Below are 144,179 nucleotides of genomic sequence, written 5' to 3'. Positions count from 1 at the left end.
CGGTCTTCGAGTAGTGATTAGGGGTAAAGCTGTTAGGGGGAAAAAAAGGTCCTATGACACTGTTTCAGGGGGATATAGTCCATAAAAATGTTTGGAAAAAGAAAGCTCTAATGAACAGAAAAGATGGGAGCAACCAACAGACATGAAAACGAAATAAAAATGAAAGCAGACCGAGTCCCTGGGGTTTGCAGAACTTGGAGAGAGAAAGATCCTGTCCATACACACTCCTTATAAGGACTGTAGGGGTACTAGAGGGGCCCTGGATTTAATCAGAAGGAAGTGGTGGCTCAGATAGTACATGCAAGAGACCTGGGTTTGATCTCTGGGTTGGGAAGATCCCCTGGAGAAGTAAACGGCTATCCACTCCAGTATTCTTGCTTGGAGAATTCCAAGGACAGAGGGCCATGGGGTCACAAAGAGTCAGACACGACTGAGTAACTTAACACTTTCACTTCCCCAGTACCCCAGACAACAGTAAGAAAACTAAAGCTTCGATGATTAAAATTATCTGCCCAAAGTTACACTGTGATTAAATGAATTAAAATTTAGGTGCTGCTTCAAATCCAATGCTCTTTCCACTAAACCATACTGCCTAAAAAAATAAATTCCTTTTTAAATCTTAACGAAGCAAAAGATCAAGTTATTTAGTAAAAAATATACATACCAATAAATACATGACTCGATCCTATTTGTACTTAGTGGAAAAGAAGGAATACTGGCAAGAAATCTATATTTGAAGCTTAATATTAGAGTTTTAATCCTGGCTCTCACTCATTCTGACTTTGGGCAAAAACCACAATTTCCAATTATTTTGCTTGCCTGGAGGAAGCTTGTACCTTGACATAAAAATCAAAAGAAATGGTTCATCTGAAAATACTTTATAAATGAGGTTCATACTTCTGGCTGCAACAATATGGTCAACTAGTTAGCTTCAAACCTTCCTGACACAAACATCTAGAGTTGCCATTTAAATATTTTAAGACAGAAGTTACTTTAAATGCATGGCTGTGGTAACTAAGGAGTAGGGGGAATCAACGAGTGCCAAAAACTAAGAGAGAAGTAAGCATAAAAGAAATTCAAAGTAGGCATAAAAGATAGCCTGTGACTGTCCTAGTGCAGATGAGGGGAGTCAGTTTTGGTAATCCAGGGGTTTACATTGTGACTTCTGTACAAGGACAAGAGACATTTTGGGCCTGCACTGGGTCGGAGCTGGAAATGAGCCCCCAAGGATTCTTGATTTACTAATATATAAAATGTCTCACTTAAAAAAAAAGTAAGTTAAAAATCTGCCCACCACAGAGGGAGACAATAAGGAAGCATGTCTATCTTAATCTGGACTCTGGGTAAAGAGGGAAAAAAAAAAATCCCTTGAGAATCTGGAACCAAAGAGTGGTGTCAAACTCTGGTTCAGGAAATTGCAGGTCAAGAAACTGACATATAAATTGACCTTGAGCCAAGGACACTTCCTACCAGGTGGAGTTAAATACAAAACCTCTCCACTAGAGGGCACCTCCAATCCAGACCACAGACAAATCTCTATTCTAGCTTATCTCATAATCTAATGAAAACAATATGAAGAGAGCAAGAATCAGTAAACTAACAACAGAATTAAACCTCTAAGAAATTCACGTAAGAAAACATGACAGAATGAGTACAGATGCTGAAATAATCAAAACCTTAAGAGAATAAGACACTATGAACAAAAAAGGCAGATTTGAATAAAGAGGGAATAAAATTTAGGAGAATATAAGCTAATTAATCCAAAAGCTTTAGGTGAGTTAAACAGCTGAATAATCACAGCTGAAGAATGAATTAGTGAACTAAAAGAGAAATCTGTGGAAATTATATGGACTAGAAAAAAAAAGACATGAGATACAAATGGTTAAGACACAGAGGAGAGAGAACAAGATGATCCCAATATATGTCTAAAACGGTTTCCAGAATGGAAGATACAGAATGCAAAAGGCAATATTCAGAGAATTTTCCAGAACTGATGAAAACTAGAAATCCCTAATTTCAAGAAACATACACCAAACAGAATCAATAAATATCAACCCACCCCACTTTGTAGTAAAACAAAGAGATCTTAAGAGTGACCACATAATTTATTTTCCAAACTGGGGCACTTTTTTTTCCTGAGACAAATGTTAAACCAGATGGGACCCCAAGACAATAGGAGTAACAAACTGGGACTGTTACAGAATATTATGTCCCAGCCAGAACATCAAGTAATTTTACCAAAGAAATGATACGGAGACCGACAAAAGACCTGGCAACCAAAGACGGACGACAAAGGAATAACCTCGTCAATGGGTGAGACAAAGTGACAGTGCTGCATTTCTGTATCCAGCTACAATATCTTTCAGAAGTGAGGGCTAAATAAAAACAATTTCAGACAAAAGCAGACTGAGTTTCTTTTTTCAAATTGCCGAAACAATTACTAAAAGATGCATAGGTAAGGAAAAAAGTAAACTCACTTGGAAAGACAGTACAGAAATTTTTAAAAATTATAATTCTATAGAATTATGTCAACTTATTAGAAAACTCTGATAAAATGAAAAATTTTAGAAAATTACACCTTACCAAAAATGACTCAAGAAGGAAAAGAAAACTTGAAAAGATCTACTGTGCCACGTCCAGAAACATTCATGGTAAATGCTACCAAACATTTAAGTACTAATATCAATCTTATTTAAGTTGTTCTACAAAACAGACATGAAGGGAGGGAGGTGAGGGGAGGGGAGGAAAGAAAACTAGGAAAGCTCCTTCCCCTCCTAAATACTAAGATTCACACAGAAGAGAAAAAGGGCCAAGAATGATGGAGGCTACTTTGAAGAAGAACAAGCTTGGGAGCACTCGCCTTACCAGAGACCAAAATTTACTATAAAACTACATGGATTAAGACACTATTGTACAAGTAGAGGGACAGAGAAATAGACCAATGGAAAAGACAGAGCACCCAAAGAAATGAGAGCCATGGCAATACAGATCAGTGGAGAAAAGCTGAGTGCACTATGCAATAAACAGGTTGAGAAAATCTACGTGGGAAGAATGAAATTAGATATTTATCCCCAAATGAATTTCAACAGATAAAATATGTAATAAAAAATCTTGAGTTTTTACTTTTTAGGTAAATGACAATATATTCAGAATAGAATCATTTTACCAAAGAACATTAACTATTCTTGAGGGAAACAGTTGATATTTGACTAATACCAGAATAAATGTTCCAGCTAGTAGGAACTAAAGGTAAAATGTAATATATATATAACACATAAGGTATATACACACACATACATACAATACATAACGTTTACTATATAGACAACTACTATAGTCCTTAGAGATAACAACTTACCTTGGGGGAAAAGATATTTTATTCAAAAGACAGTCCTCATTTACTAACACAAATATGCCTATTTTAGCCATATTATTTCTCATACTGCTAACTAATCGCCAAACTGAAAACATAGGAAGGAAAAAAAAATCAGAGGTAATCATGATCTCCTTTGTGATGTGCTTCCTTCTTGCTATTACAGCCTCCATCCTTGCAACTGAAAATGAGAATTGGAACACTACACAAAGTTTCACTCTGTGCTCTTTTAATTTACAGAATGAGCATTTTTTTTAATAATTAATTTTTTATTGAAGGATAATCGCTTTACAGAATTTTGCTGTTTTCTGTCTAGAATGAGCATTTTAATAAATCATTTAAATCTGTGAAAATCTGATTTGAATACCTGCAAAGTGATTCATCATATGCTGCTGCTGCTAAGTCACTTCAGTCGTGTCCGACTCTGTGCGACCCCATAGACGGCAGCCCACCAGGCTCTGCCATCCCTGGGATTCTCCAGGCAAGAACACTGGAGTGGGTTGCCATTGCCTTCTCCATTGTGTGAAAGTGAAAAGTGAAAGTGAAGTCGCTCAGTCGATTTGCTAATCTCTGTAACTTCATCTCCCCTGGGTCAATAAGCTGCAGACAGGATGGTCTCCTCTAGTTCTGCAAGAGGAGGTTTTGCTGACCTCAGGGCCTTTAAACATGCCGTTTCTTTTTGTCTGGTACACTGTTCCCTTCCTTTCTTGCTATCTCCACCCAATAATAAAAATAAGAAATCACTCTCCAAAGATTTCAATATCACTTATCACAAATTGTAAATATAGATCTACTGGCACAATTTCTGAGTAGCTATCTCTGAGCAAGTTATCATGCCTTTTTTTTTTCCTTCTGCTTTTTCTCTAGTATTTAGCATAGTGTCTGCCCCATAGAAAGGAAATACATAATCTGAAAAACCATTTTCTTGTCTAAACTTATTCTTGTCTAATAAACCTTCCTTAAGCATGCTGACTTGTAGAGCTGCATAACAAAATTAAGATTTGAATGGTCAGGATAGTTAAAATCCTTGCATTATCATTCATACACACACACACACACACACACACACCCACACACACACCCACAATAGCTATCCTTGAAAAAGAGGGCATGTAAATTAAAAAAAATTTTATCATCACACTCTAAGATTATTTTTAGCTTAAAAATTATGTGATTCTAATCCCATTTCATGAACTGGTAACAGTATTATTCTCATTACCAAGGGTATGTAATATAATTATTGCATTCATAAATGAAACATTATGAATACTCAGTTGTAGCTTAACAAAAACAGTATTTGGTGGAGACATGTTTAACTGGCTTTAAAATGTTTTCTTAAATAAAATGTAATATTAAATAGGCAGCAAGCTACTATTGTACATCATTAAAATAATTGTCCATTTAAACACAGGGGTCAGGATGGTACTCCAGTCTTAAACCTGTACATGTTATTGGGGTACTCATGATTTATATAACCCTGAATCTTTCAATTACAGGAATTTTCAAAACAGCACATCATCTATTAAACAACAGTAATAATGGTAACATCATAAGAAGACATTTCAACAGTTTTCTAAAACCTTGGAACGTCATGTACTCCTGTAACTGTGGCAGTCAAGTAAGACACCATCATGAAAGTGTAGTTGCTCAATTGTGTCCGACTCTTTGCGACCCTATGGACTGTAGCCCGCCAGGCTCCTCTGTCCACAGGATTTTCCAGGCAAGAGTGGGTTGCTATTTCCTTCTCCAGGGGATCTTTTGGACCCAGGGATCGAACTCAGGCCTCCCGAATTGCAGGCAGATTCTTTACCATCTGAGCCACCAGGGAATCCTTTAAGACACTTGCCATGTGTCAATTAATGCCATGCCAATTAATACTTTCTTGTCCTACAGAAATGCCATCTTTGATCTTTAAAAGTCAATGCATATATCAAATACACCATATACCATGTATATAGGCCAACTTTCCTTGTATTCCCTCATTTGTATGTTTTAAAAAATCTGCCTGCAATGCAGGAGACTCAGGTTTGATTCCTGGGTCAGGAAGATCCCCTGGAGAAGGGAATGACAACCCACTCCAGTATCCTTGCCTGGGGAATTCCATGGACAGAGGAGCCTGGCCGGCTATAGTCCATGGGGTCACAAACAGCTGGACACAACTGAGTGAATTTCACTTCACTATTAACAGATATGGAGAATGAACAGCCTGTCCATATCAAGAATGAACAGCCTATAATTTCTGAGCCTTGCTGAGATTTAACATTCTGAGATATTAAGATAGCATCTCCTCTGGCCTACTGAATAGCATTCTAACTATTGTTAAAAAATGTTTAAAAGCTTGTAAGTAAGAAAGATTTAAGAAAGGGATAGAGAACAGAGCTTTTACTGACCTAAAAGTTCAGAAGAAAGCCTCTCAACTCTCCTTATCTCTTTTCCCATGAGAAAAGCCCAAATACTGTATGTACTCCTTTAGAAGACTCCACCAGAAAGATTAAGGAGATCAAAGTGAAAGTCGCTCAGTTGTGTCCAACTCTTTGCGAGTACAGTCGATGGAATTCTCCAGGCCAGAATACTAGAGTGGGTAGCCTTTCCCTTCTCCAGGGGATCTTCCCAACCCGGGGAATCGAACGCAGGTCTCCCATAGTGCAGGCGGATTCTTTACCAGCTGAGTGACCAGGGAAGCCCTCAAAACAGACTATTAAAGGGAAAAAGATAAAGGTAATCACAAACACTTAATTTTAGAACCCTGAACTTTGATTCAGAGAAGCTAGAATTTAGAGTTCTGTATTTACCTTCTGACAGAAAAAGCAAAAAAGAGTTTTAAGTAAATGTCTCTTAGGTTTTGGTATACATGCCCCATACATGGCAGTTTTCTGATTCTTTGGAATTTTTCCCTTAACAGGTCTGTAAAATATCAATTTGCCTTAAGTTTACACTATTATATGACCTACCAAAAAATCCAGGAACTCATCAAGTCACCCAACAAGGAAGACCAGGCAAGTTGGGAAACAGATTTAGAAGAAATAATGAGTTTTAAAAAAGAAGTCTTTTCTGGATACCCCTCAAACACTAGTTATGATGGGAGATAACTAGTGTTTGAGGGTAAAAAACCTAATCTGGTTTTCCAAAAAATAAAAATAGGATGGGAAGACAAAAGAGACCAAGGGTTATAAGTTTAGTTCAACATCAAGCAGATTTAGTTTTAATTGCTTTAACAATAAAGAAATCTTTAAGAGATACTGATAGCCAGAGCTGTCAACACTGTAAGTTTTACTCAAACTTTTAAATATAACCTCTTTTTTACTGCATGCATGTCAATTTCAGACTTCCTAGGTGGGGCAGGGACAATGGTAAAGAACCCACCTGCCCATGCAGGACAAGCAAGAGATATGGGTTCGATCCCTGGGTTGGGAAGATCCCCTGGAGGCAGAAAAGGCAGCCCACCCCAGCACTCTTGCCTGGGAAATCTCATGGACAGAGGAGCCTGGTAGGCTATAGTCCCTGGGGTTCCAAAGAGTCAGACATGACTGAGCAGCTGAGTACACACGAATGTGCACACATCAATTTCCTGGCCGATTGTCAAAAGCATTTTATTCCTGCCTCTGGTAACATAATCTGAGGCTGTTTCAGGAAACAAACGAATAAAATACCAGAGTTTCACTAAGTTTTACAGTTGCTGTTAAGACTTGGTAAGAAATATAACAGGTGTGTATCGTGAGTAGCTAACATGTTACATATTTACATCTGAAGGCTATGACCTTCACTATGAAAACATGAGTTCCAAACAAGCTGATAACAGGTAAAGAAATGCCTACTGGACAAATCTCCACTCAAATGTTCGCCAGCCCTTCAAAATCTGTATATTTAAGACTGACCTTACTATCTTTTCAACATCTTGTTCATTCATTCACTATCAACTTTGCTGCCCAGAAATGTGGAAGCCTGCCTTCTCACTTTATACATTCAACTGTTAACCAAACCCCACAGTGTAACCTCCTTAACATCAATTTTCTATTCTCCATCCTTGCAGCTAACTTACGTTAGTTCAAGTCCCAATTACTTCTTACATTGTCTGCTGCTTCATCTGCTGCATTGTCTACATCGAATCAATTTTCTATACCATCACCACAGTGATGTGATTATTTTGTCACTTCTACTTAACAACTTTCAACTACACATCCACTGCACAAATTCCTTACTAAGATGTAACTGGCTCTTTACCTTCTGGTCTCTTCTACCATTAGAGTCTCATTTCTCACTTAGTTCCTCTTTATTCCCTATACAGCAGCAATATTTCACTGCTTTCACTTTCTTGGACTTTCTTGGAATGTTCCATGAATATATATATATGTATGCATAAATATATATGTATGTATGTGTATGCATGTGTGTGTGTACATATGTATCTTTTCTTATGGTATTCCCTCTAGCTGGTATACTCTTACCAACTGGGAGAAGACCATGTCTTTTTAGATCTGGCTTAAGCATTCACCACGTTAAGAAGCCTCTCCTGGCTCTCCAACGGAAGACTGACATCTGTCTCACTCTACAGTCCTTGTGTCTGTGCATGCTAAGTCACTCAGTCATGTCCGACTCTTTGCAACCCCATGGACTATATCCCATCAGGCTCCTGTCCATGGGATTCTCCAGGCAAGAACACTGGAGTGGGTTGCCATGCCATCCTCCAGGGGATCTTCCTGACCCAGGAATCAAACCCACATCTCTTATGCCTCCTGCACTGGCAGGCAGGTTCTTTACCACCAGTGCCACTGGGAATGGACTGGTATACATTTCTAGTTATTCAGGTCCTTGAGCACTGATGCCACACCTCCCTCAATACACGTCTCCTTACATACACTAGAATGCCCACTTTCTACTTTCTCACTGTTAGCTGGTGCAGCAAAGCATTTATTTCTAGGGTGGATTATACTGACATGGCTGGCTAGTCACTAAAAATTTATAAACACTTCTATTTATGTTAAGAACAAGATAATTCATCCACTATAATAACTACATTGCTGTTGTTTGTTGCTTAGTTGCTACGCTGTGTCGGACTCTTTTGCGACCCCATGGGCTCTGGCCTGCCAGCCTTCTCTGTCCATTGGATTTCCCAGGCAAGAATAATGGAGAGGGTTGCCATTTCCATCTCCAGGGGCTCCTTCTGATCCATAGGTCAAACCCATGTCTCCTGTATCACAGGTGGATTCTTTCCCACTGAGCCACTGGCAAGCCTATAGTAATTACATATTTTTTCCTAAAGAAGAGGATGACTATTTGAAAATGGATTTACTGGGCTCCACTTCATTATTTAAAATTGGTTACGTCTGTCCCCAAGAGCTGAACCACAAAACAAGTTTTCACTGATACAAAGGAAAATCTTAAAATACAATCTTAAAACAGGTTGTTTCAACCATTTTAATTTCTAATATTTCTGGGTTATTTTTTCAAAGCTAACGCTATAATTATGAAAAACTTTAAGGTCAATAATATTTTAAAAGTAGTAACTAAAGAGAACCAGAATTGCTAACATATCAAGACTCAGCATCTTTAAAAATTTTTTTAATTGGAGGATAATTGCTCTACAATGTTGTGTTAGTTTCTGATATACAACAAAACAAAGTGAGTGAGTTATATGTACACATATATCCCTTCCCTCTTGAGCCTCCTTCCCACCTCCCACCCCATCCCACCCCTCTAGATTGTCACAGAGCACAGGGTTACCTCCCTGTGTCATACACCACATTTCCACTGGCTATACTTTGGCCACCTCATGCGAAGAGTTGACTCATTGGAAAAGACTCCGATGCTGGGAGGGATTGGGGGCAAGAGGAGAAGGGGACGACAGAGGATGAGATGGCTGGATGGCATCACCGACTCGATGGACATGAGTCTGAGTGAACTCCGGGAGTTGGTGATGGACAGGAAGGCCTGGCGTGCTGCGATTCATGGGGTTGCAAAGAGTCGTACACAACTGAGCGACTGATCTGATCTGATCTGTTTTACACAAGGAAATGTATCTATTTCAATGCTACTCTGTCAACTCGTCCCATCCTCTCCTGCCCACTGTGTCCATAAGTCTGTTCTCTGCAAGGGTTAGCATCTTGAATAAGTAATATAATTGCTTAATATCCTCCCTCCATTTTACCCGTAAAATGGTTACGGAGGGGAGGGGTTAAAAGGTTTGTTTCTGCAAAGTGCTTTGGGAAAGAATACATTTAGGGTACTTTTAAAAAGTCTCTAACACACTACTTCCTATCAGTAAAATTCTGAATTTCTTTAATGATTTGACTGCTTCCTCTGACTCCCTTGGCTAAGTAAGAGAACAAACATATCACAGGCTCAGAGCATGAACTGTAATGTTAAATAAATTATTAAACATGTCTACTTGCATTCACATACTTGGGAGAATGAGGATTTAGTTTATTTTTGCAGGCATACAGGAAAGCAATTCTATAACCTATTTTCCACTTCTGTGGCCAATCTCTTTGGTTCTGTGGCAGATTTTTCTTATTCCAGGGTAGCACTGTCCGACATAAGTGTCCATGATAATGGAAAGATGTTGTAACTGCATTGCAGAGTATGGCAGCCACCATGTGACTACTGGGCACTTGAAATGTGATCAGCTGAATGAAGAAGTTAATTTTTACTTTAAAATAGCAAAATGTGGCTAGTAGTTACCATTCTGATCAGTGCAGTAATAAATGCCAGTGTCAACAAAATGTATCAAGTTTGATCTGGTTCCTGTCAAATTGGGCTTGGGTTAGACCCATACTGGACTAGCCCTCTCCCCACTGAAGGGTCAGGCAATAGATTTGAGGGGACACACCCCCAGGAATCTGCAAACTTCTGTAGAAGACCAGAGAGTAACTATTTTAGACTTTGTGGGCCAGGAGGCCAAATGGTCTCTGTTGCAACTATCCATCTCTAACAGTGTAACACAGAAGTGGCCATACATAATTTGGAAAGGAGTTCATGTGGCTGTGTTCCAATACAACTTTTATTTATGAACACAGAAATAAGAATTTCATGTAATTATCATGTGTCATGGAACATTATTATTATTGTTCTCTTTTAGATTTTTTTCAACAATTTAAGAATGCAAAAACTGTTCTTAGTTTTCAGGCCGTACAAAAACAGGTTGTGGAGCCAAACTACCTGCCTGGCTTGCAAGCCTCCGAGATACAAGAAGGTCAGTAAGCCAAGAAGAGACACACAACACTGTTAGTTATCAAGGAAATGCCAACTAAAACCACAATAAGATCCCACAAGAACGGCAAAAGCAAAGGCTGGTGCAGATACGGAGTCCTTGGAACTATTACACACTGCTGGTGAGAAAGTAAAATGCTACAATCACTTCGGCAGTTTCTTTAAAAGGTTAAACATATCATAGGACTCAGTAACCCTACTCCAAGTATGTAAGAGAAAATTTATGTCTATACAGAGACTTCCATATGGCTATTTATATGCCCTTTATTCAGAGGGACTAAAAACTGGAAAACCACCCCAATACCACAGAGGGGTGAAGGGATACACAAAGTGGCACATTCAGACCATGAAATACTACTGAGCAATAAAAAGTAACCAGCTACTGGTAATATGCGACAAACGGAGTGAAACGCAAAATCACTGTGTTGAGTAAAACAAATCAAAACCCAAAGAGTACATAGTACATGCATCACATAAAATTCCGGGAAATACAAACTAATCTACAGTGACAGAAAGCAGATGAGGGCTGTCAAGAACTAAAGGCTGAGGGAGGGGCAGACTGCAGTTAGGAGGAAATGTTCTGCATTTTAATTGTGGTAAAGCAGTAAAAGTTGTGTATATGTCAACTTATACACTTTAAATGGATGCTGTTTCCTGTATACATAAAGATGAGTTAAAGCAAGTCTTGATTCCACTGGCATCCAATTTACACACAGCAATCTCTGAACTGTTCTATTCACTTTTGTAAGTGCTGTTTAACTTGAGGAGATGGGTAAGCGAGGGACCGGTTAAGTTAGCCTGGTGTCTCTCACCATCACTGCAGATGGGACCTGTAGGGCACATTAGAAGTTACTTGGATCAAACAAAGAGCTTTAAACAGACAAGTTTTAGGAATTCTGTGAATTGAAAATCTTTCCTGTTCATACACTCTGATCTCTCTGTCTGGAATATGTATGATAATTCAGACTAAAATGTAGGATTCCAAGAATTAGTAAATAATCCTTTATGTTAAAACAAGTTTCCATTTGTAATACCTCTGAAATACTGTCCTTACTTAAGAACAATAACAAAACAACAAAAACCCCTGTTGCTCAGACTCAGTTTGTTTGAAAATATTTGATATATACCAAATATTTATGTCTATGGAGACTACAAGATACTTGCTCAACTCTGGAATGACATTATCAATTCAAAACATTAAGAGGAAAGAAAACAAGGTCCCATTTTCTAGTTAAGTTTTATTCATTCTTTTAAATTCTAGGCTAGTTTTTGACAAGAACTTACAGGGACTTGTTAGATGGAGCAATGGCAAAATAATGATTAAAACATCACTTACTAACAAAAAATAAAAAATATTTTAAATAATCTATGGCTATACATTGGTCAAATCTGGGATAGTTTTATTTTTTAACTGAGTATAGATATGTGAAATACAAACTTGGCTCCCCAGATTCTTCTCAGAGCAAACAATGTTACAGGTTTCTAGAGTCAAATTAAATGTCATGCTTGACTTCAGACAATGTGCTTTGGAAGAGAGAAGTAAAATACCAAAATGCAGGAGTTAGTGGAGATGAGGTGGTTGAAAAAACTGAGATTTGAAATTATTTGCTAAACTTAAGACACATGTTTTCAAAACACCAGGCTTCCCCGGTGGCTCAGACAGTAAAGCATCTATCTGCAATGCAGGAGACCCAGGTTCAATCCCCAGGTTGGGAAGATCCCCTGGAGAAGCAAATGGCAGCCCACTCCAGTATTCTTGCCTGGAAATCTCATGGATAGAGGAGCCTGGTAGGCTAAGTCCATGGGGTTCGCAAAGACTCAGACACGACTGAGCGACTTCACTTTCACATTTTCAAAACTCTGCAAATATTACTAAATAGGCCTGAAAAAAATCCTTTAGAAAACTCTGCTTTTCCCATTTCTGACCTTAAATACACCCCTTTTAACCATATACTATTGACTCCGATGTTAGGGAAGATGTCTAGCATAACTCTCAATTCTTTCTGAAACTACACACTTCAAGTATCATAATTTATCATACAAACTAGAAATAAGATCAGATTTTGTGAGCAACATAGATTCGTGCACTTAAAAATTAAAAGGCCACCACCGCTATAGGATCACAACTTCCTGATGTAGCACAGGAATATTCAATTAATCTAATTGTTTTCCCAAGTATTTACAGGAAAGCATTTGACTGCTTTTCATCTTAAGTTTTTCTCTAAGAGAGGCTTAAATCCAGGGACTTTAAGTGATAATCATTTTTTACAAGCATCAACATCTGACTAATAACGTTAATTTCTTGGCACCACAGAAAATGTCCTTCACTGCTTACTGCTTAAGAGAGCTCTTTACTTATTATCTGGGGTAAAACAGGGCTCAATTTGTGAGACACGCTACAGATTTAGTCCTCACATTCCCCAACAAAAAATGGTAGGTGGGAGAGAGGAAGGCATATTTAAGATAGATGAAATCGAAGTATAAGTATTACATAAATATCTTAGGAAAATATATGACAGTGTACATATGAATTGAGAAGATGGTTCTTTATTTGGGAGAGAATGGTAAGGATGACAACTAGAAATCCTAGCAGAATGCTGAAAGTATAAGGGACTTAAATGTGTGTGCGTGGTCAGCCGTGTCTGACTCTTTGTAACCCCATGGACTGCCCCCGCCTCAACCTTCCCCCGCCCCCCCTCCCCCACCTCCTCTGTCCATGGGATTTTCCAGGTAAGAATACTGGAGTGGGTTGCCAGTTCCTCCTCCAAGGGATCCTCTAAACCCAGGGATCGAATGAATCTGTGTCTCTTGCCCCTCCTGTGTTGGCAGGCGAATTCTTTACCACTAGTGCCACCTGGGTAGCCTGTAAGGGACTTAAATGCCAGTTGCTCAGCTGTGTCGGACTTTGTCAACCTGTGGATTGTAGCCCAACAGGCTCCTTTGTCCATGGAGTTCTCCAGGTAAGACTACTGGAGTGGGTTGCCAATCCCTTCTCCAGGGGATCTTCCTGACCCAGGGATCGAACCCGGGTCTCCTGCATTGCAGGCAAATTCTTTCCATCTGAGCCACCAGGGAAGTCTGTAAGGGACTTAAGAGAGCACCTAATTCAGGTTCAAGGAGACTAAATGAGTTGCCCAATTAAATGGCATAACACATATCAAGGGCTTAGCGTGGTGCTGGCACGTAACAGATATTCCATAAACGTTTGTATCACCCTTTTGCTTACCCCCAACCAAGGTCCCCCACCAGTAAGGTGTGCAAGAACCACCACCACACTGTAACCTAAATCTTCCAGAGATACCAGGTCCTTTCATCAGCCTATTTCAAGGAACATCACTATGATCTGTATAATACCTACTGTGTAGAGTTGCTGTGAACATTAAATGAAATCATGTAAAATGGTTAGAAGCTAAAAGTCCAATCAATGCTAGCATGAAGTTTCCAATGCTGTCCTCTCTCAAACGTGTCCTTTCCATTCATGACAGTACGAGTGTGTATGTGTGTCTCTGTGTGTGTGTGCACAAACACGTATGATGGGGTAAGGAACCATGGATGCAAATATCAGATACACTTAAGACTCAATTTTTGACATTTCCTCTCCTTTCTGCAGATTTTGATATGGACTCCTGGGTACCAATCTCATTTCAGTGAAAATTTCCTGCCACCATGAGTAACTAACTCACTTTCAGTGTGAGGCACAAACTCAGATGTACTGGAATGGGGTAAAGGTGATGGAAGCAACAGTTCCTTCATTCAAGGATATGTTGACAAAAACAATGTCTCACTACAAATTCACAACTCAACCCAGGTTCAGTATCTCATTACCATGCAAGGCCCCTGAAAACAGGACATCACATCTTGTACTTCCTTGCATGTGTGTAAGACAGGACATTAAATGCGTAATAGTCATTCACTGGCTTTCATCATCCTCAAAAATTCAGTATAAAAATTCAACCTGCATGTAACTCTCCAGGAATATATACTGAGACCCTGAACTAGCTTGAGAAAGACTTATAAATCAGTTTCTCAATAAAATACGATAGGTGTTTCATCTAAAAAGGAATATATCTTTAAACTCTAGTTCTAAAGTACTCAAATAGCTTGAAATTGTAGGCAAATTTTTACATAGATATACTTTACTTCCCTAGAGAGTACACAGCTTCTATTACATTCTTAAACAAAGTCCCCCCCAAAACTGAAGAACCAGTGTTCTATGCTGCTTCTCCCCTGGCTTTGAAGTTCAAGTTCTCATGGATAGGCCTTCCACAGCTGGACTCCTAAAAGCAACCTTAAAAATCAAATGACCGGACAGTAATTACCCTCAGCAGGAAGGATGTGTGGGTAGCTGTAGAGAGGGCCATCAGAGGGACTTCTGAGGCACTGAAAACATCGTGGATTTGGGTACTGGTTTTAAGAGTGTACACTCTGTGAAAATTCATCAGGCTGAAAAATTATGATTTTTGTATCTGTCTGAAGGAATATTTCAATAAGAGATTAAAAAAAAAAAAAACACGTAACAAAGATGGGTCACTTAAACGTAGCAGACATCATTACATAATGTAAAAAAAGAAGTCCTTAAAAATTACATCCTAGGAAGGGTCAGTGGTGAAGAGCTGAAATCTCCAGACAATAGCCAGAGAGGCACTGTGGCCCCCACCCACCCTCCTGCAACTAAGTAACTAATGCCTGCCAATGAGCATGTGGGTGAGCCTGCAAACAGGTTCTCCATCCTTAGTTAAGCCTAGAGGTGAACCACAGCCCGGCTGACAGCTTGACAACCAGACCCTCAGCTAGAACCATCTAGTCAAGACACTCCCGGATTCCTGACTCTGAGAGTATCTGTGAGATAATATATGTTTGGTGTTTAAAAGAAGGAAAAAAAAAAAAAAAAAACTATGATGCAATATCTAAATACTCTCTTACATACATGAAAGTGAGCAAAGTAGCCTTGGAAGTTGTACCTACAGACACAACAGCTTATCGGTTTAAATTGGCAACTTTCACCTCGTGAAGGGCTGTGGTACAATATCATGTTCCAAACCCAATCAAGAAGAAAATATAGCTGGTGGTTATGAACATCAATTCTGGGATCAAATGGAAGTTAATATATCTGTAAGATACAGAACAGGGATCTTCTTAATGCTCCTTTTTCCTACCTCCATCTAAATTACAGATTCCATTATAGAAATATTTTGTTTTATTTTGTGTCTATATCACATGGATGTAGACAACCCTTAATTCTTCTGAAGGCTTTTCTCACAAGAGGTAATAACACTGTCAGAATTATCAAGTATGTATAAAGGTGTCCGTCTAAAATACTGACATTATTTGTATAAGTCCACAGGAGAGGTACCTGGGGTGAGAGAGGGAATGTGTAGCTATTTCGTATGATCCAACACAAATGTAGCATGTTTTGCAATCAATGTATTAGTTCTTCTATCCATTTGTACTTCTGAAGCTTGCCCAAGACAGTATCAGAATTTGATACTTCAGCAGTCTGGCTCCAGTATCTTTTTCAGTCCCCAATCCTCTGCAGTTCCCAGCACAGAGAAGGGCTTTGGGCACATTAAGCCCTTACTGTATCAGTTTAACTGAAAGAAAATTACCAAAGTAACTATTTTCCCTCCTTTAAAATTCTCCAAAGTTGTACAGAATTCTCTTCTCCAAATAAATCACCGATAGTCCTTCATGTTTCCTTGCATGTTTTTAAAAGCTAAAAAGACAACTATCTTTTCCTCTAAACGGGCTAAACTTTTGCACTCTGTTAAATTTTAACCTGCCAGCTTTAATGATTCTTCTTGACCCCTAGAGTTACAGTGGTGGTCAATATTTAAACAAATATGACTATGTGAAAACTATATTTTCTGTTATTACTCAGTCATAATGCAGATACCAGTAAATAATACTGTAAGAGTCTGAGTAAGACCCGGGATAACAATAGAATAAATCCAACAAACCCCCAGAATTATCATTCATTTAATATATTTACATGTGTGTTAGTCGCTCAGTCGTGTCCAACTCTTTGCGACCCCCATGGACTGTAGCCCACCAGGCTCCTCTGTCCATGGGATTCTCCAGGCAAGAATACTGGAGTGGGCTGCCATTTCCTTCTCCAGGGAATCTTCCTGACCCAGGGATTGAACCAGGGTCTCCTGAATTGCAGAGGGACTCTTTACCATCTGAGCTATAGGGAAGTCCCATATTTACAGACTTATATGTTAAATAATATACTTAATATCCAATTATATCATATACATTTTCCTTTTTCTCTTGAGCCTGGATACCAGCTAGCAGTATTAAAACATCTGATGATCCTTCTTAATGTTTCTGTTACACTGTACACTAACTTTCATTTCTTTACCATAACTAGCCAGCAAGTGAAAATACCAAATCCTCATTATCTTCATCTAACTTAATGTTTTTTAAAAACGGAAGGAGGACCATTCATTTTATGAAGATAAATACAAATGAGTTTGATTTTTAACAATCACTGCCTCCTTGGTGGGTGTTAGATAAGGTCCTCTAAGACAAAGAGTAAGAAACTTATCACAACGAGAAGGTTCTTACAAGTCTCTCTTCTGAAGAGACTTGACTACTGACATCAACAGAGCTAAAAGACAAATCAAATATTGTAATTTTCCGTTACTATTGCTTTGTGACTTCCATTAAATACTTATCAGAAGAGATGCTCAGGACTCCAGCCTAAGAATCATATGACACTTACTTAGTGTCAATAGAAAAAACAATACAAAACTGCTCACCCTGGTGGTTCAGGAAAGCACTAGCTACATAATGACTCAACTATTTAGAACTACACATGAAGCTTTCAAATAATAACTGTTTTGAATCAGTGATAGACTTTTTTAAACCTCATATTCCAATAGTGTTTTCAGAAAAATACTGCCCCTCAAAGCACTTCAGATTTGTCCTTAATCTTTTCATTTATTTACTCATTCCACACAGGGGAGAATTTATCTTTTTCTTGAGAAGGTTTTCTGCTACAATAAAGTACATGTTTAAGACTCCAAGTATCCAAAACTAAAAGTAATCTAGTGGTCTGACAAACAAAAGCATAAAGAGAAAAAATTCCTTCACAGACTTATCTGGTTGTTAAAAAGACCACTATTAGAGAGTAACATACTATAACTCTCTGAAATCAAATGAAGCACTGAACTGGCCTCCTCCTCTTTGTTTTGAAAAGTTAGTAAGTTCTTACTTTGGTAGATTTTTATGTTGGGGTGGGTGGGGAAAAAAAAAACCAACTCCTTACTAAGGCAGATCCTCCTTTGAGAGGTAAGTGCTATGAAGACCACTTGAACTCATCCTGACGTTCCTCTGGTGAGGAATGACCACCTTTTTGATTCAAAATGTGGGAGAGATCACAGGAAGAGAGACTTCTTTGCAAGAGATAAGACAGATGCATATTCATAAAAGTACATGAACTTCCTGTCTTCCAAAGCATCATCAGAAAGGCTATCTATTCAAACCATATTCTGGAATGCTCTCTGACACTATTTTTTTATTTCCGCAGTAGATAAAAGCATGGGACCCAAAGTCAGAAGCCTCCAATCCACTTCCTAAATAAATCTAACATCAGTTCTATGCTTCAGTTTCCTCAAAATGACAGAAGTAGTTAATGCCTATCTACTCTTTTAGGATGGAAGAATTAAAAAAAAAAAAACAAAAAACACACACACACATAAAAATCCTACATGCTTCTTAGATATGGTTGCTATAAAACTCAAGGAACTACAGTATTATAATTATCACCTTGTATCAAGTTTTACTGCTACTTCTGAATCATGCTACTGAGTTTCAAATACAAATCTGTGGTCTTCCATCAGTGGTTACAATCTTCTATATAATTCTGTCCTGATAACTTGTGCTTCCCCCTTCAAAGATTTACTCTACTGATCCCTGGCCTGAGAATTTATTTAGTCCCTTCTCTTCCAAAGAAACTGACAGAAGTCACACCACCGCAGTTCCTTGTAGACAAAACGTGAGAAGATTCTCCTTTTTACTTGAGGAATGATAACTATACAATATGCAAAATAAGGAGACACACTTGCTATACTCTCTACTTTCTACTTCCCACAACACAAAACCCGTGCGGTTACCTAGAAAATCCAAAGGTTTCTAACAATATAACTGTAACAATAACTGTGTCATAAAATTATCGGATCTAAGGCACAGAAAGGAAAAACTTTATCGAGTTTGCAAGAAATAACCCTGACTCCTCGAGCTACTTTTAGGAGCGGTTAAGGGTTTGTCCCTTTCTAGGGCCTGTGCCATGTCTTTGAAAAAAAGTGGCCTGGGCCCAAAGCACGCCCGGGGCAGCTCTGCAGCCCCATGGGGACCCTCCAGAGCAAACGTCTGCACCCAACATTGCAGCTCTCGATTCAGACACACCCCCTCCACCCCGCGTTTCAGAGGAGGTGTGGGCACTCAACTCCTTCACTGGGGATAGGGGGACCGGAGGGAGGGCGGGCCCAGGCCTGAGCACCCATTTTGGAGGATCGGGGAGCTCGGCCCTGCAGGCTGTGCGATCAGGAGTGGGGGAGTGGTGGGCGAATCCGTGGGAGCGGGGAAGGAGGCAGGAGGGAGGGGGGGGTCTCTCTTATGTTCGGGGGCGAGAAGAGGAAGGCGGCGGGAAAGATTCGGTAAAGCGAGATCGATCAGTGCGAGGTATTCTTTTTGTTATCTGTTTAGGGCCGGCGAGTGTGACGGGGAAGTGCCCCTCAGGACAGAGTCGGCAAGGGGTCTCCCTACCGCCCCCGTCTTAGGGGGCACTGAGGACTTGCGGGAGGCCTCCCTCCGGAGTGAGGACAGTCACTGATAAGCGATGTACGCTGTGCCCGCCGGGGCGCGGATCCCTGAATCTCCAGCCCCGCGCGAGAGACTTGGGACCGGGTGGGAGGGGATGGAGGAGGCCCCCGGCCCGGGAGGCGGGAAAGGCCCCAGGGCTCCGGGACGGGGCGGCGTCTCCGGAGCCCCGAGTGGCAGCGGCGCGGGCCCGGCGAGCCCCGACCCTGCCCGAACCCCTCGGGCTGCGCGCGCCCCCAGTCCCCACTCTCCGCGGCCGCCCCCTCCCCCGCAGCTCCTCTCACCTGCACATGATCCGCCATTTTGCTCCATTCATGCTCCTCTGCGGCCCCCCCTCCCCCCCAACGCGCACCTCGGCCGGGCCGCCGCCGCCGCCGCCGTCGCCGCTGCGCCTGCGCGCTGGGGGCTTGTCGCGCTGCGCTCGCGGCGTAGCGCCGCCCGGCTGCGCAGGCCCGGGCGGCAGGGGCCGCGGTTGGAGAATGCGCAGCGCCGTTGGGACGGCGTAAAGGCGCGGCAACGTCAGCGGCCCGGAGACGCGGGAGGCGGGTGGAGGAGGGAGCAGACCGGGGGGCGCGAGGGGAGGGGGCCGGCGGAACAAAGCTTTGTTTACATGATTTTTAAAGGGGCCGCGCTCGCTCCGGCGGGCCGGCGAGAGCGGCAGCGGGAGGTGGCGCTGCCTTAGCTCATCGGCTTGGCGAGGGCTCCCGGAGGGACCAAGACCTATCCCCGCCCAGACCCCTGCACCTGACGGATTCCTCCCTTCAAAACTGTCCTCACGTCGTGCCCCTCACCCGGCTGCGGCCGAGCCACTGCTGTAACACCACACCACACCACACCCCCGGGGGTTCTTCCGGTGTGCCCACCGCCCACTTAGGACGCCTGCATTATTCTTTACTTTCCCCTGCCGACGAATTTGTGTCCTTCTGGATTTCTGCTCCAGTGGACAGGGGTCATTGCTCTCTCATCCTAGGTTTTACCAGCAACTCAAATCTCCTTGTTTCCATTTATATCCTTTTCTCCACGCTAAACATTCATGGAAATAACCGCCAAGTAATGGTAATGATGGATACACGCAGAAAGCACGGTTCCGACCTTCCCCAATAAATTGTCATCTTAATCAGCTGTCTAGGCTGCCTCCTAAGAGTGGTCAGAAGCTGCGGGAGGTGGTGGTGGGGAGAGATAAAGGGATTTTAGGACCCCTGGGCTCAGTCTTGAGTGGAAAAGCCATCCCTCTGGGTGAGGTCAGGTAAGGCCTTGCCTGCTGAGACCAATTCCAGTCTTTCCCACTTGGAAAGATAGATCTTGTTTTCCATTAGATCCCACTCTGGCTTCCAGTCATGGTCCCCAGATTAAATTTTATCTGAATTCTGAGAGTATAGGTTGTATGTTAGTAGTGAATGACACACACACTTTCTGTTAAGGATCAGGAGGACTGGTGCTCAGCATTCATTTCAACCTTCGTCCTCCTCCGAGTGTCTTCCTCATTCGCAGAGGTAGGACACCTAAAAACTACATTACCCAGACTTCCTTGCAGCCAGGGTTCTATATGCAAGTTAAGCTCAGTTAAGTTCAGTCGCCCAGTCCTGTCCGACTCTGCAACACCATGGACTGCAGCACCCCAGGCTTCCCTGTCCATCACCAACTCCCAGAGCTTGCTTTCAAACTCAGGTCCATGGAGTAAGTGATGCCATCCAACCATCTTATCCTCTCTTGTCCCCTTATCCTCCTGCCTTCAATCTTTCCCAGCATCAGGGTCTTTTCCAATGAATCAGTTCTTCACATCAGGTGGCCAGAGTATTAGAGTTTCAGCTTCAGCATCAGTCCTTCCAATGAAAATTCAGGACTGATTTCCTTTGGGATTAACTGATTTGACCTCCTTGCAGTCCAAGGGACTCTCAAGAGTCTTCTCCAATACCAGGAAAGCATCAGTTCTTCAGCACTCAGCTTTCTTTATAGTCCAACTCTCACATCCATACATGACTAATGGAAAAACATAGCTTGACTAGACAGACCTTTGTCAGCAAAGTAATGTCTCTGCTTTTTAATATGCTGTCTAGGTTGGTCATAGCTTTTCTTCCAAGGACCAAGCATCTTTTAATTTCATGGCTGCAGTCACCATCTGCAGTGATTTTGGAGCCCAAGAAAATAAAGTGTGTCACTGTTTCCATTGTTTCCTCATCTATTTGCCATGAAGTGATGGGACTGGATGCCATGATCTTAGTTTTCTGAATGTTGAGCTTTAAGCCAACTTTTTCATTCTCCTCTTTTACTTTCATCAAGAGACTCTTTAGTTCTTCCTCACTTTCTGCCATAAGGGTGATGTCATCTGCATATCTGAGGTTATTGATATTTCTCCTGGCAATCTTGATTCCAGCTTGTGCTTCATCCAGTCCAGCATTTTGCATGATGTACTCTGCATATACGTTAAATAAGCAGGCTGACAATATACAGCCTTGTTGTACTCCTTTCCTGATTTGGAACCAGTCTGTTGTTCCAAGTCCAGTTCTAACTGTTGCTTCCTCACCTGGATACAGATTTCTCAGGAGGTGGATAAGGTGGTCTGGTACTTCCATCTCTTTAAGAATTTTCCATAGTTTGTTGTGATCCACAGTGTCAAAGGCTTTGGTGTAGTCAATAAAGCAAAAGTAGATGTTTTTCTGGAACTCTCTTGCTTTTTCAATGATCCAGCATATGTTGGCAATTTGATCTCTGGTTCCTCTCCCTTTTCTAAAACCAACTTGAACATCTGGAAGTTCACGGTTCACATACTGTTGGAGCCTGGCTTGGAGAATTTTGAGTATTACTTTGCTAGCGTGTGAGATGAGGGCAATTGTGCAGTAGTTTGAACATTCTTTGGCATTGCCTTTCTTTGGGATTGGAATGAAAACTGACCTTTTCCAGTCCTGTGGCCACTGCTGAGTTTTCCAAATTTGCTGGCATAGTAAGTGTAGCACTTTCACAGCATCATTTTTTTGGATTTGAAATAGCTCAATTGGAATTCCATCACCTCCACTAGCTTTGTTCATAGTGATGCTTCCTAAGGCCCACTTGACTCCACATTCCAGGATGTCTGACTCTAGGTGAGTGATTACACCATCATGGTTGACTGAGTCATGAAGATCTTTATTGTATAGTTCTTCTGTGTATTCTTGTCACCTCTTATTAATATCTTTTGCTTCTGTTAGGTCCATACCATTTCTGTCCTTTACTGTGCCCATCTTTGCATGAAATATTCTCTTGATATCTTTAATTTTCCTGAAGAGATCTCTAGTCTTTCCCATTCTATTGTTTTCCTCTATTTCTTTGCACTGATCTCTGAAGAAGGCTTTCTTATCTCTCCTTGCTAATTCTTTGGAACTCTGCATTCAGATGGGTATCTTTCCTTTTCTCCTTTACCTTTAGCTTCACTGCCAATTAGATTTACTTGGAGAAAACTTTGGAGACAGAGCTTTTGATTGTTGCTTCTGACAAGTCTAACCTTTAGGATGTGGGATTTTTCTGTTTTTGTTTTCCAACATTTCAGTATCCAGTTCTTAGCTCCTTGAGCGTACAGAGCAGGGGTGGTGGGTCAGATGCTTCCTTGCTGTCTTCTTGGAGTGATGATTGCAATGGGGTAGACTTCCAATTCCCTACTTGCCTGATGGAGTAGAAATAACAGCTCCCTGTGGGGTCAGACCCAAATCTTCGCCCACCAACAACCCTCCCCACACCTGTTTCTCTCCCTCTATCTTCCCCTTTGCAGTAAATGATAATCTAGTGTTTCAACAGTCCCTCATAGCCAGTCCACGTGCAAGTCGAGTACACACCCAAATCTGGCCACTCATCGTCATCATTACTAACGTCCTGATCCAGACCACCATCAGTTTTCTGCTGGGCTCAGATAATGGAATCCTTGCTTTCTTTGCTTCTGATCTTGCCCCTTGACAACCCATGCTCCCTATAGCTGCAGAACACCCTTTTAATATCATAAATCAGATCATTCACATCCCTGCTTTAAAATCCTCAAGTGAACGCCCATTGCACTTAGAATACATTCGGGAAAAAAACCGGTCCCCTCTGGCTTGCAATGCTCTGGTCATTCTGTCCTTCTTGCAGATCTTCACGTTCAGCTGTTCCTGCCTAGGGGCCTTTGCCCTTGAAGGAACTTCTGCCTGCAGTGTTTTCCCCTTAGATCTTCAAGTGGCTGGTTTCCATATCACTGATGTCTTAGTTCAATTGTTATCTCCTCAGAGAGGCTTTTCTCACCAGTTCTATAGAAAGTTGTCCCCTCCCCCCATCACTGTCATACTTACAGCTCTGATCATGGTCTGTTTTAAGGTATTTACATATTTAGTTTTTTCATCATCTGAGTCTCCAGCTAGAAAGAAAACTCAAGAACTTCCCTGGTGGTGTTGCAGAGAAGCCAACTGAGTCCCTGTTGGAAACTTTCTTTGACTTGCTTTTTGTTGCTTTTGTTATTATAATCATACTTAATAGCTTGCCTCAGAGGACCCTGCCCCTCTGCTTGACTGTAAACTAAAGTGCCTTTTTTCAGCTCATTGAGAGCTAATCTGTCCCTGCCCACCTGTGAATAGAAGAGATGAACACATCCCTTCCCAAGGCTTGCAAAGCATCTCCAAGAGGTGGTGCAGTGGTAAAGCATCAGCCTCCAATGCAGGCGACTTGGGAGTTCTATCCCTGGGACAGGAAGATCCCCTGGAGAAGGAAATGGCAACGCACTCCAGTATTCTTGTCTGGAAAATCCCATGGACAGAGGAGCCTGGCAGACTCCAGTCCTTGGGATTCCAAAGAGTCGGACATGACTGAGCATGAGCACACACAACAACCCTTTCCCGAGAGCCTGGCCAATTCCCTTGGAGGTGTCTTTAATTCCCCACTGCCTTTCCCTCTCATCTGTCTTTTGACTTTAGTTCCTCATTGCTTTCTCTCTGATCTATAAAAGAACTTGGCATCCAGACTTGGACAAGATGGTTATTTTGAGGCACCTTTTCCTCAATCAGCCGGCTCCCCGAATAAAGTTGTATTCCTTGTCTCAACACCTTGTCTCTCGGATTCATTGGCCTGTTGTGTGGCAAGCAGAGTGAGCTTGGACTTGGTAACAGCGGTCCAGTGACTGATTCATCCTCCCACTGCAGGGGGCCTGGGTTTGATCCCTGGTCAGGGAACTAGAACCCACATGCCACAACTAAGAGTTTGCATGCTGCAACTAAAGATCTTGTATGTTGTGACGAAGATCCAAGATCCTGCCGCAATAAGACCTGGCGCAGCCAAGTAAAGAAATGTTTTTAAAAAGAGAAGGGAACCACAATGAAAACAGGGAAGGGGACAACAGAGGATGAGATGGTTGGATGGCATCACCGACTTCATGGATATGAGATTGAGCAAGCTCCGGAAAATAATGAAGGACAGGGAAGCCTGGCGTGCTGCAGTCCATGGGGTCGCAGAGTTGGACAAGACTGAGTAGCTGAATAACAACAGCAAATGTCTTGTTTATGCCCTGTACCTCCTACCTCTGCACAGAGGAGATGCTCAAAAACATAACTTTTAACCTGAATTCTTCCTATCTCAGTCTCATCCTAGGGTGCATTTGGGGCTCTCAGGAGAACATTAAGGAGTTTGAACATTAAGGAGTGTTATGCCAATGTTAAGTAATATTATTATGTTAATAATGATACTTAATGGAGAGTGCGGACTAGGAATAAAACTCAAGAGACAGATCCTTCCTCCCCCACTGACAGGAACAACTGGGGTGGGAGAAGGCAGGATTGCTTTTACGAACACTCCCACTCCGGGAGTTGGTGATGGACAGGGAGGCCTGGCATGCTGCAGTCCATGGGGTCACAAAGAGTCGGACACAGCTGAGCAACTGAACTGAACTCCGCCCCCCACAACTTATTTCTGTGCTCAGTCCTCCATAATTCTCTGGCCCCCACCAACTCCCTGCCCACCATTCTATACCTTCTTTGCTGTTGCTTCTTTGCTGTCCAGAGCTGCCTTTGGGGTAGTACTCCCCCTCCAGCCCTCCCCAGCCATTCATCCTCTGGGGGTTGCTTAATCTTTAAACCTGCCCAAGGAATCAGTCTCTTCTGCTCCTTCCTTTCTAGCTCCCAAAGACAAGCCCAGAAGTCCTTTTGTATTAGAGATTTAGTTGCTAAACACTGGTGAGAATAGTAACAAAAAGTTGCCAGCTTCTTGGAGCCCTGATCTCCAGATCTGTTCCTAACTCCAGCTGAGAGAAACCATTGTAAAGGAAAGGATCCTGTGGCTTATACTGAGGCACAAATGAGGTGCGGGGTGTCCCTTTCTTGCCAATAAAAGCAAAAAGGAGTCTAGGGGCACCCCGCCCTCCACTTATGCCTTTTTGTTGCTTTCTTTCCCTATTTTTGGTGCCTGGGTCATCTAAGGGCCTCTGGCTCTTTGCCCTTCTGCTGTGTCCTTTTGGGTCCCTGCGCATAGGGTTTGCCTGTGGCCAGGCAGAAAATACTGGGGTTAGTACTTTCTCTGCAGGGTCCCCACAAGTCCTGCCAGGAAAAGTGGGGGTTGCTCTGAGTTCAAGCCTGTGGCAAACAGACACAGGAAAATAACTTTTCCTGCTCCCATAGGCAAGGGCTGGCATGGAAAGGGGCGGGGTATGCGAAATTCTTGGGCTCAGTGTTTAGTCGCTCAGTCATGTCCGACTCCTTGTGACCCCATGGCCTATAGTCCGCCAGGCTCCTCTGTCCATGGGGATTCTCCAGACAAGAATACTGGAGTGGATTGCCATGCCCTCCTCCAGGGGATCTTCCCAGCCCAGGGATCGAACCCAGGTTTCCTGCATTGCAGACCGATTCCTTAGGGTCTAAACCACCAGGGATTAAATAGTAATTTCCTGGTAATCTGGCAAACTCGGGCTCCCCCCTGTGGTTGTGAGTGGAATGCGTCCAGTTGACCTTCGGGGAAAGTGATCAGAGAGGTGGAGGGGAGGATCCTTTGTTGTCTGGCTACTTAATCAGGTCCGGTCCACCCACCAGTGACTTCAGCATCTCAGGTCTTATGCCAGGCCTACTGCATCTGAATCTGCAACCAGGTTTGCACATTAGCGTTTGAAAGGCACTGCTCTGACAACCCCCAGGGTGGCCTTAGAAGCCCTTCTTTTCTCACTCCTTAAGGAGATGCCGAGTCATCCACAGTCCATGCAGCCCCTGTGTAATGCTGCTTCCCCTAAAGGGTTGGAGAAATGGAATTGTTGTTGTTTACTCACTAAGTCAAGTCTGACTGTTTTGCAACCCCGTGGACTGTAGCTTGCCAGGCTCCTCTGTCCATGGAATTCTCCAGGCAAGAATACTGGAGCGGGTTGCATTTCCTACTCCAGGGATCCAACTCATGCCTCCTTCATTGGTAGGTGGATTCTTTACCACTGAGCCACCAGGGAAGCCCAGAGAGATGGAATAAGCCACCTACTTCCATACTCTTAACCCCTTCTCAAGGCGTTTTCCCCCTTCACCAGCATCCTTGGTTCCCCTTTGGTTGCTGGATCCAGCTGTTCAAATCCAGGCAGCTGGACTGAGTGTCATGAGCTTTACGTGTCTTAGTCCTCTCCTCCCAGAGCCCATAATGCTCATGTTTGGAGCTGTTTTGGTAAAGCACATGGCATGTACAGCAGAAGATCTAAGCAGTGCACTGCTCTGCTCTTCTTCCCAAGATGACCGAACCCCTGCGGTAGAGGAAATGGCTCAGTTACATAAACACCCATTATGGGGTTACCCCAAGAGTGCTAGTCTAATTCTCTGGTTTTTCCAATATTTCCGCACTATGCCTCTGTCAGATTGCTTCTCTAAACCATTTGGCCCAAAGTTAGATATTCTCTGAGGCACTTAGATTTCCCCTAAGCCATGTATCTTCTTGCATGGAGTCTAGACTTTGTTTGCGTGCTAAGCTGCTTCAGTTATGTCTGACTCTTGTGGTCCCATGGACTCTAGCCCACCAGGCTCTTCTGTCCATGGAATTTTCCAGGCAAGAATACTGGAATGGGTTGCCATGCCCTCCTCCAGGGGATCTTCTGGACCCAGAGATCCAACTCACGCCTCTTTTTCCTCCTGAACTGGCAGGCAGGTTCTTTACCACCAGTCGCATCTGTTGTTGTTGTTCAGTTACTCAGTCGTGTCTGACTCTGATCCCATGGACTGCAGCCCACGAGGCATCCTGGAGGTCAGCAATAAAAAGACTGTTCAATTAAAAGATCAGTTACCCTGGCACTTCCTCCTCTGGCCTTGTGACTTTAGGAGACTTGCAAACAGGTGGGTTCACACCTGCCCTTCCTTCTTCCAAGGGTAGAAAGTGTGTCTGGAGACTGTGTGGACCTGGGACCTTTGCTAACTGTGAAGCACATTTGATAACCATGAAACTTTTTTTTTTAATGTTAGAGTTTGCTATTGTAACTTATAACCTCCAGATAGAATTCGAGTGTCTTTACAATGCTCACAAAGGTTGAAAGGAAGGTGGTCTCCAACAGTTGAGATGTGCTTGGGGAGTGTAGTTCGCTTCAGTGTGGAGACATTCATGTTTCTAGAAGCTCAGGAGGTGGTGTGTGTGTGTGTCATTGTGGGAGACAGGGAGTGTCCCCACAGAGGGAAACCATTTCAGCAGAGTGTGTGAAAGTACTGAGGCTAATGTGTCCAGTGTGCATGTGTGGCTCAGCTCCTGCTGAGTTGAGAGACCTGGTTTCCGGTTTGGTGGCCTTGAACCTGTCCTCAGCCCTTCTGTGAGCCTCAGTCTCCTCATTTTTAGATGAGCATGTTGGGCTGGTTGATTTCTCAGGTGTCTCCTAGCTCCATCATGCTAACCATCCAGGCTGAGCATGGCGGAGCCTTCGGCTCCTGGTTTTACAGTCAAATTTTTGTTTCTGGGTCTCTGTTCCAGAGGGCCAGCCACCCTGTGTTGGTGACTCCCCCCCGCTGGCCTCTGTCCCTGAGCTGCGTTCAGTGAAATGCTAGAGTTGGGCTTTTTGGAAATTCTCTCTCACTCACTGAAAATGCAGGAAGCTTGAATGTGAAACCCACTCGTCAGAAAGAAAACACACACACAGAGCAAGAAACCACAGGGCCTATCGGCCTGTCGTCATCAAGCAGCCGAGAATAGTGCAGAAAACTCTAGGCAGAGAGGAAATGAACTTGAGAGAAGGGGGAACCTAGGGCAGAGAGGAGCGAGAGCGGGTGGGTGTGGAAGGGGAGAGCTGGCGCTCAGGGGCCCCGGGATGCTGCGAGGATGGAGGACGTGGTGGTGAAGCAGGGCTTCCTGTACCTCCAGCAGCAGCAGACTTTTGGGAAGGTAAGAAGAGCACCGTTGGTCTGGGGCTGGGCTGAGAGGTGGTGGAAGGTGGGGTGCTAGCGACTCCCCGGAGAGGAGAGGAGGCCCTGGAATGTTCCAAAACCCTTATGGGGTGATGGAGACTGCCATCTACCACACTGGGTGCAGAACACAAGCTTGGGAGGGCTCGTTCCTTAGCAGCCACTTGCTCCCTTGAGCAGCCTCCACATCATGGCCTTTGCTGACAGCCGTGACCCCAGGAGGAGGGGATACCAGAGGACTCTGACTCTTTCTTGTTCTGTGGCGACTTCTCCTCACTGGGACACATTGGGAAGGACTGGACTGCACAGTGGAGGGGATAATTCGGGGTGGCCGTGGAGGTTCCTTCCTCCTTTCCTGCCCAGTGGGGTGCGTTTGGCTGCTTTTGAACTTGAGTCGGGTTCTCTGGGAGCCAGGGCCCCATTGTGTCTAAACTCCTTTTCATTCTTTTGGCCTCTTTGAATAGGGAAGTCCTCCTTCCTTCAGGGGACCCACCCCAGGGTTCCTCTCTCTCTCTCTCTCTGTCCCTCTCATGGCCTCAGGCCACGAGTCAGGAAGGTTCAGGAGCGTCAGCAAGTTCCTGGGGACAGGGCCTTCTGTGGGGCCTCATGCAGAAAGAGGAGCTCCCCAGTCTGGGCTCTCAGGCTGCCCTCCTTGCCTCCTCTGGGCTTCAGGACTCACATGCTTTCTGCCTCTCACCTGGGATTCCCTGCGTTGAGCTTACCCAGTCTCCCTGCAGTTGTCATCATGGGGCTCACCCCTGTGCCTTTTCTTTTTTCTTGCCTCTGGCTTCCTCCCTGCTGTCACTGGAGGCCTCTTTCTGGGTCACTTGGGGTGCATCTTCAACGCATACTAACTCTTAAGGCCTGTGTTAAGCCCTCTGCCTCCTTGGGTCTCCTGTGATCTTCCCCTACATCTCCCCCTGGGGTCCTCCTCTCCCCGCTGGTCACCATCTCTCCATCTGGGGCCAGAAATGGCGCCGGTTCGGGGCTGCACTGTATGGAGGTTCAGGCTGTGCACTGGCCCGGTTGGAGCTCCAGGAGGGCTCCGAGAAGTCGCGCCGGGGAGAGGCCCCCCGGAGAGTGATCCGCCTCAATGACTGCCTGCGGGTGTCCGAAGCCAGCGGGGAGGCCAGCAGTCCCCGAGACACCAGCACCTTCTTCCTGGAGACCACGGAACGCCTGTACCTGCTGGCAGCCCCCACCGCTGAGCGTGGCGACTGGATACAGGCCATCTGCCTCCTGGCCTTCCCCGTGAGTCGTCCAGGGCTGTAGAGAGGATGTGGAGCACTGGGTGCCTGCCGAGGGCAGGTGTAGAGCGAGTCAAGGTCAGGATGCTGAGGGTGGTTCTTTGGTGGGGTGTGGATCCCAATTCAGAATAAAGATGGGGGGGTGGGGGGGTGGGGGTGGCAGACTGAGTGCATTTTGCAAGAAAGCTTAGGGTGGCCAGAGGTGGGGTTGGAGATGGCGATGGTGGTGAACGTTGGGCCTTCTCCCCAGGGTCGGCGGAAGGAGCTGTCAGGGCTGGAGGGGAAGGGTGGCCGGCCCCGCATGGAGGAAAATGAATTGTACAGCAGCACGACCGCAGGTGAGGGGGCCCCTGCTTCTCCCCTGGCTGTTCTCTCCAGGGCGTGGTGGGGAGGAGGTGAGAGCTGGCCGGCAGCCGGCCCAGTCTTCCTGCCTTGTGGTTGCCCCCGGCCCCAGCCAGCCCCTTATCAGCCGCTCCTCATCGCTTCCGGCCAGGCCCAAGGTTGGGGAGGCTGGCCTGCTTTAAATGTCAACCATTCACCCTTGGCCCGCTCCCTCTGATCCAGGCCTGGCTGAGGGACCCAGGTGAAAGTGCTGGTTTGGAATTCTCCCTTGATGGGACCTGAGCAATCGTCTGTAAAAAGAATGGTTTCCCTTCTGTGGATCTAAGGTGTCCTGCAGCAAGGGAGCTTTTTGCTCACAAGGCAGTCCCCCTCCTGTCCTCTTGTCTAGCGCTCTGGGGGCTGCCTGGGGGGAGCAGGAAGACACAGGGCAAGGGGTGCATCCAGGCTCCACCCCTTGGAGGGCCCCCCGACCCCCATGGCCTCGGCAGAGGGTGGGTAGGCAGGGAGAGCTGGGGCGGTGGGGTAGCACCTGCAGGTGTGGCGGGAGGGATGGGGAGGCAGCTGGGTTGGGGCGAGCAATGAGATGGAGGAGACAAAGCTGTGACTCTGGCGACGGGAGCAGGAAGGATGTGGCCACGGAGGAGTCGGGGTGCTCGCGGCTAGGGCACGATGCCTCTTGGGGGAGGGGGTGGGGGTTCCTGGCATCTTGGGGAGTCTGACTTGGCACAGGGCAGCTAAGCCTTCAGAACACAAGCACCAGGGTCATGGGGCCACCGATAATACTTTTCTTCTGGAGACCTGGCCTGCTTATTTAGAGTGGTGGTGAATAATCTGCTTGCTAATGCCGGAGACTCCAGAGACCCAAGTTTGAACCCTGGGTCAGGAAGATCTCCTGGAGAAGAAAATGGCAACCCATTCCAGTATTCTTGCCTGGAGAATCCCATGGACAGAGGAACATGGCGGGTTATAGTCTATGGGGTCACAAAGGTTTGGACACAACTGAGTGACTGAACACGCACACATACAGAATTGAAAGAGGTTGGCTGTTTTTCCCATGAACTGTGTCTCCTCCCCAGGGACTCCCCAAAAGGAGTTTGCTGTGACCGTGAGACCCACAGAAGTCAGTGAGAGGTGCCGGCTCCGGGGATCCTACACCCTCAGGGTTGGGGAGAGTGCCCTGGAGTTGTGGGGCGGCCCTGAGTCGGGCACCCAGCTATATGAATGGCCTTACAGGTTCCTGCGACGCTTTGGGCGGGATAAGGTGAGCAGGGGCTGCCAGGGGTAGGGCAGAGGAAGGATGAACTGTGAGAGAAAAGAGAGTGTCAGGGAGAGGGCCAAGGGGCCCTCAAAGGAAGAGAGAATGGAGGAGGGAGAGAAGGTGAGACGAAGACCGAAGACCGGTAGAAGAAAATCAGCCCAGCCCAGGGGCTGGAGGAGAGAACTGGGGAGGGAGACACGGAGGTGGAGGTGGGGGAAGGAAAGAAGAGGAAGACCTGGCTGGGAGTAGTGGGCGTGTGGAGGTTGAACTCTGCCAGTCTTCATACGCCGATGGATGGAAGGAAGAAGGAAAAAGGAGAGGGGTTTGTTTGTAAGAAAAGACTTGGAGAGGAAGCAGCTTGATGAGAAGGCCAAGCAGCTCCCAGGCTGGAGGGAAGTTGGAGGTGACGTGTTTGTGATTGGAAACTGGGTATAGGAGCAGCTGGCCTCCCATTAATAGGCTTTCTCCCCCACCCAGGTAACCTTTTCCTTCGAGGCTGGCCGGCGCTGTGTCTCAGGAGAGGGCAACTTTGAGTTCGAAACCAGGCAAGGCAATGAGATCTTCCTGGCCCTGGAAGAGGCCATCTCTGCCCAGAAGAACGCTGCCCCTCCTGGGCCCCAGACCCAGCCAGTCCCAGTCCCTGCGGTGCTGCCCCGGCCAGAGAGCCCGTACGCCCGACCCCACGACTCGCTGCCACCACCGTCGCCCACTGTCCCGGTGCCCACGCCCCGGCAGCAGCGCGGACTAGAGGGAGAGTATGCAGTGCCCTTCGATGCAGTGGCCCGGAGCCTGGGGAAGAGCTTGAGGGGCGTCCTGGCTGTTCCTCCCCAGCTCCCAGCTGACCCTCTGTACGACAGCATCGAGGATCACCCGCCCCCACGACCCGACCACATATACGATGAGCCTGAGGGGATGGCCGCCTTGGCCCTGTATGACAGCCCGCAGGAGCCCCGGGGTGAGGCCTGGAGGAGGCAGGCCACAGCTGACAGGGACTCCAGTGGCCTCAAGCATGGCTACATAGTGGGACAGGACTTCGCCGCCTCTGGCTGGCCACAAGGGACCGAGTATGACAATGTTGTACTTAAGAAAGGCCCAAAGTGATGGAGCGTGGAGGAGATGCGATCCCCATGGGACGCCAGTGCTGGAGTCCTGTCCAGATGGGGCCAAAGTTAGAGGCTGGTGAGAAGGAGCTGGAGTGGCAGGCAGGCCTCCTCTTCCAGCTTCTGGTGGTGACTCCTGGCCACCGCATCCCAGGAGCCCTGCTCTGCTCCTTCTTGAACCCTCAGCTTGATCAGTTTAGTCTGGTCCAAGGAATTGTCCCCTTCAGGGCATGCGGCATGAGTCACCATCTGAGGGCAGGAAGAGTGCCTGCAGAAGCCGCCCTTCTCCTACTCCTTCTCCACTTCCTCTTCTTTTGCCACCCCCGCCGGCCTAAGTGGAACCTCTGGCATTTAGAGGACAAAAGGATGTCAGCAAATCGCCCTGGTTCCTCGGTCTGTGTGGGCCACCTTTTCAGGGGACAGCCGTGGCCCAGGCATGCAGGAGAATGGCTGCTGCTTTCTGCCAGTTTTGGACTTCTCTGTGGCATTAAACGTTTCAGAAATATTTCTGTGCAATATGAGAGTGTGGGAGGAGAGGATGGGACAGGCACGGCCCTGCTAGGGGTGGATGCTTCAACTGGTCACCACTGACACCACCTCTCCCAGCAGCAGGATCCTCTCTGGGCATCAGCTGGGTCCCCACATCTGGCCACAGATGTAGAGGTCTGCGCAAGTCAAGGCACTCCGGGAAAGATGCTAAACCCATTGCTAGGGTAGGGTCACCACCCCCAAAATAGTGAGGAAGCTGTGTGTGTGTATAAACCTGGAGTGGAAGACAGGCCAGAGTAGAAATGGAACTCATCCCTTGCCTTTCTAAGACTTATCTCTTTGTCTGTAAATTGAGGGAGTTTCTCCATTTGGGCTCTGAGAGCCCTTCCTGTTCTGAAGTTCCGCATTGGCCCTTGTGTTTCTATTGGGTTGGCCCGAAAGTTCCAACCCAGTATTTCCCTGCAGGCTCTGTGCAGTCTCCTTTCATCAAGACCTGCTTTCATGGAAAGGGCTGTCAGTATGTTCCTGCTACTGGCCAACTCAGCCAGTATTACGGGGCACTGTCTGTAAAGCCTCCCTTTGCCTCGTGATGCTTATAGTCTAGAGGTGGGCTGAGATGAGGACACAGATGTCTGTCACAAAAGGGGATGTAAGTTTCACAAGAGGAGAACGAAAGCCTGGGAGTCAGGGGAGATAGCTGTTCTCTGGGGGACCAAGAAAGGCTTCATATCAAACACGGCACTTAAGGTGGCCCTTCAAGGGTGGGAAGGGATATGAAAAGAGGATACTGGTAGAAGAATGTGAATGGAGGCATTGGGGGAGGTATGTACATGCTTAGGAAAGAGTTCTGTAAGAATGGAGGGGAAGGTAGGAGGGAGGTTCAAGAGGGTGGAGACATATGTATGCCTGTCTGCCTGCTAAGTCGCTCAGTCATGTCCAACTCTTTTCGACCCTATGGACTGTGGTCTGCCAGGTTCCTCTCTCCATGGGATTCTCCAGGCAAGAATACTAGAGTGAGTCGGTATTCCCTTCTCCAGGGGGTCTTCCCAACCCAGGGATCAAACCCACGTCTCCTGCATTGCAGGCAGATTCTTTACCACGGAGCCACCTGGGAAGCCTGGACGTATGTACACTTATGGCTGATTCATGTTGATGTGTGGCAGTAACCAACACAATATTGTGAAGCAATTATCCTCCAATTATAAGTAAATAAATAAAAATGGAGGGGACATGGGGCAATCTACTTGAGAAGGCAGATTCTAACCCTGCTGTGCAGGAATTTGTACCTAATTAAAGGGGAAGGAGGAATGACAAGGCTTTATTTTTTAAAATGTATATTTTAAAAAATTTCAAACACACAGGAAAGTGGGAGGAGTAGTGTAATAAATCCCCATGAATCCATTAATTACCTTCGAGAATTATCAATACATGGCCATCACACTGACAAGGCTTTTAAGCAGAGAATCCTATAGAGCTCTGTGTTAGGTCAATCAGCTGTCGGGTTACTTGGAAGATAGACTGGTGCCCCAGTGAGCTGAATTGGAAGGGGAAATTCAGAGAGACTGGGGGTCCAAATGCTGTGGAAGAGCCAGGGCTTGCGGATCTTGGAGTCACATTGGATGTGTAACACAGAGAAATGGGGTGTTGTGGAGAGATTTGGGTTTGTGGAAGAAGGTGAGCTGAGTTTCTGACAGTTTTAGGCTAAGATGGCTTGACTCTCTGGAGAAGGGCATGACAACCCACTCCAATATTCTTGCCTGGAGAATCCCAGGGACAGAGGAACATGGGGTCACAAAGGGTCGGATACAACCGAAGTGACTGAGCACCCATGCACCCACGCATGGGTTTACTCCATCCAGCTAGAGGGGTCCTAGCAGCAGCTGGAAATGGGCTCCAGAGCGGGGAGGGAAGCAAGATAGAGACCAATGGGCTGCCCAGCTTCGCATGTGGGTTGTGGGCACCTTTGATCTCAGCTCATGCTTTTGCCCCCTTTTAAAGGAATTTGAGGCAATGGGTGAGCAGGCTGGAGACAGAGAGGGAAGTCATCCAGAAACCTTGACTTGCCTGCACCAAAGGACTAACCCGGCTGTCATCACCTCATCCCAGCCTCAGAAGACACTGGAGGCAGGAGTTTCAGTAGTTACCTCTCCAGGCGAGGGGTGGGAGCTGGGGCCTTCTCAGGCAAGGATGGTGGTCGTGGTTTGGTCCCTAAGTTGTGTCTGCCTCTTACGACCCCATGGACTGTAGCCCTCCAGGCTCCTCTGTCCATGGGATTTCCCAGGCAAGAATTCTGGAGTGAGTTGCCATTTCCTTCTCCTCTCTGACCCAGCGACCCAGTGGTTAAACCCGCGTCTCCTGCGTTGGCAGGCGAATAGTTTACTGACTGAGCCACCAGGGATGTCTCTTTTTCAATTTCCATGAGTACTTGGGACAGATACCCCAGCTCAGCCCAGCAGGGGGCAGTGTTAGCCTGTGGAAAAGGCCACTGGGGGCTTAAACCCTAATCCCGTGTGGGGGCTTGGTCCTACAGAAGGGAACTTCAAGATTTACTGCTCAGAAGAATGGGGCGATAATTGCAAGGCTCTGCATTTCAGAGCTGGTCCCTTCAGATCCTCAGAGTCCCTCTTGGAGGACTGTGGACCCAGCCACCAAGAGGTGTGGGGCCCCCAGCTGAAAACTGCTTCTCTCCTGGCCTCTCCCCTCTCTGCTGAGATCCTGGGACTTCGGAGTTTTTCCTTCTGAAGCTAGCTTTGCTCGAAAGGGGAAGTGGTAGACTGGGGCCCTGGGGAAAGATGGGGTGAGAGCTGGTGGGGGCAGGGGAGCAGAGCATTTGGGGAAGTGGGAGGGGCCACGAGAGTCCTGAGAATGCTGACTAAGCCCACGGGGTCTTTCTCAGATGTGACCAGATGGGGTAGGTCCTCCAGAGAGCCGGGTCAGCCCATCCCCAGTGGCACCGTCACCCTGGACTTGGGCCTTGTTCCCTAGTTGCCACCATGGACCAGCCCCGCTCTGCACCTGTGTGGCTCCTGAACAGAGTGGTTGTACAGGAATGGCTTCATGCAGGCGTGAGCCTCAGGGATAAATCTCTGCAAACAGAAACACAGAGGTGAAGCCCTTCTTAAAGTATTTCTCTAGCAGCCTGTTGTCAAAGAGCAAATTCATGGATGAGGAAACGGCCTGGTCTTGAAAGGGACAGGGCAATATAAGACCAAGAGACAGCTCTGTGACAGCTGCCAATACCATGAGATGTTCTGCCGTGACCAAGGCACTTAGAGACTGCTTTTATTTGCTAATTACTATGCAGAGGTGGCATCAGGGCGGGCGAGAATGGCGTCAGGACTGGTGCCCAGCATGGGCTTCCCTGGGGGCTCAATCTGTAAAGAATCCAACCGCGATGCAGGAGACCCAGGTTCCATCCCTGGGGCTGGGAAGATCCCCTGAAGAAGAAAATGGCAGCTCACTCCAGTATTCTTGCCTGGAAATTCCTATGGACAGAGGAACCTGATGGGCTACAGGCCGTATCCGTGGGGTCACAAAGAGTCAGACAGAGAGCCCAGCATACATAGAGATGTATACATAGATAGGTGTAACTGTGTGCGCACACACAAATATTCCATAGCATTCCTGTTTCTTTGTTTTCCTCTTTGCCTCCCTTTTTTCCCCCCCAGAGCATAGGACCAATATGTGGGGTGTGTGTGTGTCTGTGTGTGTGTCTGTGTGTATGCGTGCACTTGTTGACTTCTGGTTCATCCCATAAGCCTGCTCCCAGGCTGTGCTGGGGCGACCAAGGTCCTCTGGTGGATTCCCACCTTGGAGCTTCAGAATAAACCGAGACCCAGATTGTCGAGGCCTCTCTGCTCACTCAGCCTCCTCCCTGCTGGCTGCACTCAAGCTGTTGCTGCCACCACCTTTCAGCCGTGATGCTAACCAGCCTCCTGCCTCATGGGCGCTGATTCAATTAGCCAAGGTGCCCACCTCCTGCCAGGGCCATTTATAAAGTCAGCAGGGGCAGCTGGAGATCTTAGGGAGGGAGGGGTTGGGAAGAGAGGGGAGGGAGATCAGTGAGCTGGGAAGGGAAGATAGAGGTATGAGGGGGATCTGGGAAGGGGAGTCTCATCTGATTAGGCATCAGGTTGGCTTCTCCCCTGGTGGGCTGTATGTTACTGGCCTGCCTCACTCCTCAGCTCCCAGGCCCATCCCATGCCAGCCAGTGCAGAGCAAGACCATCTATCTCCAGGCTCCAGCCAGGCCTGCCTTTTTCCTCTGTGCTCCCTGCCAGCCCTCTTCTTTTCTATTTATTATTATTATTCTACAATGTATTTATTTTTAATTGGAGGATAATTGGTTTACAATGTTGTGTTGGTTTCTGCATACATCAACATGAATCAGCCATGCGTATACATAGGTCCCCTCTCTCTTGAACCTCCCTCCTTCTCCCACCCCATATCACCCCTGTAGGTTGTCACAGACCACCAGGTTGAAAGAATACTCTTCCTGACACCAGACCCTAGATCTCTGGGCCAGAGGCGGCCAGCAGGTTAGGGAGGGAGAAGCAGGGTCTGAGGGATCTGTAGGGGAGCTGGAGCCCATAGCTGTTAAGTAATTCTGAGACCTGCAGCCTGGGACTGGCTCAGCCTTGGGCTTCGGTGTCTGATCAGAGAGGGCTGGGTGGTGCCTGAGGTGTGCCTGAGGGGACTACAGCTTTTGGGTAATAATAATGTTCTTGAGTTTGTACAGCTTTCCCTTATTTACAAAGTGCTGTGGGGGCAGTTAGGTGTAGTTGGTTAGACACACATACTGTAGCCTGTAAAGTGTGTGAAAGTGAAAGTGTTAGTCCCTCAGTTGTGTCTGACTCTTTGCGACCCTGTGGACTGTAGCCCACCAGGCACCTCTGTCCATGGGATTGTCCAGGCAAGAATACTGGAGTGGGTTGCTATGCCCTCCTTCAGGGGATCTTCCTGACCCAGGGATCAAATCCAGGTCTCCCGAGTGGCAGGCAGATAACCTGCATTCAGATTCTGACACTGCTCCTGCTGGCCATGTGTCTTCAGGTGACTTCTCTGTGCACCTGTTTCCACATCTGTAAAATGGAGAGAGTATGTTTCTCAGAAGCTTCTTGTGAAGACTGAATGGATGGATACACAGCTCCTAGACTGGTGCTGGGACTACAGAGCTCTGTCTTCTCTACGACCTTCTTTTACCTCCCAGGGGCTCTGACAGGTGGGTAGGCAGAGATGTCGTTTCATAAGCCAGAGGCTGGAGGCCCAGAGAAGCTAAGTCGTTTAGATTTGGGGTGAACTCAGGCTTCATTGACATGGGAGGACCTGGCTGGGATTCTGATGAGAATGAAGAAAACCAGAAGAGCATTCAAGGAGAGGACAAGGAACAACATCAAAAGCCTTACAGCCCCTGGCTAGGTGGTTCCTAGTCGGCGGGCTCCATCCACCTGGGCAGAGCGGAGCTGGCCTGCGCCATGAAGCCCAGGAATGGAAGCGCTTGGGAGGAAGTTTCTTCCTAGACTAGAAGGCCTGTGGCTTGAGGCAAGGCGGAGGGCAGAAGCCACAGAGGAGATGGCCTCCCCCCATCTGAGTTGCTCCATCCCTGCTGTGGCCTGGCAGCTGGCACACCTGGGTGTGGCGGCAGGCTTCAGCTGGGTAGAAGCACCTGGGGGGCCAGTTAGCACAGCCTGCCAAGGGGCGAACATGTTGTGATCACGCAACCCCCGGGGCCACTGCCCTGCAGGAGCAGGAGGAGGCTGGCAGGGGGTAGGCAGGAAGGAGGTCCGTGGTCTCTCCCACTGGACTGCAAATGTGCTATGGGCAGGATTCGTTTCTTTTCTTTTTTTCTTAAGTTTATTTGGCTGCTTGGGTCTTAGTTGCAGCATGCTGGATCTTTGAGTTTTGGCATGTGGGATCTAGTTCCCTGACAAGGGATCAACCCTGGGCCCCCTGTGTTGGGAACACAAATTCTTAGTCAGTGGACCACCTGGGAAGTTCCAGGATTCATTCTTAACTTAATTCATCCTTGTACTCCCATTACCTAATGCACTTCTAGGCACGAGGTAGGCGCAGATTAACTATTTTAGGATGGAAAGAATAAATGAAGCCCACTTTACTTGGGGGTGGGGGTGGACACAAATGGTTTGTGGAGCCCTGAGAGGACTCCCCCTCCAGAAAGTTTCCTTCACGAACTCCAGGAAGCCTGTCATCAGTGTTTTGGTCCAATTCCTCTTCCCCAAACCTCTCCCAGCAAAGCTCTTTTATTTATTTATTTTTATTGGAAAAGAACATGATGCTGGGAAAAACTGAACACAGGAGGAGAAGGGGATGACAGAGGACGAGATGGTTGGATGGCATCACCGTCTCGATGCACATAATTTGAGCAAACTCTGGGAGACAGTGAAGGACAAGAAAGCCTTGTGTGCTGCAGTCCATGGGGGTGGTAAAGAGTAGAACACAACTGAGTGACTGAACAACAACAGCAACAATGGAAATTTTATGTTTCAACTTTTCATTTTATTTTTTAATTTATTATTTTGGCTGTGAGGCTGGTGGGATGTCAGTTAGTTCCCTGAACAGGGATTGAACCCTGGTCATAGCAGTGAAAGCCTGAAAGCCCGAATTTCTAACCAGTTGGCTACCAGGGAACTCCCCAGGCCTCTTTTAAAATGCATTTGCCCTGGGGCAGGTCTTCGAGGGACCCACTAACCATTCTTGGGAGAGAGAGTGTGGAAGGAGCTGGCCTGGGAATGGAGAAGGAGGTCCCTGTGGTGGCAGGAAGGAGTGCTGAAGGGGAGAGGCCTGGCCTGAGTCTGGAGTCATGGGCTGGTTGGTGCTATGCAAGTTGGCAGCCAGGCCTACAGGTGCAGGAGGCACAGGCCAGCCTTGGGCATGGGACAAACTTTTTTTATTACTTAAATTTATTTGTTTTTAATTGCTTTACAATATTGTGTTGGTTTCTGCCATGCATCGACATAAATCAGCCATAGGTATACATATGTCCCCTCCCTCCTGAACCTCCCTCCCACCTCTCACCCCATCCCATCCCTCTGGGTTGTGTCAGAGCAACCGGTTTGAGCTCCTTGCGTCATACGGTAAATTCTCACTGGCTATCTGTTTTACATATGGTGTATTTTACATATGGTGGTATTTGGACCCCATGGACTATAGCCCACCAGGCTCCTCTGTCTCTGGAATTCTCCAGGTCAGAATACTTGAGTTACATATAGTAATGTGTATGTTTCCATGCTACTCTCTCAATCGTCCCACCCTCTCCTTCCCTCACTGTGTCTGCAAGTCTGCTCTCTATATCACTTCTTGGCAGACCAGACTCTGACTAGAACCCTGAATGGACGGGTTTCTCCCTATTTCTGTCCCCTGTCTTCCTGGGCTACCTCTCCATGCCACAGCCTCACTCCCCCAAAGCCAGGACCCTGGGATGCTGGGGCGAGGGGTGCAGAGGGGAGTGTGGAGCTGAGAAACCCCTGTCTGCTGACACTTCTAGGACCAGAATGTCTGAGCCAGAAAAGGGCCTTAGCTCTCCTCTTGCCTGAGTCCTTATCTTCCACTTAAAGAAACTGAGGCCAAGTTAATTTTTAAATCCCTCTCAGATGTATTTACATTTTATTAAAATTTGTTTATGGTTGTGCTTAAGCCACAGGAACAAATAATTACTGTTGACACTGGCGACACCCACAGGGAGATCATGTTTGGCCTTTTGGGTAGATGGGGAGGGACAAAGCGGAGGGGCCTCCTGAGTCCCTTACTCTTATTATTTCTGAGCAAGGCTTTCTTTCCTTCTCCAATGTCACTGTGGCAAGTCCTTAAGCAAATGCCCTGGGGTGTGAGCCAGAGGCCCAGATTAATCAAGGGCAGTATAGCTTAGACTTGCTTTTGAAATGTGGTGCTTGGAGAAGACTCTTGAGAGTCCCTTGGACAGCAAGGAGATCAAACCAGTCAATCCTAAAGGAGATCAACTCTGAATATTCACTGGAAGGACTGATGCTGAAGCTGAAGCTCCAATACTTTGGCCACCTGATGCGAAGAGCCAACTCATTGAAAAAGACTGATGCTGGGAAAGACTGAGGGCAGGAGGAGAAGGGGGCAACAGAGGATGAGATGGTTGGATGGCATCACCAACTCAATGGACATGAGTTTGAGCAAACTCTAGGAGATAGTGAAGGGCAAGGAAGCCTGGCCTGCTGCAGTCCATGGACTGAACAACAGCAAACTGCTTAGACTGAGGCTGTTTTTGTTAATTTTCTGCTGGTTACCTCCCTGGTCTGTACAGAAAGGGCCGCTCTGTGAGCCTGTTCCCTTTCTGGTTTCCTCCAATAACTATACCCCACTCCCCCGCTAGTCCTTCTCCCATGGTATCCTTGACCCTCATCCTCAGGGGCAGCTCTCCTGCCTAGACAGCTCCAGAATGGGGTGCAGTTGCCACTTCTGGTGCCCAGGCTCCTGTTACACCTATAGACAGAAAAGACTTGATCCATGAGTGAGGATAAGGTTAGGGCAGGGGAGAGGCTAATGGAGGGTGGAGAGGCAGGTAGGATTGGAGTAGGGGGGAAGATGTGGACAAGAGAGGAAATGAACTGAGATGGAGAGTGGGTGGGGAAGCAGAGGTTCCGGTGGGGTGGGAGGAATGGATGGAGGAGTTATTTAGGGTAGCTTCCAGAACAACAGCTGGGGTAAGACCACCCTGCCTGGTCACCGGGGATGGAGAAACATCAAGAAGCTGCAGCTTTTGAAAAGCAGAGTGGTTGGTGAAGCCAGGTTCCTGTGCTGCTGGGTGCCCTGGGAGGTTGGTTGTTTCAAATCTGGGGTTATGCCTGAGAACCAAAGAGAAAAGCCCTGCTTCTCTCCAGGAATGTTGGCTGAGGAGGAATGGGAACCTGGCTGGCTCTGGGATGGGAGATGGTGCTAGAGGAGGGATCAAGGGGATCAGGGGAGCACGGCCAGGCAAGGTGGGCTCCGTTGCAGAGTAGGGGCATAGAGCATTCAGCAGGCTTTTGTGGGCAAAGGCTGGGAGGCTTGTGTTGATCTTGTAGAAGTCAGATAGAAGCAGATATGAAGCAGAAATGACTTTGACAAGAGGGAATGTAGAAAATACAGCTTCAAAGTCTTAATTTAATGTGTAGTGGGACCTACTGCTGGGATTCAAAAATGTCTGGAGAACTGGTGAGAATGGGTGAGAATGGGTCCCATCCTGTGAGGGACAGAGGAGCCTCTTAGGAGAGGACTTACCTTATAGAAGGGGATGGCATTGCAGAATCTCTGTGCATGCTTGTGCAGGTTGAGCAGTGAACAACTCTAGGAGGTGCCATTTATAATGAGGGCTCAGGTGAGCCTGACATGCTTGACCGTGGAATAAAGCACAAGCTGTCGGAGAGATGGGGTGCTCTGAGGACTGTAGAGTGTCTACAGGGCCATCGGGTACAATGGCACAGGCTGTGCACTGTACAAGTGCAGGCAGCACCATTCACAGAGACCACAGTGGAGCCATCTATCTTGAAGACTTGTTTCTCAGCATCCCTGATTTCACCTAAAGCATTGGCTGCATGGTTAGGCATTTCTAAAATGGAGGTTGAAACAGAGAAGGGAGAGGGAGAGTTTCCTTGTTTTGCTACAGGTTGCCAAGCACTGTCAGCAGATCCAAGGGCTCAGTGGCTTAAGGTTTTCTTTTTCTTTTTTTTTTTGCCATTTACAACATTATGGATGGACCTGGAGCGTACTAGGCTGAGTGAAATAAGTCAGACAGAGAAAGACAAATACTTTATGTTATCACTTATATTTGGAATCTAAAAAATGAAACAAATGAGTGAATATAACAAAACAGAAACTGACTCACAGATACAGAGAACAGATGAGTGGTTATTAGCCGGGAGAGGGAAGTGGGGCGGGGCACTACTGGGGTAGGGGATTAAAAGGTTACAAGCTGCTATGTATACAGTAGACTAGTCACAAGGATATATTGTACAGCACCAGGAATAGAGCCAATATGTTAAAACCACTTTAAATGGAGTGTGATCTATATTGAATTACTATGTTGCACACCTAAAACTAATGTAATATTGTAAACCAACTACATTTCAGTATTTAAAAAGTGCAGAAGCGGAAGACATAGGCGCGGTGGTCTCAGTAGGGGTGGTGTCAGTGCCGGAAGACAGAGAGCCAGCACCTGAGACGGCTGTGAGCAACACCTGGGAGGCACTTTCCATGGACTAGGGTCCTTCATCAGCAGATGCCTGCACAGGCTGTGAAATCCTGCTTCCCCTTACCTGGGTTTCCCTGACAGCTCAGTTGGTAAAAAATCTGCCTGCAATGCAGGAGACCCCAGTTCTATTCCTGGGTTGGGAAGATCCCCTGAAGAAGGCAAAGGCTACCCACTCCAGTATTCTGGCCTGGAGAATTCCATGGACATATATAGTCCATGGGGAAGCAAAGAGTTGGACACGGCTGAGTGACTTTCACTTTCACTTTCCCCTTACTTGGAAGCTGGCTGCAGAGCTGTCCCTCAGTCCATCCACCTCTTCCCTCTCCCTGGTCCCAAGTTGGGCTCACCCTCATTCAGATATTAGGAACCTCTGTCTCCAAGTCTAAACCATCCCTGTTCTGTATGGCTGTCTTTCCTGCTTCTCTCAGCTGTAGGCCTGGTCCACTTAGTTCTTTTCACAAAAGGAATCATGAGAAGAAGACTATAGATTTTATTATTTATTTGTTTTTAAAATTTTTGGCTATACCCTGGGACATGTGGGACCTTTGTTCCCTGACCTGGGATTGAACCCACATCCACCGCGTTGGAAGGCAAAGTCTTAATCATTGGACCACCAGGAAAGTCCCCAGAAGGAAGACGACAGTTTTAAGGAAGTCACAGTCAGCTGTGGAGGCTGCTGTGTCACATTAGGCCACATTGTGTCAAGCACGTGGGTGTGGGTGTGTTTGGGGGTGTTGTGACCATGGTGCCTCTCTGGGGCACAGGGCTTCCTTGAACCCAGGGCATTCCATATTCTCTCTGTTGGTCTCCAAGCAGTGGGTGTTGTTTATAGTTTACAAATGAGGAAACTGAAGTTCAGATTTGAGTCTTGCCCAAGGTCAGCAAGCTCCCATGTGTCTATGTTGGACTCAGTCAAGCCCTCCGCAGCCTGCCAGAGCTTTCTGCATGGTGGGGTGGCACCAGGCAGCTGCCTTCCAATGCTACTCACTGCAGTCCCAGACAAGCAAGTCATCTCTTTGTGACTTGAAGATTTTCAAGAGACAATGTGGCAGAGTGGAAAGAGAACTAGGTCCTGGACTTGCCCCTGACAACTGTGCTACCTTAGGCAAATTGCATCCCAGAGAAGCAAATGGCAATCCACGCTAGGACCATTGCCTGGAAAATCCCATGAACAGAGGAGCCTGGTGGGTTACAATCCATGGGGTTCCAAGAATGGGACATGACTGAGTGATTAAACAACAACAAAATAGGGTTAATAATATCCATTGACTCCATGGAGTTGTTGGGCAGCTTAAATAAGATCATGAGAAGTGAGTGGGAATTGTGTGTTTCTATTCAATCATAAGTCATTATTATCTTCAAGGGCAACCCGTGGGAGTGTGTGTACATGCTCAGCTGCTCAGTCACCCTGACAGTCAGGACAAAGCCAAAATAAGCCTCAGTGGGGGACATGAGAGGTCATGGTGGCTGATACAGCTTCCTCAGTAATCAGAGAGTTGAACTGGGCTTCAGAGAGGGTGTGGCTATAGGCTGTGTGATTTGAGGGCCTGACTTTCACCTATGTGCTCATTTGCAAGAGTATCCTTCTATCCTAGCACCTGCAGAGGCCAAGAAGCTAGTCCTTCCCTCATAGCAAGCCCCCCACAAGGAGGCTTGCACTCCCTCCAACCTTGATCCTCCTCTTCCTCTACTTTTTTTCTTCCCCATAGCACAGACCGGCATCTGACATTCCAAACATTTTATTCATCTTTTGTTTATTGTTCCCCTCCCCCCAAAAGAAAGTAAACTCTGCAAGGGTGAATATATTAATCTCTGGTTCACTTTGTATCCCCAGAACCAAGAACACTGAGTTTTCACAGGTGCTTGATCAATATCTGAATGAACGGAAAAATACATCTCCCACTCTCAATGCAAACACACACACAGACACACCAATACCTCTATCCAGACCAAATTTCTGGCTCTCATCTCTTTCCGGCTAGAATAATCCTTGAAAGTTTCACTAAATGCATGACCGCTTTGTAGAGGTCTTTGCATTTTATAAGGGAGGCCTCTGGAAATGATGGTCTTCCCTGGTGATTCAGATGGTAAAGAATCTTGCTTTCAGGGCTGTGCAAGTGCCCTGAGGCTTGCCCTCTGGGCTTGCCTGCCTCCTCCTCCACCCAGTGCCTCAAGAGTCACAGAGCTCCCAGGTTTCACTGAAGGAGACCCTGGGGAGCTAGGCCCTTGGCAGACCACCAGCTGGAAATATTCTCTGAGCTGGCAGGAGGAGGGAGGCTGTGGAGTTGGCAAGCTCTGGACAAACCAAGATTAGTGAGGAATATGGTGCTTGCTCACCCAGCATGGCTCATTACCCAGCCCTAATCTGGGTAATTTCTCTCTCTCTCTCTCTTTTTTTTTTGCACCAAGATTTGGAGGGAGCAGTGTAGCCCTGTGGAGTAATGGGGGTCATTCAGCAATAGAAAGTCAAAGCTTGGGATAGTGTTGTGTGGAGAGGGGAGGATGTATCCCTCCGTCATTCCATCCTAGAGTCTTTTCTAGGCAAAAGACCAGGTAAGAGGTGAGAAAATAAAATGACATATTCCTGCCTCAAGGAATTTGGTGGGGGAGATGGGCATATACTCAAGGCGAAGTGCTGGGAAATGGGAAGGTGGGGGATTGCTACAGATACAGACTGGAGAACCGGGCACCCAACTAGAGGAAGGAGACATCAGGGAAGGCTTCCTGGGGGAGGTGATGCAGCAGCAGTACACTATCCTTGGGAGGAGAAAAGGGTGCTTCAGGCCAAGAGACAGAGTGAGATTAGCTAAGGAAAGGCTGCCTCACAACCGAAAGGACTCCACCTCAAGACAGGACCCTGAAGACAGCATCGTGGGCTTGGAAGGCATGGCAAGGAGGGGACCCAGAGCTGGCATTCTCTGACAGCTGTGTTCCTCATGGGCAGACCCAACAGGATTAAGGGACAGAGAAGGCTCTAGAGAAGGGGAGGGAATGTCATATAGGGACGAGAGGGCTGCCAAGGTCCCACGACTACAGACCGGGAGGTTTCCCTCCGAGGATGCTCCTCCAGCGTGTTTGCGCAGCAGCTGCAGTAAAAGCAACCGTAACCATTGTTGATGGAGCAGTTCTAAGCGCCTCCTATGGATGAACTCGTGCATCTGCACAAAGGCCCTTGAGGTAGAAGCCATGGTTATTGCAGACCAGGAAACCGAGGCCGAGCTGTTACTCAGGGTCACATGGCTAGCTCGAGGAAGCAGGCATCTGATCCCCCCACAGTGTGCCCCAGGGTCCACGCTCTTAGCTCTGGAGGTGCGGCGGCGGGTGTGAACCTGCTGCCTGGCAGCGCACCGTGCAGGCACTGCACATGCTCGCCTCCATATCGGAACCCTCCACCCTGCTGACGAGTCTTCTCTATTCAAGTGCCCAGTCTCCTTCTTGCCTGTGATTGCAGACCCTCCAGCAGAGGTGAGGTGGTAGAGACAATCGTCCCTGGTGGCAGGAGATGGGGATACTATCATCTGTAGCATTTGCTGATTTCCACGGTGTGCGTATTTCCACTCTGGCCGCTTTCAGCTATCACTCTGACATCAATCGGCTTGTAAAACTCCTGAAAATCTCACCATCAGCTCTCAGCACAGGCCATCTCCAGTTCTCCAGTGCAATAGCCCTCCTTCTTCCCGACACTGCCTGAAGCTGTGCCGTCCCCCGCCCCCCAACACCCCCATCTCCTTTCCCCTGCCACCTCTCAGCGCGTCTGATTAGACTAGATTCACATAAACGGGTATGCTTTGAAAGTTCTCATCTTGGGAGGTTTGAAAACGGTTTTATTTCCTCCACTCAAAAAGAAATAATAATAAAAGATTCATGGAGTGCTTCCCACTATAATCATTTCCAGGAAGGGACCTTGGTGATTTAGTTCAAATCTTGGTTTTATAGATACAGAAAGTCCGCCCAGGAGTGGAGGTTCTGGCGGGAAGGCTCAGAGCCGGTGACTCACAGCCGTGGAGAATAGCCAGGTCTCAGGACTCCTGTTCCCCTGCTCCTCCTTGTGACATATCTCAGGTTCCATAGAGGTGATGCAAGGCAGATGAGAGAAAAATGCAGGATGGAGTTTGGCTTTGCCATACACCGGCCTGTGGCTTTGCACCAGTATCTTAGACGCTTTAAGCCTGATCTTTATCATTAAAAAAATGTAGACCTTCTTAATACTTGCCCTCTGCAGCTTATAAGGGTGTTGTGGAGACCAAAGGAGATAAATGGGTAGCAGAATACATCTAAGGGAAGGAAATACAAATGGCTCTTAAATGTATATAATGATGTTCGATCACACTCAAAATAAGAGAAATGTAAATTAAAATTACTCTGGTAAATAATGTTTTCCTATCAGATTGGCAAGGGTCCAGAAATTTGATAATATACTCTAAATAGTGAAGTTGTAAGGAAAAACAACTCTCATATTTCTCGTGCATGCATGCTAAGTCAGTTGCCATTTCCTTACATCTTACATCTCCTGCATTGGCAGGCGGGTTCTTTACCACCAGTGCCCCATGGGAAGCCCTCTCATATTTCTCATGGGAAGGTAAAGTGTGTAATCTCCACGGAGGTCAGTCTGGCAATAGCTATCAACATTATAAATATACATATCTTCTGACCCAGCAATTCCACTTTTGGGAATTTCAGCCTACAAATATACTTGTGTAAGTACAACAGGTCTATGTTTATGGTGTTTGTTGTAGTGTTGTTTGCAATGGGAAAAGATTTGAAACAGCACAGATGTCTCTTTAAGAGACTATGGTTGGGGACTTCCATGGTGGTCCAATGGCTAAGAATCGGCTCTTCCATTGCAGAGGGTACGAGTTCAATACTTGGTGAGGGAACTAAGATCCCACATGCTGCTCAGCATGGCCAAAAATAAATAAAAATAAATTAAAAAAAAAAAGAGACTATGGTTGGTCCATATGGAGGAATATTATACAACTGTAAAAAGGAAAGAGGAAAATGCTTTGTATTAAGTATAAGGCATATTGTGAAGCTCTAGAAGGATCTCTGAGGGTCTAAGAACAGTGGTCACCTGTGTGTGTGTGTATGGAGGGGTAGTGAGGCTGGCCTCTGGTAGGGTAGGAGATGGATAACAGGGAGAGTCGTTGTTTGCCTCTTAAACATATACTTTTAATTTTTTGAACAATGTGAGTGTGTTAACAATGCATGTTTGGAAATTACATGTGGTTTGGTAAACTTTAAAGCACTGTGTACATGCTAGTTATTTGGGCTATTACTTGGGTTTTACTGATATAAAAACGACCTAAGTTGCATAGCTAGGACTGGAGTCTGCAGTGGGGTGGCGGTATAAAAGGAGTTGGAGTGGGGGGTCTTTAGGTAATAAGTGTTCCTTTGTGTTTTAGAGGACAGCAACTGGTGGGCGTGGCATGGTGGGTTGAGAAGTTGGTGATGAGGACTGAGGTTCCCACCCAGATTGATCAGATTGGCGGTTGTTGGTCACAGCTGAGCTGTCTAATGCACACAACCTGCAGCTCACTCGGGTGGTGGTGCCAAGGCTCCATAGTCAGCCAAGGAGTGTGGGCTCCAGAGCTCTGGCTGAGAGAGGCACACTTGGCTGGAGAAGGGCTTCCTTGTTGAGTTCTTCCCATGTGCTGGGCAGGTATGAGTGCACTACCTAGTTAGCCCCCCTGAATTAACCCTTTAAACCTTCTCCCCAGAGACTTCCCTGGTGGTCCAGTGGCCAAGACTTTGTGTTCCCAATTCAGGGCACTCGAGTTCGATCCTTGGTCAGGGAACTAAGATTCCACGTGCCACAGCTAAGACCCAGCACTGCCAAATAAATAAATAGTCGGATGTGACTGAGTGACTAACACTTTCACTTTTTCAAGCTTCCCTGGTGGCTCAGATGGTAAAGAATCCGCCTGCAATACAGGAGACCCCGGTTCAATTCCTAGTTCGAGAAGGAGCGTGGAGGGCTATAGTCCATGGAGTCGCAAAGAGCTGGGCTTGACTAAGTGACTAACAACAAATAAATAAATATTAAAAAAATCCTCTCCCCAATCTTCTTTCACATCTTGAAGCAGAGGTGGGTACTGTGATTATCTTCATTTTACAGATGGTAAGACTGAGGCCCCGCAAGGTCAAGCGCTGTATCCAAGGCACAGTGGTGGTGGGGCTGGGCTCTGACTCCAGTCTGGTGGTGGTGGACTGGTCCCCTCGACTACTATGGGAAATGGTCTCTTGGGAGAAGACCCTGGGCTTCCGTGCCTTCTCCCTAGTACTGCCTAGTACTCCCTAGTACTGCCTAGTACTCCCCTAGTACTGCCCCTAACCTCAGCCCTCTTTGTCGCCCCTCCCTCTGCCCCTGGATTAGAACACCACCACTGGATCTGCTAAGGCACCCCTGATTTTCTGTTATGCTGTGCTCAGCTGCTTAGTCTTGTCCGACTCTTTTGTGACCTTGCGGACTCCAGCCCACCAGGCTCCTCTGTCCATGGAATTTCTCAGGGAAGAATGCTGGAGTGGGTTTCCATTTCCTTTCGAGGGATTGGGATCGAACCTGCTGTGTCTCTTGTGTCTCCTGCGTTGACAGGCGGTTTCTTTACCGCTTAGCCACCAGGTGGGGATAAACATCACCAGCAGGAGGGCTCCTTTGTTTCTACTGGATCTCATTTCAGGAGCACAGCATGGGCATGGTCCCAGGGCTGCTCTGTCCCATGTTCTGTTGCTTCTCTCTCCTCTCAGAGGGGCATTGAGCATCCCCCACCCCTTTATAATATCCCTGACATCCCAGAAACAAATCTGAGCAGACAGAGGCCTCTTGTCAATTAGAGTGAGGCAAGGGCCTTGCTATCTGTGGCGGGATCTGGCAGAGAGGCGGGGCTGCCCCTGCAAAGTGCGACCATCATGTCTCCAATTAAAGTTGTGAAGATTCATCTTCTAACCCAGCCCCTTTCAGAAATTGACATTTATTAGGTTGTCAAAGCTGATTTTTCTCCCTGGCCCTTTCCTGCCCCCAACTGTGTGTGTGTCTTTGTACAAACACGCATGCAACTGAATACCTATTTTTAAAAATTAAAGGTGTAGTATTCAGGGACTTCCCTGGTGGTTCCAGGGGTTAGGACTCTGTGCTCCCAGTGCAGAGGGCGCGGATTCAATCCCTGGTCGGGAACTAAGATCCCACGTGCTGCAACAAAGTACCTCTGTGCCTAGGACTCAAAGATCCTGCAGGCCACAATGAAGCTCCCACGTGCCGCAACTAAGACCCGGCACAGCCAAATAAATAAATCCATGTTTAGAAAAAAAGCTTCAGATGAGCCTTGCGTTCATTTAGGGAAAAAAAAAATGTGGCATTCAAACCTACTGGACATTTGGCTTCTTGATTCCTAATAGAGTGGAAGGCAAAGGGCCTGTGGGGAGGGGCGTGCCCCATAGAGGAAGAGGAGGGGCCTGAGATAATGGTAGGCCCATCATTTGGGGGTGATGCCAGCCTCCTGTAGAGACAAAGGACTTTAGAAGTGCTCCATCCTACTCCTCCATGTGCCCCCCAAACCTGGAATTCCTCTACTGGGGAATTACTCTTGTGAATATAAAGTAAAATAGGGGTCCCTACAAAGGAAATGATGGCACCCCACTCCAGTACTCTTGCCTGGAAAATCCCATGGACAGAGGAGCCTGGAAGGCTGCAGTCCATGGGGTCGCTAAGAGTCGGACACGACTGAGCAACTTCACTTTCACTTTTTACCTTCATGCACTGGAGAAGGAAATGGCAACCCACTCCAGTGTTCTTGCCTGGAGAATCCCAGGGACGGGGAGCCTGGTGGGCTGCTGTCTATGGGGTCGCACAGAGTTGGACACGACTGAAGTGACTTAGTAGCACAAAAGAAATGCATTAAATCACTAATATCCCAGAAGCACAGAATTCAGAGCCTGAAGATAGTTTTATCTTCCCTTGTAGAGGGGGCTTTCCTGATGGCTCAGATGGTAAAGAATCTGCCTTCAGTGTGGGAGACCCAGGGTCTATCCCTGGGTCGGGAAGATCACCTGCCGAAGGGCATGGCAACCCACTCCAGTATTCTTGCTTGGAGAATCCCATGGACAGAGGAGCCTGATGGGCTACAGTCCATGGGGTCGCAAAGAGTCAACACGACTGAATGACTAACACTTTCTTTCAACAGTTTTTTCTTGTAGAGAGGAAGCTGAAGTCTGGGAAGGCTGAGGGATTTACCCCAGATCACTTGTCACCCACATCCTTTGACTCCAAGCTCAGTGTATGTGTGTGTGCTCAGTCATGTCTTTGCAACCCCACAGACTGTAGCCCACCAGGCTTTTCTGTTTTGGGGGTTTTCCCAGCAAGAATACTGGAGTGAGTTGCCATTTTCTCCTCCAGGGGATCTTCCTGACCCAGGGATCGAAGCCAAACCTCGTAAACTGGTAGACACATTCTTTACCACTGAGCCACCAGGGAAGCCCCCAAGCTCAGTGGGATGAAGTTTATCAGATCAGTTTTCTTTGGTGACTAGAGCGGGGCTGGCTGTATGTAGGCCCTGTCCCCAAATGAAGGAAGACCAAGGAGGCAGGTGGGATGGAGTGTGATGGAGAAAAGGTATAGAAAAGCAAGAACAACGTGATGACCATTTTGCTATGTCATATTCTAATTGTATGTGTTGTCATTTTCATTTTATTCATTTTGAACTTATGATTCATGACACCACAGGCAGCTCTATAGTGGTGAGCTGGGCCTGGCTTTCTTTGAGACTGTCTTCATCCCCCATCACTACCTTTGCTATTTTTGCCATAATTTTAGTCCACTTTTATTAATATGTCATACTATTTTTCTTTAAATGAACTCCTTTTCAACTTTATTTATTTAAAAATGAAGCTTTGTTTTACTATTGTGCAAGGAAAACCAGTTATCACTTGCCAGAAATAGATGGTAATCATCAAAATAAATATAATGAGATCAAAACAAGGTTATTAAAATTTAGTTAGCTGCCTTTCCTGCCAAAAGCCCTTAGCCTGAGGCCTGTTTTTACTTTGTAAAGAGGAAAATTAGCAAGTGTTGGAGAGGCATTACAACCCTGCTAGACCCAGATGAGACCTTCTCGAGGTAATCAGGATCTGTGTTACTTTCCTAGGGTTGCCACAAAGTGGATGTCTTAAAGCAACAGAAATTTGTCATCTGACAGTTCCGGAGACTAGAAGTTCAAAATCAAGATGTCAGCAGGGCTGTGTTCTCTTCTGAAATTTTAGGGGAGAATCTTTCCTCTTAGAGCTACTGGTGTCTGGCTGGCCAGCCCTACTGTTCTTTGGTGTGTGACTGCATCGCTCCCATCTCTGCCTTTGTTGTCCTGTGGTCTCCTCCCAGTATCTCTGTCTCCCATGCGCATCTTATAAGGACAACAGCCGTGCTGATCAGGGTCCATCCTACTTCAGGATGATCTCATCTTTTTATTTGTTTATTTGGCTGCCTCGGGTGTTAGTTGTGGCACATGGGATCTTTCATTGTGGTGCACGGACTTTCTCCTTGTGGCTCGTGGACTTAGTTGCTCTCTGGCAAGTGGGATCTAATGTGCGTGCCCGACATTGCAAGGCGGAGACTTAATCACTGGACCACAGAGAAATCCCGGTATGATCTTGTCTTAACTAACTACATCAGCAATAACCCCACTTCCAAATCAGGCCACACTCTGAGGTCCTGAGGGTTAGGACATCAATGTGTCTTTTTGGGAGACACAATTCTTCCCGTTACAGGGTCTTTGAAAGAGAATCAAAAAAGGAGAACCACATGATTGACCATCATGTGGTCAATGCCCTTGAATGCCTGTCCAAGGGTCAGCAGTGGAACTTGACCCACAAGTGGGGAAATAATGCATTAAGAGTGGGTGGGAAGGCTGTGAGGTGATCCCTGCTTCTCCTTCTGGGTGGAGGAACAAGGGATTCTCTTAGCTTTCAGGAACAGGTGGTGTTCTTGAGGTCTAAATGGGCCTTTGATAAGTCAGCTCTGGGGCCAGTAGGTGCCCCAGGGTTGAGGTGGAAGTGTTTTATAAAGGACCCTCAACCATTTCCCTACCCCCAGCCCCCGGGATCCAAAATTATCATCACAGAAATCTCCTTGCAAGCAGTCAAAGTTTACTGAGATCCTATTGAGTGCAAAACCCAGTGGTTCCGGAAGTTGCCTGGGAGTGTCTGGTCTCCTGGACCAGCCACTGGGTAGCACTGGGCAGAAGGACAAATGGGAAGGGCCAAATGGGTGGGTGAGTTGGGCGGGGCTGGGACGGGTGTTAGATGCTGTGGCTTCTAGGATGGAGAGGAAGCTGCCGGCCCAGAGAGTTTCCCAGAGGCACGGGTAGGAGAACTGTATTGGATACCACACCGTAAGCAGAAGTGGAGAAAGCGCTGAAGCTCTACTGTGTGGAGGAGGGGGAGACTGACAGCTGTTCTGCCAGGTGGTGACAGTGCTAAGGAGGAAAATCTAGCACGCTAAGAGGACAGGGAAGAAGGTTCGTGACAGACAGAACAACAGGCGTAGAGGTGGAACAGCAGAGGCCGCAGGGCTGGAGCAGAGTGACCAGGAAGAAAGAAGCAGGAAAGGAAGGTAAGAGGTTGGCAGGGGTGGGGGGTTGCACCAGTGCCGGGGACCAGCCCCGGCTGATCCAGGGAATTCGAAGCGGGGACGGCGTCAGCGAAGATCAGGAAACAATTGCTTAATTAAACGTTAATTAAGGATATAAAGAGTAATAGAATGAGGATAGCTCAGTAGGAAAATTCAGTGGAGAAGAGAGGCTGAAATAAGGATAGCTCAGTGAGGAAATTCAGTGTAGAAAAGAGGCTGAATAATTCAGCCAGAAGGTAAGAGAAAGAACGACATGGTGAGACCAAGTTTCGGTGAACAAGGCCCACACTTTATTTTCCAAAGTAGTTTTTATACCTTAAGTTATGCATAGAGGATAATGGGGGAAGGGGTAGAGTCATGCAGTAAGCCAGGCTTTCTTCCTGCAAACTTATCATATGCAAAAGTTTAGGTGATTTGCATCATCTTCTGGCCCGGAGGCCTTTTTCTCTAAAGGTGATTATTCTAAAATCAGGCGCCAGCCTCCAAAAAGCATTAGATAAAGTTGCATTCCTACAGAGCAAAGGTGTGGTGGGCTATAACAAGAAAAAGAATTAATTCAAGGGTCCCAGGTTACAAACATTAAAGCTACTATTTAAACCAATTATATTAATCAATACACTGCCAGGGACACAGCAGGTAAGGGATATGGAGACTTAGCAGCAAACATTGGCCCAACAAGTGAAAATCCCTTCACCAATACAATTTCTAATCAATCTTTTGACTGCTCAAAGGAATCTGTATTTAGACAGTTTAGAACATCTCATGGCTCTCACAGTTTGGAGGCTCTGAGCAATCACATGTGGCCGGAAAAACCTATTCAGGCAGGCTAGAGGACTTCCAAGGGAGTTTGTAGGTTGAAACACTGTCACACCCAGGAATTATTAACTGGAGCTGTAAGCTAACTCTTTTTTCAGAGAGGTAGTGGGGGACAGCCCCCCGTAAAGTCAGAGGTGTAGGTGAAAGCACAAAGCAGAAAGTAGGCAGACTCTGGTTTTGGGGGTAGATTGCTCGAGAATTTCCAGGGAGACTCCTGAGGCTTGATCCCGCCTTTGCGTATGCCAAGCCTCCTTCCTCATGACCTTTGCCAGAGGCGGAGCTCGCTCCCCGCACACCAGGTCTTGAGGGGGCTGGTGATTCCATGCTGGCGAAGATATTGTATTTTATCCTAAGTGTCAAGGCAGGATTCTGAGCGGAGAAATCAGTCATCTGACAAATTTCAAAGAGATCACCCCACTGCTGTGTTGAGAATTGACTCGGGCAAGCAGAGCAGTAAGCTTGAGCAGTAAGTAACCCCGATAAGGTGACGCTGGTGTCGACCAGGGCGATGGTAGGAAGGTGATAGTGAATGGTGAGAAATAACTGGATTTTGGATACTCTTTAAAAGTAGATCCAGTGAGATATCCTGATTGGATGAGTGATGAGAGAGACGTGTCCAGGTGGGCTCCAAGGTGTTGAGGCCTGAGCTGCTGGGAGGATGGGATTGCGGTTTCTGGAGATGGACAAGGTTGTAGCTTGTGTGGGTCTGGAGGGAAAATCAGGGGTAGGTTAAGGTGAAGATGGGACTCTCAAGTGAAGATGCTGGGTGGGCAGATGCAAAAATGAGCCGGAAACTTAGGGAGGAGTTTGGGCTGGAGATAGAAATTTATGTTAGCAGCATTTAGATGGCATTTTAAAGCCATGAGATAACGAGATCACTTAGAATGTGGGTGTTTATAAAAAAAAGACAAGAAGGAGAAGGATTGATCTCTGGGGCGCTGCAATCAGAAAGGCTATGAGGACAGATAAGCAAAGACAACAGAGAGAGGGCAGCTAGGGAGCTGAGAGAAGCACCAGGAGAGAGACTGGCTGTCCTGGAAGCCTTGGGAAGCCAGCGTTTTGAGAAGCGGGTGGTCCATTGGTTACTGCAATGTTGCTGATGGGTAGGACACGGTCTTAGGAGGAGAAGCAGAACAGCAGATCCAGTGGTGGGAGCCCCCGAAACCCTCTCCTGGTCACTTCCCTTTTCTCAGAGGAATAAGAATCACAGTTGAGGGGGGAGGGGGGAGGGGGTGGTGTTGGAAGTTTGAAGATAGGAGCGAAAGTGGACTCAGGAAAGGACGTAGTGTTTGTGCCAAGGGTCACTTTGATGGGTGGCAACTCCAGGATTTCTTTTTTTAAAGCTTTTTTTAAAAGAAAAATTTATTTTTTAATTGGAGGAAAATTGCTTTATAATGTTGTGTTGGTTTCTGCCATACAATAATGCAAATCAGCCATAATTATATGTGTGTATCTCTCCTCCTTCTTGAGCCTCCCTCCCCTCTCCCTATCCCACCCCTCTAGATCATCACAGAACACCAGGCTTGACTCCCTGTGGCATACAGCAACTGCTCACCAGCTATCTATTTGACACACGGCATTGTGCATATGTTGGTGCTGTAGTCTGCATTTGGCCCACTCTCTCCTCCCCCCACTGTGTCCGCAAGTCCATTCTCTACATCTGTGTCTCCATTCCTTCCCTAACAATAGTTTCCTCAATACCATTCTTCTAGATTCAACACACACACACATATATATATATGGTAATATACGATATTTGTTTTTCTCTTTCTGACTTACTTCGGTCTGTACAACAGGCTCTAGGTTCATCCACCTCACTAGACCTGATTCAAATTTGTTCTTGTATATGGCTGAGCATTATTCCATTGTATATGTGTACCACATCTTCCTTATCCATTCATCTGTAGATGGACGTCTAGGTTGCTTCCATGTCCTTGCTAGTGTAAATAGTGGTGTAATGAACATTGGGGTACATGTGTCTTTTAGAACTGTGGTTTTCTTAGGGCATATGCCCAATACTGGGATTTCTGGATCCTATGGCAGATTTATTCCAAGTTTTTTTTTTTTTTTAAGGTATTTCCATACTGTTCTCCCTAACGGCTGTGTTGGTTTACATTCCCGCCAACAGTGTAGGAGGGTTCCCTTTTCTCCACATCCTCTCCAGCATTTATTGTTTGTAGATTTTATCATGATGGCCATTCTGACTGGTGTGAGGTGATTGTAGTTTTGGTTTGCATTTCTCTAAAAATTAATGATGTTGAGTATCTTTTCCCATGTTTATAGGACATCTGTCTGTCTTATCTGGAGAAATGTCTGTTTTAAAGAAGGTAGGGGAAGAAGAGTTGGTCAGAAGGGGAGCTTGACAGTGAACCTGCAAAGCACCCACATAAAGCTGAGAAACTTCAGTCATCCAGGTCAGAGGGAAGGGGAGCCGAAGGGGGAGAAAAATAAGGCCAACTTCTCAGAACCCCCAGGTAGGTCTTATATTAGTAGGGGAAGGGGCGGGAGGGACTTTCAGGCCAGCCAAACCATACACTCGAGAACCAGCCATCCTCTCTGTCGCTAGCTGTTTGCAGCCAGCAGAAATGCAGCTCGTGGGGTGAGAAGGAAGGGGAGGGACTGGACAGAGGGCACCAGGTGACGTGTGGCCACGCCCCCTCATCTGTCAGGACCAGAAACTCCTGAGACCCCTTCTTCTTGCTCCCTCGCCTCTCAAAGTGCCGGGTCAGACATTTAGGCAGGTTTTTCTTAGAGCATAGTTTGCATCTTTATTTTTAATTTTAATTGTATTTTATTGAAGTATAGTTGATTTACTATGTTGTGGACCTATATCTCTAAAGTAATACCTGGGCTAACCTAAATGTCTATCAGTAGAGGAATGGATATAGAAGATGTGGTGCATATATACAATGGAATATTACTCAGTCATTAAAAAGAATAAAATAATGACATTTGCAACAACATGGATGGACGTAGAGAGTATCATACCAAATGAAGTAAGTCAGAGAAGGAGAAATATCTCCTTCTCTGATATATATATATATCTTGATATATATATCTCAAGATATATATATCTCTTGATATAACTTATATGTGGACTCTAAAAAGAAATGGTACAAATGAACTTATTTACAAAACAGAAGCAGATTCACAGACTTACAGAACGAACTTTTGGTTGCCAGAAAAAGAATGGGGGGAAGGGATAGTTAGGGAGTTTGGGATTTGGGGGGAAGGAATAGTTATGGAGTTCTGGATCGACAGGTACACACTGCTGTATTCAAAATGGATAACAAACAAGGTCCTACTGTACAGCACACAGAACTCTGCTCACTGTTGTGCGGCAGCCTGGGTGGGAGGGGAGTTTAGGGGAGAATGCATACATGTATATGAATCGCTGAGACCCTTTGCTGTCCACCTGAATCTATCACAACGTTGTTCATCAGCTACATCCCAATAGAAAATAAAAGTACCTTGACTAATTAAACACACACACACACACACTAGTTCAGACATGAGAGTAGTCCTGTGGGCTGTGACCTTCTTGCAAAGATGTTGCCACGACACAACATGTTCCTGCTGAGCCTGTGACTCACTGTTCTCTGTGGGGGTCACTCTTTGTGTTTCAAGGGTAGACTGGATTTCTGGAAACAGCCTAAAGTCATTTTTGAACTTCCCTGGTGGCTCAGATGGTAAAGCGTCTGCCTGCAATGCGGGAGACCTGGGTTCAATCCCTTGGTCAGAAAAATCCCCTGGAGAAGGAAATGGCGAGCTACTCCAGTACTCTTGCCTGGAAAATCCCATGGACGGAGGATCCTGGTAGGCTACCGTCCATGGGGTTGCTAAGAGTCAGATACGACTGAGCGACTTCACTTTCTTTAAAGTCATTTAGACCAAGTGTGGTGACTAAACTTGGGGATTAGAGTTTTTGTGGCCACCGATGAGGTTTGAAACAGAATAAAACTAGCTTTGTCTTGTTTAAAAGGGGACAATACTTCTTTTCCAGGATTTAATAAGTTACAGTGTGTAAAGTGCCTGCTGTGGTTTTTGATCTATAACAGGCATTGCATAATTGGTAATTATTAATAGTCCCAAAACAAAGATCCTGAAATGAATTGTTGAAATAAGCAATTCATCCCCAGTGTTATGGCTTTGAAGGGACAGACTTTATCAAGAATGATAAAATTTGCTGTTGGAAAAGCAGATTCATAACTCTGTAATCTTATCTGTGAATTTCTTTATCAACCTTGCAAGTTGAAGGATAGAGGGCTGCATATCAGAGAGAAGAGCAACTGGAGGAGATCATGGGGAGAGGAATAATGCTGACCCCTGGGTCATCTCTTGTTCAGTCACTTAGTCATGTCGGACTCTTTGCGACCCCATGGACTGCAGCAAGCCAGGCTTCCCTGTCCATCACCATCTCCTGGAGTTTGCTCTTAGGCCTGCCCTTCTCCCACACAGTAGGTCATCAGGTACCAAAGGGGTCAAGTGTGTTCTCCCCTCCCCCACTGGAGCAATGCTTCTCTCAATGGCTTGCTGATGCCAGTAGAGAAGGAAAAACTCCAGGATGAGAAATTCTTGTCTTTGGCTTAAACTTTCAATCCTTTAGGACAAGAGCAAATAATCGGAAGAAGTTAGCATGGGAGTGACTTAGAGCTTTGTGTGAGGGAAGATACGAACTCTTTTCCTGAGACCAGGTGTTGATGGTGGGAGAGGTAGCAGAAGGGCCACAGGCATTTTTGCAAAATGGGTGGGGAGGGAGGAGGCATCAGCCAGTGGTCAGAAGTGTGACTGCCTAATACCTTGTTCTGGGCAGAGCCAGACTTGCTCTGTGCTTCCTGTTCCAAGGGCTGCACGAGCAAGCCTCCCAGCCCAGGGCTATGCATGGTGAGGGCTCCCAGTGCTGCCTTGCTGCCACTGGGAGCAACAGGAAGTCTGAGCCCTTGTGTGGACTCTGCTCTAGCCAGGCTGGCCACTGTGGTTGTTCCCTCTCTGGACTTCAGTTTCCCATGAAAGTAAATGGTGGCTTAGGACTGTATCATTGTTTCCTGGCTTTTTTGCTGTTTCTTTGTTTTTGTTCGGCCATGCAGCGTGGCTTGTGGGATCTTTGTTCCCTGAGCAGGGACTGAACCTGCGCCTCCTGCACTGGAAGAGCTGAGTCCTAACCCCGGGACCTCCGGGGAATTCCCTCCTAGCCTTTTTGTTTTATAACTCTGATCTGTGGTAAAAAAAAAAAATGCGCTTTAAATTGAGACCCATTATATGTATTCATATCATGTGTGTATATGAGGATAAAGATTTATTTATCTGTTATCTATTTATCTATCTGTCATCTCTCTTTATCTCTGTCTGTCCATCTATTTCTATATAGTTCCTATCTCTCTGTTTCTTGAGAACCTTGACTTATATAAACGTATACACACGCACACACATATATGCATTTGTGTATATATATGTGTGCACCTTTCTCTACTATCTGTCTATGTTTCTACTTACCTATCATTTATCTATCTAACTGGACAAAAATCGCAAGACTTGCAGTTTGAAAAACATGAGAGTAGGTGGTCGGTAATGCACTTTCCAATTTTGCTATTTTAGGCTTATTTCGAAGCCAGTCGTTGGTTGATTGGTTGAATATGTAGCAATGGGTTACACAGGGATGTCCTTGTAGCACAGAGCATACCTCATGGTAAGTATCTTTCGACTGTAAGTTGTGACTGTTGTTCTCATTACCTGGATTGGCATCAGCACCTTGAAACCCAGTTCACTTCTCACCCTTTGGCTTTTCTCTGTAGGTACTCCTTGGTTTCTGCTGTATCCTATAATTTAAAAAAAAAAGTCCATTTATTTATTTGGCTGCGTCGAGTCTTAGTTGTGACATAGGGGATCTTGGCTGTGGCTTTCAGACTTCTCTCTAGCTGTGGCATGCAGGCTCCAACGCGTGCGGGCTCAGTGGTTATGGTTTGCAGGCTTAGTTGCCCTGTGGCACGTGGGGTCTTAGTTCCCACCCCCTTGCTTTAGAAGGTGTATTCTTGACCATTGGACCACCAGGGAGTTCCCTGTATTCTGTAATTTTTGATTCTGAGATAATGTATTTCTCCAAGCTTTATTGAGGTGTAATTCACAAGTAAAATTTTAATATATTTAAAGTGTACAATGTGATGATCTGATGTATGGGATATTCCCTGGTGGCTCAGATGGTAAAGCATCTGCCTATAATGTGGTAGACCTGGGTTCAATCCCTGGGATGGGAAGATCTCCTGGAGAAGGAAAGGGCAAACCACTCCAGAACTCTTGCCTGGAAAACCCCATAGACAGAGGAGACTGGTAGGCTACAGTCCATGAGGTCGCAAAGAGTCGGACACGACTGAGCAACTTCACTTTCACATGTGATGATCTGATATATGTATACACTGTGAAATGAGTCCCATAGTCAAGTGAATTAACACATCCACCATCTCACAGTTACCTTTTCTTTTTTTTTTTTTTTTTGTGAGAATGCTTAAGATCAACTCTTTTACCAAGTTTCAAGCACATAATACAGTATTATTAATTTTTTTTTCAGTATTATTAATTATAATCACCAAGCTGTACATTAGCTCCTCAGAACTCATTCATCTTGTTACTTAAAACTTTCATCCTTTCCCCAACTCCTGACTTCCCTGCCCCTGGCAACCACCATTTCTACTTGCCTCTATGAGTTCCATCTTTTTTTTTTTTTAAGATTTTTTGATGTGGACGATTTTTAAAGTCTTTATTGAATTTGTTAAAACATTGCCTCCACTTTATGTTTTGGTTTTTTGGCCCCAAAGCATATGTGATCTTAGTTCCCAGGGAAAGTGAAAGTCACTCAGTCATGTCCGAGTCTTTGACACCCCATGGACTTAGCCCATGGAATTCTCCAGGCCAGAATACTGGAATGGGTAGCCTTTGCCTTCTCCAGGGGATCTTCCCGTTCCAGGTATTGAACCCACGTCTCCCACATTGCAGGCGGATTTTTTAGCAGCTGAGCCACAAGAGAAGTGCAAGAATACTGGAGTGGGTAGCTTATCCCTTCTCCAGTGGATATTCCCGACCCAGGAATAAAACCAGGGTCTCTTGCATCACAGGCGGTGCAACTTTACCAACTGACTGAGCTATGAGGTTCCCAGAGCAGGGATCAAACTTGTACCTCCTGCATTGGAATGTGAAGTTTTACCCACTTCTTTTTTATCTCACATGTAAGTGATACCATACAATATTTGTCTTTCTCTGTCTATTTTGCTTGGGATAAAACCCTCCACGTTCATCTATATTATTGAAAAATGGCAGATCACCTTATTTTTTAAGGCTGAGTAATATTTAAGGCTATGGTTTTTCCTGTGGTCATGTATGGATGTGAGAGTTGGACCGTGAAGAAGGCTGAGTGCTGAAGAATTGATGCTTTTGAACTGTGGTGTTGGAGAAGACTCTTGAGAGTCTCTTGGACTGCAAGGAGATCCAACCAGTCCATTCTAAAGGAGATCAGCCCTGGGATTTCTTTGGAAGGAATGATGCTAAAGCTGAAACTCCAGTACTTTGGCCACCTGATGCGAAGAGTTGACTCATTGGAAAAGACTCTGATGCTGGGAGGGATTGGGGGCAGGAGGAGAAGGGGACGACAGAGGATGAGATGGCTGGATGGCATCACTGACTCGATGGACATGAGTCTGAGTGAACTCCGGGAGTTGGTGATGGACAGGGAGGCCTGGCGTGCTGCGATTCATGGGGTCGCAAAGAGTCGGACACGACTGAGTGACTGAACTGAACTGAACTGAATATTCCATTGTGCATATATACATGTATATGTATATATACACACACTGTGTCTTTATCCATTCATCTGTCAGTAGAGACTAAGGTTGTATTTATATCTTGGCTACTGTAAATAATACTGCAATGAACTTAAGAGTGCAGATCATTTCTTTGGTGCTTATTTCAGGAATTCTTTGATGTCTAAGCTTGAATGGTGTTTCTCTAGAGATAGTCTGTGTGATTGCTTTTTTCCAGCAAAACCACTTTAAAATAATTTTTTTGTTGTGATGCTTCCTAGCTGCTGTAAGTTTCACCCTAAATCCACATCAGGGCCATTTTTGGATCAGGAGTTACAAGGGGAAACAGTGGCAGACTTTATTTTCTTGGGCTCCAAAATCACTGTGGACAGTGACTGCTGTTATGAAATTAAAAGATACTTGCTCCTTGGAAGAAAATCTATGACAAACTCAGACAGCATGTTAAAAAGCAGACACATCACTTTGCCAACAAAAGTCCATATAGTCAAAGCTAACGTTTTTCCAGTAGTCATATATGGATGTGAGAACTGGACCATAAATAAGGCTGAGCACTGAAGAACTGATGCTTTCGAATTGTGGTCTGGAGAAGACTCTTGAGAGTCCCTTGGACTGCAAGGAGATCAAACCAGTCAATCCTAAAGGAAATCAACTCAGTATATTCATTGGAAGGATTGATGCTGAAGCTGAAGCTCCAATTCTTTGGCCACTTGATGCAAAGAGCCAACTCATTAGAAAAGACCCTGATGCTGGGAAAGATTGAAGGCAGGAAGAGAAGGGGATGACAGAGGATGAGATGATTGGATGGCATCATCGACTCAATGGGCATGAGTTTGAGCAAATTCTGGGAGATGGTGAAGGACAGGGAAGCCTGGTGTGCTGCAGTCCATGGAGTTACAAAGAGTCAGACAAGACTGAGCAACTGAACAACAAGAAGGAGAGACTACCCAGAGCAGAGACAGGCAGGTATCCTGACCATTGTCAGGTGTGGGGTAGTTTTATTTAGAATGAAAATGTGTGCTTCCTTCATAGCTCAGTTGGTAAAGGATCTGGCTGCAATGCAGGAGACCTCGGTTCAATTCCTGGGTCAGGAAGATCTGCTGGAGAAGGGATAGGCTACCCACTCCAGTATTCTTGGGCTTCCCTTGTGGCTCAGCTGGTAAAGAATCCGCCCACAATGCAGGAGACCTGGGTTCAATCCCTGGGTTGGGAAGATCCCCTGGAGAAGGGAAAGGCTACCCACTCCAGTATTCTGGCCTGGAGAATTCCATGGGCTGCATAGTCCATGGGGTCATAAAGAGTTAGACACAACTGAGCAACTTTCACTTCACTTCAAAGGTATACTGGCTTTGTGATGGCATCTCTCATCTGCCTCCCACCCTTCTTGAGCCCACATTTTGTCTCTTGGGCTACTCCCTTTCATGTTGATCCATTAAAACCCAAGCTCCAGGTCAACAGGGATTATCTGAACCCCCGACCCCCACCCCAGCCCGGATTTTAATCAGCACTTACCTCTTGAGATAGGGCTTTCTGATGATTTTTGACCTTTGGGGATTTTTCTTTTCCCTTAGTTCAGCTATGGATTTATGAAATTAATTTATTTTTCATTATCATATTTTTGGTGCTTTTTATTGGGAGACTTTTTGGACATCTAGACTATTACCTGAAATAAAAGATCCTAATAGTACTTCTCAACAGAGAAATCCTACGCCTTTCTTACAAATGGATAGGAGGATACAGTTCTGGGGTTGTGAAGCCTTAAATATACAAGATGGGGCTTCCCAGGCGGCTCAGTGGTAAAGAGTCCATCTGCCAATGCAGGAGACCCAAGAGATGCAGGTTCGATCCCTGGCTTGGGGAGATCCCCTGGAGAAGGAGATGGCAATGCACTCCAGCACTCCAGTTTTTGCATGGAAAATCCCATGGACAGAGGAGCCTAGCAGGCTACAGTCCATAGAGTTGCAAAGAGTCGGACATGACTGAGAGACTAAACAACAACACAAATACACCAGATGGCTAGGATAGGGTGGAGCAGTGGATTAAACTGAGCAACTTGGAGGAGCACCTTGATTAAGAGCATAGCTTCTTGAATTCCTGGTTACTTATTAACTGTGACAATCAACTTGGACACTTACGCACTGTCAGCTTAACCTCTGAAGTCCCGTCTGTGTACTGCAAATAATATTTTGGAAGATAAGTGCTCTCAAGCATCTATCATGGTGTCTGGCATGTACCAAGTATTCAATAAACGCGGGCCACTATTGTTTCATTTCCTTTCTTGCTCGGCTGCCTCCTGGCCATGGTATTTCCCATCATCTGAAAAGGCTGTAGTGTCTGCACTGGGAGCCTGGGGACCCAGGTCAGTGTCTAGCTGTGTAAATTGGGGCATGTCACTCTGTCTTACTGTTCTCTCACATGTAAACATTTTTCTCATCTGTGAGATGTGGGGGTGGACTAAGTGATTTCTAAGGATCTTCTCACCCTCACAGTCTGTGATTCGAGTAAGAATAGTGTGAAAAGCAAAATGTACCCCTCAAAACACAACATTTTTCCAGGCAGCCCTCAGCGTATTAACAGACTGTACTTCCCAGAGCTGATGTGTAAAAGTTGGATCTTTGGAACTGGCACATATTTTCCCATAGGAGTAGTTTTTAAGTGATGGTTGGCTTCCTGGGCTAGTGCATAAAACCCAGCTTAATCCACAGTGAAGCAGAAACACTGCATTTGCATTGGAAATGGTAAAAAACAATACTGCCACAATACTAGTAATTAAACAAAACAGAAAAACAATTTCATTGAATAAGAGCTCATTTTTAATTTATCTAGAATCCTGGTGCTTGAGGGAAGCCAGTTAATTTAGAAGAGGAGGAGACCTATGGCTATGCATTGGGAAGAATCTGTAAACGCTTCTTCTGGGCTCTCTTGAGGGACGGAGGCTGATGCCACAAGTTCCTTATTTATTATTTTTGGCTGTTCTGGGTCTTCACTGATGAACGGGCTTTTCTCTAGTTTCAACAAGTTGGGGCTAGACTTCACTGCAGTGCATGGGCTTCTCATTGGAGTGGCTTCTCTTGTTGCAGAGCATAGGCTCAATAGTTGCACGGGCTTAGTTGCTCTGTGGCATGTGGAATCTTCCTGGACCAGGGATTGAACCCACGTCTCCTGCATTGGCAGGCAGATTCTTTACCATTGAGCCACCAGGGAAGCCCACTCAAGTTCTTTAAGTATCTGATTTCATTGAAGAATTCAAGGATTTCTCCTGCACCACTTTATCTTCTTGAGATAACATTGGCCTAAATCCTCTCAGGTCTAACAATCATTGTAACCTTTAGGATTTGGCAAGTGGAGAGGGAGGGAAAAACGAGGAAAACAGGAGACAAGAATTATCCCAGCGTCACAAGTTGCTGATGCTCAGGCATGTTTTGTTGAGCCTGTGTCATACTATCCAATGTAGCAATTTTTTTTCTATTTTTAAAATTTCATTTTTCCATCTTTCAGTTCAGTTCAGTCGCTCTGTCATGTCTGACTCTTTGCAACCCCATGAAATGCAGCACGCCAGGCCGCCCTGTCCATCACCAACTCCCGGAGTTGAGACATAATTGACAAAGAAAAATTGTATACATTTAAGGTGTATGGCTTGATGTTTTTGTATAGTGTACATTATACAAATATAATCACCACCACAATCAAGATAATTAACATTCTCATTATCTTGCATAGTTCACCCTTTTTTGTATATGTGATGAGAACACTGAAGATATATCCTCTTAACAAATTTCAGGTACACAGTACAGTATCCACATAGCATTTCAGACTTTAAAAGAATTACCTGCCAGGATGTTGAAATGTCATTAAAAGATACCCAGATTTCTGGCAATGGGAAGCCCTAGCAGCCTGGCCTTGTAGCATTAAGCTCCCACAGGGTAACAGTAGTCTGGTGCTTACCCACCAGGTCTTCACTTAATGAGGGTATTTTCTGGTTAGACCCTGTAGGTATTTGAGTTTGAAAACCCCCAAGTGATGTACTTTAATAAGAGGAAGGGGATTAAAAAGAATGCGTGTGTATTTGCATGAAAGAGATGATCTGCTGCTGCTGCTGCTGCTAAGTCTCTTCAGTCGTGTCCGACTCTATGCGACCCTATAGACGGCAGCCCACCAGGCTCCCCAGTCCCTGGGATTCTCCAGGCAAGAACACTGGAGTGGGTTGCCATTTCCTTCTCCAATGCGTGAAAGTGAAAAGTGAAAGTGAAGTCACTCAGTCGTGTCCGACTCTTAGCGACCCCATGGACTGCAGCACACCAGGCTCCTCCGTTCGTGGGATCTTCCAGGCAAGAGTACTGGAGTGGGATGCCATTGCCTTCTCCAGAGATGATTTGAGAGGGGGGTCAACTGACAGAAGTAATAAAAGAAAAAATAAGAAAAGGAAGACGAGTCACGCACCATCAGGGAGTCAGGAAAAGTCAGCCAGTTCCTCCTGTGACCACCAGGTGGCCTCGCAACCCCAGCACTGCTTGGTTGCTATTTGAAGGGACTTCTGATTGGCTGAAAGAAGCAGTATGCAAATACATAAATATATTCTAACATTGCAGATTTTAATAAGAGTTTGGGCAGTTCCCACGTGCAGGACACGGTTGATAAGTGCACTCACACCACTCTGTCTCCTCCGTTGTCTGTGCTGTGACTTCTCCCTTCAGATTCAGACAGGAAATACTTCTATGTACATGAAGTTTCTAAGTTAAGAATCAAGATTTCCATGCTTGGCTGGTTATTACTATTCTCTGAGCCAAATCCTGAAATTCCCCAGAGAAAAGGATGTGCCTGTATTTCTGATCTAAGGGCAGTTTGGCTGTGGTACCCATACTCTTTCCATCACGAGGGTGGACTTGGCTGACCTTGATGAATGGGTGGGGTCCACCTCCTCCCTCACTGTCCCATGTGAAACTGTCTGTAAGCTCTGTGTTGGTCACAGGTGGGGTCTGTCCCCCTTCCCACGTCACCATTAGATTCTGCCTTTCCCTGTCCCTGTGTCACCTGGGAGCTTCTGTATTACTACCACAGACCTCTCTCTGGAGCATCATTCTCAAGTTTTGGAAGGGACCAGTTCCACCTGGACCAGAGAAGGCAATGGCAGCCCACTCCAGTACTCTTGCCTGGAAAATCCCATGGATGGAGGAGCCTGGCGGGCTGCAGTCCATGGGGTCGTGAAGAGTCGGACACGACTGAGCGACTTCACTTTCACTTTTCACTTTCACGCACTGGAGAAGGAAATGGCAACTCATTTCAGTATTCTTGCCTGGAGAATCCCAGGGATGGGAGCCTGGTGGGCTGCCATGTATGGGGTTGAACAGAGCTGGACACGACTGAAGTGACTTAGCAGCAGCAGTTCTACCTGGGGAGCTGATTAACATGCTGGGTCCATCTCAGACATTTTGAAACAGACTCTAAGAGTGTGGGGTTTAGGAATCTGCCTTTAAAACAAGCAGCCATGGGGGGTCCTTAGCCTGTGCTATGAGAAATATCACTCTGAAACTGTTTGGGTTTGGGTTCATGAAAGCCATTAGCACATGATCTGGAGCCCAGTTGTAACTTGGGCAAATCCTTTTTCTTAGTTTTCCCATCTGTAAAATGAGGGCTTTGAGTAGGCTTGTCTCTAGGCTCCCTTCCAGCTGTGCAAGCTAGACTTGATAGCTCAGCCTTGGTTCAGGTGATTCTCAGGTGTGGATATTCATCTCTCCTCCTTCTCAGACCCACTTCTCCGAAGGCTGTGTTACTTGCTGCTGCTCCTGGACTATGCATACTCTCAGCCCCACCTACAGAACTGGGGAAGGGCTAAGGGGAAAGGCTCTGCATATGAGGAAAGAGTCTGCATGTTAGCTTTCCTGTTTTCTGACAGTTTTTCTGCCCCAGGAGCACACGCCCCAGGCCTGCAGAAGGAAGCTGTGTCCAAGACGAGCAACCACCAGGCCCTGCAGGTGTGCTCCTGGGGTGAAAGTCATGGGGAGGTCTTTCTATGTTTCTGTGCTCTACCCCAGAGCTTGCTTCTGGCTCATTGTATGGAGGTGTTCTGGACCAACTATGTCTCCCCCAAATTTATATTGAAGCTCTAACCATCAATGTGATTTTAGGTAGAGGTAAGAGAGTTCCAGAAAAACATCTATTTCTGCTTTATTGACTATGCCAAAGCCTTTGACTGTGTGGATCACAATAAACTGTGGAAAATTCTGAAAGAGATGGGAATACCAGACCACCTGACCTGGCTCTTGAGAAACCTATATTCAGGTCAGGAAGCAACAGTTAGAACTGGACATGGAACAACAGATTGGTTCCAAATAGGAAAAGGAGTTCGTCAAGGCTGTATATTGTCACCCTGCTTATGAGAAACTCTGGGTTGGAAGAAGCACAAGCTGGAATCCAGATTGCCGGGAAAAATATCAATAACCTCAGATATGCAGATGACACCACCCTATTGGAGAAAGTGAAGAGGAACTAAAAAGCCTCTTGATGAAAGTGAAAGAAGAGAGTGAAAAAGTGGGCTTAAAGCTCAACATTCAGAAAATTAAGATCATGGCATCTGGTCCCATCACTTCATGGCAGATAGATGGGGAAACAGTGGAAACAGTGTCAGACTTTATTTTTTTGGGGCTCCAAAATCACTGCAGATGGTGACTGCAGCCATGAAATTAAAAGATGCTTACTCCTTGGAAAGAAAGTTATGGCCAACCTAGACAGCATATTAAAAAGCAGAGACATTACTTTGCCAACAAAGGTCCATCTAGTCAAGGCTATGGTTTTTCCAGTAGTCATGTATGGATGTGAGAGTTGGACTGAAGAAAGCTGAGCGCCAAAGAATTGATGCTTTTGAACTGTGGTGTTGGAGAAGACTCTTGAGAGTCTCTTGGACTGCAAGGAGATACAACCAGTCCATTCTAAAGGAGATCAATCCTGGGTGTTCATTGGAAGGACTGATACTAAAGCTGAAATTCCAGTACTTCGGCCACCTCATGCAAAGAGTTGACTCATTGGAAAAGACTCTGATGCTGGGAGGGGTTGAGGGCAGGAGGAGAAGGGGATGACAGAGGATGAGATGGCTGGATGGCATCACTGACTGGATGGACATGAGTTTGAGTAAACTCCAGGAGTTGGTGATGGACAGGGAGGCCTGGTGTGCTGAGATTCATGGGGTCGCAAAGAGTAGGACACAACTGAGCGACTGAACTGACTGAACTGACTGAAGGCTTTTAAGGAGGTACATGAGTGCATGTGCGTGCTCAGTCATGTCCAACTCTTTGTAATCCCATGGACTGTAGCCCGCCAGGCTCTTCTGTCCATCGGATTCTCCAGGCAAGAATACTGGAGAAGGTTGCCATTTCTTCCTCCAGGGGATCTTCTTGACTCAGAGATCGAACCCGCATCCCCTGAATTGGCAGGTGAATTCTTAACCACTTTACCACCTGGGAATTATTAAATGAGATATTAAGAGTGGGGCCTTGATTCAACAGAACTGGTATCCTTATAGGAAGAGGAAGAAAAATTAAAAAATAAAAAAAGAAGAGGAAGAGACACCAGATTTCCCTGCCTATCCCTCCCTCTATTTCTCTTTCTCTCTCCATGCATGCTCAGTCATGTCCGACTCTTTGCCACACTTTGGATTTTAACCCACCAGGCTCCTCTGTCCCTGGGGTTTTTCAGGCAAGAATACTGGAGTGGATTGCCATCTCCTCTTCCAAGGGATCTTCCCGATCCAGCAATTAAATTTGTATCTCCTTTATTGCGAGAGAAGGCAATGGCACTCCACTCCAGTACTCTTGCCTGGAAAATCCCATGGACGGAAGAGCCTGGTGGGCTGCAGTCCATGAGGTCGCTAAGCGTCGGACACGACTGAGTGACTTCACTTTCATTTACATACATTGGAGAAGGAAATGGCAACCCATTCCAGTACTCTTGCCTGGAGAATCCCAGGGACAGGGGAGCCTGGTGGATTGCCGTCTATGGGGTCGCACAGAGTCGGACACAACTGAAGCGACTTAGCAGCAGCAGCAGCAGCTCCTGTATTGCAGGTGGATTCTTTACCTGCTGAACCACGTGAGAACATAGGAGAGGCCAAACAAGGACACAGTCTGCAAGCCAGGAAGAAGACTCACAAAAACCAGCTCTGCTGACACCTTAATCTCTAACGTCTAGCCTCCAGAACTATGGGACAATGAGTGTCCATTGCTTAAGCCGCCTAAGGTATTTTGTTATAAGTGCATATCTTGTTTAATTGTGCTTATTACAGATATTGAATTTTTTGACTAGGAGAAGGTTTGTGGCAACTCTGCATCGGTGCCGCTTTTTCCTCAGCATTTGCTCACTTCATGTCTGTATTACATTTTGATAATTCTCAAAATATTTCAAATATTTTCATTATTATTATATTTTTATGGTGATCTGTGATCAGTGATCTTTGTTGTTACTGTTGTAATCATTTTGGGGCATCAAACCACATGCATATAAGATTGTGAACTTAATGAATGTTGTGTGTGTTCTGGCTGCTCCACTGACTGGCCCTTCCCCATCTCTCTCCTTTCCCTCAAGCCTCCCTTTTCCCTGAGACACAGAAATATTGAAAAATTAGGCCAATTAATAACCCTACAATGGCCTCTAAGTGTACAAGTGAAGTGTCAATTGATGTTGCAAAACTTTATTTTTGTCTCATTTAAAGAATTGCCATGAGCACCGCAGCCTTCAGCGACCACCACTGTGGTCAGTCAGCTGTCATCAATATCAAGGCAAGACCTTTCACCAGCAAAAAGATTATGACACACTAAAAGCTCATGTGATGGGTTTGTGTTTTGTAGCAATAAAAAAAATTTTTTTTGGCTGAGTGTCATGTGGGATCTTAATTCCCTGACCAGGGATCAAACCCAGCCCCCATGCAGTGGAAGCTCGGAGTCTTAACCACTGGACCGCCAGTGAAATCCTTAAAATATTTTAAAAATCAAGATGTGTGTATATATAGAGAGAGAGAAAGAGAGAAGGAAGAGAGAGAGAGAGAAGGGAGAGAGAGAGAGAAGGGAGAGAGAGAGAAAATGCTATCACACACTTAGTAGACTATACTGTAGTGTAAACACAACTTTTCAATCCATTGGGAAATAAACAAATTCATGTAACTTGCTTCATTGTGATACTCACTTTATTGTCATTGTCGGAAACTAAACCTGCAATATCTCTGAGGTCTGCTGTAGTAGTCTGAGCTGACTAAAGCTTGAGGCAACACTCATTCATTCATTCATCCATCCATTCACCCATTGAAGCAGGTAGCAAATTCATGCATGATGGATTATTTATAAGGAATGTTCAAATTTGTTTGAGCTTTGAATGATTACAACAAGGTCAGGTTTTCCCCATCTTGGTCTAGACTTCCCCAGAAGCCTCATATGCAGCCCAGCACTTCAGGACCCAGAGGATGTAGTTCCTGGACCTCTGTTTCGGCCCTTTAACCACTTCTCCCAAATTTCTACACTTTGACATCAAAAGGTCAGAGCCCAAGAGGTCAGGTCCATGCTGGGGGGTTGCTTGGTGTTCACATGCACGTGGAGCTGTGTCCATGTATGGGTTTGTGTTTGTGGACGCCAAGCACTCATTTAAGTGTGAGTGATCACACACAGACCTACAAAGTGAGGCGATGGGTGCGCCCCTGTGTTCCATGAATGCATACAGTTGTTCACATGGAAAAGATCAGGTTTAGAGTCTGAAACCCTGGGTCAAAGCTAAGTTTTTGCGTATTTGCTGTATCTTCAGCAAGGTGGCTTAATTTCTTTGGGCCTCAGTGTCTTCCTCTGTGGGACAGGGAGAAAGGATGTGTTTGTCAGAAGTGAGTTGTGGGGCCTACAGTGGAGTGAGCGTGGAAACCTTGGTAAGCCTACAGCTGCCCACAGGTCTGAGGGTTCTAGGAGTGCTTCTCCCCTGAGGCTATGTGGCCTGGTCCTGCTCCCTGACTGTCCCCTGCTGCGGTCCCTTGCCTCTGGTATCCCTGAAAGGGGCATGTCCACAGGCTGGATGTCCTCTGCCAGGCCTGGGCTCCCACAGCTGCTGGTTTGCTCCATTTTCTTCTCTTCCTCCTGGTGCCTGGCCCCGGCCTGTATTGGATCCCCAATAATCATATATGAGTATATATAAATGAATGAATGCCACACTGCAGACTATGCCAGTTGCTGAATGGAGTGAGGTGCCTCGTGGGGCCTGTTGAAGCATCCTGCCTAGTTTCTTGTAGGCCAGGGTGGAGATGGGACGATTAAGACAGAAGCTGGGTGTGAGTGCTCAGTTGCTCAGTCGTGTCCGACTCTTTGTGACTATAGGGACTGTAGCCCGCCAGGCTCCTCTGTCCATGGGATTCTCCAGGCAAGAGTACTGGAGTGGGTAGGCATTTCCTCCTCCAGGGGATCTTCCCGACCTAAGGGTGGAATCTGCTGAGCCCGCATCTCTTGCGTCTTCTGCACTGGCTGGCGTAGTCTTTGCCACTACGCCACCTGGGAAACGCCAAGACAGAAACTAACATCTCTCAATTGGATATCTGCTGAGGACAATGTTAATCTACCCCTCAATGTTTGGTGAGCAGAGAAAGGGAAAGAAAGCTCCCTGAGGATGTATGCGAGCCTAGAATCCCCCAAACAAATAGGGAGAAAAGCAGATTGGAGAACTGTCACCTCTGTGCTCTGGAATCCTTAATAGCTTTTCAGTTTATTTTTTAAAATAAATACTAATCTTTATTTATTTGGCTGTGCCAGGTCTTAGTTACAGCACATGGGGTCTTCAATCTTCCCTGTGGCATGTGAGACCTTTAGTTGTGGTGTGTGAGATCTAGTTCCCTGTTGCTGCTGCTGCTGCTGCTAAGTCGCTTCAGTTGCGTCCGACTTTGTGCGACCCCAGAGACGGCAGCCCACCAGGCTCCCCCGTCCCTGGGATTCTCCAGGCAAGAACGCTGGAGTGGGTTGCCATTTCCCTCTCCAATGCATGAAAGTGAAAAGTGAAAGTGAAGTCGCTCAGTCGTGTCCGACTCTTAGTGACCCCATGGACTGCAGCCCACCAGGCTGCTCTGTCCATCAGATTCTCCAGGCAAGAGTACTGGAGTGTGGTTTCATCGCCTTCTCCACTAGTTCCCTGATTAGGGGTCAAAGCCAGGCCCCCTGCACTGGGAGTGTGGAGTACTCGCCACTGGACCACCAGGGAAGTCCCCAGCTTCTGTTTATTGGACAACTACTGTGTGCCAGGCATCATGCTGGGCTCTGGCATGGTGAAGGCCATGACCCAAACGGACCATTAATTATCTCACAAGACACCATGACCTCATTTAGTCTTGAAAACAGGTGTGTGAGGACCAGATGCAATACTGCACAGGAAAAGGCTTTATAAACTGTGGAGTGTTAGAAAATGTCATGATGGTTGTGGGGCTGATTCATTTTCTCCCCCATCTCTGCAGCTTGCCCGGCAGCCTCCTTTCCAGTGCGGTGTCGGCACCCACCTTGCCTGTCTTCTTCCCGGCTAATTGGGGAGGCTCTCCAGGACTGATTTATGCGGACACTCACACGTTCTCCCACTGAACATTATTCTAATCAGACACCTCATTATTGGAAGCCTGCCTCCTCGGGCTGCCTGGACAGGGTTATTACAGGATATTATACAGACCATTTGCATGGCCACCTTCAGGTCATTTCCATCACTTTAAGCTACTTACAGGCCCATTTTCTTCCCCATAATATTTGCCTAATTCGATTACTCCGCGGCCTCGGCTGGCTCAGAATGGAATCAGAAGTTACGTGTGGGAGTAAAGTCAACTGGATCTTGACGTTCCCTCTGAACTTTGGGGCCTACCTGGTCCCAGGTGACTGTTGTCAGGCTTCTGGTTCCAAGGGGACAACTTGGTGAGGAGGGGGCTGGGGTGGGGAAAGGGCAGCCTATTGGACAGGCCAGTATTTTATAGTTTGTTGTTGTCATTGTTTAGTTGCTCAGTTATGTCCAACTCTTTGTGACCCCATGGACTGTAGCCCACCAGGCTCCTCTGTCCATGAGATTCTCCAGGCAAGAATACTGGAGGGTGTTGCCGTGCCCTCCTTCAGGGGATCCTTTCCACCCAGGAATCAAATCCAGTCTCTTACATTTACCTACATTGGCAGGTGGGTTCTTTACCACTAGTACCACCTGGGAAGCCCTATAAAGCAGCTATGTCCCAATTCAAAAAAAAAGAAAAAGTGCTTAAGATTAGTATGGCCAGACCAGACCAAGCTCTGCAGTGACCACAGAGGCGGGCAGGGCACTCTTTGGGGGCTGCAGGTGGTGGGTGGCTAGCAGTCAGCAAAATCACGCACAGAAATAACTGCAGCCCAGACGGAGGAAGCAGTGAAGTCCGACTCCCACGGGCTTTCAGGGCAGAAAAGGCTCATGCGTTCAGCTGTGGGGGTGCAGCACATGGAGCTCTTGGCTTTGGACGTGGGCCCGGAAGAATGGTAGACATTTTCAAAGTTCATAACTTACTATTTTCAATTATTGCCGAAGCAATTTGTGTTCACCTAGAAAATTGAGGAAACACGGATACACAGAAAACACAGTCCCTTTATAATCCCATTGCCCAGAAATAATCATCGGGGAACATTTCCCAGATGATTGGCTAAAAATATGGTCACACCAACCTTCCTCCTGCAGTATGGATAAAAAGCCCAGTGCTTCCATCCTGCCCCGCACCCTCATCCATTCCCTGGGGCATTTAACTCAGACTAAAGGGTCGACCTGATCGAAAGCCAGGCCTCCACAGGACATGAAAGCCACCACCCAGGCTGAGGACTGTCCCTTGCCTGGACTCTAGGATTGCTGCTTTTATTTCACACACACACACACACGTGCACACACACACACATGCACAGGCTTCGCTGTTGTATTAGTCTGCTAGATTTGCCATAAATACCACAAACTGGGTAGCTTAGACAACAGAAATCTATTTTTCACAATTCTGGAGGCTGGAAATCCCAGATCCAGGTGCTGGCAAGGTTGGCTTCTCCTGAGGCCCCTCTCCTCGGCTTGTAGGTGGCTGCCTTCTCACCGTGTCCTCACATGGCCTTTTCTCTGTGGTGCACGTTCCTGGTGGCTCTTCCTCTTCTTATAAGGACAGCAGTCCCATTGGATCAGGGCCTGACCCTTACATCCTCAGTTGCTAAGTTGTGTCCGACTCTTTGTGACCCCATGGATGTTAGCCCACCAGGCTCCTTTGTCCATGGGATTCTCCAGGCAAGAATACTGAAGTGGGTTGCTATGCCCTCCTCCAGGGGATCTTCCTGACCAGGGATCGAACCCATATCTCCTGTGTCTCCTGCATTGGTAGGCAGGTTCTTTACCACTGTACCACCTGGGTATCCTCATTTACCCTAATTACCTCTTTAAAAGCCCTCTTTTCACAGAAATCCCACTGGAGGTTTAGGGTTTCAATATATGTACTGTGGGGAAAGACAATTCAGTCTATGGTAGCTGTCTTCCTCAAAATTCAACAGTATGTCAGGGTAGTCATCTAAAGGGGCTTACACCCCCAAGTCTCATACTGTTTTGGAATTGATAGGGTTTGGGGAGGTGACCCAGAGTGGGGTTGGGGTGGCAGGGCTCCATGCATCCCAGGGACCTGTGCTGGACTTACAGAAGGACTTGGCAGGCTGCTGGACCTCTGATAGGGTAGCTTCTAGATTCCAGGAGACAGAGCTAAGTGATGTGATCTTGGGAGCTCTAAGTCTGGCATGGAGGGCGTGGAGCTGGTGCCTTTGAAGAAATATGTTGGCTGGGACAATGGGTGTCTTAGTGATGCCCATGACAGGCTGAAGTCCAGTACCTCTGGCCCCTCTTGTTTGAATGTATAACCCCCATCCCCCAGGCCTTTAGTTAGTATGATTTTCACGAGGGAGAGGGGCCTCCAAATCATGACTAAGATTGATTTTTTTTTTTTTGGCCGATTTTGGAGAGTGGGGGCTTGTCGTCATGTTTAGCTGGATTTAGACAAATGAGTAATGTGACATTTCTGGCACCAGAGTGTTGCAGAACAAAGTCATACCTGTTATATTGGGTTGTATCAAACATTTTTAATCTCTGTCAATCTGGTGGATGAAACTGTCTTCTCCTCTGCCACCATCAAGGGGAGAGGAAACTTGTCCAAGTAGGGCTTTCCTGGTTAGCTCAGGTGATAAAGAATCTGCTTGCAGTGCAGGAGACATGGGTTTGGTTCATAATCAGGGAAGATTCCACATGGAGGGTGGCAACTGAGCCCACGTGTCACAACTTCTGAGCTTGTCCTCTGGAGCCTGGGGACTGCAACAAGAGAGCCCACACACCGCAACTAGAGAGTAGCACCCACTTGCCACAACTAGAGAAAAGCCTGCAAAGCAATGAAGACCTAACACAGCCAAAAAAAAAATTTTATTCAGCTGCGCTGGGTTTAGTTGTGGCATGTAGGATCTAGTTTCCTGACTAGGGATTGAACTTGGGCTCCATGTGTTGGGAGCATGGCATCTTAGACACTGGACCACCGGCAAAATCCCAGGGATTTTTTTATATTTTGTGACTACAAATTCATTCTTTATTATTATTATTGTCACCTGCTTATTTTTTTTCTTTTTTAAAAATTTATTTATTTTTAATGGAAGGATACTTACTGCACAATATTGCTTTGGCTTCTACCAAACATCAACATGAATCAGCCACGGGTTACAAATTCATTCTTGAATGCACATGTGGCCACCATCTATTCCCAGTCCGTGGGATATCTTTTCAGTTGCTCCTGGAGTCTCTTGTTCTGATCACAACTTTTTATCTTTTCAATTTAAATTAACCCTTTCCTTTGCTGGGGGAAGCCAAGGATTTCTAGGGGACGGCGATAGGAGAAAGAAAGGGTCTGGGTTCTGTGGGATGGGGAGGCTTCTGGTGGGAATGAGGACATGCATGTGTCTGGGCTGGAAAAGCTCCCTCAGGGTGGGGTTGTAGCTGCATGATCTCAGAGTCCCTGTTAGTGGGTATGTTAGAGGCCTAGTGGAGGGGAGAATTACAGAAAAGCTACACAGGCTTTTCTCTAGTTGCAGCGAGCGGGCACTCCTCTGTAGTTGCGGTACATGGGCTTCTCTTTGCGGTGGCTTCTCTTGTTGCTGATCTAGGCTCCAAAGGACAGGCTCAGAAGTTGTGGCACATGGGCTTAGTTGCCCCACCCTATGTGGAATCTTCCCTGACCATGAACTGGACTTGTGTCTCCTGCATTGCTAGCAGATTCTTAACCACCTGGGCTATCAGTAGTAGGTTACTGCCCAAAGATCCTTCCCCCGAGGGTGACCGTATAATTTTTCATTTAATTTGGGAGACTTTTGAGGGTGTAAGGGAGCACCATTAATAATCACAGTGGGACAGTGGAAGTAAACTTGGACTGACCAGGCAAACCAGGTCGTAAAGTCACCCTGGCGGTGGAGTTTGCATTCATAGTCCTTCATTCAGTATGCCTCGCTGGTTTCTTCCAGTCTCTGCCCAGCCCTGTGCCTGTCCTTTCCCCATTGCCCTGGAGGGCTCTGGGGGTCATTTTCCAGCCTCCTCTGAGCCTTAATATCACCCCACTTCACAGTCCACTGGAAAAATCCTTTAAGAGACACCAGTCGTCTGCTGTCCAAACTCCCCTCTGTGTAAGGTTCCCTGCTGCTACCAAAGCTCCTAATCAACTCTCTTGTGAGTTCCTATAGCACAGGCTCTGCATGGCTCATTTGGATATTTAACTTGTAAATTTCTTGGATATTGCGTGCTAAGACGCTTCAGTTTTATCTGACTCCTTGTGACCTATGGACTGTAGCCTGCCAGGCTCCTCTGTCCATGGAATTCTCCTGGCAAGACTACTGGAGTGGGTTGCCATTTCCTTCTTCAGGGGATCTTCCTCACCCAGGGATCAAACTCTCATCTTTTCCATGTCTGGCACTGGCAAGCGGGTTCTTTACCACTCATGACACCTTGGGCATTGCCCTTCCCCCATCAGCTTGTAAGTATCATAAAAACAGGAGCGTGTATTACATTTCTCGGTCTCAGTTCTTCAAATCTGCTCCTGTACTAAATGTCCCCCTAGTCTGTTCTGCTGCTCAAACTGGGGGAGGGGTCTTTCCTCCTTTAGGGGAATGGGTTCTTTTTCATCATTTCTCTCTGAAGCACTTGTGCCTTGACTGTACTCCTCACCATGCCTCATCTACACGTCCATTTCTGCGGTCGTCCCTCCTCTTCCTGGGGTGTTTTCAGGGGCAGTTTTCTGGAACGTGGCCGAGTAGACAGTTCAGCACATCCGCATGTGAAAATACATCTTCAGGCTGAAAGATAAGCATATAGTCATAAATGCTGAGCAGATCTTCTCATTGCAGGGACGCATACATTGTAGCATAATTAAGAAGGAAGGCCCGTCCTTGGGAAAGATTTGCAGAAAAGGTTTATAATTGCAAGGACAGAGATTTAGTTTTAAGGCTTCTTGACTTTTGTGATAATCTCTAGGGCTTCTTTATCAATTTGTGCCCAGATGATGTTGCTCGCCAGTCAAAAGCAATTGGCTTATCAGTTCCTGCTGGCATCTCATGGCTGAGCACAACCCTGGGTGGGGTTAGGTGGAGCATTGCTGGTCAGAAATGGTGAATTCTGTTTATTATAATATCCCATGTGGACTTAGAGCTCCATAATTAATTGACATTCCTGGAAGCGTCCCCAAGATGGTGAGTCCAATACCATGGACATCTTCTTAATTATAGGAGTTACACTGGTTTTGTGACTGTTGTTTTTTAAGGAAGGAAAACATCCTAGAGATGTGTTTGCCTCAGGAAGGCTGGAAGCTGTTCTTTAGTTTTGAAAATGAGCAGATCGTGGATAGTGAGGTCGCTGCCTGGTGGCGGGAGGCAAGCAGTGGCCTTTGCAGACTGTGTGGTGTCTAAGCACTGAGGGCCAATGTCGTACTCCTCTCCTCTTCACCTAGGACGCCTGATGTGTGCAGAAGGTGTGGGATCCTGTGAACACCTTTTGTGGGTTCACCTTTTATTGATTTCAAAATCAGGCCAGTATCAGAATATGGTTCTCCACCTGGAGTTCTTGTTGCCTGGGGAGTTCTAGGGGCAGTGCATGCCTTGCATTTTAGGGTTCTTAACTCCATCCCAATGTTCCTCAGTGAGTGATGAGGGAATTTGTGGGTCCCTGGCAGCATTTCTGTGGATGCCCTCTCCACACGGGTTTGGACGAGGTCCTCAAGAGGGTGGAGCTGACTCACTGCTGGGCTGGTGTGTGCAGGTCCTGCTGAGTCATAAGGCACCTCGGTCTTCACAGTCTCACCAAACCATTAGGTGTTAGCAGTGACAATAATAACCACGGAGTTCATGAAATGTTTCCAGATCACCCGATTTTTAAAATTATTTATTTATTTATTTTTGGCTGTGCTGGGTCTTTGCTGTGGCTCATGGCTTTCTCTGGTTGCGGCAAGGAGTGGCTACTCTCTAACAGTGATGTGTGGGCTTCTTACTGCAGTGTATTCTCTTGTTGCGGAGCACAGGCTCTAGGTGCATGGGCTTCAGTAGTTGTGGCATATGGCATGTGGGATCTTTCCCGACCAAGGATTGAACCTGTGTCCCTTGCATCGGTAGGCAGATTCTTAACCATTGGAGCACCAGGGAAGTCCCAAATCACCCAATTTAATGACATCCCAAGCTTTGTCTTTTCAAAGACCCTTTAACAGTCTATATTCTCAAGATCTTTAATTATTCATCCATCAGACAGGGAGTGGGTGCTGGGGACATGGCAGAGAACAAACTGGCCATGGCCTCTGCTCTCATGGAGTTTACAGTTGAGTGTGGACACAGATATTCACCAATAAAGTGTGATGTTGGCTAGAAGGAGGTGAGGAAAGAAAGCAATGGATGCCTAGTACAAAGTAACTTGGCGCTGATTTTCTTCAAAAAGACGCATGGAAATGTAAATTGGTACAGCCACAGTATGGAGATTCCTTAAAAAAACTAGGAATAAAACTACCATATGCAACAGTCCCACTCCTCGGCATATACCCTGAGAAAACCATAATAAAAAAAGACACATGTATATTCACCCAATATTCATTGCAGCACCTACAATAGCTAGGACATGGAAGCAACCTAGATGTCCATCAGCAGGTGAATGAATAAAGAAGCTGTGGTACACACACACACACACACACACACACACACAAACAATGGAATATTACTCAGTCATAAAAAGAAATGCATTTGAGTCAGGTCTAATGAGGTGGATGAATCTAGAGCCTATTATACAGAGTGAAGTAAGTCAGAAAGAGGAAAACAACTATCATACATTAACACATATATATGGGCTCTAGAAAGATGGTACAGATTAACCTATTTGCAGGGCAGCAGTGGACTTGCAGACACAGAGAACAGACTTGTGGACACAGCCGGGGAAGGAGAGGGTGGGACGAATGGAGAAAGTAACATGGAAATGTATACATTACCATATGGAAAATAGATAGACAGTGGGAATTTGCTGTATGGCACAGGGAGTTAACTCTGTGACAACCTAGAGGGGTGGGGTGGGGTGGAAGGTGGGAGGGAGGTTCAAGATGGAGGGAACATATGTATACCTATGGCTGATTCATGCTGATGTATGGCAGAAGCCAACACAATATTGTAATGCAATTAAAAATAAATAACTAGAAAAAACCCCATCTCTCTGAGGCTATTGCAACCCCATGGACTGCAGCATGCCAGGGTTCCCTGTCCATCACCAACTCCCAGAGCTTACTCAAACTCATGTCCATTGAGTTGGTGATGCTATCCAACCATCTCATCCTCTGCCATCCCCTTCTCCTGCTTTCAATCTTTCCCAGCATCAGGGTCTTTTCCAGTGAGTCAGTTCTTCCCATCAGGTGGCCAAAATATTGGAGTTTCAGCTTCAGCATTGGTCCTTCCAATGAATATTCAGGGCTGATTTCCTTTAGGATTGACTGGTTTGACCTTCCTGCCATCCAAGGGACTCTCAAGAGTCTTCTCCAACTTCTTCAGCACTCAATTTTCTTTATAGTCCAACTCTCACATCCATACACGGACAACTGGAAAAACCATAGCTTTGACTAGACAGACCTTTGTTGGCAAAGTAATGTCTCTGCTTTTTAATATGCTGTCTAGGTTGGTCATAGCTGTTCTTCCAAGGAGCAAGTGTCTTTTAATCTCATGGCTGCAGTCACCATCTGCAGTGATTTTTGGAGCCCAAGAAAATAAAGTCTGTCACTGATTCCATTGTTTCCCCATCTATTTGCCATGAAGTGATGGCACTGGATGCTGTGATCTTCGTTTTTTGAGTGTTGAGTTTTAAGCTAGCCTTTTCATTCTCCTCTTTCACTTTCATCAAGAGGCTCTTTAGTTCCTCTTCACTTTCTGCCATAAAGGTGGTGTTGGGCTGTTCTAATGCAAAGCTAGACTCATGTTTCCTTTCCAGGCTGTGCTCCATGGCTTCTTCCAGAGGGGCTAACATTGCAAGTCTCTGACTTTGCTTCTGGTAACAGGGGCACCAGCCTGGTAGTCTGGATTAAGCACTCTGGCCCTCAATGGTTGTGCCCAGTGGTGGTGGGCAGAACTGGGGCGGGCAGGCTCACTGGTCCTTGTGGAGCCCTGAGCCTAGCTGCTGCCATATCGCTGCTAAGTTCGACTGGATGTACTGCACAAACTTCTCACATGCACAACTCGTGGCTCCCAACAAGTGAAACTGAAGGCCTGCGCGTGCCAAGTGATGTGAATGAATGAACAGTGGATCCTCTTACAATGGTCCTTCCTCTGCTCTCTGAGTCCCTGCAGCTGTAAGCCGAGTGCTGGGGGCGCTGATTTGGAAGCTGATGCAGACACCTGGGGTGGGCACTCTCTCGAGTCCTGCAGCCCGAGCCCCGTGCCCTGTGTCAGTGTGATGGCTTTCATGGTGGGGGCCACTCCTGGAATGTCATGGGGCTGTCATAGAAGAAAGCGCATTTGTGGAGGACTTTTCGTGTGTTGGGCACCGAGCCAAAGCCTTGTGTATGTCATTTCATTTAATCCTAAAGTCCTTTGATGTCGGCACCTCCTGTTCCTTCCATTTTAGACAGGAGAACCTTGAGTCTCAGAGAGAATAAGTTCCTTGCCTTTGGCAAAACAGCCTGTACACAGCTGAGCTGGGATGGGTCACAGGGTAGGCAGAGTCCAAAGTCCAGCTCTTTCTGCCACCCCTTCTCCCCCTCCACCCTGCGTCATGTGCATCCTGCAATCTTCCTGGCTGGAGGCTTTCCTTGGACCCCATAAATGTCAAGCTTGATGTAGTGACAACAGAGGACTTTACTGTGATTTCTGCATTTGAGGCGGATGGGCAATTTATCAACCAGGAGATCCCTAAGACGGCAGTGTGGAGACGGATGGTGTGGCTCGCAGGTGTATAAGAGAAGCTTCCCTAAGCCAGGCTCCTTTCCTTCCAACAGGGTCTAACAGCTGAATCAACGGCAATGGGAGGCTTTAGTGGCTCCTCCACTGCCAGCATGTGTGTCTTGGGTGAGTCCCTGGTGTCCCCAGGTGCCCATGAGCTCTGGCCTTGCTCCGAGCTCTGCTGATCATGACTGGTCAAGCAGTCTGCCCCTGGGATGGAGCCTGTCTGAGTCCCAGTATTGTTGATTGGAGCACTGTTGCTCTGGCTAACTTGCCACCTCTTCTAGAAGGCAAGACTGTTTTCTGCACCTCCAAGCACTGCCTAGGGTTCTGCTTAAATCCAGATGGACCTCTGCAATCAGCGAGGACTCCTGCTGGGTGAGTGTATTCACTAGATCCATGGACATCAATAGGAGCTCGATTGGACTCAAATTGCATTCTGTGATTTGGGCCCGGGGTGGTGGTGGGGCCCACTCTACCTCTGAGTCCCTCCCCTCAAGCCTTCAATTGCCCTCCTGCCCTTTCTGGCCCAGTGATAAGATTCTAACACATCTGGCATCTGAGGCTCATGGATTCTACCAGTTGATCCCATCACAAGCTCCAAACTTCTGTGCAGTGAGTGCTGGTACCAAGGATGAGCATGCTTTTAATCAGACCTTGCTGTGCCCTCTTTAGTTGCATACTTGTGTCCTACTCGTTGCGACCCCACAGACTGCAGCCCGCCTGGCTTCTCTGTCCGTGGGGATTCTCCAGGCTAGAATACTGAAGTGGGTTGCTGTGGCCTCCTCTAGGGGATCTTCCCGACCCAGGGATTGAACCTGCATCTCTTACGTCTCCTGCATTGGCAGGTGGGTTCTTTACTACTCGGGCTACCCATGAAGCCCCAAGAATCATTTGGGGGTTAATCCATCCAAAGTGTAAGTTGCTCAATCGTGTCTGACTCTTTGTGACCTCTTGGTCTATAGGCCACCAAGCTCCTCTGTCCATGGGATTCTCTAAGCAAGAATACTGGAATGGATAGTCATTTCCTTCTCCAGGGGATCCTCCTGACCCAGGGATCGAACCTGGGTCTCCTGCATTGCAGGCAGATTCTTTACCTTCTGAAATTCATTATAGGAACTTCCCTGGTTGTCCAGTGGTTAAGAATTCACCGTGCAATGCAAGGGATTCAGATTTGGTCCCTGGTCGAGGAACTAAGATCCCACATGCCATGGGGAAACTAAGCCTGTGCACTGAAAGTAGAGAAGTCTGTGTGCGTCCCAACAAAGACCCAACACAGCCAAAAGAAAAAAAAAAATTTTATTGTATTTGTTGCTCTTAGCGAAGGTAGGGCTGGGGAGGTGATGGGAGAGAAAACCTGGCCTTTCTCACGGTCAGAAGTATAGCCTGTATCTTTTCCGGACACTGTCTTCTCTAAACCTTTTAGGCAGTGGTTCTTAACCGGGTGAGATGTTGCCTCCTAGGGGAGATTTAGCAATGTCTGGAGATATTTTTGGTATCATAGCTAGAGACTTCTTATTGGCTTCTAGTGGGTGGAGAGGCCAGGGATGCTGCTAAAACCCTGCAATGCGTGAGGCAGCTGCTGCAACAGAGACTTATCCTACACCAAATGTCCAAAATGCCGATGGTGCCAAGGTGGAAAAATGCTTCTGAAAGTGATGGTGGAGCCTCTCTGCTTGAGGCCAGGGGCCAGTGTGGATCCTAGTCACTTGTATGCAGAGGCATCCCCTTTTGTTCCGGTTTGTGGTACTTTGATTCTTTTTTTTTTTTTTTTAATTTATCTTACTTATTATTTTTTTGGCTGCATGGTATTCAGGATCTTGGTTCCCCAACCAGGGATTGACTGTGCCCCCTGCTCACCACAACTAGAGAAAAACCCCCCACATGCAGCAATGAAGACCCATTGCAGGGACTTCCCTGCTGGTCTAGTGTCTATAAGACTACACTGCCAATGCTGGGGGTTTGATGCCTGGTCAGAGAACTAGATCCCATGTGTCAAAACTAAAGATCCTAAGACCTGATGCAGCCAAATAAATACATAGTTAAAAAAAAAAAAAAAAGACCCATTGTAGCCAAAAATAAATAAAATCAATCAATCAATCAAAGGAATGATTTCATTGAGCGCAGACTCTTGAATCTCTTCATACATAGAAAGGGCTTCCCTGATGGCTCAGATGGTAAAAAATCTGCCAGCAATGCAGAAGACCCAGGTTCAATCCCTGGGTTGGGAAGATCCCTTGGAGCAGGGAATGGCAACCCACTCCAGTTTTCTTGCCTGGAGAATCCCAAGGACAGAGGAGCCTGGTGGGCTACAGTCCATAGGGTAGAAAAGAGTTGGACATGACAGAATGATTTTCACTTTTTTCATACATAGAAAAGAGCTAAATTCATTAACTTGAGATGTCTGATTTTTCTTTAATTAACAGTAATCTTTTAATGTTCTGACTACCTGTTTTTTTTTTTTTTTTTCCAAAAAGTCCTGTATATCCTGGCTCCTCCCTTCCCTCTTCAGAGAAGTCCCTCAGAGCTATCTGAGAGGCTGCTTCCCAGGCTTACCTCCTCAGCAAGTCTACCAAATAAAACAAAATTCTCAGCTTTTAGGCTGTGCTTTTTTTTTTTCCAGCCCACAGGACCCACGGTCTAAACCCATGACCAAGGCCCTTTCTGCCATTTCCTCATCACTGTCCTGCTAGCTGCTTTTTTAGACTCATTCTGCATCCTCCAGGTTTCCTTCCATGATAGGATTTGAGAGCCAGACAGAAAGGACCCTGTACTTAAGTCACCGGAAGAGACCTGTTGATGGCTCTCCAGGCCAGAAAAGACCCCGTTCTTAGAACAGAAAGGCCACCCACCCCTCTGAACTGGAAGTGAACATGCTTTCCCTCGCTCCATGTGCAGCAGAGAATTTCTTGCTAAAGAAGCAAAAGCTAAAATCAAACTCCAATTGAGTTCGCCGCACCACCCCCCCCCCCCCCCCCCGCCCCCCGCCCCCCGCCCCCGCCCCCGCCCAGGGTTTAGCAGGATTCTCCGTTCCGGATTAGAAGCAGGCTTCCCTGCTGTGCCTCAGAGGACATTCTGTTCAAAGTCCTCATTTCTGCTCACGGTGAAGCTAAGGCCCAGTGAAGGGAGTGACTTGCCCACAGCCTCCCAGGTGACTGGTGCTGGAGCCCAGACCAGAAGCCAAGCTGCTCAGGGTTGACCCCACTCCAAGTCACTGGGTACAGGAACTCAAGAGGTGGAAAGTGTTATGGATGAATTCTAGCGCGTCCCAGCACACCTGCTGCCTTTCAGTGGTGGGAGGGACACTTACCTTCTGACCCCAGCTCCCCGGCTGACTCCCTGGCTGACTCCCTGGCCGACTCCCTGGCCAGGAATGATATGGACGGCACCCATCCACCTGGCATTTACATCCAGCATCTTATTTGATCCTTGCTTCCTCTGTGAAGGAGGCAGAGCTGAAATCACTAGTTCCCACTTTATAGGGATTGAAGCCAAGGTGCAACTTAAATGACTTTCAAAGGTCACACATCTATTGCAGAAGGGGAATTAGGACCCAGATCTTCTTGTTCAAAATTCCTGGAGGCCATGCCCTGCAAGTGAGTGGGCTGGCTACTGCTTCTCTTTCCTCTTCTGCTCTGCTCCCCTCCAGGAATGCAAGGCAGATGCTGCCCTAGGGCCCTTCTCATCCTTGTGCCTGTCTTCTTTCCCTTCCATATCCATGAACATGTTAGTCCTTCCCCTAACCTCTTCCTGGTCCCTTTATCCTTCAGAAAGAGTTAGTTGCTCAGTCGTGTCAGACTCTTTGTGACCCCATGGACTGTAGCCCTCCAGGCTCTTTTGTCCATGGGATTCTCCAGGCAAGAATACTGGAGTGGGTTGCCATTTCCTCCTCCAGGGGATCTTCTCAACCCAGGGATCGAACCTGGGTCTCCTGCATGGCAGGCGGATTCTTTACTATCTGAGCCACCAGGAAAGCCCTTTTCTTAAACACACTACACAGACAGAGTGTGGGCCATCTCAGAAGGCGATAGTGACCTGATGCAGGCTTGGTCCCTTGGTGGGGACTGGGTGGTTTGCACACGTGCATCTGTACCCTGGGGCTTAGGCTGCAAGCAGATTCCTGGGGGCTGGGAGGGGAAGGATTTTGGAATGGGGCTCGGAACTTCCTCTGAGTTTGGGTCGCCTCTCAGGTTCCCACTCAGATACTCTCGGTGGCTGAGTCTCAGTTTTTTCCTCTGCAGAATGGAGTGGGCTCCTCCTTGGCCCCCTTCCATTTGGGAGCTAATTCTGCCAAACAAGGGGTTAAAAATGTAATTGTGCTTAATGCAGATAGAGGCCTGGCCTGCTTATTTGCATGTAAGCATCTCGTGACAATGTACAACCTTGATGTACTCCTTTCCCTATTTGAAACCAGTCTGTTGTTCCATGTCCAATTCTAACTGTTGCTTCTTGACCTGCATACGATTTCTCAGGAGGCAGGTAAGGTGGTCCGGTATTCTCATCTATTTAAGAATTTTCCATAGTTTGTTGTGATCTACACAGTGAAAGGCTTTGGTGTAGTCAGTAAAGCAGAAGTAGTTGTTTTCCTGAAACTCTCTTGCTTTTTCAGTGATCCAATGGATGTTGGCAATTTGATCCCAGTCCTTGCCCTGGAAATTTGCATCTATTATCCAGGTCCGTCCTTGGTGATTCCCCACTAGACAGGTGTAAGGAGTTCAGCTCTCTCCTCTTTGGCTCTAAGAGCCTCACTTCTGCTCTCCTGGCCCCAGAGGGGATCTTAGCCCCAACCTGCCTCTGCTATCCTGGCTGCAGGCTGTCTCCCAGGCTCCCAACTTTCCTTCTGTAGAGTAGCCTCCAAGGCTCAGCCAGGGAGATGCAGAGCCTGAACTGGGCTGGTGTGCATGTGTTTAGTGGGACAGGGCTCGCATGGGAGGAGGGATGGCTTCACTGCCCACGTGAACATAAAAGACCCAGGGTGTATTTGTATGCACACCCACAGACACTCACGTACACACTCATGCACACGTGCACACAAAAGCACACACATTCACCTTGAGCCCTCTGTTCCCTTGCCCCTATCCTCAGTCATCTTTATGCAACGTCTCGTTTGCTGTGAAACAGAACTTGACATGTGTTTTATGTGAGGTCACCCAAGTAAAAGGTTGCAGGGAGGATGGTAGGAGGGTCAGGACAGGTCTTGTGATGTATGGCCCAGCCCTGCTCCTGAGGGGCAGACTGGACCCTGGGCTCCCCCAGCATAGTCCTGTCCTTTCTAGCACAGCAGTCTCCCCAGGAAGCCAGCCCTGTAGCCTCTCCTTCAGTCCTACCCATGAAAGCCTGGGAAGTTGTGGTAGGGGCTGCCACATCCAAAGACAAAGGGAAGTCCCTGGGGTGTGAGAGATGGCTGGAGGGAGGAGAAGAGCTTTCGTGGAAAGTGGTCAGGATCAGTCCAGGGCCACATGGTGGGCTGGACTCCCTCTGCTCAATGTCATTGCCAGATTATCTGAATTAGGCTCTGCTTCCCTGAGGACTCAGTTGGTGAAGAATCGGCCTGCAATGCAGGAAACACAGGAAATGTGGCTTTGATCTCTAGGTCGAGAGGATCCCCTGGAGGAGTAAATGACAACTCACTCCAGTGTTCTTACCTGGAGAATCCCATGGACAGAGGATCCTGGCAGGCTACAGTCCAAAGGGTTACAAAGAGTCAGACCTGACTGAGTGATTAAGCACGCACTATGGAGAGTGAGGGGAGGGAGTGGGGAGTTGCCGATGGGGAAGCAGGCCATGGATGTGGTCACTGAACAGCACTGTGCACTGGGGCAATAGATCTGGGAGGGAAGAATATTGGAAATAAAAGGAAAAATAAACAAATGGGACCTAATTAAAATTAAAAGCTTCTGCACAACAAAGGAAACTATAAGCAAGGTGAAAAGACAGCCTTCAGAATGGGAGGAAATAATAGCAAATGAAGCAACTGACAAAGAACTAATCTCAAAAATATACAAGCAACTCCTGCAGTTCAATTCCAGAAAAATAAATGACCCAATCAAAAAATGGGCCAAAGAACTAAACAGACATTTCTCCGAAGAAGACATACAGATGGCTAACAAACACATGAAAAGATGCTCAACATCACTCGTTATCAGAGAAATGCAAATCAAAACCACAATGAGGTACCATCTCACGCCAGTCAGAATGGCTGCGATCCAAAAGTCTACAAGCAATAAATGCTGGAGAGGATGTGGAGAAAAGGGAATTCTTTTACACTGTTGGTGGGAATGCAAACTAGTACAGCCACTATGGAGAACAGTGTGGAGATTCCTTGAAAAACTGGAAATAGAACTGCCTTATGACCCAGCAATCCCACTGCTGGGCATACACACCGAGGAAACCAGAATTGAAAGAGACACGTGTACCCCAATGTTCATCGCAGCACTGTTTATGATAGCCAGGATATGGAAGCAACCTAGATGTCCATCAGCAGATGAATGGATAAGAAAGCTGTGGTACATATATACAATGGAGTATTACTCAGCCATTAAAAAGAATACATTTGAATCAGTTCTAATGAGGTGGATGAAACTGGAGCTTATTATAGAGTGAAGTAAGCCAGAAAGAAAGACACCAATACAGTATACTAACGTATACATATGGAATTTAGAAAGATGGTAACGATAACCCTGTATTCGAGACAGCAAAAGAGACACAGATGTATGGAACAGTCTTTTGGACTCTGTGGGAGAGGGAGAGGGTGGGACGATTTGGGGGAATGGCACTGAAACATGTATAATATCATATAAGAACTGAATCGCCAGTCTAGGTTTGATGCAGGATACAAGATGCTTGGGGCTGGTGCACTGGGATGACCCGGAGGGATGGTACGGGGAGGGAGGTGGGAGGGGGGTTCAAGATGGGGAACATGTGTATGCCCGTGGCGGATTCATGTTGATGTGTGGCAGAACCAATACAATATTGTAAAGTAATTAGCCTCCAGTTAAAATAAATAAATTTAAATTAAAAATAAAATAAAATAAACCTTTAACATTAAAAAAAAAAGAGAGAACTGGGAGGGATCTTCCCAACCAGGGGTCAAACCCAGGTCTCTCACATTGCAGGCAGATTCTTTACCAGCTGAGTCACCAGGGAAGCCCAAGAACACTGGAGTGGGTAGCCTATCCCTTCTCCAGCAGATCTTCCCAACCCAGGAATCATACCAGGGTGTCCTGCATTGCAGGTGGATTTTTTTTTACCAGCTGAGCTATAACGGAAGCCCATGTAGTGTTATGGGCCACATCTAATCAGCTGAAGGTCACATGAGAAAACAAACTGAGGTCTCCTGAGGAAGAGAGAATTCTGCCAGGAGATGGCCTTCAGATTCAAGCTGTAGCATCAACTAACGCTTTCATGAGTCTCCCGTCTGCTGACCAGCCATTTGGATTTTGAACTTGCCAGCCTCCACAACTGTATGAGCCAATTCCTTTTCCTCTGGAGGATTCTGATTAATATAGAGCCTTCTGGGAGTGCCTAGGAAGGTACTGGGGGTATGGAATGGTTCCTGAAGGAGGCAGGCTGGGCTATGAGAGGCCTGCAGCTAAGGAGGAGGAAGGGAGGGGGTCTGAGATCAGGCACCAGGAGGGCGGGAGGGCTGCAGCTGAGTTAATGGGACTGGGTCAGTCTAGAGTGTGAGCAGTTGCAAACTACCTCTGTGGTCTCAGACAAGGCCCTTGACTTCTTTGAACATCAGAGTCCTCCACTGTGAAATTCGAACACAGTCCCCGTGTCTGATCAGGTCACACAAGATGACTGTTCTGTTGCTCCCCTGCTTGACCAGGACCTGTGTCACCTACATCCTACTCACCTGGATGACCCTCCCTTTTAATCAGTAGAAAGTGAAAGTGAAAGTGAAGTCGCTCAGTCGTGTCTGACTCCTTGCCACTCCATGGACTGTAGCCTACCAGGCTCCTCTGTCCATGAGATTTTCCAGGCAATAGTACTGGAGTGGGTTGCCATTTCCTTCTCCAGGGGATCTTCCCAACCCAGGGATCGAACCCAGGTCTCCTGCATTGTAGACAGACGCTTTACCATCTGAGCCACCAGGAAAGTCTTGCCCTGGGCCCCTGCTAGTGATTGTTTTAATCTTTAAATCAGAACTATCTCCACTCTGATAGTTAATCAAAGGAGTGGTGATGGGTGTTCCCCTCTGCTGGTTTCCCTGGCAACCACTGAGCCAATTCCCCTGTAACTAGTAATCTCCCTCTTTCTCTGCTGCCACGTCCTGCCCATCATTTGCCACACACGTGGCATGTTGCTCCAGGACCTTGCTCTGGACGTGTAAGCTCCCCTGCCCATTAAACCATTGATGTCTCTGTTGCTGACCGCAGGCTCTTTCTTAGGCTTTGAGGTTGGGGAAGTGCCTGACTTCAGATGGTAAAGAATTAGGTGGCAATGTGGGAGACCTGGGTTCGATCCCTGGGTTGGGAAAATCCCTGGAGAAGGGCATGGCAGCCCACTCCAGTATTCTTGCCTGGAGAATCCCCATGGACAGAGGAGCCTGGCGGGCTAGTCCATGGGGTTGCAAAGAGTTGGACACCACTGAGCGACTCAGTACAGCACAGCACAGGGGTGCAGCCCCACATCCAACAACCACCTTCAAAGAGCTTCAGGGAAGATGCAGATAAGATGCTGGAGGTGGGCGACATGGTAGATGGTGAGGAGCTGAGGGAGACGGGGGTCATGTGGCCCCTTTGAGGCTCTTGCCAGCAGTGTGGTGGTGGCTGTGCTTACTGGGGGCTTGATGTCACTTCCTTTAGACCTGGAACATGCAGAGCAGCAGCAGTGGTGCAAAGGATTGGCCTGGCTGAGAGGGGAAGAGAAGGAATTTCTTCTCTGACTTGCCACAGGGACCCTTCCGGCCTCTGTGTTCCCATCTGTCAAATGGGGATGGAAGTTGTCTCAAGAATCAAATGAGCTCCTATGAAAATGAATAATGTGACAGAATCCAGTGTGTTAGTACTATAACATCAGCGGAAGGGGAACAGTGAGTGGGCTGGGCCTGATCTGGCCGGAGCTGGTGTGACCCCACCTGCAGTTCCCTCTGCTGTCGCCCAGCAGATTTTGGCCTTGAGAGTGAGTGCCTCCTTGGCTGTTACTCCTCTGGGCCTCACTCACTTGCTCCCAGTCTGGGCCCTGGAGATGAGAGCTGCCATTAGTACGCGCAGGAGGTGGGGCCACTCTGGGTGGCCTGCTGGATTTTTAGGTTCTTTCAAAGGCTTGGTTGGGGCTCCCCAGGTGGCTCAGTGGGAAAGAATCTGCCTGCCCATGTAGGAGACATGGGTTCAATCTCTGCATTGGGAAGATCCCCTGGAGAAGGAAGTGGCAACCCACTCGAGTATCCTGGCCTGGGAAGTCCCATGGACAGAGGAGCCTGGTGGGTACAGTCCACGGGGTCTTGAAGAGTCGGACCTCGTTGGTGTTTTTGCAGGTGGCGCTCTGTCCAAGGTGACCACGCCACACTGGCTGGGGTGGCGAGCTCCTCTAGTGTCCTGGTTCTCAGAGTTGGGGCCAGACCTGCGGCAGCAGCATCCCCTGGGAACTCACTAGAGACGCAAATCCTCAGCCCCACCCCAGACCCCCTGACTCAGAAACTGGCAATGAGGCCAGAAAGCTGCACTTTAACAAGCCCTCTGGGGGATGGCAAGTGCCACTGGGCTGTGGGCGATTGGCAGGGGCGAGAGGGTCCTTGGTTGAAACACAGACACAATTCACCTGCACAGAAAGCAATGTGCTCTTTCTCTGCTTCCTCTTCAGCCACCTTCCCCTCTTTCTCCTTCTTCCCTTTTAAAATTATTTTAATTTTTAAAAATTTTATTTTTAAATTTCTCTTTATTTTTGGCTGCACTGGGTCTTCGTTGCTGCTCTTGGGCTTTTCTCTAGTTTTGGAGAGCGGGGACTGCTCTCTAGTTGCAATGTGAGAGGGTCTCATTGCAAGGGCTCCTTGTTGCTGAGCACAGGTTCTAGGCGTGCAGGCTCCAGTAGTTCCCGCACACGGGCCCAGTAGTTGTGGCTCCCGGGCTCAGCAATTGTGGCCCACGGGCTTGACTGCTCTGCGGCATGTGGAATCTTCCCAGACCAGGGATCAAACCTGTGTCCCCTGCATTTGCAGGCAGATTCTTATCCACTGCACCAACAGGGAAGTCCTCCCCCTTCTTTCTTCATCTCTTTTTCTTTTTTTTCAAAAGCATGAAATCAACCTCAACCACGGGAGGTCCCAAAGATTCTCTGACTCCCTGGCTCATGTTGGATCCTGTCTCCAACCCTGCTTCCACCCTGAAAAGAGGCCAGATGATTCACAAGTATCTAAAGTAGAAGTGAAATTGAAGTCGCTCAGTTGTGCCTGCCTCTTTGTGACCCCATGGACTGTAGCCTATCAGGTTCCTCAGTCATGGGATTTTCCAGGCAAGAGCGCTGGAGTGGATTGCCATTTCCTTCTCCAGGGGATCTTTCCGACCCAGGAATCGAACCCGGGTCTCTCGATTGCAGGCAGACGCTTTACTAGGAACAAGAGAAACATAAATTTAAACAATTTGAGGGGTAACCTTGAGCCCCACAATGGTACAGGTCAGAAAGCTGGGCCAAGCATGGCATTGGTGAAAGTAAAAGTGAAGTCGCTTAGTTGTATCCGACTCTTTGCGACCCCATGGACTGTAGCCTATCAGGCTCCTCCGTCCACGGGATTTTCCAGGCAAGAGTTCTGGAGTGGATTGCCGTTTCCTTCTTCAGGGATCTTCCCGACCCAGGTATCGAACCCGGGTCTCCCGCATTGCGGGCAAACGCTTTACCGTCTGAGCCACCATGGCGTCGCTAAGAATAGGCAGAAGCAAGGTCTCTCCTGAAATGCAGGTAGGAGTGTAGACTGGTACCCTTCTTTGGGAAGGCAATCTGGTAATTTAGTGCGATTTATTTTTTGTAATTACTATTTTAAAAACATTTATTTATTTGGCTGCGCTTAGTCGTAGTTGTGACATGTGGGATCTTGTTCCCTGAGCAGGGATCAAACCCAGGCCCCCTGTATTGGGAGCACAGGCTCGTAGCCACTGGATCACCAGGGAAGCCCCTTTAATTATTTTTACTGAATACACCTGACATAGTGTTTACTGTGCTTTAGCCACTCTTCTAGGCAACGTTTAGGGCTTTCCTGGTGGCTAGTCAGTAAAGAATCTGCCTGCAGTGCAGGAAACCCAGACTTGATTCCTGAGTCAGGAAGATCCCCTGGAGAAGGGAATGGCAACCCACTCCAGTATTCTTGCCTGGGAAATCTCATGGACAGAGGAACCTGGTGGGTTACAGTTCATAGGATTGTAAGGAGTCAGACACGACTGAGCGACTAACACTTTCACCTCACTTTCTAGGCAGTTTACAAATTCTGACTCCAGTCATTACTAAGTTACTTAACTGACTACGCATATGCTTTCTGAGGGGTGTTCCTGGTAGCTCAGACAGTAAAGAATCTGCCTGCCAATGCAGGAGACTTGGGTTCAATCCCTGGATCAGGAAGATCCCATGGAGAAGGGAACGACCACCCACTCCGAGTATTCTTGCCTGGAGAATTCCATGGACAGAGGAGCCTGGAGGGCTATAGTCCATGGAGTGGCAAAGAGTCTGACACAACTGAGCGACTAACACACATACACGGCTTATTATCCAAGGATCCTATCCATAGGAACGGGTTGTGGAGAAGGTCTCCATTGATGGATAAAGGGACATAAAAAAGTCATAAAGATATGGAAGGACAGATGTTCTGTTTGCAGCAGAGGGGAGCTGGCGGCCTGCCTTGGCGTCCATCAGTGTGGGATGGACAAGTGGCCTGTGATGGGCGTGCCTGCCACAGTGTTGCAATCGTCTAGCAAGTCACTGACAGCAAAGATAGGTCTTAAAAAAGTGTTGACCAAAAAACGTATAATGCAGACTAAAAATTCATAACGCAACACCATTTATGAAAATTCAAAGCACGTACTGCTAACAATGTTCCATAATTTACAGGGATGTATACATAGTTAAGGATATGCAGCAGATGTATCAGAGCAGGTGCCGATGTGGAGGAGACGGACTCAGAGTGGGGACGGGGATGAGGGGACAGAAGGAAGACAAGAGGGGACCTTGCTTTATCTGGACGCTGTCTTAATAATGTGCTAGGGATGGATGAATGTGATGAACCTGACTGTCTGCGCTTCTGCCCTATAACAAAAAAAGAAAATGAAGCCACCTGTCGACTTAAAGCTGAAAAAAAAACCAGGTTGGAGGGCCAGGGGCTGAGCCTGCAGCAAGAATGTGGTATGTGGCCAGAATTTGACTCAAACTAGTCACTCAAATATCTAAAATGAGAATAATAATAATAGAGATAATAATATTAATAGTAATAGTAATGATATTATCAATAATAGTAGCAGTAATATTAGTATAATAATAGTAACCATAAGAAAATGGTTAGGATAGTGGTGTCGCAAGTTCTAAAGTGATTGACCCACAGCAGGCACCCGACAGAGACCTGTTTCTTGCTTTTCTCATAAGAGGCATTCTCGAAAGTTGGAGGTCAGAGGTCAGAGGTTGCTTATGCCTTGACAGTCCTACAGAACCACACTTTTGAGTACAACGATCTCAGGGTCAGGGCAGGCTGTGCAGGTGGAAACTTAGAAACACAGCGTTGTTTCTTCTGCACAAAAGGAGAGAGACTAGTATAAGGAGCCCTCCTGACCCCAGGTTCAGCATCTCAACATCTGGCCAGTCTGGGGGAGCTTTGATGGAAGGGACCATAGTTAAGAAGAAGAATGCCTGATATTTGTATAGAATATTATTAAGTCCTATACACAAAAGCCTTTTGCATAAAGTATTTCGTTCAATTTTCATAGTAACCCATGAAGTAGACATTGTTATTCCCATTTTAGAGATGGAAAGAGTGAGGTCTGGAGCAGCGAGGTCACTTGTCTTGGATGTCTCTGCACTGGCCCTGGGAGTTCTGGCTACCAACCCATCTCTCTTATGCTATGAATGCTTTGAACAGCTGTTGTTAATGCTTCTCTACCACTCATTAGTGGGGTGGTCTTGGGTGATCCCTCCCCTGCTCCTGGGCTTTGCCTTTAGTTGACCCCGAGAGGCCTTTCCTTGGCCTGGGGAACGTCTGAACATCCCCCTGGGCCCTCTCAGAGCTCCGTGCCATCATTCCCCGGTGTGTCCTACTTAATGGGAAGTGGAGCAGTTTAGAAACAGCCCAGAAAGCAGAGTGAGGCAGCCCACATAGTCCCACAGCCCCCACTCCAGGTGCCCAGCGCTGGCTCTGGCCCACCGGCTGGGGATAGGAGCCCCCGGGAGGTGACAGTGATGGTGAATGGGCCAGGAGAGGCTTCCCTCATTTCCACCTAGAGTTCATTTTGGCTGCTGGGGCTCAAGGACTGGAGACCTGGTAGCTTAAGAGATGCTGGGGAAGAAAACCGGGGGATTTCTGGAACTTCCTCTGGGGACACTCAGCTCCCAGCCAGCACTGAAACCAGCTTCCAGAAACAGATTTCTTCTTTTTTAAGCTACTTTTTCTCCCCACGGTGACCCACTTTTGTAGCTAAGGCCCCAAAGGCACTCCAGTCACCTCTCTGAGTCATTTTCCTGAAGCATGGGCTCCCTAGCCAGTCCTTACTCCCTGCACGGTGGTTGGGAGGCAGGAACACCCAGCATCTTCTGGGGTGGGGGTGGGGGGCCCAGGGGCTTAGGGTGCCTGGAGCCACCACTTACTTCCTCAATCTGAAGCCCTGGCTGGGTTCCTGAGATGCTAATGGGAACGTCTGCTCCTGAGTTCTCCATGACTGGCAGGTGCGTTTGGGAGATGACCATGGGCGAGAGGGGCACGACAGACAAGGAAGTGATGGGTCCTGCCAGAGAAGCACCATCCAAGGCCCATTCAACATCTCCATATTGACTCCTCCCTCACCATCCAGCCTTGGAGGACACAGAGGGGCTCCTGCAGCTGCGGTGCAGCTGGGGGCTTGGGGGCAGGGTGGGAGTTGATGGTAATTCCTATGGCAGCAGATGGAGAGTTCCTGCTTCTAGATAACAGTGGTGGTGCTAGTAGTGAAAAAGAACGGGCCTGCCAATGCAGCAGACCTAAGAGACTGGGGTTCCATCCCTGGGCTGGGATGATCCCCTGGAGGAGGGCATGGCAGCCCACTCCAGTATTCTTGACTGGAGAACCCCATGGACAGAGGGCTATGGTCCACAGGGTTGCGAAAAGTCAGACACGACTGAAGCGACTTAGCACACACACGCAGGAAGAAAAGGACCACGTCACTGCCCTCAGGGAGTTGCAGCTTCATTGTATACACACACGTGCACAAGCACACACAGGCATGCCCGCACTCTTCCACAGACAGGGAAGTCATTAAAGAACAATTAATCACTTGAGTCCTTCTGTTGTAACTGAGGATTCCTGAGGAGTAACCAGTCCAACTGGAACAAATGAAGAAGGCTTTTCAGCGGGAGTAGCATTGGCATCTTTGTGTGTGGGAATGTGTAGGAACAGCATTCAGGCAGGGGAACACCATGAACAAAGGGGTGGGGACTCAAACAAGCCTTGTTTGCTCAGAGGGCCCTGTGGGAGACCTGTCTGCCCCGGACCGTAGTCCTCTTGGTGTGGCCTCGGAGAGCCCAGAGCGGGAGGTAAAGGCAGGCAGAACTGGGAGCCTGGGAGACCCTGGATTTCAAATGCTACCACACTTTGGTGAATCTGGGCTCCAGAAGAGGGTTCTGAATTATCTAGTCAAGCCCAGAGGTGGGAGCAGGTACAGGAGGGCACTGTGGATGCCTCTGCGGGACCAGCAGGGCCTGTTTGCCTTGGTTGCTGTGAACCCGAGGTGCCTCTTCCCAGGCTCTCTCCTGTTTCCTATGCTCATCTCCTTTTCCATGGAATAGGGATAATGAGGGTCATCATGGGTATTAAGTGAGGAGGCATCTAACCTCTTAGGATGAGGTCTGGCCCTCACAGGTGTCCTGTGACCAGAGCTCTTTTGTTTATGGGGTGCCTCCGTTCCTCACCTGGCTGATGCCTTAGCATCCCTTAAGCTTTGTTGTTCAGTTGTGTACAACACTTTGCAACCCCATGGACTGCAGCATGCCAGGCTTCCCTGTCCTTCACCATTTCCCAGAGTTTGCTCAATTTCTTGTCTGTTGAGTCGGTGATGCCATTCAACTATCTCATCCTCTGTTGTCCACTTCTCCTGCCTTCAATCTTTCCTAGCATCAGGGTCTTTTCCAATGAGTTGGCTCTTCACATCAGGTGGCCAAAGTATTGGAGTTTCAGCTTCAGCGTCAGTCCTTCCAGTGAACATTCAGGATTGATTTCCTTTAGGATTGACTGGTTTGATCTCCTTGCAGTCCAAGGGACTCTCAAGCATCTTCTCCAACACCACAGTTCAAAAGCATCAGTTCTTCGGCACTCAGCCTTTTCTACTGTCCAGCTCTTAGATGCATAATTGATACTGGAAACACCAAAGCTTTGACTATAAAGCTTAGCTAGGCCTGGGGCCTCTGCACTCTGACACACCTGAGCACACCTGTGACATGGCCCTGAGGGTGATGCATCCATACTGACTGAGGTCTCCCAGGCATGTGGCTTATTTGGTCTCTGTGTCCCCAGTGCCTACCCCTAGCTCCTGCCTTCCAGGAGAGGCTCAGGAACATTTATGAATGAATGAAAATGTGTCAGTGCTTTGTAAATAGGCAAGAATTTACAGAAATTAGTTAATGTGCTTCTCCAGAGAGTGAGGCTTGGGCAAACACACAATGAAGTAAACAGAGCCTGATTTCAAGGTCAAGGCCAGATTGGAGCCCGGGACTGTGGGACACTTTGTGGGTGGGGAAGGGGTGGGGCCACACCCACTGATGCCCTCTCCCTACAGCCCCTCTGCCAGCCCAGGGCCCAGGTTCCCCTAGCACTGCAGAAGGCAGCCTATAGCAGCAAGATCATCACCTTTTCATTGGAAATTTATATCCCTCCCCCAATTTAATTTTTTTGTCCTGATTATAAAATCAATCATTGTAAGACACACAAGCTTCAAATGGGAAGGAATTATTGAGCATATTTAACATGAAAAGTAAAAAATATCCCTTCTAATCTTCCCTGAGTCCTGTGAAATAGCATTTGTGTGTCCTTATAGATGTTTTTCTGGTTTATCCACTAACCTTGATGATTTATTTATTTATCTATCTACTTATTTACTTATGTTACAAAGGTAGGATCCTGCTAAGAGTAGTTCTGCAATTTCCTTTTATTACCTATGAATGTATCATGGCCATTGTGGGTTTCTTTAAAAAAAAATCTATACCGTATTCTTTTTAATGGTTATATAATATTCTGTGCTATGCATGAGGTACCACTTATTTAACTAATCCTTGACTGATGGACCTGTGGATTATTCTAAATGGAAATTGCATTCTGAAGGAGGCCTGAGTGGTGAGGGCTGATGCAGGCACAGTGCTCTCAGGATTTTAGGTGTGATGGTTTCCTTCTTTCTCCCATCCCTCTCTCCTGATGATGCCTTTACGTGATGGCAAAAACCACCTATCCCTCCCGCATCCACATCCCCCCTCCTCTGACCCCCTGCACCTCCCCCAGGGCTGGTGATGTCACAGGTCCCTCGTATGCCCCTACCCACCTATCTTCATCTTACATCTTTGACAACCCCGTGGGATTGTTTGTCCTCCTTCCCAGGATCTGGCAGCCCACTTGCCTGGCTCAGATCTCCTTGTTTACTCAGCTTGGGGGGTGGAGGGTCTTTGGGAGTGGAGGGTCTTGGCACATGCCCAGGGCCTTGGGGAGGGCCTGAGCCAGGTCACACAGTGAAGGCCAGGACAGAGGAGGTGAGGGAGGGGGCCAGTTGCAGGAGTGGTGGTGGTTAGATGGGCAGGCTATCCCCTTCCACAAGGAGGGCAGCCAGGGAGGACTGAGACTGCTGATCCTCGTGGCATTTGGGATTTGAACGATGCAAATAAGGCCTCTTGTGACTATGAATATTCATGAAGCGCTCTTCCTTCTGAGCAGTGGGGATTCCTCCAGGCTGGCTAATGAACCTGGCCAGGCAGAGGACGGCATGTGGTCCCTCTTCATCCTGTCTTTCCTCTCTCCCACCCTCCTCTTCCCCTCCTGACTTACAAGGTGGGGCAGAGGCAGAACCAGGGCAGCCAGGCCTACATTCTGTGTTTGGTCCCCAATTTGTAGGTTTCAGTCTGACTTTGGATTCCTCCTTGTCCTTCTCTTCTCCCATGAAAACCATGACTAACACCACCTCTAGGAAGGAGCCTGGGGCAGGTGCAGGGGGGAATCACAGGGAGCTAGGTAGAATCCTAGGTGCTGTTGAAACTGATGGCGAAATTGAGGGTAAGAATGCAAAGGGCTTGTCCTAGTCATAAGGCAAGTAGGTGACAGAGTCAGAGTGAAGCCCAGGTATCTCAACTCTTGATGGAGTTTGCCAGGGGGCTCGGCGATAAAGAATCCGCCTGTCAGTTTAGGAGACATGGGTTCGATCTGTGGGTGACCCCCTGGAGAAGGAAATGGCAACTCACTCCAGTATTCTTCCCTGGACAGATCTACAGACAGAAGAGCCTGGTGGGCTACAGTCCATGGAGTTACAAAGAGTGGGACACGACTGAGTGACTGAACACATATTTTCTGACTCTTGGCATCATACCTTCCAGCTCACCCCTGAAGCCTGATTAGCCCATTCGCTGAGCCCCTTGTCATCCTTTCTTGGAACCCCTGGCCACCTCTGTATCCAGGACGCCCTGCAAGCCTTCTTAGCTAAAGCACTCACTCCACACATGGTATAGAGGTCTTAGCTGGGTTGTTTATCTTTTTGGGGGGAGGCGCTCCTGTTTCCTGAACCTTAAGTTGGGAGTTCATGTATTATATATCCAGCCAGAGGTGTGGGGGTCCCTACTATCTGAATTCAAATCAAGGCATGTGGTCTGATGACTATGACCATCTGCTAGGGACCACAGGCAAGAATATGTGAAGTCCAGGTTGGAGTAGCCTGTAAAAAGATATACGAGAATGGATTGAATCACAGAATGAGGCAGAAGAAAGGCATCACAGAGGTCATTTCTTGGCCAATGGATTTAAGCTTTATTTTTTTTTCGACCACCAGACCTTTTTTCAAGTGAAATCCTACCCGAAGCCTTCCAAATAAAAAAGACAAGAGCAGGGCTGCTCCTGGTGCAGGATGAGATGAGGGGCCCGCCGTCCCCTTGCTGACTCCTCCCCTCATCTCCTTAGCAACAATCCCTGAGCTCCCTCATTACGTAGATAAAGAAACTGAGGCCCAGAGAGGGACAGGATCCACTGGGAGTCACATAGTTAGTGGCAGAAGCAGAGTTAGGAGTTGAGTCTCAGCGACTTCCCTGGTGGTCCAGTGGTAAAGAATCCACCTTCCAGTGCAGGGGACGTGGGTTCACCCTGGTTGGGAAACTAAGATCTCACAGCCTCAGGTCAACTAAACCTGAGTGCTACAATGAGGAGCCCAAGTCAATGAAGACCCAGCACAGCCAAAAAACAACAAAAAAGAGAAATCTCGTTGCACATTCTCCTGAGGGACACTGCTTACGAGACCCTGAGTTCTTGAGGGGACCCTTGGATCAGTCCTGGGTCAGCCAGGAAAGTGGATCTCCTTTCCCGTCCACCCTCCCCTGACAGCCAGGGTCTTTCAGATACGTGGGCTGCAACCTTGACTCTGTTGACATTTTCCTCAGTGGAGTGGGAGAGGCAGAGGGGTTAGAAGGCAGAGGGGCAGAGTGGGTAAAACGGAGGGAGGAAGAGAGAGAGCTGTCCCAGGTGGAATTTGACCTGGGTACCAGTGCTCAGCCTCTGGGTCTCATTTGGTTCCAGATGAAGAGTGGTGGGAGGCGCTGGGGGAAAGGGCAACTGCTTCAGCTCACTGAGGGAGGGAGAGGGATCAAAGATTTGCATGGAGCTTAAAACCCAGCCCCGGTGTCTCTGAAGAATTTATTGCCACGTTGAGTATGGGGGTGAGGGGAGTGGGGGGTGACAGGGCTGGAGGGAATGACAGGGAGGATGGGTGTGGGCCTGTCTTGTGGCCCCTAGCAGTCTCTTATTTATCATTTACAGCCCCTGATGGTTTATACTGAGCCCTGCTGCCTCCCTCCCTGTGCCTCCTGTTGCCCTCCCCCGATGTACCCCTCTTCCTGAGATTTTTGGGGAATTCCTTGAAGCTCCTTCAAGAGGCCTGTGTGTGTCAGTGTCTCAGTCTCATCCAACTCTTTGGAACCTCGTGGGCTATAGCCCACCAGGTTCCTCTGTCCATGGGATTCTCCAGGCAAGAATACTGGAGCGGGTTGCCATTCCTTTCTTCAGGGGATCTTCACAACCTAGAGATCAAACCTGTGTCTCCTGCATTGCAGGCAAGTTCTTTACCCTCTGAGCCACCAGGGAAGCCCATAAGCACTCAGAAATGAAAATAAGACGATAGGAGGATGTGGATCTGGAATATAGGAGGAAAAGAATAGATGTTATCTTTCTGGGAGAATTTTCTTTCAGCTTGGCTGTGCCTCTGAGGTTTGCCGAGAGCCAGAGGGTAGGCAGAGTTGGGTGGACTGGGATTGAGGGGCCTTGAAGTCAGGGTTGTGTCTCTGTTTCCTGGGTGAGCCTTAACAGATGGCTCAGTGCCACTCAATGCCTTGCTTCCCCACCTGGAGTAAGAATGGCATGCTCACCTTCCTTTCTGGCTCGCCAGGGCATAGGAGGGTAACTGGATATTTGTAATAACTTATGGAGGCCCAAACAGAGCACCGCAGATGTGTCTAGACACACTGACTGTGCCCCCTAGAGCAAAGGGCAGAGTATAACCATGACCTGAGAGGGGGCTCCTTGGCCCCCCGGGGCAGTTACCCAGAGACTGGAGTGAGGGCCATCTGAAGAAGCAACAGCCTGGGGTTGTAGCAGCCTCTGAGAATAGAAGCAGTGGGACAGATCAAGATTTAGGGTCTCAAGGTAGCCTAAGGGGGCTACTCTGCCACCTCCTCCTTTGGGCTGAGCAAGGATGCCAGCAGAGAGAGATGCACCCCTTTCAGTGCCCTGGGGCTTGGTGGTTAGCGTCCTAGTCACCAGGGACTTCCCTAACATCACATCTTTCCATGGTCCCTTCACAGCCTGTGAGCAGAGGTTCCTGTGATCAGGACATGGCACTGAATGTCATCTAATTCACCCAAATTGCCTGTCCTCTTGTATAAAGTCTCTTTGTTTCTATAGAAACTGACTGTCTGGAATCACCTGAGTTGTGTGATATTGCTTGTCATTTCCTCTCCTTGAGTTTCAATTTATTCATCTGCAAAACAGGAGGGGAGGGCTGATGGGAAGTTGGATATCATTATCTGTAAGAATATTCCAGTTTAGTGCTGGTGTTTTCAGGTCTAAGAATCCTTGCCAACTCCTGAAGTGGTCCTCTCCTGCCCTGATGGTGTAGCAGCTCTCCACCCTCTAGGTTCCGAGGCAATCCCAACTACCACTTCTTTCTTAAGACTCTTGAGATAATGCTTCTGGCTGATTATGATCCCTGGGGCAGTGCCCAAACCCCACTCTGCAGATCAGCATGGACTTTCCAAGCTTTCCAAAAGCAGAAGGCTGCTTTTCTGCTTTCTCAGGTGGAGATGGTATACTTTTCTGACATCCATCCATCCATCCATCCATCCACTCATCCATCCATCCATCCATCCATCCATCCTTCCATCCACCTATCCCTCATCCATTCATCCATCCTTCCATTCATACACCCACCTATTCACTCATCCATCTATCCACTGATTCATCTATCCATACTAAAAATGGTTATTTGGAGTGCCAATTCAAACCAAACACTCTACTAGGTGTTAGACAAACAGAGATGAGAAGACATAGCTCCAACATGAAGGAACTTACTGCCCAAGAGGCTGCAAATGGGCAATATACAACTATAATACAAAGCAAGCTTCCCAGGTGGTGTTAGTGATAAAGAAACTGCCTGCCAATGCAGGAAACATAGGAGATATGGGTTTGATTCCTGGGTCAAGAAGATCCCCTGGAAGAGGGCATGGCAACCCACTCCAGTATTCTTGCCTGGAAAATCCCATGAACAGAGGAGCCTGGCAGGCTATAGTCCATGGGGTTGCAGAGTCAGACATGACTGAAGTGACTTAGCATGCATGCATGCATAACAAAGCACAACAGGGTTTTAGAGTTAGCCCTAGATTTTATTTCTGCCTCTACCATTCACTTAATAGTTGTGTGAGCTTGGGTGAGGTACTTAAGTTCTCTGAATCTATTTCTTTATTTGTAGAGATAAATCTCAATAAATGTCACTTTCCTTTCTCCATAAGAGAGGTACCAGAATGTGTCATGGAAATACAGGTAAGGGAGAGGTTCCTGAGTCCCTGAAGCCTCAAGGAAGTCCTCCTAGTTGTTCAGTAGCTCAGTCGTGTCTGACTCTTTGCAACCCCATGGACTGCAGCATGCCAGGCTTTCCTATTCTTTACCATCTCCCGGAGTCTGCTCAAACTCAAATCTGTTGAATTGGTGTTCAACATCTCATTCTCTGTCGTCCCCTTCTCCTCCTGCTCTCAATCTTTCCCAGCATCAAGGTCTTTTCCAATGAGTTGGATTTTCACATCAAGTGGCCGAAGTATTGGAGCTTCAGCTTCAGCATCAGTCCTTCCAATGAATATTCAGGGTTGGTTTCCTTTAGGATTGAGTAGTTTCATCTCCTTTCAGTCCAAGGGACTCTTAAGAGTCTTCCCCAGCACCACAGTTTAACAACATCAATTCTTCAGTCCTCAGCCTTCTTTATGGTCCAGTTCTCACATCCATACATGACTACTGGAAAATCCATAGCTTTGACTAGATGGACCATTGTTGGTAAAGTGATGTCTCTGCTTTTTAATACGCTGTCTAGGTTTGTCCCCGAGTAGTTGACACCTGAGGGTAGCTGTGAAGTGAAGGGGATTCCAGTGTGAGCCTACATGGAAGAGTACAGGGTGTTACCAGACAGCAAGTGGTAAGCATGATCAAGGATACAGGGGAGTGCTAGGGGGAAGCAAAATGGAGAGTAGGTTGGACCAGATGGGGAGGTAGCCTCGGCTGGGGAGGCCACGGAGGCTTTTCCAGCAGGAAAGGGGACATTGCTTTGGTTCCTGGGGCAGAGTTAGACTCCCAGCTCCTCAGTAACTAAACTTCCTCTTGGAGCCATATGTACATCAGGATCTGACAATGAGCATGCTATGGCATGACCCCATCCAATGTTGGCATGAGCTGGGTGAACTTGGGTGAGTCCCTTCAACTAACTGGGTCCTTCTGGGTAGAAGTAGGGGCTGGGTGAAGTCTTTCCTCCAGCTCTGAATTCCATCATCAGTGTCTTTTCGTCACTCTCTTTCTTGCCTACCTCTTCCCTTTTCCCTCCTTCCCTCCACGCCCCTCCCCCTGCCTCCTCTGCCAGCCCACTTCCTGCAGGCCAGAGTCAGGTGGGAGGAGGGCTCAGCACCTCCTTCCCGGGAGCCCAGCATTCCAGCTTTGCTGTTAGGAACCTATTGCCCATGAAGGGCTCACAGAGCTGTCTGTGAGCTGAAGTGGGCACCCCCTCTGTCTTCCCCACAGGGGGCTAGGGAGGTGCTGGGTGCAGCAGGGGACCCTCACCAGGCTCTCAGGGTGGTCTGGCTGGGTCAAAGAGCACACAGCATCTAGGCAAGTGGGGTTGCCTGAGACTGAGGCCTCTGAACCCTGACAGAGGGCAGTTAGGGAGGACAGCTGAGCTCCTTCCGGGAGGGGGAGCAGTCAGTGCTCCCTGACAGAAGTGATCAGTGCTCCCTGACAGAAGCAAGGCTGCCTCTGATTCTGGGGAGAGGTTCGGCACGTCTGCCTGGCAGAGATTTCCAAATTGGTGCCGGTGGCTGGGAATTTTTCATGGGGGTGGAGATGGGGATGGAGCACAAAGGCGACAGGTAACAACAGTCTCCAGACACCTTTTCTTCCTACCTAGACAGAGGTCAGGGCTTCCCAGGTGGCACTAGTGGTAAAGAACTCACCTGCCAGTGCAGGTTAGACACAAGAGATGCAGGTTCAATCCTTGGGTCGGGAAGATCTCTGGAGGAGGGCATGGCAACCCACTCCAATATTCTTGCCTGGAGAATCCCACGGGCAGAGGGGCCTGGTGGACTGCTGTCTGTAGGCTCACAAAGAGTCGGAGACAACTGAAGCGACAGCATGCACGCACGGACAGAGGTCCCAGAGCCAGAATGTGCTTCAAGAGTCCCTACAGGAGGAATCAGTCCATGCTGGATTACAGACATTACAGGGGCTCTTTCTGGCCCCCCCCCAGGTGTCTCTCCTACTACTCCCTGAGTCCCCTGCTAAAATTAACCATTCTTGGCAGAGACCATCCCTTAAAATGATATCAGTCCACACTCTGGGGAGACCTACTCCCCAGTGTTGAGAGTTGGCAAGGGATCCGCAGATGGCACCAGGGAGCACCAGGGGTTTCAGGATCAGGGGACAGAGATCAGAAAAGGTGAAAGAGACACAATCCCCTGTATCACACTCCACATCATGGCCACCAGAAAGTCTTCTGAATCTGGCCAGCCTGGGGAGCCCTAGCCTAGAACGGATTTACCCGGGGCTGAACCCCAGAGGGCCCCCATTGCTGTGGTGGTGAGGGGCAGGGGAAATGATGTCAGGCTCGACCTAGCTTCAACTCTGGTTCCTTGGCTTCTAGCTGGGTCTCCTTGGGCAACTACCCTGTCCTCTCCAACCATGGGTTCTTTGGAAGATAGTGTGTTGTGAGGATAGAAATGAGGTAGTGCGGAGAATTAAAAGATTTATTTATTTGGGTATGCTTGGTCTTAGTCGTGGCACGTGGGATCTTCAGTCTTTGTTGTGGCATGCTGGATCCAATTCCCTGCCCAGGGATTGAACCCAGTGTCCTTGTATTATGAGTGCGGTGTCTAAGCCACTGGACCACCAGGGAAGTCTCATGCAGAGCATTTAGAATCGCACTCGGGCCACAGAGAGCACACAGAGGGACAAGAAAGGCCGTCGTTACTGCAGGAGAGGGCCTAGCCCATGTTCCACAAAGCTCCTGTCTTCCTGTCTGCTTATTCTTCCTGCTACCCATCAGTTGGTCTTTCTCACGAAGTTTCTTTTTATCTAACCCCTTTCTTCCTCTCCATTGCTCAGCGTCTCTCTCTGTCTCTGGCCGCCGTCCTGTTATTTCCCTGCCTATCTTGCTCTCATCTCCCCATCTCTGCCTGTCTCCACCCATCTGCCGTCCCTCCATCCCCCTCCTCCCTCCTCGCTCTGGCTAGTGCCCCGCCATCTCTCTGGCAGCCTGGCAAACACCCTGTGCCTCCCTGCCCCTGCCCATCCCTCTGCCCACCGCCCCCTCTTCTGGGGCATCCCTGACTGACCCTGCTCCCCCTGCCTGTCTCCCCAACCCCTCCTTCCCCCTCACAGCCCTGGCCAGAGCCTTTTCCTGGCACCCACTCTGGGTAGGCTGCCACTGAGTGGAGCAATGCAGGCAGATGAAGCGGGTGGCGGTCTCCAGAGGCGAGGGTCGGACTGCTAATTCCCCTGCTCCGAGTGGAGGACGTGGAGGCCTCATTCAATTATGTCACATCCACTCAGCTGCTCTCCCCAGATGATGCAGAGCAGCAGCCCGCTTGCCCCTCCCGGCCAGGACCTAATGGAGAGCGGTCTCCTTCGGCCTGGCTGACCACACCGGTCCTGCTGGAACAGGCTGGGCCCCGCCTGTCTGGCCTCGGGGTTCTCGGCCTGCCATGATTCACTCTTTACCCTAATTACACCAACAATGGGCCTCTGGAGTTTGTCCCTCTCACCTTAATCACTGCGGAATTTGATCTCAGGGCCTTTCATTCCATTACTACCCCCCATCTGGCCGCTGCCTGCAGGAGCCAGGCCGGCCCTGCGTCTCCCGTGGGACTAGAGGCCTGGGGGTAAGTAGACCAGGGAGGTGACCAGAGGGTCTGGGATCTTCCTCTCCAGCCTGAAATACCGACGTGTGGGCATTTCCTTGGAGTTTATCCCAGGCATCGGATCTTTCTGACTAAAGTCTATCCAGGTGTCGTGAGAGACCCCAGAAAAGGCCTGCTTCCTGTCCCTTTCCTTGAGAAGCCTAACCTGGGGAGATGAGGCCCACAGAACAAAACCATTAAGAGCAGGGCTGACTGTAAATGGAGTTGGACTCAGAGAAGGGAATATCAAATAACTAGAGAACAGACATTTACTGGGAATTTACTGGCTGGCAGAATCTCTCGTATGTGTTGTGCCATTTACTCCTTACCAGTCTGTGAGGGAGGGATCGTCTCCACTTTCAGTGGGGAAACTGAAGTCTGGAGACACTGAGGGGCCAGTCTAAGCTCAAGCAGATGCTGACAGAGTCAGTGCTCAGGGTCTTGGGGTCAAGTCCTTCCTTCCCCACCATCCCTCGGGGCTGGGGCGGCAGGGAAAGGCTCTGAGGCAGGACCCGATGGCTGGGGTGGTGGGGAACAGTTTGGGTAGGGGACAGCTTGAGTGGGGTTTATTGAGGACACTCAGAGCAGGAAAGGAGAGGATGCTGTGGGCACATGTGGGGAGCGTAGGAAATGGAGCTGGGTAAGTTGGATGGGGAACCTTTTTTTCTCTTAAGAAGATGGATCATTCTTTCTTTCTTTTTGGCCGCACTGGGTTTTTCGTTGCTTTGCGTGGGCTTTCTCTAGTTGCGGCGAGTGGGGGCTACTCTTAACTGTGGTGAGCAGAGCCTCTCATCGCGGTGGTTTCTCATGTTGTGGAGTACTGTTTCTAGGTGTATGGGCTTTGGTAGTTGCAGCTCATGGGCTCTAGAGCGTGAGCTAAGTAGTTGTGGTACACAGGCTTAGCTGCTCTGCAGCATGTGGAATCTTCCTGAACCAGGGATGAAACCCATGTCTCACGTGTTGGCAGGCAGATTCCCATCCACTGCGCCACCAGGGAAGTCTGATGGGAAGCCTTGGATAACTCATAGGAGACTCTGGACCTCAAAGCTGGATAGAGGGGATCACTTTCAAGAGAAGCACCAGTGAACCAGTATGCATTTCCCTTTTTTTTTGTACTTGTTCACTCGATAAGTTGTGTCCGACTCTTTGCAACCCATGGACTGTAGACTGCCAGGCTCCTCTGTCCATGGGATTTCCCAGGCAAGAATACTGGAGTGGGTTGCCATTTCACAAGTATAGTAGGATGAATTTTGTCTTGTGAAAAGACAGGTCCAAGTCCTAACCCTCGATATCTAGGAATGTGCCCTTATTTAGAAATAGAGTCTTTGCAGCTGCAATTAAGAATCTTGAGATAAAGTCAACCTGAATTTAGGATGGGCTCTAAATCCAATGACGTGTCCTTATAAGGGACAGGACAGGGAGATTTGAGACAGGGACAAAGAGAGTGCCATGTGAAGACAGAGGCATAGATGAGAGAGATGCTACCACAGCCAAGGAATGCCAGGAGCCACCAGAAACTGGATGAGGTGGGGAAAGATTCTCTCCTTAAGCCTTCAGAGGGAGCACAGCCCTGCTGACACCTTGAATTTTGGACTTCTGAGAAAATGTCTTTTGTTTTCTGCTACCTGTGTGTGCATGCTCATTCATGTCAGATATTTTGCAACCCCGTGGACTATAGTCTGCCAGGTTCCTCTGTCCATGGAATTTTCCAGGCAAGAGTACTGGAGTGGGTTGCTATTTCCTACTCTGGGATTTTTACTACCTAGTTTGGGGTAATTTATTACAGTAGCTGCAGGATGCTCATACAGATAAGAATTCATCTATTTAGTGCAAGGAGCAGGACAGACAGTGGAGGCTGGTGGGAGATACTTCCCCAAAGGCAGTTTGGACCCATCACCCTCTGGGAGACTTCGCACTGAACTCACAGCAGCAGGGCTGGCCAGAGAATTCAGTCTCTCTCTTCTTGCTTTTAGCCAGGAGGACAGGCTGAATCCATGCATGAGGGCCCCAGGGAGGCTGATGGGCTTTCCACGTGGCGCTAGTGGTAAAGGACCCGCCTGCCGATGCAGGAGACATAAGGGACACAGGTTTTGATCCCTAGGTGGGAAAGATCCCCTGGAGGAGGTCATGGCAACCCACTCCAGTATTCTTGCCTGGAGAACCCCATAGACAGAGGAGCCCGGTGGGCTACAGTCCAGGGGGTCGCAGACAGTTGGACACAACTGGGTGACTAACACACAGCATGCATGTCTACAAGATGGAAAGCTGGTCTCTCCCACTTGAACCCCCCAGTGGCTCTTAGACTCCATACCATGGTACTGAAAGAGCAGAATTAACAAGATAGGCATGAGTCTAAGGGATTGAGAAATCTTTAGGAGGGAGATGTTGGTGAGTGAGGCCTAGGGTATGGCCGGGAGTCAAGGGAATAGTGTCTTCAAACAAAGAGTCGCGGTACAGAGATTAGGACTTGAGTCACTCTGGAAGGAGTGTCCTTCCGGAGGTTGGGCTCACGGAAACAGATATGAGGGAGTGAGGAGATGAGGCTGTGGATCCACTTATTTGACCACAGGCCTCAGTGCCGAGAACATGTTCCTCTTTCCTCCCTGCTGATGGGAGCTCTGTTTGCTTGTGGCTTTTTCTTCTAGAAAGAGTGAGGTGTTTTCCATCACACCCTCCATCTGAGCCATCTTCGTTCACCACAGTCTCCTCCCTGCCTCCCTCTTTTCCCGCTTGCTGGTCAGTCTAAGTGAGACCCACCCAGACAATGGTCAGTACCTGGGACTTCCATCCTCCATCGGCTTCAGTTTCTCTCTCTATAAAATGGGTAAGTGACATGGCTTTGGGCAGGACTGATACAGAACGGGGTCTCTTGATCACCCTTTGTCATTTCCTTCTCTGTAGCTCATTCCGTAGCCCCTTCCTTCCCCCTCAGCTTGAATGTGCATTCAAGACAAGTGTGTACCAGCTAAGTGTGTGTCTGTGCACACAGCTGGCTGAGCACACCCTCTGTCTGCCAGTGGCCCCATTTGCAAGGTCACTGTCCACCACCCGCCCCCTCCGCCTCTGCATCATTCCCTTATCAAGCTTTCAAGGCAAATAAGCCAGAGTGAAGGTTTCTGGGTTCCATCCAGCTGGTACTCTCTCTTGCCTGCCCCCCTCCCAACTCTCCCCACACCTGGCAGGCCTCCACAGGGCACACATTATGCCCAATCTCTCTCAGCATCCCCTCCCAGAATATTACTGCTGGAAGAGTCTGGAAGGACCTGACCCAGCCCTTTGTGTTTCTGATGAGGACGCTGAGGCTAAGGGAAGGATACGTCACAGACTGATGCTCAGCAGAACTGGAGCCTGGGCCTGGACCACTTTGGTACATATCCGGGTAGCAGCTTACATTATGGTACACTACTGACAGGTTTTGTAAAATACCCATCCCACTCTTTTTCAGTGGAGTTGGAGTTGGTGCCTGAGAGGAGTGTCAGTGATCCCTACCCAAGCCGGTCCATTTTGGTGGGAGTGGGGACCTTCTTATTGAAGAAGCCATGTATTACCTGAGTAATTTGGTACTAATTTACTTCTTTATCCCACTGATTTAAAACATTTTTAAAAATTTATTTGACTGTGCCGGGTCTTAGTTGTAACATGTGGAATCTAGTTCCCTGACCAGGGATTGAACCTGGCCCCCCTGCAGTGGGAGCACAGTGTCTTAGTCACTGGGCTACCCAAGAAATTGCCCCACTGATATTTTTGTCTCCTTTATAGACTTGTGCTCAGGTGACCTAACCTGTCATGCAACCTGGTGACATGAGAGGCCCAGACCCATGACTCATTTCTCCGTGCCACTTCCCTTCAATGCCAGCATCTCGCTCAGGGCATTGGGACACTGTGCTGCCGGGACCCTGTCTCCGAGATACCATGATGCCCTCCTGCTCTGTTCAAGCTCCCTTCGCAGTCCCTGTCACTGACTTTCCTCCTCTTTCAGCTGCCCCTCTTCTGTCCTCTGATACCCAAACTTTTAGAGCACTCTGACCTAGAATCTTCTGCCACTTTTTCTTTCCGCTTGTGTCTCTAAGGCTTGTTCCTCAGACTCACCCATTTCCAGAGTGATGACAACTCCATCACATCTAAGTCCCAGCTGTGTCTGCCGTTCCTCCCAGAGACTCTGGTGCCAGTCCTCCAGCCCCACACCCACCCTTGTGTGGAACGTGTGAAAAGTGGAAGGGGCTGCTGTTTTATTCACTGTGTCTGACTACCTGGAAGTGTCTCATGAGAAACTCATTTCTTTGGCTTGAATGCAAAGGCCCCTGGGAGTGGTCACACATAAAGCTATGGCCGGGGGTCGTGTCTTGAAAAATAGGAAGGGTTTTATCAGTGAAAATGAGAAGGCATGTACATTTCGTGTACTGGAGAAGGCAGTGGCACCCCACTCCAGTACTCTTGCCTGGAGAATCCCATGGACGGAGGAGCCTGGTAGGCTGCAGTCCACGGGGTCGCTAAGAGTCGGACACGACTGAAGGACTTCACTTTCACTTTTCACTTTCATTGGAGAAGGAAATGGAAAGCCACTCCAGTGTTCTTGCCTGGAGAATCCCAGGGATGGGGGAGCCTGGTGGGCTGCTGTCTATGGGGTCACACAGAGTCGGACATGACTGACGCGACTTAGCAGCAGCAGTACATTTCAGTGGGAGCTCAGATCTGCAGTAAGAAAGGGAGGCATGGTGTTGGAGGGATCTTTAGAAAGTACAGATTGTCTAGGGGAGGTTGGCAAACTTTTTTTGCAAAAGGCCAAATTGTAAATAGTCCACAGATAAGAAAAGTGTGTCTGGAAGGGTCTTTGGGGACCACATGGTCTCTGTTGTGGATGTACTCACACGTGATAAATTGCTTCAGTTCTGTCCATGTGACTCTATGGACTGTAGCCTGCCAGGCTCCTCTGTCCATGGGATTCTCCAGGCAAGAATATTGGAGTGGGTTGCTGTGCCCTACTCCAGGGGATTTTCCTGATCCAGGGATTGAACCCATGTCTCATGTCTCCTACATTGGCAGCCGAGTTCTTTACCACTAGCGCCACCTGGGAACCTTATGGTCTCTGTCACAACTATTCAGTTCTGTTGTAGTGCAAAAGCAGTCATAGGCAGAATTATATGTTGAGTTATATCCCCCCAGATCTATATATTGAAGTCCTAACGCCCAGTATCTCAGAATATGAATACATTTGGAGATGGGGGTCTTTAAACTGGTGATTAAGTTAAAATGAGGTCCCTAGGTGGACCTTGATCCAGTATGACTGGTGTCCTTATAAGAAGAGATTAGGACATAGACATGTTCAGAGGGGAGGCGACGTGAGGACACAGGGAGAAGACAACCATCTGCAAGCCAAGAAGAGAGGCCTCCAGAGAAACCATCCTTACCGACACCTTGGTCTTGGCCCTCCAGCCTCCAGAACTCTGAGAAAATAAACGTTTTCTGTTAAGCCCCCTGATCGCTGGTACTTGGTTATGGCAGCCCTAGCAAAGGAGGCAGTGTGTACCTGTTTGAGTGTGACCATGTGCCAATAAACTTTATTTATGAACACTGAAATTTGAATTATGTATTATTTTCACATGTCATAAAGTAGAATTCTTTTTTTTAAAAATTGAAATATCGTTGATTTACAATGTTGTGTTAGTTTCAGGTACACAGTAAAGTGACTCAGATCAGTTCAGTTCAGTTCAGTCACTCAGTCGTGTCCAACTCTTTGTGACCCCATGAATCACAGCACGCCAGGCCTCCCTGTCCCTCACCAACTCCCGGAGTTCACTTAGACTCATGTCCATCGAGTCAGTGATGCCATCCAGCCATCTCATCCTCTGTCATCCCCTTCTCCTCCTGCCCCCAGTCCCTCCCAGCATCAGAGTCTTTTCCAATGAGTCAACTCTTCGCATCAGGTGGCCAAAGTACCGGAGTTTCAGCTTTAGCATCATTCCTCCCAAAGAAATCCCAGGGCTGATCTCCTTCAGAATGGACTGGTTGGATCTCCTTGCAGTCCAAGGGACTCTCAAGAGTCTTCTCCAACACCACAGTTCAAAAGCATCAATTCTTCGGTGCTCAGCCTTCTTTACAGTCCAACTCTCACATCCATACATGACCACAGGAAAAACCATAGCCTCGACTAGACGAACCTTTGTTGGCAAAGTAATGTCTTTGCTTTTGAATATGCTATCTAGGTTGGTCATAACTTTCCTTCCAAGGAGTAAGCATCTTTTAATTTCATGGCTGCAGTCACCATCTGTAGTGATTTTGGAGCCCAGAAAAATAAAGTCTGACACTGCTTCCACTGTTTCCACATCTATTTCCCATGAAGTGGTGGGACTGGATGCTATGATCTTCGTTTTCTGAATGTTGAGCTTTAAGCCAACTTTTTCACTCTCCACTTTCACTTTCATCAAGAGACTTTTTAGTTTCTCTTCACTTTCTGCCATAAGGGTGATGTCATCTGCATATCTGAGGTTATTGAGATTTCTCCCGGCAATCTTGATTCCAGCTTGTGTTTCTTCCAGTCCAGCATTTCTCATGATATACTCTGCATATAAGTTAAATAAACAGGGTGACAATATACAGCCTTGACGAACTCCTTTTCCTATTTGGAACCAGTCTGTTGTTCCATGTCCAGTTCTAACTGTTGCTTCCTGACCTGCATACAAATTTCTCAAGAGGCAGATCAGGTGGTCTGGTATTCCCATCTCTTTCAGAATTTTCCACAGTTTATTGTGATCCACACAGTCAAAGGCTTTGGCATAGTCAATAAAGCAGAAATAGATGTTTTTCTGGAACTCTCTCACATTTTCTATGATCCAGCGGATGTTGGCAATTTGATCTCTGGTTCCTCTGCCTTCTCTAAAACCAGCTTGAACATCAGGAAGTTCACGGTTCACATATTGCTGAAGCCTGGCTTGGAGAATTTTGAGCATTACTTTACTAGCGTGTGAGATGAGTGCAATTGTGCGGTAGTTTGAGAATTCTTTGGCATTGCCTTTCTTTGGGATTTGAATGAAAACTGACCTTTTCCAGTCCTGTGGCCACTGCTGAGTTTTCCAAATTTGCTGGCATATTGAGTGCAGCACTTTCACAGCATCATCTTTCAGGATTTGAAATAGCTCAACTGGAATTCCATCACCTCCACTAGCTTTGTTCGTAATGATGCTTTCTAAGGCCCACTTGACTTCACATTCTAGGATGTCTGGCTCTAGGTCAGTGATCACACCATCGTGATTATCTGGGTCGTGAAGATCTTTTTTGTACAGTTCTTCTGTGTATTCTTGCCATCTGTTCTTAATATCTTCTGCTTCTGTTAGGTCCATACCATTTCTGTCCTTTATCAGGCTCATCTTTGCATGAAATGTTCCTTTGGTATCTCTGATTTTCTTGAAGAGATTCCTAGTCTTTCCCATTCTGTTGTTTTCCTCTATTTCTTTGCATTGATCACTGAAGAAGGCTTTCTTATCTCTTCTTGCTATTCTTTGGAACTCGGCATTCAGATGTTTATATCTTTCCTTTTCTCCTTTGCTTTTCGCTTCTCTTCTTTTCACAGCTATTTGTAAGGCCTCCCCAGAGAGCCATTTTGCTTTTTTGCATTTCTTTTCTATGGGAATGGTCTTGATCCCTGTCTCCTGTACAATGTCACGAACCTCATTCCATAGTTCATCAGGCACTCTATCTATCAGATCTAGGCCCTTAAATCTATTTCTCACTTCCACTGTATAATCATAAGGGATTTGATTTAGGTCATACCTGAATGGTCTAGTGGTTTTCCCTACTTTCTTCAATTTAAGTCTGAATTTGGCAATAAGGAGTTCATAGAAGGAGGGATAAATTAGGAGTTTGGAATTAACAGATATACACTAGTATATATAAAATAAACAAAAAGGACCTACTGTCTAGCACAGGAAGCTGTATTTAATATCCTATAATAACCTATAATGGACAAGAATCTGAAAAAGAAGATATTTTTGTGTATATATAATATATATTATATATATAATATATATATATATAAATACAGCTATTTATTATACGTTAAATACAGCTTCCTGTGCTAGACAGTAGGTCCTTTTTGTTTATTTTATTTTATATATACTAGTGTATATCTGTTAATTCCAAACTCCTAATTTATCCCTCCTTCTCCCTTTCCCTCTGGTTATTGTAAGTAACTTGTTTCTTTATTTTCCTGTTTTGTAAATAAGTTAACTTGTATCTTCTTTTTGATTCAACATATAAGTGATATCCACATGATATTTGTTTTTCTCTGACTTCACTTAGTATGATAAACTCTAGGTCCATCCTTGTAGCTGCAGATGGCATTATTTCATTCTATTTTAATGGCTGAGTAATATTCCATTGTAGGGGTTCTCAGATGACTCAGTGGGTAAATAATCTACCTGGAGATGCAGGAGATGTGGGTTCGATCACTGGGTCAGGAAGATCCCCTGGAGGAGGGCATGGTGACCCACTCCATTATTCTTGCCTGGAGAATCCCATGGACATAGGAGCCTGGTGGGCCACAGTCCATGGGGTCACAAAGTCTGACATGACTGCAGTGACTGAGCACACACACAGTATTCCATGGTATCTACATACCGCATCTTCTTTATCCATTCATCTGATGACGGACACTAGGTTGCTTCCATGTATTGGCTATTGTAAATAGTGCTGCTATGAACATTGGAATGGATGTTCATAGCCTTTTCGAATGCATAGTCTTTGCATGTTCATGTCTTTTTGAATTATAGTTTTCTCTGGATATGTGCCCAGGAATGGGATTTCTGGATCATATGGTAATTCTATTTTTAGTTCTTTAAGGAAGCTCCATACTGTTCTCCACAGTGGCTGAACCAATTTACGTTCCCACCAACATGAAGTAAAAATTTTTGATTTTTTCCCCCATCATTAAAAAGATATGAAAATGCATTCTTAGCTTGAAGGCTGTACAAAAACAGATGATGAACTTTGATTGGCTTATGGGCTGTATCTTGATGACCCCTGACTAGGGCATTGGATGCGGCAGTGGGAGTGGGGGCAGAGCTGAGGCTGTCCACTTTGGGCAAGCCTTTCACAGTGAAAGAGGGAGCCATGGAATTTTGTAGAGCTGGGAGTGATATGGCTAAAACTGGATTTTCAGGGCAAAGATCACCCTCCTTGATGTAGAAGAAGGGAGGGGCTGAGTAATTCTGCTTTCTTGCTGAAGCCAGAAAGCTGCTGGTGCGACTAAAATTCTTATTATGTACTTTAGATTTCTCTCTCCTCTCTTTCCCACTGGAATATTTTGCAATCATATAGAGAGAATCTTGTCTCCAGAAATTGCTACCCATCTTACTTGAGCTGTCTCCCCCTTTAGAGTCTCTGGTCACAGAATTGTAGCCACCTTTTCTCTGAATGACTGGAAATTAGACTTCCAAAAGTCTTTGACACACGTCTCTCTCTCTCTGCACCACTGTTCTCTTTCTCGGCTGCTCTGAACAGTGAGAAGACACATTTACTTTCCTCTAAGCTCCTATGTCTCTATCCATGGTTTCTATCATTTCCACTACTCAGTAATTTCTTCTAGGTTGATCAGAATTAAGCCTGAGAGAGCTGCTGCCTCTGTTAGCTCCTAAACCTTCTGAGGATGAAATCGTGAATGAGGTGATTTAAGAGGTTATGAAATGCTCTGCTTTTAGCAGAGTGAGATTTCTGTGCATTTGAATCATTGCTAATGAGTCCTGATCTTCTGCTGGGTTTGTGAGCTAATTTGTGTGTGTGTGTGTGTGTGTGTGTGTATGTTCAGTCATATCTGACGCTTTGCGACTCCATGGATTGTAGACTGCCAGGCTTATCTGTCCATGGAGTGGGTTGCCATTTCCTACTCCAGGGGATCTTCCTGACCCAGGGATTGAATCTGTATCTTTTGTGTCTCCTGAATTGGCAGTCAGATTCTTTACCACTGTGCCACCTGGGAAGCTTGGATATGATTTAGGGAAGCATCATTTGGTCTGATCTCTCAAACGTGTGGAAGAAGAGTCCAGAGACATGGACCCCGTACCATGCGGCGCTGATCTGGTCCCCAAAGGCAGGTTGGAAGAAAGCAGGGATGAGGGTGATGCTCACAGAGGGAAGAAAATCCCAGGAGGCAGCCTGCCCAAGGATACATAGCCGGTCCCTAGTATAGTTGAAAAGCAGCACACAGTCTCAGCCTGCTGTACTCTTCCAATGCCGAATCCCTGCAGGGACCCCATGCCAGCACTTCCTCTTATCAATAGACTTCTCCCACCGAGCTTCTCCCAGCTTCTCTGCTTGCCTTTACTGACCCCCTTCTTTAGGCAGAAAGGCCTTCTCGCTATTTGTTTCCAGACCTTTGCATGTGCTCTTCTCTCTGCTTGGAATGCTTCCCTTCTTCCCCCTGCTTTCCTAGATGGTATCCGTATTTGAGATTCAGAACAAGCCCCAGCTCCTTCATTAAGCCTTTCCTGCTGGCCTGAGTTGCCTTTGCCTCTGACTCCAAAGCCCCTGTGGTCTGGACTTAGAGAAAGAACTTATGGTTAGGGAGAAAGGATGGGGGGGAAGGGATAGTTAGGGAGTTTGGGATGGGCATGTACACACTGCTATATTTAAAATGGATAACCAACAAGGACTTACTGTTGTTGTTGTTGTTCAGTCAGTCACTAAGTTGTGTCTGACTCTTTGCAACCCCATGGACTGCAGCATGCCAGTCTTCCCTGTCCTTCACTATCTCTCCGAGTTTGCTCAAACTCAGATCTGTTCAACTGATGATGCCATCCAACCGTCTCATTCTCTGCTGTCCCATTCTCCTCCTGCCCTCAATCCTCCCAGCATCAGGGTTTTTTCCAATGAGTCAGCTCTTCGTATCAGGTGGCCAAAGTATTGGAGCTTCAGCTTCAGCATCAGTGCTTCCAATGAATATTCAGTTGATTTCCTTTAGGATTGACTGGTTTGATCTCCTTGCAGTCCAAGGGACTCTTAAGAATCTTCTCCAGTACCACAGTTCAAAAGCATCAATTCTTTGGCACTCAGCCTTTTTTATGGTCCAACTCTTACATCTGTACATGACTACTAGAAACACCATGGCTTTGACTAGATCTAGCCAAAGATGGACCTTTGTCGTCAAAGGACCTATTGCATAATACAGGAAGCTCTGCTCAATACTCTGTAACAACCTAATTTGAATTTGGGAAATGAATTTGAAAAAGAACCAGTTCAGTTCAGTCGCTCAGTCATGTCCGACTCTTTGCGACCCCATGAATTGCAGCATACCAGGCCTCCCTGTCCATCACCAACTCCCGGAGTTCACTCAGACTCACGTGCATCGAGTCAGTGATGCCATCCTGCCATCTCATCCTCTGTCGTCCCCTTCTCCTCCTGCCCCCAATCCCTCCCAGCATCAGAGTCTTTTCCAATGAGTCAACTCTTCGCATCAGGTGGCCAAAGTACTGGAGTTTCAGCTTCAGCATCATTCCTTCCAAAGAAATCCCAGGGCTGATCTCCTTCAGAATGGACTGGTTGGATCTCCTTGCAGTCCAAGGGACTCTCAAGAGTCTTCTCCAACACCACAGTTCAAAAGAATAGATACATGTACGTGCATATAACTGAATCACCATTGTACACCTGGAACCAACACAACATTGATACTTCAACATAAAATAAAAAGTTAACAAACAAACAAACACCCCACAAAGCCCCTGTTGTCTGGAGCCCCCTTGGCACAAATTACACATTGTCTCATTCCGTCCAGTGCAGACACTGGGCTGCTTCTACCAAAAGATCAAGAGTTGAGTCTTATGGGTCTATGTGCCCCCATCACATTAAGAACAACCCTAAGAGGCAGAGGTGCTCAGTGAGTTCTGCAGCCAGGAAAGGATGGACAGAGAGAGGGGGGAAGGGGAAAAGGAAAAATGCTCAATGCTGAAAACCTTCATGTCCCTGGACAGGCAAAAATGCTGTTTCTAGGACAAGAAATGAGTGGGGAATTTGGGGTGGGGCATGGGTGGGCAGCCAGAAGGGGTGTTGACTCTGGGTGACCTGACACCAGGGCAGGACCAGCTTTATCCTGACAGGTGCAGAGTCTGAGGGAGTTATGTATGGGAGGAAGGGAGGGCAGAGGGATGGTCCCCTTCCTCCCATCACTGTATTTCTTCCCTGTGGTGAGTTGGAGCTGGGCTGGGGGTGGTGGCTGGGGTGGGGAGGTGTTGATGCCTTTGGTGACAGGAGATAAATGAATCCATCCTAAAGAGCAGCTCCTTTTCTAGAAATGTAGTAGTTCAGCTCTTGACTTCAATGCCTTGGGGTTTTTAATTAAATGTCAAATATAATTTAGGACTGGAGGGCTGAGAGGTGTGTGAGCATGAAGTCTAATGCCTCATCTTTGTGGATCTCCCTGGCATGTGCCTAAATTAGGGTTCATTGATCACTATTTGAATGCCACATGAGAAAACATTTGGTTCCCCTGCTCCCCTCATCTTTGGTTTTGAAATAATAGTTGGAAGAATAAAAACAAAGCCTCCCACCCAAACTTGCATACACATTATATAGAAAGAACCAGATTGGGATCCGAGACCTATAGAAATACATATATTTTATCTGTAGGTTTTTTTTTTTCCCCCAAATCCAGTTTGGAATGGCATAGCTATTGACCTGTATTCTCTGTTCAGCATTTGGTGGCTAAGGGTCTTAGTAAAGCTGTTCCACCAACTTCCCCAGCCTGTTCTGTGGAAATAAAGTGGAGTGAGCCTGGATACCTGTCCTGGTTGCCATATGTAGTCCGTCAAGGTACCCAGCATTATTGGAGAAAGTGACTAAGTTCTATACTTTCCTGTGTAGGTAAGGATGTTGAGGCCTGGAGAGAAAAGTGACACAGCCAGTGTCACAAACTGGGTTAGTGGCAGAGCCAGAAATATACCTGAAACCTACCCGAGTAGCTTTAGCAGTTGATTCAAGCAGTGTATGTCACAGGACAATGATTAAGGTAACTTTATTTCAATTCAATTCAGTATTAAGTGGCAGCTGTAACAGAGGCTGCAGAGAATGCAGAAGAGTGCTACCCACAGGAGATCATCTATATCTTTAAGGGGGTGAGCTTTCTTCCTTTGTATGATTTAAAATTTTGTAATTTAGTTTTATTTTGGAGTATAGTTGATTTACAATATTGTGTTCATTTCAGATGTATAGCAAAGTGATTCAGTTATACATGTATTCATTCTTTTTCAGATTCTTTTCCCATATAGGTTACTACAGAATATTGAGTAGAGTTCCCTGTGCTACACAGTAGGCCCTGTAGATTACCTGTTTTGTTTTTTAGATATGAATTTATTTGGCTGCATTGGGCCTTACTTACTGCACTCAGATCTTCATTGTCATGTGGGATCTTTCACTGTGGCGTGCAGGCTTAGTTGTTCCACAGCATGTGGGATCTTAGTTCCCTGATCAGGGATTGAACCCATGTCCCCTGCATTGCAAGGCAGATTCTTAATCATGAGACCACCAGGGAAGTCCTTAGAATATCTGTTTTATATATAATAGTTGAGTATGTGAATTCCCAAGCTATTAATATTCCTTCCCTCTTTGTATGATTGATTGCAGTTATTTTCTGAAACACAAATGATTATCACATGTCTTTGTGTGGGGCTCTATAAACCTCTCCTTTGTAATCCTTTAAATGGCAATGTAGACATTTGATATTCTGTGCTTAACCTTCTTCTGCAGCCTCTTCCCCTCCAATCTGTAATGCACATGCCGTCCTCCAGCCAAATCAAAACTCTCACCAGCCCTGGGCATGACTTAGACATGTACAAAGGATCCTTTCCCTGAAGTCATCCACTTAGGCTGGTTAGGATTGCATTGGGCTGCAAGTGGAGGGTACTGGAGTAGATGGGGCTTAAGTCTAGAGGACCTTACACTTCTCACATGATGAGAAAACAGGCTGTTGCCAGACATTGTTTGGCTGTTCAGTGATGCTGTCAGAGTTCCAAGTCCCTCCTCCCTTTCCACGCTGCCATGCTTAACTTGTCCTCCTGCTCAATACCTGATGGTCGAAAGATGACTATAGTAACTTAAGGCATCACATTTGCATTCAGGGGCAGAGGAGAGGAAGGACCAGCAGTAAATCCATCTGTTCTTGGGCTCAAGAGAGCAAAGGCTACTCCAGAACCCTTGCCAGCAGATCTCCTTTTTCTTCCCACTGGCCAGAATCGAGTTATGTGATAGCTAGGTTCAAGAGAGCCTGGAAAACCAAGAATTTGGCAAGAAGATGAGAATTTCATCACTTACAGGAATGGGTTGAGAAATAGCTGAACTCCCTAATCCTCCAGTGGGGATCATTTTGAGGTGTGATTTTCACTATTTTCCAGAGCTTCTCCATGGGATTGCACTTAGACACCCGACGAAGTAGGCGGCATAACAAAATGCATCTTTTGGGGCCCTTTCTTCTACCTGGCTGGTGTTTCCTGCACCCCAAGTTGGTCACATGTACTTTGATCCCTGGCTCATGGTCTACTTCTGGGGTGATCCAAACTGGGGTACTGTCTTTGTCATCTGTATTTCCAGAAGTTAGTACAGTGTTTACTTGAGAACAAACACCCAGAGCCCCATGGAATGGATAACTGGGCAGATGGAGAGGGTAGGTTTTTACACAGAGTGAAGTGTAGTTAGTAGCAAGGCGAAGGGCTCACCCAGAGTCCTGGTAGAGACATTTACTGCTCACCAGGCATCTATGTGCTTCTCTGCACTTCCCATCTTCCTGGGGGTTCAGTGGGAGCTATGGGACAAGGTTTGGCCAAAGGCTGGGCGGGGAAGGGATGTGTCGTGGTGTGCAGCCCTCCAGTTCTCTCTTTCCTGCCGCGGTCACCTGGAACCCATGCCTCAGTGTGGCAGCAGTGTGCTTTAATGCAAGGTGGTGGACAGTTTGCCGGCTCACGCTTTCTCTCCCAGGTGGGAGGGGCTTCCGGAGGCTCCTCCTCCTCCCTTCTCAACCATCCCAGTCCTGGCATCTCTGGTGGAGAAGTTGGACAGATTATAGGTTCCTGGTTCTACTGAGGATGGAAAGCATTCATACCCAATATTTGTCAAAAAGTTTCAACTGCAACTCACAGTGAGCAATTTTTTTTTTTTTCTCAGCCGTTGTCTCTGCAGGGGTCCTGGAGTCTGTGAACGCAGGTAGGGGACAGACATCCAGGCCATTCAGAGTGCAGAGTCCTTATCTGCACCTTCCCCTGAGAAATGGATCTTACACTGCATCTGTATGCAACACGTATATATGTATACGTGCATGGGCATGCCAGCATCAATACCTATCACTGGCAGTATATTCTGATATTTTGTATTCTACTCAATTTTATTAAAGACTACTCATTGTGACCTATGGAATTGATTTCCATGACCCTTAAGTATATACAATTGCAGTTTGAAAAAAAAAAGCAGCCTAACGATAATGGCTTCATGCTAAGTCATTTCACTCGTGTCCGACTTTTTGTGGCCCCGTAGACGTACCCTGCCAGGCTCCTCTCTTCATGGGATTTTCCAGGCAAGAATTTGGAGTGGGTTGCCATTTCCTTCTCCAGAGGATCTTTCTGACCCAGGGACTGAACCTGCATCTCTTATGTCCTCTGCATTGGCAGGTGGGTTCTTTACCACTGGCACCACCTGGGAAGCCCTAATGGCTTTAGGGAGCTAGAAAATAGTGGTAAACAGTGTGCACTGGGATAGTCTAAGAGGGCTTCCTATAGGAAAAGCCTTTTGACCAGGATCCAGGAGGATGGGCAGAAGCTGGGTCAGTTAGGAGAAGCCTTTCTAGGAGAGAAGGCTGAGCCAAACCTTGGAGGATGGCCCTACATGTTTGGTGAATGGTGGTCAGCCAACCTGTTGGGGAGTAAGCCTACAAGGGAGTGGTAATGGGAAACACTGATATTCAAGATAGCTAATACTTGGAAGAACTCTGATACCTGGAGGAATATGGGCTTTGACCAGTCAGAGCTTGTACCAGCTGTGACCCTTGTCAAAGCAATAATACCAAGGTGAGGCTGGCTGTCTTTTTGAAAGCAGGCTAGGCAAGGAAAGGGATTAGTTGTGAACAGGGGTAGGGGTGGCGGTAGAGCTGGTAATGGCAGAGTTGGGTACTGGAACTCCCTGTGGTTTGGAAAAGCATCTCTGTATTATTTAGTTAGTTCAGTCTCTCAGTCATGTCCTACTCTGTGACCCCATGAATCGCAGCATGCCAGGCCTCCCTGTCCATCACCAACTCCCGGAGTTCACTCAAACTCATGTCCATCGAGTTGGTGATGCCATCCAGCCATCTCATCCTCTGTCGTCCCCTTCTCCTCCTGCCTCCAATCCCTCCCAGCATCAGAGTCTTTTCCAATGAGTCAACTCTTCGCATGAGGTGGCCAAAGTACTGGAGTTTCAGCTTTAGCATCATTCCTTCCAAAGAACACCCAGGGCTGATCTCTTTTAGAATGGACTGGTTGGATCTCCTTGCAGTCCAAGGGACTCTCAAGAGTCTTCTCCAAGACCACAGTTCAAAAGCATCAATTCTTCAGTGCTCAGCTTTCTTCACAGTCCAACTCTCACATCCATACATGACCACAGGAAAAACCATAGCCTTGACTAGATGGACCTTTGTTGGCAAAGTAATGTCTCTGCTTTTGAATATGCTATCTAGGTTGGTCATAACTTTCCTTTCAAGGATTAAGCGTCTTTTAATTTCATGGCTGCAGTCACCATCTGCAGTGATTTTGGAGCCCCCCAAAATAAAGTCTGACAGTGTTTCCACTGTTTCCCCATCTATTTGCCATGAAATTATGGGACCAGATGCCACGATCTTCATTTTCTGAATGTTGAGCTTTAAGCGAACTTTTTCACTCTCCTCTTTGACTTTCATCAAGAGGCTTTTTAGTTCCTCTTCACTTTCTGCCATAAAGGTGGTGTCATCTGCATATCTGAGGTTATTGATCCCAGCAATCTTGATTCCAGCTTGTGCTTCTTCCAGCCCAGCATTTCTCATGATATACTCTGCATTATGTGCCTTTTAAAAGAGCAATTTTAGCATCTTTGCATACAATTCCAGACTCCTCAAGATGCTGAACATCTCATTCTCAGGTGAGGGTCCCGTTGGGTTAGAAAGAAGCCTGGGACAGCTGCAGGACTCAGCAAAGGGCAGAGGCAGGTCACAAATAGTGACTGCTGGGGAGGACAGGCAGGCATTCTGCTGAGTTATCGTATTCAATGTTTCTGGATTGCAGACTAAGCAGGGCACCAGGGACCAAGCTTTAGGTCCAGCAACAAACTTCCTTTACCATGAGTTTCAGCATCTAATAAAGGAAATGGAACAATGCCTGCCCCACTGACCTCAGAATTATACTGTGATGAGGAGCAGTTAGAAATCACCTTGAAATGAAAAAGTTGTATTTTATGAGCATAAGCACTGCCTTGGGTCGGTAGAGGAAATGCTTTTCTCTGAACTTGCCCGAGAAGGGAAATTTTTGTTTAAATAACACAAATGTAATAGAACTGTCCAAAGTACATGATCTTGGCAATGAAATTTGTGGGACCTAACTCGTGGTTTTCTTAGTTTTATAACAGTGTAAAAATAATGCATTTTTCATCAAGCTAGAAATAAAAACAATAATAAAAATCTAACATTTATTGTGGGCTGATTATGTGCCAGCCACTCTGGCAGGTACTTTGCGTCTTATTTAACCCTCACAACCAACCTGTGCGGTGCATACTATTATCAGCCTCATTTTGCAAAGAAAAACGGTAAGGAAGTTGTTATAACTCAACTGACAATGACATGGCAAGTGTTTCATCTCATGGGGAGAGCTAAGAAAGCAGTGCCCCACCACCCACAAAAGCCTCAGGGGGCTATGCCCAAGTCCATGATGGGGTTGGTCTTTTTCCATTCCCTCCCCTCCACTGCCTCTCCTCTAACTTTTCTTTGCAAAACCTCTTACCTTCCCAAGAGCTTGGGTAAGCAAGTAGTGTGTGGAGCCAGTGCCCTAGGAGCAAATTTATCCCATCACTTCCTCTGAGATCTGATCAATTCTCCTGTCAAATCCATGAGGTAGGGGATGGAATATGGGGAGGGAGTGGGCAGACATCTGGGAGCTAGAATGGGAATGTGCATCCCTTGTTTCTTTTATGAATAAGCAATACCCAAGAGGGGCTTAAGGTTTTACTAGGTCCACTTTGTTGTGTTCAGTCCCTAAGTCATGTCCGACTCTTTGTGACCCTGTGGACTGCAGCACACCAGGCTTCCCTGTCCTTCACTATCTCCCAGAGTTTGCTCAAACTCATGTCCATCCAGTCAGTGATGACATCCAACCATCTCATCCTCTTTCACCCCCGTCTCCTCCTGCCCTCAATCTTTCCCAGCATCAGAGTCTTTTCCAATGAATTAGCTTTTTGCATTAGGTGGCCAAAGTACTGGAGCTTCAGCTTCAACATCAGTCCTTCCAAAGAATAGTCAGGGTTGATTTCCTTTGGGATTGACTAGTTTGATCTCCTTGCTGTCCAAGGGACTCTCAAGAGTCTTCTCCAGCACCACAGTTCAAAAGCATCAATTCTTTGACACTCAACCTTCTTTATGGTCCAACTCTCACATTTGTACATGACTACTGGAAAAACTGTAGCTTTGACTATATGGACCTTTGTCGGTAAAGTCATGTCTCTGGTTTTAATAGGCTGTCTAGGTTTGTCATAGCTTTTCTTCCAAGGAGCAAGCATCTTTTAATTTCATGGCTGCAGCCACCATTCGCAGTGATTTTGAAGCCCAAGAAAATAAAATCTGCTACTGTTTCCGTTTTTTCCCTACCTATTTGCCATGAAGTGATGGGACCAGATACCATGATCTTGGTTTTTTGAATGATGAATTTTAGGCCTTGAGAGTTCCCTAATTGCAAGGTTCTTCCTGTTTCCATCTTATGTTCCAGGTCTTACTCCTTGGTCAACCTCCAGGTATACTTTCTCCTCTGAATCCTTTCTTGTCTCTTGTATTCAGGTGCATCTGTCCTTCCTGACCCCACCTTTGATGACATTTGGCCACGGGCGGTCCTTACTGTGAAGGACATGGAATGTTATCAGTGGAACCCCATAGGTGGGTCATAGATTTCAGGACTTCTCCTATTGGAGTGTGAGACACACTCTTATACATTCACAAACCCACACAAACTGGCTTCTGGCTGCCCTTGATGGCTGTTTATGAGAAAGAATGGGATAATGAGCTTGAATCTCTCATCTACCACTTTTGATGTATGTAACCTTGGACTGATCACTCCATTTTCTCAAAATTAGAAATAATTTATGTAAAACACCCAGCACAGTGCCTGCCTTCAGTCAATGGCTCTGAGTTAGTGGAATAAACCAGAAATCAGGAGAATTGAGCCCTCATTCTCACTCTGTGACTATTCAACTGAACTTAAGCAAGTTACTTCTCTCTCTGGAACCTCAGTTTCCTCCTGTGTGAAATTAGAAGGTCTGGATGGTGCTGAGGTCATTTCCAGCTCTGACACTGTCTCTGCCCCAGCCCCAGACTCCATGAGGCCTAGATGACCAGTCTAAGAAGACTCAGCAACTCCCAAGAGCTGAGTTTTGAAGGCACCTGCTATTCTAGGGGAGGGCTTCCCTAGTGGATGAGACAGTGAAGAATCTGCCTGCAATACAGGAGACTCAGGTGACTAGGATTTGATCCCTGGGTTGGAAAGGTCCCTTCGAGAAAGGCATGGCTACCCACTCCAGTATTCTTGCTTGGAGAATCCAATGGACAGAGGAACCTGGAGGGTTACAGTCCGTGGGGTCTCAAAGAGTCAGACATGACTGAGCGACTAACACTTTCATTCTAGGGGACCTGGTTGGCCTTACTGATGATTGGGGAAAGCTGGGCCCTTGGCTGTCTGAGGCCTGGCTTGGAGAGGTGAGAGGAGCAGGAAGAAAAGAAGGGGGTCATCTAGGAGGAGGACAGAGTGACCTTGAAGATTCCCATCATCAGCCCAGAAATGACAGGTTAAGGAGGGGCCCAGACGTGCTGCCCTTCTCCACTTTAATTACTATCATTTTGAGAAGACTGGAGTCTAAGCCTCAGAATTCCTCTTTGGAAAACTGTGTCTTTGCAGCGTCTGCAGACAAGGACGTTAGTGAACTGGCAGTCAACGCTCCATCAACTTCCCACACAGGGAGGGCGGCTGCTGACAGATGGAGGTGTGTGTGCGGCATGGGTCAGAGCCCGTCTGAGCACCTTCCCACGTGCCTGGCTCCCTTTGCCCCGCCATCGTGCGGCTCCTCAGCCATAGTTACAATTACACATATGAAGATGTCTATTACCTCCTGGGAAGGGATGGGGGTGATGGACAGAGGACACAGCCATTCTGAATGAGATGAAAAGATTGGGAGGAATCAGGAATGCTGACTTAGAGTGTCTTTGTGCTGGATGGCATGTCCTTGTTAGAGGGGCTGTGGGGGCCTCTGAGTATAGTTCAGTGGAGGGTGTCTCCTGGGTACGTGTGTGAACATGTGGGTGTGAATGTGGTCATGATGGCGAGTGAGAGGGGAAGAACAGCTGACAGGACTTGGAGAAGCCTTGGTTTCCACTTAAGGATCTTACTCATTCATCAGGCCCAGTTAGCCTGAAACCTTCCCTGATTCTGGAAATGATTATTCAGTCATTTCAATGTTGATTCTTGGCAAAATTCTGAAACAGATGCCTGAAATTGATGATTTGTGAGTTCTTAGAAAAGAAAGGTGATTGCTAGAAGCTAGCATGAGTTCACTTAGAACAAAGCAGATAATCCCACCTGCTTTCTTCTTTTGACGGCTGTTAAATTGATCATCAGGGTGGCACAGGGCGCTTCTGCTCAGCCCAGAGTGGTGGATGAGGGGTTACCCTTCTCCTGATACTGTCCATGTGACATGGAACTTGGGTAGAGGGCAACCTTGTTGATGGTACCTCTCTCTTAAGTCTCAGGTTTTATCCTGAGCATACACAGGAGCAGAGGGGTCCTCACAGAGATGGGGAATGGGACCTCTTGTCTACATGGATGTATTTGATGGCTGCAGGCAGGAAAGAACAGCAAGGCTCCATGGGTAGAAACTTAGCAGTAGGAAAGGGGGACTCAGGCTTGGGGTCAGGCCTGTAGGACCATCAGTCAGGGGTATGGGGGAGACAGTTCTAGAGCCCTAATGTCCTGGGGCCCTGGTGAGTCTGGGGGAAAGCTGCAGGCTTCCATGTGGTACATATATACAATGGGATATTACTCAGCCATTAAAAGGAATGAAATAATGCCATTTGCAGCAACATGAATGGACCTCGAGATTATCATACTGAGTGAAGCAAGTCAGAAAAAGAAGGAGATATATTGTATGACATCCTTTATATGTGGAATCTAAAAAGAAATGATACAAATTACCTTACTTACAAAAGAGAAAGAAACTCACAGACTTAGAGAATGAACTTATGGTTGCAGGGTGGGGTGGGGGAGGGAAGGGACAGTTAGGGAGTTTGGGATGATCATGTACACACTGCTATATTCAAAATGACCAACCAACAAGGACATACTGTATAGCACAGGGAACTCTGCTCAGTGTTATGTGGCAGCCTGGGAGGGAGGGGGGCCTTGGCGGAGAGTGGATACGTGAATATGTATGGCTGAGTCCCTTTGCTGTTCATCTGAAACTATCACAACATTGTTAACTGGGTACACTCCAATACAAAATAAAAAGCTTCAAGTTTGGAGGGGGGAAAACTGCAGGCTTCCAATTACAGATGCAAAACTTGGGTCCTGGGCAGATTTGATGTCCTCTGTCTGACCTCAGATAGAGTGGGACACGACTGAGGGTCATGACTGACCTCAGAAAGCCATCTTTGCCTCCACAAATAAGGCCGAGGAGCAAAACTGGCCTCTGAGTTTCAGGTTTGTTTGCAGGTAAAACAGTTAGGTAACCTTTTGGAGGGCTGTGTTTTAGATAAATGTATACAATCCTGAGTATTCTTGGGCATATTTGGGAATCAGGCTCCTGATGAAATGAGTAGAGACTCAAAGGCGCTATAACTTGGGTACAAAAGGAAGTGTGAGCATGTTTTATACTGAGAGACTGATGAGGCTTAGCTACCTCGGCTGGCCAACCCTAGAATGGACAGTGTAAAATCATTCATGGCAACCTTGTGAATAAATGGAAAAAAAAGAAGTCCAGCTGATATGCACTTGCGGGGGACCTACAGTTGCTGAAAAATTGTTCCCTAAAGGAGATTGATTAAATCTCAAATCTCAGTTTAGAAGGGGGGCTCCTAGTATTGTGCCACAGAACTCGCTTCAAGTCAACCTTTCATCTGTGACGTGGGTGAAGACACAGAGGGCAGCATTATTAAATTTTTAGATGACAGTTAGAAGGGATAATTGAGGTCCAGAGAGATAGCTGAGGCTTTGAAAACATCCTGATAAGCTGAAATGATGCCTGAAACAAACAAGATGAAATTTAACAGGGAAAAATATTAAGCCCTATATTTAGGTAATAAAAATGAATTATGTCAGTACAGTATGGGGAAGCATGACTTGGGAGAATTTCAAATTAAAATCCTGGGGCCCAGACACTTGGAGCAGCAGACTGCCTGATGAGGGCAGCAGAGAGCAGCTGCTTTCCAGTGCCAGACGGATGAGGGACCCTGTCCAGGGCAGCAAGAGGATGGAGGCAAACTGGGAGAGGAGTGAGAAGGCCCGACACGGGCAGGTGAAGGCAGGTTTGGGGCACACAGGCTCCAGGTATGTGAGGTACCTGGATCCAGGTGAGGCTGGACTCCTGGGGCCACTTGTGTCCTGGGCCTGCTGGCCCTGGTCAGTCTTCTCATCTGGGGTCTGCCCTGTCTCTGAGGTGGTTTCCAATGGCCACTAGCTCAGTGGGGCAAAGACCGGAAGTGACATACTTAACAGAGATAGAAAACCGCTAGTGACGACCTGGGGCTGGGGAGGTGAGGATGGGGGCAGGGGTGTGAGAGGGGGAGGAAGAGGAGGAGGGGCCCTGGTGGCAACGGATGGCTCTGTATCTTGGTTGCAGCGGTGGTTGCTTGTGAGAAAGTGGCCGGGGACTGCAGGCACTCGCGGTGCTCTGTCGGTTTCCTGGTGATACTGTAGGAGAGTTATGTCCATTGTAACTGTGAGGGGAAACTGCATGAAGGGTCTATGAGACCCGTCATACTGTTTTTTTTAAATTATAACTTCCTGTAAATCTATAATTAATTTTTTTTTAAATTAAAAAACAACAACAACAACAAAGGAAGCTAAGGCAGACTCTGCAGTGAGTGTCCTGGGCTGGGGGTGGAGGGGAAGACCCCCGTTTCACTCCCAGAGTGGAGCTCTTCAGGACAGCCTTTGGGGGTGTGCATAGGGGAGGGCTTTGTACGCAGGGGGACCCCAGGGTCTCTGGCATTTGAAGAACCTGTGGAGAGGGGCTGTGGACTTTGGGACTATAAACGGCTGCTCCTCGAGCCCACCAAGCACCCGAGGTGGATGGAGGACAGGGGACACTCCACATTCTTGGGCCCTGCCCATGAGTTTGGTTAGTTTGGTTAGCCGAGACATTCTTTGGGATTTAGTCCTGGGAGGGGCACTCAACTGCCTGGCTGATCCAGCCTGGGGAAACCAGCCGCACAGTCTCTAGGAGCTGTGGAAAAGTGGCTTGGGAATTTAGAAGGGCTTAGAGCTGCAGTGGTGCCAGTGGTAAAGAACCCGCCTGCCAGTGCCGGAGACATGAGACATGCGGGTTCCATCCTTCGGTTGGGAAGATCCCCTGGAGAGAGGCATGGCAACCCGCTCCAGTATTCTTGCCTGGAGAATCCCATGGACAGAGGAGCCTGGTGAAGTACAGTCCATGGGATCAAAAAAGTCAGATATGACTGAATGACTAACATTTTCAGTTTCAGAGCTGCAGAGAAGATCCAGCCCCCAGCCTCTGGTGGGACCTCTGGCAGCACTGAATGAGGTGTGGACCACTTGTGAGCCTGCCTCAAGGGAGGCCAGCTCTGGCTTCTGTTCCAGGGCTGCAGGCAAGAGGCAGAGAGAACAGAGAGATGCCACCCAGAGGACACTCCACAGGGGCCCTGGTGGCTTCCAAAGAAGTGACTGCAAGTACATGTTTGGTCCTGGCCCAGCATGGGGGTTTGGCTCTGTCTTGCTCCGTGCACACGGCTCCCCCTCTCTCCTGGGGGCCCAGAGAGGCTAGCCCAGCCACCATCCTGTTCTAAGTAGGGTTTGAAAATGAATTTTCTGGAAAGAGTGGAAGTGTCAAATATTTCTGCAAAGCCATCAAGAGGCAGCCCCCTACCTCTGATGTCCTGTGAGAGTGAAGTTGCTTTCCAGGTTTCTACCCCAGTGAGATTGCCTGGTTGCTGGAAGACCCTCCCAGTTTCACCAAGACAGGTACCCAGGGCATAAGAAGTACTAGGCGTGTTTAAGTGCATCTCTCACCTCCTTCCTGGGGCCCCTTTCCAGGAGCCAGGGCCTTCGTCCTGCATTGCCTTCTCTTTGTGCAACAGAGTCCCAGAGAATTCAGCCTCCGTAGCTGACATTCCCACCAACACCATCAGATCCATTGAGCGTGTGCAACCCACTCTCGCAGTAACACACTCCTGGATCCTTGGCATTGCCGAAGTCCTGCTGTGAGTGGGTCTCTGAGTGACAGCTCCTTTGATGCCTCCTTCTCCCTCCATCCTACTGGGAGTTGCCATGCTCCCACCTCTCATTCCTTTTACATCCTTAGCATGCCAAAAAGCTGGCACCACGTAGTCACAGATTTTGATCTATGCTGGCAGCAAAGGCCCAGGATAGACTCTGCTTGAGGAAGGGAAGGGCTTGAAGAGCTAGATGACATCAGTATGAGACAAAAGAGCAACTCTAAAGCTCCAGACCAATGAGGGGAGGAGGAGAGAGGCTGGGAGGCTGAGCACACTCAGGCTAGAGACAGACATGCCTGGTGAGGAGGGGTGGACAAGGACTGTATGTTTCAGGTCATTTACCCAGGAGTCCAGGCTTATACATGGCAGCAGGGGACCTGTTTGGGTTTGGACCACCTGTGTTCATCAGAGAAAAAAGCTGGCAGGGAGCCAGGAGTGGGACTATTGTGTCAACTGCTGTGTGCCTCTTGTATGGGTTTTTTATGGAGATTGTGAGGCTCACACCTTCTCCTGGTTGGCTGAGCTGATGAGAGACCATGGCTGGTTTAATCTGCCTATTTCACACCATGTGTTGAAGGATGATCAAAGAGGGTAGAAAATGTGGTCCAGTTATGCCCAGGAATGTAGGGGGAGCAGCCTCTGGGGGCCTAAATCTCCAGACTCCATCGCGTGGTGCAGGGTCTGCTGACCTTGGCAGAATTCTATTGCTGGGTGAGGGGGACTGGGAGTGCAGTTTGCACTGGCTGTTACCCCATGCCCCCTTCCTGAGCCCCGTCTTGTACCATCCCATTTGGGATTTCTTCCATCCCAAATATCCATTGGGCTGCCCAAGTGGCTCAGCTGGCAAAGAATCCTCCTGCAATGTGGGAGACCTGGCTTTAATCCCTGAGTTGGGAAAATCCACTGGAGAAGGGAATGGCTACCTACTCCGGTATTCTGGCCTGGAGAATTCCATGTACTGTATAGTCCATGAGGTTGCAAAGAGTCGGACATGACTCAATGACTTTCACTTTCACTTTCTTTCTTTCAAGGACGGTCACTGCGAGGCTGCTATTCACAGACCAAAGAGGACTGCAGACTCAAAATCCATTAGCATCTGGATGGCAACATAACCATGCACAGTGGAGACTGATGCAGTAAGATGTGATGGGGCCAGTGTGGGGCTGGAGAGTCTGCACCTCAGTTGAAATAATTCAGGTACAAAGTATTCAAAAACTCTGTGCCAAAGATGATACATCTGCATATAGTATCCGGCATCTGCTAGTGCAGGGTTTTCTCTTTTCCTCCTGCCCTAAGAGGGCTTCCTAGGTGACTCAGCAGTAGAGAATCCACCTGCAGGGCCGGAGACTCGGGTTTGATCCCTGGGTTGGGAACATCCCATGGAGAAGGAAATGGTAACCCACTCTAGTATTCTAGCCTGGGAAATCTTATGGACAGAGGAACCTGGCAGGCTACAGTCTGTGAAGTTGCAGAAAAGTCAGACACAACTTAGCTAAACAACAAATCGGTCCTAAGAAGGAGCCCCTCCTGGTTAGCTTCCTCAGACTTCCTCCCACACCAATCTAGAGATGCTGAGCAAAGGACAGGCAGTGTGAGTCAGGCCCACTGCTTCTTGTTCCACTTGGGCAAACACTTGACCTCTCTGTTTTGCTTTACTTCTCTGCCAAATGGGTATAATATCCTTCTCATCCACATTTAAGCTTTGTTTTGAGGATGAAATGAGATAATGCATTTGGGAAAATGTATACCCTGCTTCACTCCACAATATATCAGAGGGAGATTCTAAAAATACTTGTGACATAAAAGGATAAAAATAAATAATATGTGAGATGATTTTGTGATTTTATCATAAACACATTTTCATTATTGTCCCTGGGAGCAATGTGGAAGTGAAAATAGATATATTATCTCTCAGAATCATGTTCAGTTTAACCTTGGGCTTTGGGGTCTTGACTGAAAAGCAGGCTGGCATGGGAACTTTAGGCATTGAAGCTGGCTGCCTACTGGGCCCTTGAGGGTGGGAGAGGGTGGGTGGCGGTAGTCAATACTGATTTTTCAGCCTCTTTCCACGCTGGGTCAGGATTCTAACTGCAGCTCATTCTTATTAATGCCAAACATCCCTGAGTGTCCCCTTTGTGCCTGGTCCTCGCTGGGTCTTCAGACACAGATGGAAATGACTGAGGTCTGTCCTACAGGGGTTCCTAGGAAGGGACCTGGGAGTGAAAGTCACGACTCGGGAAAGCTGATTAATTCCTTCTTACTTCAATTCTTTGTCTGTAAGATGGACATTGTAACCCTCCACTTCCTCCCTCACAGCCATGCTGGAGGGATAAAACGAGAACGTGCTCTGATAAGAAAAATTGCTATGCAAATGTGAAAAATCATCATCTCTATTCAGTACTGCTCGAAAGTGATTTCAAAAATAACAGGGCTGTAAGGATTTGGGAACCAACATGACCAAGAGGGTTTGCCTTAAATATTCCACCCTGGAGTTTTTCTGGGATATGAGCACGACTGCGAACCAGGTCACCAAGATGAACCCTTCCCCCAGAAAAAATGGAAAGCTCCAACTTTGGAGCCTTTGGTTCGATCCCTGGGTTGGGAAGATTCCCTGGAGAAGGGCATGGCAACCCACTCCAGTGTTCTTACCTGGAGAAACCCCATGGATAGAGGAGCCTGGTGGGTTACAGTTCATAGGGTCTCAAAGAATCAGACACGACTGAAGCGACTTAGCATGCATGACTCTTTAATACAGTGGTCCCCAACCTTTGGGGCACCAGGGACTGGTTTCGTGGAAGACAGTTTTTCCATGAATGGTGGGGACGTGGGGCATGGTTCAGGCAGTAATGCAAGCCATGGGGAGTGGCTGTACATACAGATAAGGCTTTGTTGCTCACCTGCCCCTCATGGCTCACCTCCTGCTGTGTGGCCGGTGGGGGCTGGTGTTGGGAACCCATGCTTTAATACATGTGGAGCACTGAGATATGCATTGCAGGGTGGGAAATTGTTATATGGAGAATTGTGCCCATCCCCAATTTCTGTGTTGAAATCCTGACCTTCCACTCTCTCTGAATGTGATTGTGTCTGGAGTTAAGGTCTCCAAAGAGGTAATAAAGTTAAAATGAGGTTGTTAAAATGGGCCTTAGTCAAATCCTATAAGGGTGTCCTATAGGAAGAAATTTGCATGCATGAAGACACCATGGATACTCACACACGGAGGAAGGGCCACGTGAGGACGAAGTGAGAAGGTGGCCGTGTACAAGCCAAGGAGAACCCTAGCCTCAGTTCAGTTCAGTTCAGTCGCTTAGTCGTGTCCGACTCTTTGCGACCTCATGAATCGCAGCACGCCAGGCCTCCCTGTCCATCACCAACTCCCGGAGTTCACTCAGACTCACGCCCATCGGGTCAGTGATGCCATCCAGCCATCTCATCCTCTGTCATCCCCTTCTCCTCCTGTCCCCAATCCCTCCCAGCATCAGAGTCTTTTCCAATGAGTCAACTCTTCGCATGAGGTGGTCAAAGTACTGGAGTTTCAGCTTTAGCATCATTCCTTCCAAAGAAATCCCAGGGCTGTTCTCCTTCAGAATGGACTGGTCGGATCTTAATCGTGGACTTCCAGCCTCCAGAATTGTGAGAGAATGTATTTCTGTTGTTGAAGCCACCCAGTCTGTGGCATTTTGTTATGGCAGCCTTAGCAAGCTATTATAGATGTATCCAGGAAAGTATGAATTATTCATTCCTTTAATAAATACTTATGAATTTGGGCACTGTTGGTATGGGAGATGAAAGGATGAACAAGAAAGATGTGGCTTATATTCTCAGGAGGCTTGGAGTCCAATAGCGATCTTGTGTCTGCCTTCAAGATGGGGAAACCAGACCGACACTCAGAGAAAACATAAGATGACATTTAAATTGAACAGTACCGACTTCAAGTGGTAGAAGTTCAGAGAAAATGGAAATATAAGAAAATCGTTAAGGGGACTTCTCTGGTGCTCCAGTGATTAAGACTCTGTGCTACCCATGCAGGGGGCCCAGGTTCAATACCTGGTCAGGGAACTAGATTCCACATGCTGCAACTAAGAGTTCAAATGCTGCAACTAAGACCCAGTGCAGCCAAATAAATAAATATAAAAAAAGAAAGAAAATCAATAGGGGACGTTTTGTGGAGAGAAGACTTGAAGATTGGAAGATGATCTGGGCAGCCCTAAACTTTTGTAGGGAGCTTATAGGTCCAACAAGAGGCACCCGTCCGTAGTGGCTTACCTGGAAGGTACAACTCCCTGGGAACTTCTCAGTATTCCAGGCGACTGGCCAACACAGTCTTCTTCCCTGGGAGCCATGGCCACCACCCTCTCAGGCTGAAAATTCCTGCTCTCCAGAGACCGGAGCTTGGCCAGCTCTTCTGTGGTTATTTGCTTCCATTTCTCCAGGCAGATGGGGACTGCTGGCTGTTCATCAAGTTAGCAATTAGCAAGTAATTCATTAGGCACCTAATGAACAAATTATTAACCTGGCAAGCCATGTCCAACCGCTGACTGGGGGGAGAAATGGCTATTAATAAGGTCTTGGAGTGGCAGCTGTGGTTTAGTGGTTAAAGCGTGGGCTGGGTGACAGGAGATGTGGGTTCTGGACTCGTGGGCCAAATTGCTTTACTGCTCCAGGCCTTAGTTTGGCTGCTCATGTGGTGGGAGTAAGAAAATCCTATTGCTGGGCAAACTCAATGTTAGAGAGTCTGTATAAATGCAGGCCATTGGGTTATACAAAGTCTAAGACCCCTGCATTCTAACTTGCAATGATTCCAACACCACCACCCCTGTACCTTCTGGCCCCCAAACCAAAGTAAGGCATATCACGTCCATCCCTGAAACTCTTGTAATTGCCAAGTCACATTCACAATTCACTATGTGCATGGAACCCAGCTATATGCAAAGGGCTGTGCAGGGAGGGCAGATGTGTGTGAAAAGTCCCTGCTTACATAGCATTTACGATTTGGTTGTGGGTATCCGACATTCCCAGGTGGAGCTAGTTGTAAAGAACCTACCTGCCAATGCAGGGGACACAGGCGACACGGGTTTGATCCCTGGGTCAGGAGGATCCCCTGAAGGAGGAAATGGCAACCCAATCCAGTCTTCTTGCCTGGGAAATCCCATGGAGAGAGGAGCCTAGTGGACTATAGTCCATGGGGTTGCAAAGAGTTGGGCATGACTGAGCACGCAAGGACGTGCTCAAACATTTACACACAGTCAACTAACTCAAGTACAAAGACATTTGTGGTAGGGCTGAGAGCTGTAGGATTTCAGAGTAGACAGGTAACTAGGTGTTAGAGTAAAGGGGGGCCTTGCAGGATGGCAGGGTCTTGAAGCATGACTTCACTGTGCTTTTCTGACTGTAAGAGTAGCATGGGCTCATTGCTCCAAATCTTGGAAAGAAAAAGATAACCTGTAATCTCATCAGCCAGAGATAACCGCTATTGACAATTTTGTATCCGGGAAGGATCTGACAGGCGGAGATGGTGGAAGGATTGTGTTGAGGTGGTGGAGGACTGAAGGTTCTGGGATGGGGAAGAATAGGATCTGTGGTCAGTGCTTTGGGAGATGGAAGTGTGGACCAAGCAGGCTAGAGCGGGGCCCCAGGGCGGAACGAAAGTGTGGTGGTTGTTGTTTAGTTGGTTGTGTCTGACTCTTGTGACCCCATGGACTGTAGCCTACCAGGCTCTCTGTCCATGGGATTTTCCAGGCAAGAAGGCTGGAGTGGGTTGCCGTTTCCTTCCCCAGGGGATCTTTCCGGCCCAGGGATAGAACCCATTTCTTTTGCATTGGCAGGTGGATTCTTTACCACTGAGCTATCTTGGAAGCCCAGAATGGAATTAGAGGAGGGGAAAAGTGCTGGTGAGGGCATAAGGGGCCAGACTGTTGAGGGGTGGGGAGGACGTGTATGTGAGACAGTGCCTTGTGCCCTGGACCGGAAGCCTCAGCCAACAAGCCAGACTCTGTTCTTCATCACACTCGTGATGCAATGGAACTTATTGATGTAGTTGTCCTACTTGGGAGATACACTGCAAAAACCTCTGCAGGAAAAATAAACAAATAGGAAGCTGTGGCCAAGTTGCCAAAGGGAGCCTGGGGCCAGTGGAAGAGGCAAGGAAGGTCTCCACCTAGCGCAGCTGGCCAGCTGGCTGGGGCTGTTTCCAGTGTGTCAGCAAGAACCCTTGGGGAAATAAGGGACCTGTCCTGCTTTGCCCTCATCCAACAGGTGTGATCTTTCTCCAGACTCTTGCTTGGTCCCTAGGGGATGTCTAATCCACAGGTATTTTTTTGGTCATGTACCAGCAGAGAATGTATAGTTGACAAAAACTCTTTTTTCTCTAAGATAATTAAGAGGTGATGTGTTTTTTTTTTTTTAAGATTTTTTAATATGAACCATTTAAAAAGCCTTTATTGAATTTGTTACAACACTGCTTCATTTTTATGAGTTTTTTTTTTGGCCATGAGGAATGTGGGATCTTAGCTCCCCAACCAGGGTTCAAACTCCCACCCCCTTTTTTGGAATGCAGTCTTAACCACTGGACCGCCAAGGAGGCCCTGGAGATAATCCTTGGAGTCTCTCAAAAATCCTATGAGAAGCATGTGTGCGTGCTAAGTCGCTCAGTCATGTCCGACTTTGCGACCATTTGGACTGTAGCCTGCCAGGCTCCTCTGTCCATGGGATTCTCCAGGCAAGAATACTGGAGTGTGTTGCCCTTCCCTCCTCCAGAGGGTCTTCTTGACCTAAGGATCAAATTACCCATATCTCCTGTGTCTCCTGCATTGGCAGGCAGGTTCTTTACCACTTGTACCACCTGAGAAGTCCCTCTATGAGACAGGTATTGCTATTAATCTCATTTTACAGATGAGAAAGTTGAGGTTCAGAGATGTGAACTGACTTACCCAAGATCATGCTGCTGCTGCTAAGTTGCTTCAGTCGTGTCCAACTCTGTGCGAACCCATAGACAGCAGCCCACCAGGCTCCTCTGTCCCTGGGATTCTCCAGGCAAGAACACTGGAGTGGGTTGCCATTTCCTTCTCCAATGCATGCATGCATTCTAAGTCGCTTCAGTCGTGTCTGACTCTGTGCGACCCCATGGACAGCAGCCCCCCAGGTTCCCCTGTCCACGGGATTCTCTAGGCAGGAATACTGGAGTGGGCTGCCATTTCCTTCTCTTACCAATATCATATACCCAGAGAAAATCTGGATCTTGGGACTGCAGTGGAATAACTTGGTGGTAAATAACTTGGTGGTTTTTGGAGATGGGCTAGTTCTGCATTCAACTTCCTACTCTGCTGTTTTACTCATTGAAGAGTGTGAAGAACTTGGATTTAGTCTATTATTTTCATATATCAATGGGGGCTATTTACCTCCGTGGGTTATTGTGAGGCTTAAATCAATCAACACAGACGTTATGGACTTAGCACCGGTGGCTCAGACGGTTAAGCATCTGTCTACAATGTGGGAGACCCGGGTTCGATCCCTGGGTTGGGAAGTTCTCTGGAGAAGGAAATGGCAATCCACTCCAGTACTATTGCTTGGAAAATCCCATGGACAGAGGAGCTTGGTAGGCTACAGTCCACGGGGTCGCAAAGAGTCAGACACGACTGAGCGATCTTCACCGTAAGTGCTCATTATGAGTTAGTTATGATAGTCGACTCATTGGAAAAGATTCCGATGCTTGGAGGGATTGGGGGCAAGAGGAGAAGGGGACAACAGAGGATGAGATGGCTGGATGGCATCACTGACTCGATGGACGTGAGTCTCAGTGAACTCTGGGAGTTGGTGATGGACAGGGAGGCCTGGCGTGCTGTGATTCATGGAGTCGCAAAGAGTCAGACTCGACTGAGTGACTGATCTGATCTGATCTGATCTGATTTTTAACTCTGGGTTTATTTGAGTCACAGACATAACTTAAATCTCGAGGCTGTCCCTTAGTTCTCTGCCATAGCTAGTCACTCTGGAATTAGGAAGAATTCAGGTTCAGTACCATCTTCCCGAGACTGCTTGGCCCCCAGGGAATCAGACACAGATTTCCTTAAAGGACTCTCTGATTAGCCAAACACTCAAGTTTTGCGGGATGCAGAGAGGTTTCTGTGGCTCATGTGATAAAGACATTGATGCCCACCAGACTTCCCCACATCGATCAGTCCCTGTGCTGTTAGACAGGACCCCATAACTGGTTCTGGCCTATGGGTTGTAGGTGAAAGTGACACCTATCACTCTGGCTGGCTCTCTGCACTCCAGCTATAGTGACTGAGGATGCTTTGTATTCCAGGAGGTGGAAGATGACAGCCCATCAGCCAGCCTGGATCCTTGAGTGACTGTGTGGAGTAGAGCCCCTGCCAACAGAGCATATTGTGTAAGGCAGAAATAAACTTTGGTGGTGTAAATGTTGGAGACTCTGCAGATTTTTTTTTTTTTTTTTTGCTTTAGCATAGTCTTGTGTGACTTGGGTTCCATCCCTGGGTCAGAAAGATCCCCTGGAGGAGGACATGGCAACCCACTCTGTATTGGTTGCCCAGAGAATCCCATGGACAGAGAAGTCGGGCGGGCTACAGTCCATGGGGTTGCAAAGAGTCAGACACAATTGAAGTGACTTAACACACACACACACAACCTTGTGTAACCAATACAACCCATCTTGGTTGGCCGAGGCCTGACATTTTATGTTAATAGCATAACTAACCCTTTGCATTGGACAGCTTTTTACAGTTTTTTATAGAGCAGGCTAACACCTATTACCTTTTTTGACCCTTGGCACAATTACACATATGGGAATGCTCCCTGGTAAGTCTTTAGTGCTATTTCTTTAAGCAGTGTCTGCTCTAAAATCCTCATTTCTATACATATCCAGTTTTCAGTCAACCCCTCTCCCCACTATACCCTGATTCAACACCATAGTTTCCAAACTCTGTTGTACTTATCTGTCCATCTGCTTCCCCCAACCACGCGGGAAGCTTTTAGATACCATCTTATCTAAGACAGAGGCAGCGCCTTGTCGATTTGGTGTCCGTATCTATTACAGTAGGTGCTTTCATGATGGCTGATGAACCACTGGGTTGTGTAAGGGAGGCAAGGAAGACTACTGTCCCCACTGGGAGGCAAGTTAAAGGACTTTCCTAAGGACACGCAGCTGGTAAGAGGCGGAGCCAGGCAGCCTAATTCTGAGTGCAGAGCCTTACCTGTCTTTTTGCACGGGCTCTTTTTCCTTTTTTTTTTAAGGGTCAGAAGAGACGGTATGGGCCATGGTGCCTTGTAAGGCATTCTGCTACTTCTACATTTCCTATTTCCAGAGGCCAATCAGCAGGCCCACGTGGTGGTGTCCTAACTGGAGAAGGGTGGACCAAGGAGTGTGTCCAGGAGAGGATTGGGAAGGGTTCCCTGGGGGAAAGGCCTTGTCTGAAGCGCCCTCAACAGCAGGATGGTACCAGGAGATTGCTTGCTTGCATGCTTAGTCGCTCAGTTGTGTCCTATTCTGTGTGACCCTTTGGACTGTAGCCTGCCTAGGCTCCTCAGTCCATGGGATTTTCCGGGAAAGCACACTAGAGTGGGTTGCCATGCCCTCCTTCAGGGGATCTTCCCAACCCAGGGATCGAACCCGTGTCTCTTGTGTCTCTTGCATTGCAGGCAGATTCTTTACCCGCTGAGCCACCAGGGAAGACCCTGGAGCTTAGCAGGACTCAATTCCATGTCTCCTTGAACAAATGGGAAGGAGGAAGAGGGTGCAGGGAGGCACCAAAGGAAACTCTCACTGTAACCCTAAAGGCAGGGGTCTGGGGTGGGGAACGTGGGCCCATTGGCTGCCTGCATCCCTGCAGGGCTCTCATGGCCTCCTGCCCTGTGCCTGGCGTGGCCAGCTTGGTATGGCGTTTGTGCAGCCCATTTTATCGCCCTCAATTGCTCATCAACAGACACAACATCAGCTGTGCCTCATGGCCTCCCTGACTCCAGGCTCCTCCTGTGGGAGAGGCCGGAAGGGAGGCCCTTTCTCATCCTCTGGCGACCTGAGTCAGACTGCAGGAGAAAGGAGCGCGATGGATCCCACAGAGGCTGTGAGCAGCACCTGGAGGAGAACTGGCCCTCCTTCAGGACTGATAGGAGTTGGAAGCACTTCTGTACGCGGGGATTGGTTTAAATCAGTCATCAGGTTCCAACTGGAGCTGATTGTTTTTCTTGGCATGATAGGTCTGCTCCAACACACCCGCTGCCTGTCCTCCTTAGTGGGGTGGGATGGTTTCTGTCTTTGGAAAAGCCTTTTGGACACCTCCTTGGGACACTGCTGGCATGTCTGGGCATATATGGGGGGTATCCCAGAGTGTGATTTGAACACCAGCTTCCCAGGTACCTCCCGGAACCCTGGATCTTAGAACAGAGGGTATTCAGAGTTCACGGAGCAGCATTTACAAGGGGATTAAAGGAACTCATGAGTCAACTCAAATGACTGGTTGTGGCTGCCTGGAGTGCTGCGTTGAAAAGTCTTAGTTTCGATCAATCAACACATGTGCTCCGGTGAGGACAGGGGAGTGGCTGAGATGCTGCACAGGCAGATTTGCCTTCTTGGATTCTCATTTGTATCTCCTTTCTTCTGGTGCCTTATTTCTACTATTAGAGAGCCATTAGCTCGCATTAAGGCCTGTCTCTCTGTTCTTATTTCTTTAAAATGCATATGCGTCAGGGAGGAGAACCAAGAAGGCATTGAAGAATTCAATGACTGATTGATTGGGATTGATTACCAAAAAACAGATCATTATCAGTTTTGCTAGTGCTGGAAACTGCAGTGACACAGTGGCAACTCTTCAAATACATAGGTTTTCTCTTGGCTTAGGATGGGTTATCAGACTGCCTTGCAACATGGCAGTCGGCTGAGAGGAAATGGGAAACCAGTTGGGTTTGGTGGAAGGCAACACTGGGGAAGGAAATGGCAACCCACTCCAGTGTTCTTGCCTGGAGAATCCCAGGGACGGGGAAGCCTGTTGGGCTGCTGTCTATGGGGTTGCACAGAGTCGGACACGACTGAAGTGACTTAGCAGCAGCAGCAAACATAGACAATGGGGGTCCCTCATCAGGGGTCACCTTGCAATGGGGACATCAGGGGGTCAGAGCTGACCAAGGGTGCTGACCGTCTTTGGGAGGGCAGGAATTTCTGCTCAGAAACTTTCCTGGCAGTCCAGTGGTTAAGACTCTGAGCTTCCAATGCAAGGGGCGTGGGTTTGATCCCTGGTTGGGGAACGAAGATCCCACATGCTGTGTGGTGGCTTGGCCAAAGGAAGGGGGGAAACCTTTTTTATCAGGAAGCCCTGTGTTCCCAGCACTGTGGGCTGTGCTTCTGTTACTCACTTCAGGGGAATGGGGCTGGGGGAGAAACAAGGTTCAGTCTTAAGACTGAACAAT

At 47.3% G+C, this 144,179-nt stretch overlaps 1 protein-coding gene and 1 long non-coding RNA gene across 2 annotated transcripts; both read left to right on the top strand.

Annotated features, from left to right (window-relative positions):
- The first annotated feature begins 28,524 nt into the window (after positions 1-28,524).
- Positions 28,525-33,180, top strand: DOK2 (docking protein 2). Its single transcript, XM_019966290.2, has 5 exons — positions 28,525-28,708; positions 29,698-29,979; positions 30,226-30,313; positions 31,394-31,578; positions 32,053-33,180. Exons 1-5 carry the CDS (start codon positions 28,646-28,648, stop codon positions 32,674-32,676), a joined length of 1,242 nt encoding a protein of 413 aa, XP_019821849.2. The 5' UTR covers positions 28,525-28,645; the 3' UTR covers positions 32,677-33,180.
- Positions 33,181-53,681: 20,501 nt separating this feature from the next.
- LOC109562707 (uncharacterized) lies at positions 53,682-141,178 on the top strand. The gene is made up of 3 exons (XR_002181193.2): positions 53,682-53,976; positions 133,793-133,958; positions 141,064-141,178. It is a non-coding gene; the product is annotated as an uncharacterized lncRNA (long non-coding RNA).
- The last annotated feature ends 3,001 nt before the right edge of the window (positions 141,179-144,179 follow it).

This window comes from Bos indicus, chromosome 8 (genome assembly GCF_029378745.1).
Source record: "Bos indicus isolate NIAB-ARS_2022 breed Sahiwal x Tharparkar chromosome 8, NIAB-ARS_B.indTharparkar_mat_pri_1.0, whole genome shotgun sequence".
Lineage (NCBI taxonomy): Eukaryota > Metazoa > Chordata > Mammalia > Artiodactyla > Bovidae > Bos > Bos indicus.
Note: the sequence above shows the minus strand (reverse complement) of the source record. Positions and strands in the feature narration are given on the sequence as shown.

Bases quoted from the DNA above. Each gene is read 5' to 3' on its own strand.
- DOK2 (XM_019966290.2), top strand. From the start codon at position 28,646: ATGGAGGACGTGGTGGTGAAGCAGGGCTTCCTGTACCTCCAGCAGCAG. The intron at 28,709-29,697 runs GTAAGAAGAGCA...ATCTGGGGCCAG, and splicing joins AGCAGCAGACTTTTGGGAAG to AAATGGCGCCGGTTCGGGGC. The intron at 30,314-31,393 runs GTGAGGGGGCCC...TCTCCTCCCCAG, and splicing joins GTACAGCAGCACGACCGCAG to GGACTCCCCAAAAGGAGTTT.